The following is a 144,179-nucleotide window of genomic DNA, read 5'->3' as shown; positions in this document are numbered from 1 at the left end:
CAACGGACCAAATGGCCTACTTCCACAATGTAGGGATTTTATGATTTTTAAATTGAGTCTTCCTTTGGGAAATTCCTCTTAGCTCAGAACCCTCTGAAAGTCTCCATTAACTTGGAGATTTCAGAAGATTTCAGTGAAATTAAGTAAAATACTTACTCAGGAAAAGTCAGAGTAATAAATACATACTAGAGCTCCTTAGTATCTATTAAATTGACCTTGTATTTACATCCCTGACCCCTGTTGGACTTGATCCCTCAACTCTCTCTACACACATGGTACTCATCCCCCTTCCTACCCACATAGATCTCCACACACACCCAGTGAGCATCCTACCCAGCTCACATCCAACTTGCCCTACACATGTGACATTCTACTGCTGGCACCTTATCTTCCTCCCCAGTTGGCATCCTACTTTGCTGACATCTTATTTACCTGGCACTCTTGCACCTTATCCACCTGCCACCCTGCCCACCCGAAACCCAATCCCCAACTCTTATGGCATTCTACACCTGGCACCCTACCCACGTCTGAGCTGGCATCTGGCATACCTGGTACCTTAGAACCCTACTAACCTGGCAGAATACTCCTGGCTCCCTAATCCTCCCAGCTGGCACCTATTTACCTGGCACCCTATCCCTCTACTCATATGGCATCCTCCCAACACCCTAACATTACACTTCCCTTATGAATTTACCCTTTGACTGCAGTTGTCAGGAACTTTAAACTTAAAAATACAAAGGCTGACTGCTGTGAAAATGAACCATGATTTGCCTTTCTGTTACAGTTCTGTACTGCAAGAGATCTATCAGATTGGAAGTATGGCTTTGCATTTCTGAGAAAATATCTGCTCTCGGAAATTTGGGGCTCCCTTTTGTCATAAAACAAAAAGTTCTAGAGTGGCAATCTGCGTGAGATTGCTGCTCCTCACAAAATAATTTTCCTTTCAAGTTTTCCAGACCAGAAGGCACTAATTCTATGGAATTTCCTTCAGCCTTAAGGTAATATATAATTCCACATCTGAAACATTTGAGACTGTGACTGTTTTCAAAGCCTGTCGAGTTCCACAATTTCCTTTGCAAATATTCTTCTCATTTTTTTTCAAAGATACATTATCTTGTGAAGTTTTTGCAATGTTTGAAATTCCAGCTACCACTTATAGTAGCCCTGTAATTGAACAAAAGCTTACAGTAAGGATTGTCTTTATTTGGGACATTTTTCTGTTGTCGTTTGTTCAGAGATCAGTAATCAATATTATAAAGCAGAATAGAAAAGGTTAATTTATGTGAAAATAATTTTACTTTAATTTTAGAAAAATACAATTGCTTTGTTATCCATACCATGTGATACACAGGTATTATATTGCTTCTGTGGTTCCACTTTCAGCAGGTCATGCTGTGAATTGTTTCCGGAGAAGATCTATTTTTAGTAAATAGCTTTTATGACTCCAATTGATAGTATTACGGAATAAGTTAGATCCTAGACTGTCAGCTGGCTTGATAATTCATGTTTAATTTTTGTAGTTGGTTAGTTACTAAAACATATTCACATGAGGCTGCAAACATTCTTTAGCAATGAAACATTGATTTATTACACAAAAAAGTAAATAAAAAAAAACAAAGTTATATGGACATATAGACGACAATCAGAAAGATCTTAACACATAAATCAAAACAGTTTCAATCTGTTACAGATACTCAACTCCAGAGAAATTTCTTTCCTGGTTCAGCCCCTTAAGACTTCATCAGATGACAGGCCCTGGTTTCTTATCCTTGGACTTTGGAGACAGTTTTACAATTCCCTTCTGAGTCTGTTGGTGTGAACTGCTCACCATTTTAATGGCTTAAACTTCTTAAGTTCTAAGAAATTGAGAACTTTTATCCACACTCTCCTGTTTTGGAAGTCCCACACTAAAACACTTTAGCTACGTTGACTGGTTCCCATGGACTACTGATCATCCTGCTGGGAGATACTTTTCTACTTTCTGAACTGAAGCCTGACTTCATCTGAAGTAAGACCTTAAACCTTCTCTTCTGTCGTCAAAGCTGAACTAACAGACTTCATCTGTTCTTTCATAAACACAGCAGTATAAACATTTTATCCACTAACACCACAACTGTCCTCTAGGCATTTGACTGATGTCACACACTTTCTTAGAAATGACTTTTTAGTCACTGTTCAAATGATTTTCTCACCTTTTCTAAAAAAAACCTTTACAGGACTAACCAATATTAAGCTGCCTTTATTTTTTTAAAAAATGCTCCAAATTATTTTAATGTGTTAATGCATTTATCACATAGGTTATTAGTGTGATTTAGCTTCCTATCAAGAGGCTAGCTAGCTGCAATGTTGCAGTCACCACTCCACTCTGATCGAAGTTGAAAACCCTGTGGATGTCAGCCTAGTATTGAAAAACCAATGCTCTCACCTTTGCTTTCTGTACCAGTTCATAAGTATGGTATTATATTTATATTTCCTGACAATTAACTAGTTTATCAAGTTTAAATAAACCAAGGGTGAGTTTCAACTATCAGTCACTTGTTTCTCATGTGAAAAACATGTGGGCATTTTGAGGGTGACAGAGCATCTCTGCCGAATGCAGTATTTTTCGGATGGACTTGTCAATGATGTGTTTCACACCCACCTATTTGCAGCAGAAGATTGCATAAATGTATCACTTTTAATAATTTATAGGGCCTGGTAATAAGAATATCTCACAATAATTTAGGCATGAAACCATAAACCTGCACATGAGTAACAGGTTTGTTGTGATGCCCAGTGCTGTTCTCCTTAATGATGCTTTGGTAATACTTTTGTAAAGTGTTTGAGCAACTTTGCATTGTCTTAACTCACAAACTGTTTGTCATTAACTTTTTTTTATACTATGTTATTGTTAGAGCTGAGAAGCTTATGTTAATAACAGCCTATATTCTTTGAATTATCTCAGCATTTATGAATCCTCATATTAAATGGCGTAAACATTCTGTGAATTTGCTTCAATAAAAATGTTCAAGAAACTTCCGTCACAATCTGAATGAATTCTGCCCTTCAGTATCTTAAGCTAGCACAAAGATCATCTCAGTCACAATGCATTTGACTTAAGAAATACCGGCCAATTTGGTGACTACAGATTGAGTTCTAGGTCACTCAAGTACATTGAATATATAGCTGTCAGTCTTTAGGAATATACACTGCAAGTCATGACAAAACTTCTGCAGGAAGAAAGCTGAGTAGTTTCTAGATTTTTGCTGTATTCAAGTTCCACCAACTGCTATGGTGGGATTGAATCCCAGTTCATTATCTGTATCTCTAGATTATCAGCATTAATACCACGAGGCCATTATCTGCTCTCTGTCTAGCTTATATTTAAGGCAATTCAATGAAGAAATGCTCTTCTTTGTTTAGCTGAGAGTTTTTAAACTTGTAAAAAAACCCCAATGAGGCACTGTAACAGACACAAAAATCAAATGCTAAACAGAAACTTAGCAAAATTAAATCAAAGTATTGCACTGGGGTGACAATTCTACCAAATTCTATGGTGAGATCTGAACCCATAACCCTAACGCTAGGCTGGCCTTCTGACTTACGAGTTCAGTGACATCACTGCCACATTTTTAAAAATCAATCTTTGCAGACAGGAGCCGAGGTTAGATTGGTGCTGGAAAAGCACAGCAGGTCAGGCAGCATCCGAGCAGGAAAATTGATGTTTCAGGATGAAGGGCTTTTGCCCGAAAAGTTGATTTTCCTGCTCCTCGGATGCTGCCTGACCTGCTGTGCTTTTCCAGCACCAATCTAATCTTGACTCTCATCTCCAGCATCTGCAGTACCCACCTCTGCCCACACCATTGGAGCAGATGGGGCTTGAACCCAGCCAAAGACATTAATATTGTACTATAAGAGCTCCCTACTGAGCAGTTCATGACTGAGACAATAACAATTTTACTTATCTTTCCAGGCTATCCTCTCTTAACCTAATTGGATTTACAAGGTATTAATGTGACGACACTTGGTGTATTGCATAAAATTTTGGATCCTCTGACTTCAGGAGGGATGTAGTTGTATGGAGGCAGTTCAGAGGAAGTTGACTATATTGATTCCAGAGATGGGAGGTTTGCCTTATGAAGAGAGATTGAACATTTTGGCCTGTACGCTTTGGAATGTAGAAGAATGAGAGCATATCTAACTGAAGTATATTAGATACTAAAAGGGATTGACAAAGTGTACTTAGAAAGGAAGTTTCCTTATTGGGACAATCTAGAATGAGAGATCACAGTTTTAGAATAAAGAGTAATAGGTTTAATACAGAGATGAAGAGAAATTACTTTGTTCAAAGTCTGTTTTCCAGACCCTTCGGTCCAACCCGTCCATGCCGACCAGATATCCCAACCCAATCTAGTCCCACCTGCCAGCACCCGGCCTATATCCCTCCAACCCCTTCCTATTCATATACCCATCCAAATGTATCATTAGAATTCTCTACCTCAGAGTGTGGTGGATTTTAAGACGCTGAGTAAATTTAAGAAGGTAGACAGAATTTTAATTAGTAATGGGTTGAAGGGTTAAGGAAAGTTAGCAGGGAAGTGGTGCTAAGATCGAGGTAATATCATCCATGATCGCGTCAAATGCCTGAGGTAACTAGATGGGCTGAATTATCATGGGACAGGTGGGACTCATACCAGACCTGCTGGCTCAGAGGTAGAGACATTATGTCTGTGCCACAAATGCCCACCATGTTTTCCTATTTTGTAGTATTTTCCTATCTTGTTTGAGAGGAAAATCGTATGTGTGAAGGAATTAAGACTTCTGTTTTGATGACAGCTACTTTTCAACTTAATTTACTAGCATGGAAGCTATGATCCGGACAATCTAACATCTAACATTTCAAGAACTGATGGGCTACAGCCAGAAAGCTAGAAAGCAATGAAAAGCTACTTCAGGCTAATCCTGAGTTGTGGCTGTTAAGTCCTGCTTTCCCAACAGGAAATCCAAAATGATCTGCCTGATAGGGGCAGTTAAGTTTAGGGTAAGGGGACAAGTTGAAGCCCACCTTATTTTTAACTGCCCTCTCCCCATGACTCCAAGTCCAGGATAATCAAAAAAGCTCACCCTGACAGCCCTTTCATTCCAGCCTTTCATGTCCTCTGATGATAATCTTAGGATCCAGAATCTTCTGGCTTTTCATCAGTTGGAGTGAGATTTATGTAGGAGGTATCTGATTGAATGAGAAGCTCATTGGCCATAACCTTAAATACCTAATTAATGCTTGATCTGACACATTTTCTTGCAGGTTGCGGGAGATATTAGTTGCCGCAACTACACTTAGGCCAAGTTTAGTGCTCAGTGCACTACGGTTATTTTTGGATTTGCAACAAAACATCTTCAGGAAATTTCAAGGTAATTAAAAGTTAGGATGCATAATTCTCTTCTTTAGTTCTACATATGTTAAATTTTTGGGAATGTAAGTTTGTCAATGGAAAGACATTCCTTTGAGTAACCTTTTCATATTTTCTGAATGCTTTTTTATGGTTAATTTATGCTGTCTTCTCTTCACAATAACAAAACATTAGTTGTTTGTATCGGACATTCGATATTGATAAATTACTAGCTAATATTTTGGTTTGTCACTCAGGTATTCAGACAGTAAACATATGAGCTTGATTAATTGCAACACTATTGTGTCAGATGGGAATAGAGCCAGTGATCATATATATGGAAAATGTACTGAAGTCTGCAGTTATAAATTGAAGTGACAGAACAAAGTCTTCTGACACATTATTCTGGCCAACCATAATACCTGCACTGAAGTTAACTCTTAGAATGCTGGCTCAGGTCGTTTGCAGTCTTTTGTACCTTGCGCCTGGGAAAGCCAGCAATGTTGATGAATCCTATTACCTGGGCTGTAACACTGATATTACATGGGGAAACATGATGAAGTTGCGTGACCTGGCACAAATAATATCAGTAACAAACTTGATATATTTGGTTGATGATTGAGAAATCCCACACAGGACCCCAATTCTACCTTCAGAGGAGCTAGTTATGTAAGAGTTCAAATGAGATAGGATTATCACCCATTCCTTCAAGTTGCAGGCCCTGCTCCAGTAGCTGCCATATTTCTGTGACCGTGTTCCAGGGCATTTGCAGATTGTGCATTACTTATCCAGAGGAAATAGCATTGAGGATGCTATTTCTCCTTCTATGTTTCCTTTGATTCCGGAGGGGACCTTCAGTTGTGACCTCTTCATATGGAAGCTGTTCAGCATCCAATGGAGGTTACTGTTGGCCTGGGCTTGTTAGGTTAACTGTTGCTGCTCCATTTTTTTGCAACTTCAGTATATCACAGCAACAGAGACAATACTTCCTGTTGTGCTTGGATCCATCAATTATGTTTACAGTAAACTTTTGTGGGGAACATAAACAGAATGTTCCTTAGTCATGTGAGCAGGCAGCTATTGTGTCAATCTCAAAGTATAGTTAGCATTCCTCTCCTTTCAGTGGGACATGGAGCAGTTCATTGACGACGGCTATGGAATGCCGCTGCATGACATTCTGATACTGGACCTTATTCTAATGACTGAATTACCAGTCATGTCACAAAGAGACAGCAGGAGGCTATAAGAGCTGCTGCTCAAAGTCCTGTATCACCAAAGAAAAGCATCTTTGCATGAGAGAGCATTTGCATTATACTTATACTTCAAGATGAGAGGGAGTCAATTTAGTGGCCTTGAGCAGCCTATGAGATCAAACATTAGCTTTGTGCTTTGTGGTCTTTGCACCTGTGATTACTTTTGCTTCATGAAGATAACTATCTTCAATTGGCAATGGCAGATGATATGGTAAAGATTTTTGTGACTGCTATTTGCACCCCAGACAGTTGGACACTGCATGAATTTAACATGCATGATGATATGATTGCAAACGACTTCATCCTGTAGCCTGCAAAAGCATGATTAATGCCAAAGAGATTTTTGTTACTCAGATCTGGAGGCCACAAACAGGAAAATAACATTGACCCTACCTATTTGAAGTTCAAATTTAGGAATTGAGAAATTATGGAAGACAACGTAAGTTACTTTTGGTACCTGAAGTCCGAAGCTCAGCCTGCTCATCGAGGCTTGTTTCCACCCATCTTCCCATAAACTTCTTGTTCCTTTCTACCTGGCAGTCTCTAGATCGTCCATTGTTGCTGACCTCCTGCATGTTCCTACCCACTGTCTGGAATTAAGACTGCAACTCTCTTCCTTTTCCTGGAGCCAACTCCTTGCAGTTTAGTCCTGTCCCCCATCAGAGAATCATAGAATCCCTATAGTGTGGAAACAGGCCATTAGGCCCATCAAGTCCATACCAACTCTCTGAAGAGTAACCCACGCAGACTCATTCCCCTCCCCTATTACTCTAACACTTCCCCTGATTAATGCACCTAGCCTACATATCCTAAACACTACGGGCAATTTAGCATGGCCAATTTACATCACTTGCAAAGCTTTGGACTGAGGAAACCGGACCACCCAGAGGAAACCCATGCAGACACAGGGAGAATGTGCAAACTCCACATGGACAGATACCGGAGGCTGGAATTGAACCCGGGTCATCATGCACACTCCCCCATCAAGACTAAGGATAATAATGATCACTGACAATCCCATTCCTACAGCATCCCAAGTCCTCCCATGCACTATTATATGTTGAATTTCTCCCTTTCACCATCTTTGTCTTCTCTGTATCCCAGGCTCCTTCGCAATCCCAAACATTGAGTCCTTGCACTTGACTACCATAACAGTATCCCTAATACTCCTCATGGACTCACATTCTGCTGATGTTCAGGACTGATTGTGTCTACTTTGCTCATTGACTTGGATGGACAGCTTTCAATGATGATTAACCAGACCCTGACCATGTTCTGTGCAGCTCCCTGACTGCTGATCCTTACTGCTTGTACTGGATCAATTGGATGGACATTGGCTCACTGCCTGAATGTACTAAGATGGACATGTTGACAAATGTTTGTGCATATGGGTATGTGCAGTTGTTACCCATGGAATATACCCTGAGATGTTGGTGCTAAGTGTCCAAGGTGGAGGTTCGGAATCATTATTATCCTTAGTCTTGATGGGGGAGTGTGCATGATGACCCGGGTTCAATTCCAGCCTCCGGTATCTGTCCATGAAGAGTAAACAGTGAGCTGGTGAGCAATAGGTAACTGCTTTGATTTTCGTGTTGGAAGTTCTCAGTACAGGCAATTCTCTTATAACGCTGTAATTATATTTCAGCAAAACCTCACTTAATAGAATATCGCAAAACAGAAGTAATGGAGCCTATGGGAAAAGTGGGGTTAGTGGCAGACCAGCAGAAAATATCACTCACAACTATTCAAAAATCAGCTAAGAGTCTAATGCAAAGTATAGCAGAGCCTGAATGAAGGTTGAAATTATATTTATTAACGAGACAAATTTAAATTTAACACAGTACATTTAAAAATATATCAAAGCCTATTCTCTGTACACTACCTCACAGAAAGCTGCTCTGTTGGCAGCTGACAATGTCGCATGCACAGGATGGCACAAATGCGCGATGCATCAGCGTCGCGCATGTGTGGACACTGGCACATGTGCAGAATGGCATGGAGATTTTGGCCTGCACAGCAGCACATGCACAGAACAAAGCATGTGAATCAAATCCCTGCTGGAATCATGCTGTTGCCAACAGAGTTTAATTTTCTCCAAAATACTGTTCCTAATTTTTCAGCGATGTTGTAGCCAAATCATGCTCCTGAAGTGCGTGTTATACCAGAACTACTTGTATCCTGTAAGATTGTAGAATGGGAGAGTGCATAATAACATGAAATTAAGAAATTGTGAGGATGATAGAGTGAAAAATCATTTTAATAGACCTCTGATTGCTCATTAATGTCATCTCAACATCATATACTTGGTCAAAAATTGAATGTTTTGGTCTCAAAGTAGGGAAGGGTTTGTTGGGCATCTCACCTAATTTTTCAAATTTCTTGCCCTGGCTCAGATTGTTCATAAAAAGGGAAGATTCCATCCTTTGTATGCATGTAACATTCAAAATAAAACAGATGAATTGAGAGTCCAAGTTAAAATCAGTAAGTTAAGTAACCTTTATAGAGAGACATGGCTGCAGGATGACATAGTTCCAGATTGGAATCTTAAAGGATGTTTAGGAAGTACAAGAAGTTAGCAAAACATGGAGGTGTAACTGAGTCAGCCAATGATTGTATTAGCATGACAGAGAGAATAAGCTAAGTTTTGGAGATCAGGATGTGGAACTGATTTGGAAAGACATGAGAAATAGAAAAAAACAAGATGTCATAATGAGAGTGGTGTACAGGCCCTCTAACAGTAACCTCACTCTAAGCATTTAGAAAGAAATAATGGAAGTTTGACAGAAAGGTACAGTGATAAGCATGGGAAAATATAATATGATTTGATTGGAAAAGTTAGATAGACAAAGGTAAACTGGTTCATGGAATTTTTTTTTAGAGTCATAGAGATGTACAACATGGAAGCAGACCCTTCGGTCCAACCCGTCGATGCCAACCAGATATCCCAACCCAATCTAATCCCACCTGCCAGCACCCAGCCCATATCCCTCCAAACGCTTCCTATTCATATACCCACCCAAATGCCTCTTAAATGTTGCAATTGTACCAGCCTCCACCACTTCCTCTGGCAGCTCATTTCATACATGTACCACCTACTGGGTGGAAACATTGCCCCATAGGTCTCTTTTATATCTTTCTCCCTCTCACCCTAAATCTATGCCCTCTAATTCTGGACTCCCTGACCTGCCGATTTACCTTATCCATGCCCCTCATAATTTTGTAAACCTCTATAAGGTCACCCCTCAGCCTCCGATGCTCCAGGGAAAACAGCTGCAGCCTGTTCAGCCTCTCCCTATAGCTCAAATCCTCCAACCCTGGCAACATCCTTGTAGATCTTTTCTGAACACTTTCAAGTTTCACAACATCTTTCCGATAGGAAGGAGACCAAAATTGCACGCAATATTCCAACAGTGGCCTGACCACTGTCCCCTACAGCTGCAACATGACATCTCAACTCCTGTACTCAATACTCTGTCCAGTAAAGGAAAGCATGCCAAATGCCTTCTTCACTATCCTATCTACCTGCGACTCCACTTTCAAGGAGTTATGAATCTGCACTCCAAGGTCTCTTTGTTCAGCAACACTCCCTAGGACTTACCATTAAGTGTATAAGTCCTGCTCAGATTTGCTTTTCCAAAATGCAGCACCTCGCATTTATCTGAATTAAACTCCATCTGCCACTTCTCAGCCCACTGGCCCATCTGATCAAGATCCCGTTGTAATCTGAGGTAACCCTCTTCGTTGTCCACTACATCTCCAATTTTGATGTCATCTGCAAACTTATTAATTGTACCTCTTATGCTTGTATCCAAATCATTTATGTAAATGACAAAAAGTAGAGGACCCAGTACCGATCCTTGTGGCACTCCACTGGTCACAGGCCTCCAGTCTGAAAAACAACCCTCCACCTCCACCCTCTGTCTTCTACCTTTGAGCCAGTTCTGTATCCAAATGGCTAGTTCTCCCTGTATTCTGTGAGATCTAACCTTGCTAATCAGTCTACCATGGGAAACCTTGTCGAATGCCTTACTGAAGTCCATATAGATTGCACATACCGCTCTGCCCTCATCAATCCTCTTTGTTATTTCTTCAAAAAAACTCAATCAAGTTTGTGAGACATGATTTCCCACGCACAAAGCCATGTTGACTATCCCTAATAAGTCCTTGCCTTTCCAAATACATGTACAATCCTGTCCCCTGAACAGGCTGTACATAACACAGGATTAATTAATGATTGCATAATGAAGTCACACCTAGGTAGCAGTGGCCATAATATAATTAAATTGTACATCCAGGAAGGAGAGAATTCCAAATTTGAGACTTTTGAAAAATTGATATAAGGGCAGCTATGAGAGCCTGATGTGTTAAAAATGCTGGAGAAGCAAAGGTCTATTTAGAAAAAAAATTAAATAAAAGTTAGTATTAGTGAAACAAATAGTGAATGCAAAATTAATGGTTCTGAAAGTGGATAAATCCAGAGAACATGATAATCTACATCCAGGGTACCAAAGGATGTGGCTGCAGAAATAATGGATACGTTTGTTGTCACCTTCCAAAATTCTGTAGATTCTCGAATAGTCCCAGTAGATAAGAGTGGTAAATGTCACCCCATTAATTTAAAAAGGAGGGATGGAGAAAACAGGGAACTTCAGGCTGGTAGGTCCATCATCTTGGAATTCAGAATTGTTATGGATTTGAAGAAGGCCTTCAGCCGTTGGCCTCTGGCACTGGCTCTTCAGTTGAGCATTATTACCTATATTCAATCTCTTTTTTTTTCCCCATATTCTTGCTTATTACTTGTAACCAAATAATCATCCTTTACCCAAGGCCTTTTGAATGTCTCAATTGAAACTGCTTCCATTACATTTCCAGACACTGTCTTCAGTAGAATAACTACTCGCTGTGTGAAATAATTTTTCTCTCATCATTCTTGCTGCTTTTGCACATCACTTTAACTCTATGCCCTCTTGTTCTTTTTTCCAAGCAGGAACAGTTTCACTCTATCCATCCAGCCTGACCAAGATTTTGAAAACCTTTATCAAATCTCCTCTCAGCATTCTTCTCTCCAAGAAGAACAGTTTTAACTTATTCAATCTATCCTCATCACTGAAATTCCTCATTCTTGGAATCATTTTTGTGAATGACTGCACTCTCTCCAATGCATTCACATTCTTCTGATAATATGATGGCCACAACTGTACACAATATTCCATCTGATGTCTAACAAGTTTCTTACATGAGTTCATAGAACGTAGAACATTACAGTACAGGGCCTTCGGCCCTCCATATTGCGCCGACCTGTGGAACCAGTCTGAAGCCCATCTAACCTACACTATTCCATTCCTGTCCATATGATTATCCAATAAACACTTAAATGTCTTTAAAGTTGGTGAGTCTTCTACAGTTGCAAGCAGTGCATTCCACACTCCTACTGCTCTCTGATCAAAGAAGCTACCTCTGACAGCTGTCCTAAATCTATCACCCTCAGTTTAAAGCTATGTTCCCTTGTGCTAGCCATCACCATCTGAGGAATAAGACACTCATTGTCCAACCTATCTAATCTTCTATGATTATCTTATATGTCTCAATTAGGTCACTTCTCAACCTTCTTCTCTCTAATGAAAACAGCCTAAAGCCCCTCAGCCTTTCCTTGTAAAACCTTATCTCCATACCAGGCAACATCCTAGTAAATCTCCTCTGAACCCTTTCCAAAGCTTCCACATCCTTCCTATAATACGGTGACTAGAACTGTACGCAATACTCCACATGTGGCCGTAACCAGAGTTTTGTACAGCTGCAGCATGATCTCATCATTCCGAAACTCAGTCCCTCCACCAATAAAAGCTAAAACACCGTATGCCTTCTTAACAACTCTATCAACTTGGGTGGCAACTTTCAAGGATCTATGTACCTGGACACAGAGATCTCTCTCTTCATCTACACTACCAAGAATCCTACTTCTCTTTATTAGCCCACTACTCTTTATTCCTGTTACTCCTTCCAAAGTGAATCATCTCACACTTTCTGCATTAAACTCCATTTGCTACCTCTCAGCCAAGCTCTGCAGTTTATCTATGTCTCTCTGTAATCTACAACATTCAACTATCCACAACTCTATTGATATTAGTGTCATTTGCAAATTTACTAACACATCTTTCTATGTCCTCATCCAGGCCATTTATATAAATGACAAACAACAGTGGACCCAAAACACATCCTTGCGGTACCCCACTTGTAACTGAACTCCAGGATGAATATTTCCCATCAACCACCACCCTCTGTCTTCTTTCAGCTAGCAAATTTCTGATCCAAACCACTAAATCATCCTCAATCCCATGCCTCTGTATTTTGCAGAAATAGCGTACTGTGGGGAACCTTATCAAATGCCTTACTGAAATCCATATACATCACATTGACCCCCACTTTACCCTCATCTACCTGTTTTCTCAACTTCTCAAAGAACTCAAAAAGGTTTGTGAGGCACGACCTACCCTCCACAAAACTGTGTTGACTATCCCTAATCAGCTACTTCTGTCGAGGTGATTAGAAATCATCTTATTACCCTTTCCAACACTTTACCCTCAACTGAAGTAAGGCTCACAGGTTTATAATTTCCAGAGGTGTCTCTATTCCCCTTCTTGAACAAGGAAATAACGTTTGCTATCCTCCAGTCTTCTAGCAGTATTTCTGTTGAAAATGACAACATTTAAGATCAAAGCCAAAGGCTCGGCATTCTCCTTCCTGGCTTCCCAGAGGATCCGAGGATGAATCCCATCCAACCCTGGAGACTTATCTATTTTTACACTTACCAGAATTGCTAACATCTCCTCCTTATGCACCTCAATCACATCACCTCCTTGCTCTTTTACTTGACCAGCAAGATGGCACCAGAGTAAGATGTTCCTAGTGGAGCCCCTCTGCTCTACCTTTTCTATTTATTTCTTTTTCCTTTGTTTTTCTCTCTTTTCTTCTCTCCCCTTAGCACTGGAGGCTAAAACAGGTGTAGCAGCAGGTACCGGCAGCAAGCCCTGGTGCAGTATGTGGGCTGCAAGCCCCAGAAGAGTGAGCAACAAGCCGAGGAACAGTGCATGGGCTATGAGCCCTAGAACACTGCAGCAGTGAACCCTGGAACAGTGAGTGGGCTGCAAGCCCCAAAACAGCACGAGCTATCAGCTTCAAAACAGCACGAGCTACGAGCTCCAAAACAGCATGTCGGAAAGCAGCCATGGATCAGCACGCAGGCTGCGAGTCCTAGGCAGAGACTGGCCTGAGAGGGGCAATCCTAGGACTTAGCTTCAAGCTGAAAGTGTGGTGCTAGAAAAGCACAGCAGGTCAGGCAGCATCAGAGGAGCAGGAGAATTGACGTTTCGGGCAAGAGCCCTTCATTAAGAATGAGAATGTGAGCCAAGGGGGTGGTGGGATAAGTGGGAGGGGGTGGGGCTGAGGGGAAGGTAGCTGAGAGTGCAATAGGTGGGGGTAATGGTGATAGATCGGAGAGGAGGGTGGAGGGATAGGTGGGAAGGAAGATGGATAGGTAGGACAGGTCATGAGGGCGGTGTTGGGTTGGAAGGTTGAAACTGGGATAAGGTGAGGCAAGAGGAAATGAGGAAACATGTGAAATTCACACTGATGCCGTGGGTTGGAGGGTCCCAATGCAGAAGGTGAGGCATTCTTCCTCCAGGCATCGGGTGGTTAGGGAGTGGCGATGGAGGAGACCCAGGACCTGCATGTCCTTGGTGGATTGAGAGGGGGAGTTGAAGTGTTTGGTCACGGGCGGTGGGGTTTGTTGGTGCGAGTATCCTGGAGATGTTCTCTGAAGCACTCTGTGAGTAGGCGTTCTGTCTCCCCAATGTGGAGGAGACTGCATCAGGAGCAAGGGATACAGTAAATGACATGGGTAGAAGTGCAGATAAAACTTTGTTGGATGTGGACGGCTCCTTTGGGTGGAGTTAGGAGCAGCTGAGTGCTGGTTCGGAGCAGACTGGGGCTTGGAGTGGAGCTGAGAGCTGCTGGACTGGGGTCTGGCATGAGCAGTCAGACCATATTCATCTGCGCTGAACTGTGACACTGTAATGTCTATTTGAAATTTCTTACCTTACATCAACCCTTTAATGATGTACTATTTTTAAGTCATTTTTCAGCTGTGTAAGCAATGCAACTACTTTTATTCCTTTGCCGTATCCAAGAATTATACTTAAACACTTGTATCTAAGATGTCACCGTAAGAAGGCAGACATTGTAAAAGCTTTCCACTGTACTCCTACAATAGAGTACACGTGACAATAAAAGGATATTCTATTATATTCCATGTTATTATAAAGCAAAAATACTGTATACTTTACTGACTCCTCTCTCAACCAACCCTGCCACCTTCAATGATCAATGCACATATCTACCAGGTCCCATCAGCACATGCAACCCTCTTTAGAATTGTACCTCCTATGTTTATATCGTTTTTCAACTTTCTTCCAATCAATGTGCATCATTGCATACTTCTCTGCACTGGACCTCATCTGCCACCTATCTGTCCACTCCACCACCTTGTCAGTTTCATTTTCTTTATAGTCATAGGATCATCCTGCATGGAAACAGACCCTTCAGTCCAACCATTCATGCTGAACATAATCTCAAACTAAACAGGTCCCACCTGCCTGCTCCTGGTCCATATCCTCCAAACCTTCCTTATTCCTGTACTTACCTAAATGTCTTTAAAACATTGTAATTGTACCCACATCCACCACTTCCTCAGAGTTCATTTAACTCTGTGTAAACTATTTGCCCCATGCTTTTTATTTAATCTTTCTCTCCCACCTTTAAAAGTGCCCCCTGGTCTTGAAATCCTCCACTCTATACCTCCCATTATTTTATAATCTTATATCAGGCCGCCTCTCAACTTCCTACCCTCCAGTGAAAATAATCCCAGCCTATTCAGCCTTCCTTGATAACTCAAATCTTATATGCTCTGCAACATCCTGATAAATCTCCAGCTTAATTATAACCTTCCTACAACTGGGCAACCAAAACTGGATACAGTATTGCAGAATAAGCCTCACCAATGTCCTGTACAACCTCAACATGACTTCCCAACTCTTATACTCAAAGGACTGAGCAATGAAGACAAGCACGCTAAACACCTTTTTAACTACCCTGTCTATATGTGAAGCAAACTTCAAAGAATTGTGTACCTCCACTCCTACGTCCCTCTGTTCTTCAGCACTACCCAAGGCCCTAGCATTAATTGTATAAGCCCTACCCTTATTTGTTGCACCAAAATGCACTACTTCACATTTATCCAGTTTGATATGAAACTTTGCAATTGTCCCCTGCATGACAAGATATAGATCATTAATATATACCAGGGAAAGCAGTGGTCCCAGTATTCATCCCTGTCAAACTCCAATAGAAGCCTTCCTCCAGCCAACAGATGTCACTTCCACTTTCCTAACCCTGACCCAATTTTGTGTCCACATTGCTACTGTGCTTTTTACACCATAAATTTTAACTTTCCTCACAAGTCTGTTGTGTAGCACTTCTATGAGAAGTTCATGTTTACAACATCAACAACGTTACCCTCATTGAACCTTCTCTGACCTCTTCAAAAAACTCAAGCAAGTTCATTAAACACCAATAGCTCCTTTAGAAATCCATGCTGACTTTTCCTAATTAATCCATCTTTTTCCATGTAACTACTAATACTATCCCAAATAATTATTTTGAGAAGCTTCCCCACCACTGAAGGTAAATGATGGATCTATAATTTTTGAAATTATCTTCACAACTGTTTTTGAACGAGGCCATAATGTTTGCAGTTCTCCAATCTTTTGGCACCTCTCCCAAGTTTGGGAAAAATGAAAGATTTTGGCCAGTGTCCCTGCCATTTCTATCCTCACTTCCTTCAGAACCCTTGGATGTGTCTCATCTGGTCTCAGTGCCTTACCAAGTTGAAATATCAACAAATCATCAGCAGTAAGTACAATTCTAGAGTGTTATAAAATATACAATAACAGGACACTAATTTAAAAGGATTTTAAAAAGTCAACATAAATGTATGAAAGGGAAATCATATTTGAAAAACTTACTGGACTTATTTTAAAACATGAGTGGTAGATTTGATAATGATGAACTGGTAGATATTGTCATGATTTGGACAGTGTTAGACTTGGGTGTACAAAGTTAAAAATCACACAACACCAGGTTATAGTCCGACAAGTTTAATTGGAAGCACACTAGCTTTCAGAGCGTTGCTATCACCTGATGAAGGAGCGGTGCTCAAAAAGCTAGTGTGCTTCCAATTAAACCTGTTGGATATAACCTGGTGTTGTGTGATTTTTAACTTGGTGGATATTGTGTAATTGAATTTTCAGAAAATGTTTGAGAATGTCCCCAATGAGAGTTTAATGTGCAAGATTCTAGGACTAACAAGGCAAGGATCTGGATGATAAATGCGAGGGCCCCAGGAAGTACAAGGAATCAGAGATATTGATGTGGAGGTTATTAGCTATAACGAGAAATTGGACAAACTTGATTTATTTTCACTTGAATGTCGAAGATTGAGGCACAATCTGATAGAATGGACAAGTCAGAGGCAATTGAAGAGGTAAAACTTCGAACAAATCAATATTAACAGGAAAAAGGTACTAAGCAAACTAATAGGGTTGAGGACAAACAAATATCCTGGGCCTGATGACCTACATCCTAAGGTATTAAAGGAAGTGGTGATGGAGATAGTAGATCCATTGGTTGCAATATTCTAAAATTCCCTGGACATGGGAAAGGTTCCAGTGGATTAGATAATGGCTAATGCTCTTATTCAAAAAGGGAGGGAGGCAAAATGTGTGAAAATGCAGACCAGTTAGTTTAACATCTGTTGTTGGGAAAGTATTAGAATCTATTATCAATGAAACAATATGAGGACATTTGGAAAGTCTTTCCAGAGAGTCAGCATGGTTTTATGAAAAGCAAATCATGTTTTACCAATTTGTTGCAGTTTTTGAAGATGTAACAAGTAAAATGGATAATGGGGATCCTGTAGATGTAATATATCTGGATTTCCAGAAGGCATTTGATAAGGTGCAGCACAAATGGTTACATCACAAGGTTGGATCATATGAGATTAGGGTAAATTTATTGGCTTGGATAGATGACTGGCTGATTGACAGAAGACAGAAAGTTGGGATAAATGTTTTTTTTCTGGATGGCAAGATGTAATGAGTGGGGTGCCACAGGGTTCGGTCCATGGACCCCAGCTATTTATAATCCACATTAATGACCTGTATACAGGGATCAATCTAAACATCATGGCATAGACAGAGATACAGGAGGCTAACACCTTCAACATATTGTCTAGCTGACACCAATTGTTACAGTTAACCTGAGAATACAACCTTTTTATTAAAAAAGTGTTGTTGTTTACATATGAAAGAAGGTAAACTATCATGGTATTCGAACAGATGAAAGACTCAACAAACAATCAAGGTATTTTTCAATGTATAATTTCAGTTACATCACACTGTAAATTTTTGCTATAAATTCTGCGCCTTACAATTATGTCCTGCACAACCACCTGATGAAGTAGCGGTGCTCGGAAAGCTAGTGTGCTTCCAATTAAACCTGTTGGACTATAACCTGGTGTTGTGTGATTTTTAAAAATGTTTAAGAGGTATTTTGACAGATATATGAATAGGAGGTAATAGCAGTGTGGACGGTGTAGAGGCAAAAGGTTTATAGTTTAGAAAGGCATCAAGTAGTGGCACAGTTTTGGTGGGCCGTAGGGCCTGATCCTGTGCTGTACTGTTCTTTGTGCATGTCCACAGGTCCTTGAAGGCATCAAGATAGGTAGGTAAGGTAGTTAAGAAGGCATATGCTTTTATTCTATGAGTAATTGAATATAGGACAGGGAGGTTATAATGGAACTATCTAAGATATTAATTAAGCGACAGCTGTGTGCAGTTTTGATCATCCCATGATTGGATCGATGTGATTGCTCTTGAGAGGATGCAGAGGAGGTTCACTGGGATTTTGCCTGGACCTGGGTGTTTCAGCTATGAAGACAGACTAGATAGGCTGGAGTTGTTTTCCTTCCAGCAAAGAAGGCCGATAAAAGTATACAAAATTATGAGGAGCATAGATAGGTTAGAGATTGAAAAAAACCCTTAGTTGGGTTAATGACCTTCTTTGATCAGCCAGGGTAAATGTCAAAATCTTCTTTATTGCTACCTGACACTCATTCTATCTTTGCTACTGTACCCTAATGCCCAATATTGCTTATGCTCTACACTTCTCATGACTGCATGTACATCTTCCCTCATTGACTCACTCTCACCCATCCTAACTCTCCTCCCTCTCAGTCCTGAATGCCCTCACTCAAAACACCTCACCACCTTTCCCCAAACAGCTCTACCACTAACAGCTGTGCCATCCCCTTTCGTCTCTCTCAATCTCTGTCTTTCTCTCATTTATCATTGAGAAGGTTATTGACCTGTTGTCACAACTCAGGCATAGTAAACTAGACTAAATCAAACTTGTTAACACTGGACTCACAACACAGTGACATTAAAATATTTGATGATGCGCAAAATTGCCAATAGTTCCTAGCCAGATTTTAAGAATAAGAGATAATCAGACATCAAGTTTAAACTAACTTAAACAGAAATTAACAATTTATTATTAATACTGTAACATTAGTAGAGCAAAGTTAAACAAGATAATATAATTAATCTCTATGATTTAAACACAATTTTCTTTGATCGTAACTCCCACTCACTCAGAAACATAGATAGACATATATACACAGATAAGGAATACTTTAAAAAGGAAATAAAAGAATTGTAGGGGCAAATTACTCCAGATGCTGGAATCTGTACTGAAAACAACAAAGGCCGGAAATCACAGTGGGTCAGGCAGCATCCATGAGAGAGAATAAGCTAATGTTTTGAGTCTAGATATTTCATCAGAGCTTATGTGAAGTGTGGAGGGGGTGGCATTTTGATAACTGTTTCGATGATGAGTACCAGCTTTACTGGAATCCTTGAATGAGTTGTATTATAGGCATATGGATTGTATCTTGCTTGAATTCCAAAGTTGTGTTCAATGCAAACAGCTTCCAGCAGGCTCTGAGGAATATTCACTTATTTCTTATAAACTGAACTTCTTTTCTCAGCATATTCAGTAATACTTTAACTGAATGTAAAAGTAGACAGTAAAACTCAAACACAGTTTCCCAGTCCAGCACCTTCTGAGAACATAGCCTTCTGCCCCTTCAAAATAACCCAGTTAAAACCATTTCAAACTATGGTTTCTCCTTTTCAATATTCTCTGTGGTTGGCTAGCTAATACCGGTCTCTCATTGATTGATTAATGAACATCTAATCAGCTACCAGTCCTTGAGCATAACACATCTCATGCCAAGGCATCTGCAAAGTACTTAGAACAATAGTTAACTTATAGTTACCTTTCAAAATTGGTTTCCATATAAAAACATGAGTTGGTTTGCTGTCTCCTTTCCAAAACAAGTTGCTGCTGAAAGTTCACATTTCAATTCTCAACTTCAGCCCACAGTTCTAAACCAAAAATGGGGTGGCACAGTGGCTCAATGGTTAGCACTGCTGCCTCACAGTACCAGGTACCCAGGTTCGATTCCAGCCTCGGGCAACTGTCTGTGTGGAGTTTGCACGTTCTCCCTGTGTCTGTGTGGGTTTCCTCCGGTTTTGTCCCATTGTCCAAAGATGTGCAAGTTAGGTGAATTGGCCATTCTAAGTTGCCTATTGTGTTAGAGGTATGGGTCTGGGTGGGTTACTCTTCGGAGGGTCGGTGTGGACTTGTTGGGCCGATGGACTGTTTCTACACTGTAGGGAATCTAATCTTTAAAAAAAAGAACAGCATAATTACAATTATTTTCTTTTCTTTTTAATGTCTCCCTTATCTGTGCATAACTGACAGTGTTGGTGAGTGAGTGGGGGTTACAGACCAAGATTTGATGGGCCAAATGGCCTCTTTACCCACTGTAGGGATTCATGATTTTAAATCATAGGTATTAATTAGATTACAGGTAGTTCTTCTATAATGCAATGGTTGCAATCTTGTGCAACCCCACATTATAGAAAAATCATGCTTATAGAAACAGCACTTAAAGTGTTGGTGATATAATTGCATTACAATCAACACACATTTTAAAAGTTTGCACTTTAGAAACAGTGTCCCCAGTTCGTCAGTCACGTTATAGTGAATTCGCGTTAACAAAACACATGTTGTAGCAGAATGACCTGTACCTTGTTGTTCAGCTTCGCTCTGCCATATTAGTAAATGTGAATTTCTGTTTAAGTTATAAACTTGGTATCTGATATCTCTTATTCTTAAGATATGGTTAGGAATAACAGGGCAATTTTGAGCATCATTGAATGTTTTAATTTCACTGTGTTGCACCTTCAGTGTTTGCAAGGCTGAGTTACTGTGACTTATTATCCCTGTGTCAAAGCACTTCACTTAATGTACTGGGACTCCCTGACTGAATACTGTTTTCCTTGATCGAGAACTGCAGACAACCATGACCAGAACCATGGCTTTCTATCCATGCTAAATGGCAAGGCAAGACGGAAGTAATCTGAGCCTGGCAGCTCTGGCTGTGGTGGCAAAGTACAATAAGGCAAGGAAAGGCAGGTATGCTGTGAGAATTCAAGTAGTTTTAAGGTGAATGAGCATGAAGAGAACAGGAAAATAGCCCTGAGATGCAGCTGGTTCAGTTTGTGAGCTAGGTGCCTGTCCCTGCACACTAAGTTGTCCTTGTAGCAGCATTTCAATGCTAGTTGCCAATGCAGCATGAATTGCAGCTTTAAAGGAGAGAAGCATTCTGTAACTGGATCAGAGAGGTGCCACAATGGTCCTGAGACCCTGGCAGGTATCGGATGCTAGGGTCCATGGACTTGGGATCTGTACAATTAGTGATTTGGAACATAACCTGAAATGTTGTTGCTGAGTATCCAAGAAGGCAACCTGGAGGAACAAGCAGGAACTGAAGTTGCCATCAATCTGCTGTGATTTTTGTGAAGGAAATAGTTGCTGCATTGCATGCAATAGGTTTGCAGGCTGAAAATTAATGAGGTGAGATTTGCAGTTAATGAGGCCAACAAGTAAGGCGGTGGTAGAAGATTGTTTGTTTGACTGACTGGAACCTGATATGCAGTAGAGTGCTACAGGTACCGTGCCGAGTTCCTTATTGTTTGTGATATTCATAAATGACATAGAGGAGAACATTGGAGGATAAGAAGTAAGTTTGCTGATGTCATAAAGATTGGCCAGGTGGTTGACAGTGAGGAGAAAGGTTTTTTTTCATTTGCCCAAATGTCGCTTCTCTGAACAAAATAATGCATTATTTCCACAGGAGAAAGGTTTTAGGTTACAGGAGGATAGAAACTGATTGGTCAGATGGGCAAATCAGTGGTAGATGGAATTTACCTCTGAAAAGTGTGAGATGCTGCACTTTAGAAGAAGTAACAAGTCAAAGGAGAACTCAATGAATGGCAGGATACTAGGAAGTTCAGACAAACAGAGGGATCTTGGGGTGCTTGGCCACAACTGCTGAAGGTGGCAGGACTGTTTAGTAGATTTAGTTAAGAAGGCATATGGGACATTTGCCTATATCAGTCAAGGCCTAGATTAGAAGAACATGGAGGTTATGTTGGAGCTGTGCAGAACTTAGATTAGGCAAATAGCTGGAATATTGTGTTCATTTCTGGTCACCGCATTGTTTGAAGGATTGCACTGGAAGGGGCAGACGAACTTCACAAGATGTTGCCTGGGATGGAGTATTTCAGCTATAAATAGAAGCTCAATAAGCTTGTGTTGTCTCTTTGGAACAGGGATGATTGAGGCCAATCTGATTGTGGTGTATAGGATTATGAGAGGCATGGAGTCATGCAGTGCAGAAAATGCCCTTTGGCCTATTGAGTCTGCACTGATGTAACTATCACTAAACATGCACTAATCTTAATTTACTGCACTTGTCCTGTATCCTTGAATGTTATGATATTTCAAGTACTCATCCAAATGTATTTTAAAGGTTGTAAGGTTTTTGGCCTCTACCAGGCTGTGCATTCCAGATTCCCACTACCCTCTGTGTGAAAAAGTGTTTTCTCACATCCCATCTGAATCTCCTGCCCTTTACCCTCAACTATACCATTTTGTGATTGATCCGTCAACCAAAGCAAGCAACTGCTCTCTAATCACTCTGTCCATATTCCTCATAATCTTACACACCTCAATCATGACCCTCCTTAGTCTTCTTTAATCTAAATAAAACAATCCAAGCCTACCTAGTCTCTCCTTATAGCTCCATTTCTTCCTCCCAGGCAGCATTCTGGTGAATCTCCTCTGTATTTCCTCTAGTGCTATCACATCCTTCCTCTAGTGAACCAGAACTGCACACAGTACTCCAGCTGTGGCTTAACCAATGCTCGGTACAACTCGGTACTGTATGTTATAACTAATCAAAGCAAGTGTCTTGTGAGTCCTTTTGGCTATGCTATTCATCAGGCTCGGCCCGAAACATCGATTCTCCTGCTCCTTGCATGCTGCCTGACCTGCTGTGCTTTTCCAGCAAAACACTCTTCACTCTGACCTCCAGCATGTGCAAACCTCACTGTCTCCAAAGTTAAAAATCACACAACACGAATCAAACAGGTTTACTTGAAAGTACAAGCTTTCGGAACACTGCTCCTTTGTCAGGTAGCTAGTGGGGCAGGATCAAAGGACACAGAATTTATAGTAAAAGATCACAGTGTCATACAACTGATGCAATGCATTCAACAAACCTAGAATGCTGTTAAGACTTTAATCACTTAGAATGGGAATGCAGCTTTCAACTGATTAATATGCAAATCCAGAACTTCTTTCAAGTCACAGTCCTGAGATAAGTTAAGGTTTGATGAGTATCAAAAAAAGTGACATCCAAACTCAGACAGTGCATTACAGGTGTGAAGTCAGAATCTGTCTGTATCCCAAGCTGGTTCTATTTCCAAAGTAGGAACTTATAAAATGTCACATGGACTGACTGCCTATAGATTGTGTGCTTTTTGACCAAAATATAATGTATCTACACACATTTGTGTGTGTGTGTGCGTATGAGAGAGGGCCTATATGCGTGTGTGAGTGTGTGTATGTGAGAGTGTATAGTGTAGTGGGGTCATCTGTAGTGAGAGATGAATCCAATATTCCAGTTGAGGCTGTCCTCATGGGTACTGAACTACCCTCATGGAGTGAACCAGGTGTTGTGATTTTTAACTTTGTCCTATTACTAAGCCAGTTTCTGATCCATCTCGCCAAGTTTCCCAGAATTCCATATGCTCTAACCTCAATCAATCTTTCATTTGGTACCTTGTCAAAAGCTTTGCTAAAATCCATATGAATCATATCCACACCCTTCATTGCATTTTCAAGAAGTTCTAACAAATTTGTTGAGCGTCACCTCCCTTTGATAAAGCCATACTGACTAACTCTCATTACTCCATGCCTTTCCAAGTGCAAATAAATTCTCTCCTTCAAAATCCAAGTGGATGTTACTTCTCTCCTTCAGAACAGGGATAGGATGAATAGAGAGAAGCTATTCCAATTTAAGGATCATGAGCAAGGGGGCACACATTAAAGTTAAAGACATGTGGTTTAGAGGGGATTTGAAGAAAGATTGTTTTCACCAACAGGGTGTTGCGGGTTTGGAATGCCATTGCCTGGAGCTTTTGATGGCAACATTCCCCAGGCATAGGAACAAATGCACAAGGAAGACCTCTGACACATTTATTCGCTTCTGCACGAGATGCCCAAAGATCAGGTATGTGGGGTGCAAGTGCAACCAAAAGAACAACAAAATGTTTCTCAAGTAATTAAAAATAGGGTGCAAACACACACCCAATATATACACGGTCTATAGACTGCACAGTACTGCAAAATAAGCATTTGGCTTGGGAATCCATGAACTCTTAATGTATAACTGAACGGCTCTGCTGTGTATTCCTCTGCTGTTTTGGGTTAAAATCCTAGAATTCCCTCTCTAACAGCATTGTGGGTCCACCTATAGCACATGGATTGAAGCAGTTCAAGAAGGCAGATCACAACCACCTTCTCAAGGCATCTAGGGCTAGGCAATTAATGCCAGCCAGTGTTGCCCATGGCCCATGAGAGAATGAAGATAAATCCAAATCGGCCTGCTCAGATTTGTTATTACACACCTCTGGAGCAGGTAGGATATGCAGTTGGACCTCCTGGCTTAGAAGTAGGGACTCTACCACTGTACCACAAGACCCAGGAAGAACTTTTTTAGATATTTTCTATCAACCTGCACGGAAATGTTATTCCACATTTCTAGAGCAGATGAGCCTTAAATTCAGGGCTCCTGGCCCAGTAGTCGGGTCACTACCACTATGATACAACAGCCTGGAAGAACTTAGCATTTTATTTTTAAATATCCTAGTTTTTTTTAAATAGCTGGAAGTGCTATCCCACATAATTGAACAGATTTTCCCTCTACTAAATCACCTGGAGAGTGTGAGGGGTAGCTGGGCATAAATATAAAAAGAGAGTAATGGTTTCTATAAATATTTTTAAGATTTTAATAAAGTGAGCATAAAGTCCGATAGGACATTTTGTCTAGAGAATTAATAATGGAAAGTAAGGAAATGGCATGTATTTTGCATCAGTCTTTAGTACACATGATATAAGTAACATCCCAGCAGTAGCAATAAATCAGAAAATGGAAGGTGAGGATGAACTCAGGAAGATCAATATCACCAGAGGATTGGTACTGAGTATACCTTTTTGGGCTGTGGGCTCACAGGTGTCCAGATTCTAATGGAGTTTATTCCAGCTTCTTAAAAAAACTGGATAGGTGAAATACATGGCAATAAATGATAAAATACACTTTTTTAAAATTTCCAAAACTCCCTTGATTCTGAGAAAGACCCATTAGATTGAAAGACAGGAAATGTTATCTTTGTTCAAAAAAAGGAGGGGGTCAGAAAGCAGATAGTTATAGCCTAGTTAGCTTAACATCTGTCATAGGGAAAATATTATAAACTATTATTCAAGAAGTTACATATGGCTCTTAGGCAAGTTCAAGGTAATCAGATAGACTTAATGTTTTCTGAAAGAGAAACCATGTTTAAGTTATAATTTTATTATATATTGTATTTTTAAGCTCTTTGAGGAGGTAATGCATGCTGTGGATAAAGGGGAATTGGTGGATATACTGTTACTTAACCACATTATTTAAAAATCACATAACACCAGGTCACAGTCCAACTGGTTTATTTGGAAGCACTAGCTTTCATAGCGCTGCTCCTTCAAGTGGTTTCGGAGCAGCACTCCAGAAACTAGTGCTTCCAAATAAACCTGTTGGACTATAACCTCGTGTTGTGAGATTTTTAACTTGCTACACTCCAGTCCAAGATTAGAGTGGTGCTGGAAAAGCACGGCAGATCAGGCAGCATCCGAGGAGCAGGAAAATTGACGTTTCAGGCAAAAGCCCTTCATCAATAATGGAGCTTTTCCTGATGAAGGGCTTTTGGCCGAAACATCGATTTTCCTGCTCCTCGGATGCGGCCTGACCTGCTGCGCTTTTCCAGCACCACTCTGTTCTAAACTCTGATATAAACCTAGCCTGTCCGACCCTTCTTTATACACTTATAGGTATTAGTCTGGTAAATCTTCGCTGAACTGTTTCCAATATATTGATGACGTTCCTCAGTGTGACCAATCCTGTGCACAGTACTCCACACATAGTGTAATCTAACTACCGTTTGATTTCTATAAGGCATTAGATAAAGTGCCACATCAAAGGTTATTGTGGAGAGTATATGCAAGTGGTGTAGGAAGTAGCATATTGCATGGATAATAGATGGATAACATAAAGCAGAGAGTAATCATAAATGGATCATTTTCAGATTGGCAAGAGGTAATGAGCGGTATGCCATAATGAGCAGTACTGGGACCTCAACTGCTTACGTTTTATATGAAGAACTTGGTTGAAGGGATGGAAAGTGTGGTTGAGAAATTTGCTGGTGACACAAGGGAAAATAGGAAAGGAAGGTGTGAAGAGGACATAAGAACACCACAGAGAGATATAAATGGGTTAATTAAATAGCCAAAGATCTGGCAAATTGATCTTAATGGTGGTAAAATGTGAAAATGTCTATTTTGGCATGAAGAATAAAAAAGAAATGTATTGTCTAAAAAGTGGGAGATTTCAGGCTTCTGAGATAGAGATCTGGTTGTCTGACAGCATGAATCTAAAAAAAGGTTAATATGCAGATACAGCAAGTTAGTGGTAAAACTAATAGAATGTTATGATTTATTGCAAGAGGAATAGAAGACTAAAGTGGGAAGCAAAAACAAAAATTGCTGGAGAAACTCAGCAGGTCTGGCAATATCTGTGGAGAGAAGCAGAGTTAACACTTCTAATCCAGTGTACCTTCTTCATTACTGCATAAAGAAGGGTCTAAGAGACATTAACTCTGCTTTCTCTCCAGAAATACTGCAACTTTTCTTCAGTAGTTTCTGTTTTTGTTTCAAATGTCCTGCATCTTGCTGTTCTTATTTGCTACAAAAAGAGGGAAGTTCTGCTTCAGATTTGCAGGGTGCTGATAAGACCTTCTGAAATACTGTGCACAGCACTTGTCACATTGTTTCGGAGGAAAGTAAATGTGTTGGAAGAAATTCAAAGAAAACTTACCAAACTAATATCTGGAGTGAGTATTTACTTTATGCAGAAAAGTTGGACAGGCTCGACTTGTATCCACTAGAGTTTAGAAGAGTACTTGATTGAAACATATAAGACCTTGAGGAGACTTAACAGAATAGATGTGTAGAGGATATTTCTTCACATAGAATAATTGTAAATGAGGAGTCACTGCTTAGAAATCAGGAGTTACCCATTTAAAACAGTTGAGGCAAAATATTTTCTTCTCAGAAGCTTGAGAATCTTTTGAAATCTCTTCCTGAAAGCGTCATGGAAATAGACTCCTAGAATAAATTTAACATCGATGTTGAAAACTTGTTAAGCAAAGGAGTGAAAAGTTATTGAGGGAGCCATGAGGGGTTGAATGGTCTTCTTTTGCTTCATGTTCATATGGCTGTAGTTAGTTTGCATTTTTCTTAGTTCACAAAGACATTCACATAACTTATGGTAAACGAAAAGGTAACTTTAAAATGTTTAATTCACATATTTTAGATTAATTTAATCATTTCTACAGATAAGTTTTATAAAGCTCAGAACTAAGATAGTTTCCTGAGTCTGAAGTTTAATGGAACCATAAACATTAATAGACAGGAAGTTAACAGGCTAGAGTTTTCATCCATTACTCTATCTTGCTATCATTTTAAATGGTCAATCAAGAAAAAAAATAACTGAATAGAAATACAATGTGAATTCTGCAAATAAAACTGTTGATGGTCACAAGAATGTCGTGTTTTGCTGAAGTACTGACAGAAGTGCGTGGTATGAAGAAGTTTGAGTATGTGGGGATAAAAGAAAGGCTTACATTGATGTACTGTCCTTTATGATCTCAAATATCACAAAAGCGTTTTGGTCACTTAAGTACCCTCATGCTTTTGAAGTTTAGTCACTGTTATAATGTAAATACAATAGGCAATTTACACACAAAAACTCTCACATGATGTCATGACTTATTTAACTTTTAGTTCATAGTAAGAAAGGGAAATCTCTGAGACTAAGTGACTTAGGAAAACGCACAAATAGGCAATAAATCAAGAACACTTGATTCAACCATTTGGTCATAAGGAAGAAGCAGTGTATTATATACATTGTTTCAGACAACATCATGTGCAACTATGGCTTAGGCTTTCATGTCTATATTGATACCATTCTATCTCCCAACCATTTTGTCTGACCTCACAACTGTTTAGTCATAGTCACAGAGATGTACAGCATGGAAACAGACCCTTCGGTCCAACCCATCCATGGCGACCAGATATCCCAACCCAATCTAGTTCCATCTGCCAGCATATTCCTCCAAACCTTCCTATTCATATACCCATCCAAATGCCTCTTATGTTGCAATTGTACCTATGCTTTTGATTTCCTATCTCATGTTAAGCTATTGACTAAACACAATTTAGTTCACTTACGTGCTGGGAAGACTACAAGCAATATTTTAAATTCCAGTCATAAACTGACTCCTTGCCCACTTTGCTGCTCACTTGGGCTGAATCAAAACATATGCAACCTATTCAACTTGTACGTATACTGAACAGTGTTCGATAACTCATTTCATGCACTGTATTATGATATTGTGGTTCTGCCTCACCTGTCCTTGCCATTGAATTGCATTTTTTTTTCAATTCACTCCGAATGGCTTCCATTTTTTGCTGTTAAATTTGTTGCAGTAACTACATTTGGATGCTATATAGACTTACTTCTGGGTGTTTACACTCTGTTCTAACTGAAACCCATGGGCTACAAGTAAATACATGCTTTGAACACAATCCATGGCCTTAGTAAGGATTTGCTAGTGTACTCACTGTACTTCCACAGTTACCCACAGGCACTTAGCAGTTAAAGTCTACACTGACTCTTCAAGTATGTTTACTTGTGTCAAAGTATAAAGTTTATTTCTAAATCACACATATAATGAAACTGTTTTTGATGGTTGCCGAACAACAGTGGATCTTGGAACAATTTGTGAAGTGTAACATCTTGACAGTTTTTAACTTTGCCAATAGACTTGCTAAAAGAACAGCTTGTTCCGTTTTTAAATAACGATTTCAGAGGCAAAAGAAATCCTTAAGTGCACTTTGTGTTGAAGTAGTTCCATTACGTGACCATTAGCATGAGCATATCTCAAATAACTTTAGGAGCAAATTTAAGTTACATTGTTACGTAATGTCTCATGGTCAATATGTTAGTGTACCTTTCAGACATATTATACCATGAGTGTGTCAACAGCATGCGAGCAGAGAGTATAAAACTCTCTTAGATCACCTTTCCTGAAAATCACTTGAAGCATGACACACTGCCATGACTATTCAAGTAGAAGAATATAGTCTGTTTTTCTAAGTAATATCACAGCTGCCAGAATTGCAATGAAAATTGTGTATGAACAATTTTTGAATCTTCAAATTTTAAGGATAATGTTATCTACAACAAGGCTAAAAGGATTAAGGGCAAAATTTTATTAGAGTCTGAGTGACATGGGCAATGGATTTGTGGTGAAATTGGATGAGAAACTCAAGCTCAATCTTTTATGGTTTGGACAAGCAGCATATTGAGTTTCCCTCCAGGCACTGGTGAATTGAGAATTAGGAAGACTATTGCTTGTTAAATGCCTTGTTAATTCCATAACACACCACATCAATATTCAGCTTTCAATCACACCAAATATGCCAAACAAGCAAGGTGCCAAGGAAACACAACATGGAAATCAAAGAGGAACCTGATAAATTCAGCTTGCTTATTCCATATTGCATAGAACTAAGCAGGGTCTCAGGGCATAATCCATAGGCACAAACCAAATCTCCCCTCATCCACAGATATCAGTATCTAACACTAGCCAACCCCTCACAACCATCATGCCATCTCTCTGATACGTTTGTAGCCCACTCAGGAAACACAAACTTCAGCTGCAAAATACAACTAACTCTGAAAGGCTGCAGAAATGACTCCCTATGTGCATGGATAGAGACCAACTGACACATTGAACTAGGCTGCATTTCAGGGTTCCCCATTCGCTCTCCTATTGCTTGCTCATTTAGCACCTACCTGCATGTTTGCAGCGTCCATGTCTTGTCTTGCCTTTGCTTGTGTGCTATTGGCTTTCTTTGTGGCTGCTGTGCCATTATGTTCCCAGTTGTGATGATACTTTGGCTTTAAGAGGTGTATTTTGTCCTTTTTTTTATGAAGAAAGGTTGAGACAGAGGTGCCAAGCTCTAAAGCCAATAAAGTAAACAGCTTGTGAGACCTTGGTTTTTTTTAGAAGTTGGAACAATAGAAGCAGCCTGAATGGATGGGGTCAAGCTCCCACAGAACCATGTTTTTTTTTACTTTTAGCTTTCTCTAGCAGTTGCTGTGGTCTTGAAGCTGGATGTGGAAGCTGTTTATCCTCTCTTTGTTACAGCTAAAAGCTGGGAGTTCTCTTCCTGCTGTTAGAATTGAACATGAGACTATTTAACTGAATTTGCATTTGTCAATTATGTGTTTGTGGGATGTAACTATATTAGAACAGTTGCTATTTAGTAGTGAAATAATCCATTATTAAGTTTTCCAATAGAGTTAAGCTATTCCTATTCTTTCTTTTAACTACAGTGTATGAATAAAGTGTATCTTGCTTCAAGAATTGTATCTGCAACGTAACACTTGGCACTTGCCTTTAAAATAAGAAAAAGTTATTGTCTAGGCTATTTTCTTCATATATTTTGAGGGGCTTGGTTTGGTCCATAACAAATTGGGGGCTCATCTGGGATCAAATTCTCTAATTCCAGGTTGGGTTTAGGATTATTGGACTCAAAGACAGTGAGTGGTAAGTATTGGTGTTTTTATTTTGGGTGTTGCATTTGCTGGTTTGAATAGGGTGTTCCTTGTGTAATGATGGCTCTTTCAGTCACTAAGAGTTTCCTTAGAGGTGGAAGAAGTCACTTCAGGAGTTTTACAGAATTGGGAAGGTAAAGCTTTTGGAATTGGCAGATAAGCTGGAGTTGGGGCTGGCTTTGTGCAAAAAAAGGAGGTAATTGCAGCAATAGCTCGACATTTACAATTGATGGGAGTGCCATCAGAATCATTGGAAATAGCTAAAATTCAAATGCAAATGAAGTAGCTTGAACAGGAAAAGGAAATGAAACAGTTTGAATTATGATTAAAAGCAAGAAGAAAAGAAAAGGAAAGGAAGGCCCGAGCAGAAGAAAGGGAGAAATAGTGAAGAAAAGGAGAAAGAGAAATTTGAACTTCAGAAGTTGGAACTTAAAGCTCAACGTTGACTTAAAATGGCAAAGGTAGACGTAAAAGGTAGGAGTGGTGATGAGACAGTGATAGAGTGAAATCCCATCATAGCCAAAGGTCTGGTGGGGATCTGTTTAAATATGTCCAAGTATTATGTAAATATGATGAAAAAGATGTAGAACCTTTTTCATTTCATTTAAGAAAGTGGCAAAACAAATGACATGACCATTGACCATATAAGTATTGTTGGTATGTGGAATAATGAGGTATTTGCATCACTTTCAGAGGAGGTACCTTGGGAGTATGGTAAGGTGAAAAAAGCCATCTTAAGCATGGATGAGCGAGTACCAGAAGCCAACAGTCAATGTTTCAGAAATCTAAGAGGAGAACCTGGTCAAACGTATATAGAATTTGAAAGGATCAAACAAAGTAATTTTGATAGGTAGACCAAGCATATGATGCTCTTAGAGAGATGACTATTTTGGAAGACATCAAAAATTCACTTCCTGAAGGAGTCAGGATTTGTGGAAGAGCAGAGAGTTAAGACTGCAAGATTAGCAGTAGAAATGGCAGATGATTATGGATTGGTTCATAAATCAAGGTTTGGCTTCTGAGATCAATTTCAATCTGTGAGGGATAGAAATTGAGGATAAAAAAAAAGAGAAATCCTCAGGTGGTAAGGAAAAAGGAGATCTCACTGAAGATAGTAAAGGTAAGTTTACTTCAGGGTAGAAAGAAAACCCAGGAAGGGGTAAGAGAAGTAAATAACCACAGGTGTTCTCACTATAATAAAGTAGGTGTCATGAAGTCACAATGGTAGTGGTTTAGAAAATGTATTGGGAAGACAGATGTGGGAAAATAGGATAAGCCAGTGAGTTGAAGTGGTAAAGGAAAGCACAGTAGAAGCTAAAAAGCTACAACGTGATCAGGGGTTTGTTGAGAAGAATATACCAGATTGCTTTAAAAAACTTACAGTACTTACGTGGGTAAGGATTACTCATATATGCCAGGTGGAGCAGGGAAGGAAATTAAGATTTTGAGAGATACAGGACCAAGTCAAACTTTGATGGTGAGAGATGAGGAGATATGTTATTCAGAAGGAATATTGCCTGAAAGTGGTGGCATTTTTTCTAGTTCATGGTGCGAACAGCAGTGTTCCATTATATAAAGTGAAGTTGGAGAAACCAATGAAAATTGGTGATGGTAGTAGTAGTGAAGCAATTCTCGGTTCTGGAAATAGATATAGAATCCCTACAGTGTGGAAACAGGCCATTTGGCGCAACAAGTCTACACCGGCCTTCCAAAGAGTAACCCACTCAGACCCATTCCCCTATGTTTAACCCAGACTAATACACCTAACCTACACATCCCTGAACACTATCGGCAATTTAGCATGGCCAATTCACCTAACCTGCACATTTTTAGACTGTGGGAGGAAACCGGAGCACCTGGAGGAAACCCACACAGACACTGGGAGAATGTACAAACTCCACAAAGACAGTTAACTGAGGTGGGAATCAAATCTGGGTCACTGGCGCTATGAGACTGCAGTGCTAACCACTGAACCACCATGCCACCCAAAATACAGTTCATCCTTGATAATAATACAGCTGAGTCACGAGTGGGTGTGATGCCTACTGTGGTTGAAAAGCCAGTGGAAAATAACACAACTGAGGGTTTACAGGAGGTATACCTTGGGATATTTCCTGTCTCTATGATAACAAGGTCACAAAACTACAGGTTGAAACAGGAGGAGAAATCAAGGAGTAAAGATAAGGAATTTGAAATTCAATTATCAGAAATTATGTTTGATTAAATGGTTCACAGGACAAAGTGGATAGTTTCAGTTCAGAGACATCTGAATTACAACAGAAAGATGAAAAATTGAAGCAGTTGTAACAAAAAGCACACACAGAAGAATAATCTCAATGTATCCCAGATTGTTTCTATCTTAAAAATGAAGTCTTAGTGAGGAAATAGAAACTGTTGCATATTCAAGTGGATGAGAAATGGGCAGAAGTCATAGGGTAATGAATTACCAGTAGGTCATTTAGGCGTAAGGAAAACTCAAGCCAAAATATAAAAGCATTCTTATTGACCTGGACAGGATAAGATTGTGGATGACTTTTGCCAAACATGTCACACAGATCAGATAATTGGAAGACCTCAAAGTGATAAAACCAGAACACTTAATACTTATCCCCACATTTGAGAAACCTTTACAAACATTTTACTTGATTGCGTAGGGCCCCTACCTAAACAAAAACCAGGAATCAATATTTGTTGACAATAATGGATGTCTCTACCAGATTTCCAGGGGCCATTCCATTATGCAGTAACACAGCTAAAAGAATTGTAGAAAAGTTACTCAATCTTTTTACGAAATATGGACTACCCACAGAGATACAATCAGAACAAGGGTCGAATTTTACATCAAAGTTTTTGAAGAAAGTTTTGGATCACTTAGGAATAAAACAACTCAAATCTACAGCGTACCATCTGTAGTCACAAGGAGCATTAGAACAATGTCATCAAACTTTAAACTACATGTTGAGTGCTTCAACCAAGACTATCCAGAGGGTAAAGGAATTGCATTTGTACGTTTTTCAATTAGGGATGCACCTAATGAATCAACATATTTCAGTCCATTTGAATTAGTTTTTGGTCATGAGCTGAGAGGACCCTCCAAAATTATTTAAGGAGAGATTGGTGTCATAGTTCAGAGATCACATATTTGGCCTTTGTGCTAAATTTTAGGGAAGAATTAAATAGAGCACGTGAGCCGGCTTGACAGCATTTGAAAGTAGCATGGCATATTATGAAGCAGGCAGCTGAGTAGAAAATAAAAATTGTTTCACAAGAGGAGCGAAAGCCTTGGTGTTAGTATCAATTGCAGGTGAACTTTTAAAAAAGCAGTCTAGTGGACCTTACCAAATCATTAGGAAATTGAGTGAGATGAATTATTTGACACGAACCCCAGATAGAAAGATATCTGAGTGTGTTGTGAATATGCTCGAAAGATATTTTGATAAGGAAGGAAAGCACAAAGAGAATGTGTTGCTAGTTACAACATAGAGTGAAGAACTAAATTCAGAGGATTCTGAATTTAATCCCTCAAATTAAATTTCATAATGATGAAGTTCTCAAAAATTATTGAGTTACTTTCCAGAAGAAAAAAACAAAATGACCTGAAAGAGTTAGTACAATCATATATGAAGATATCTGGGAATAAATTGGGAAATACTAATCTGATGCATGATGTAGATGTATGGTATGCTATTCCAATTAAGCAATATCCTTATGGACTTAGCCCTCTAAAGATGGCACAGATTCAAAAAGAGATTGAATGCATGCTGAAAGACAATATAATGGAAGTGGGTTGCAGCGAATGGAGCTTGGTGATTGTAATGGTGTCAAAACCAGGTACCCTATGGTTCTTTGTGGATTATTGCAAAGTCAATGCAGTTACAAAGTCTGAGTCATATCCTATACCACTTTTAGAAGACTGCATTAAGAAGAAGGAACAAGCAACTTTTAATTCTAAGATGGACTTGCTCAAAAGAGCAAAGGAAATTTTGGCTTTCATGACATCGAATGCACTATACCAGTTTAAAGTCATGTCATTTGGTATGAAAAATGCACAAGCCAAATCTCAAAGACTAATCTATAAAGTTATTTGAGGATTACCCATTTGTGTGATGTTTATCAACGATCTGGTAACTTTTAGTCATACATGCAAGAAACTTTTGAAGCAGTTATTGCAATTGTTTGCTCGACTTCAGAAGGGGATCTTTGTGATAAACCTGGCTAAAAGTAAGTTTGCAAAATCCCACATCATTAGACATGGAAAGATGGCCCCACAGAGTGTTTAAGCAAATGTTTGTGGGGAGTTACCCACACCATTGATGAAGATGGCAGTACTAAGGTTTCTAGGATTAAAAGTTTTTTGGAACTTTCTGCTGAATTTTAGCAGTATGGTTGCTCCACTGTTTAACTTGTTGAAGTAGTGCAGAAACTTTCAGTGGACGGAGGAATGTCAGAAAGCATTTGACAGCCTGAAAGCTGCGTTAGCCACTGCCCCAGTGTTAACCACTGCTCCAATGTTAGCCATTCATGGTGACTATCAATGTGAATGATGTGGGTGTCAGTCCTGTACTCTTCCAAGAAAACAATGAGAAGATAGAAAGATCTATTGGGTATTTTTTCAGAAAATGGAATATTTCCACTGAAGATTATTCAATGATTGAGAAGGAGACTTGATGTTGGCATTGCAACATCTCAGCATTTATATTGTGATAATGCTGTGGCTTTCAGGAGGTTATTTTGTCCTGTTGTTTTTGTTTGAAGAGGGGTTATATGGCAGATGTGGAGAGCTGACTGCTGAAGACCACTTGAGTACACAGCTTGTGAGGTCTTGGGTTTATTATTAAAGTTGGAAAAATGGAAACAGCCTTGGTGTGGCCAGCTCTCACAGACCATGTTTTCTAGTTTTTAGTTTTTAGGTTAAGCTTTGGGCAGAAGCTGTGGGGTCTTAAAAGAATTGGAAAGTTCAATGAATTTCTCCTAGCTGCTACTCTCTCAATTTTTTCTTGTTGTTTGTTTCCTCCTGAATTGGAGAAGAGCATATGAGAATTTGTCTGAGTTTGCATTTTTTGCCAAGAGGTATGTTTATGGGATGCTATATTGGAACAGTTAATGAATAATAGTTACTGTATTATTCAGTGAAATTTCCAATCGAGTTAAGTTATTCTAAAATCCTCTTTCTTTAGTTATTTTTGCACTACAGTGTTTAACATTGAGTAGTCTGACCAGTCAGATTTCATCGGGAACAGACGCTTTACATTTACTTTACATTAAAATAAGAAAATGTTCGTGTCTAGAAGGGGCCTGATCTGTTCCATAACAATATTGCCAGTAATGTGTCTGAGAGAATTGTATATACTGATCATAACCTTTTTAAAGTTTTTGGAAAAATTTAAGGATAAAAATAATGGACTGGTTAGATGGAGCTTCTTTTTGCAACCGTTCAGTTTGAAAATTATACACGTGGCAAGATGAGGGAAGGTATTTGCCGATGCGACACTGCGACTTTAAAGGAAGACAGAGGCTTTCAGTGTGGGAGGAGAGAGAAACAGACTCAAATGTACTGTACTAGTGATGTTTGCACATTTAGAATCAATGTATTGTAGTGTACTAATAGCAGAAGTCTAAATGTTTTTAAAAATGAAACCATCTTTGTACAATTTTTTTTAAGGGGGGAGGTGTAACGATTCTATGGCTTTAAGAAGTGTATTTTGTCCTTTTTCTATGAGGAAAGGTTGAAACAGAGGTGATGAGTAATCTGCTTCAATCAGATTGTGAGGCTTTGGGTTTCTTTTTTAAAGTGGGAACAATAGAAGCAGCCTGAAGTTTGGGGTTAAGATATCACAGAACTAGTTTTGGCCTTCAATAGCAGTTGCTGGGGTCTTGAAGCTGGATGTGGAAGCTGTTATTCCCCTGTTATAGCTAAATGCTGAGGTTTCTCTTCTTGCTGCTAGAATTGCATGAGTAACAATCTATTTTACTGAAGTGGTCTTTGCTAAGCATGTGTTTATGGGATGTTACTATTTTGGAACACTTATTGTTTAGTAGTTAAATAATCCATCATTGTATTAAGTTTTCCATAAGGGTTAAGTTATTTGTACTTTAAAATAAGAGAATGTTATGGTCTAGGCTATATTCTTCATATATTTTGAGGGGGTTTGTTCTGGTCCATAAAAGAGTGAAGGACAACAATAGATTGGCAAGGCTTGTTTGGTGCACAGTGGCCTTCCAAAGACATCACGGGCTGAAGCGATGCTATTCTTTCAGCATGTATTAGCTAAGCAACGAATTGCTTTTTAAATGGCACATGCCAAGATGGGGCTGGAATCAAATGTTTTGGATGCAAGAAGGTGTAGTCATTAATTAAATGAATTTGGTAAGATATCGAGAGAAAACACTCTAGGCCTCAGGACAAAAAAACCCTCAAAGTCAGGAGGCAACTTGCACTTAGCCAAAACAACGTAAGTTTCAGTCCAAGGTTCTTCTTTATTTCAAATCACAAAAAAAAATCAGTTATTGGAATAATACACAACATAGTTTATACCTTTGTATACTACCTTTGGTTTCACATCAGTATAAAATTTGGTACAATTTTGGAGAAAAGTCACTTGTAGTTTAAAAAAAATTAAAGATATATGATCTCACCTGTTAAGAGAACCAACATTACAACTATTCACATTATATATGTATTGTCATCATTATTATAAACTTTCAGTCACTACTTTGAAGAAAAATAGTTTTTTTTTAATAAACTGCCTACTGTGTGTCTGTATATGTGTGTGTATGAGCTCCTGTCAATTTCTTCTAAATGTGCATGTTCTTTGAGGCTTATGTGGTCTCCTGTGTGTATGACTAGCTGATTTCTGGTATAATGAGAAGAATCATGTGGTGTAAACAAGATGTAGTTTATTGCATCTCTACAACTGTTTACAGGTGTTATGACTCACCTGAGTAGTGCACTGGAAATCAAGCCCTGCTATTCCCAGAGTCATCAGAAAAGTTAAAGATTTTAAAATAAGTACACAATTTGTTAGTACAATTTACCTGATTTTCAGAACCTGATTGATAGAAATCTGAGATTAGGTTTATTTATTGAACAAGAATCACTATTTATTAACATTAATGAGACTACCTACATGCCTTAGGAAGGCAATGGCCTAGTGGTAGTATCACTAGATTGTTAACACAGAGACCCAAGTAATTTTCTTGGTTCAAATCCTGTCATGGTAGACGGTGTAATTTGAATTCAGTAAAATCTGGAAGTAAGAGTCTAATGATGACTGTGAATTAATTTTTGATTGCTGGAAAACCCCATCTGGTTGGGAAGGATTCTGCCATCCTTACCTGGTCTGGCTACATGTTACTCCAGACCCACAGCAATGTGGTTGACTCTTAACTGCCCTCTGGGCAATAAATGCTGGCTTGGCCAGTGATGCATTCATCCCATGAATTAATTTTTATGAAATTATAAACTGTTTGCATGTAACACTAAAATTCTCCCTGTCTGGTCTTTGCTGATCTAAAAGTCTAGTACTGGCTTTCCTTTTCTGAATTCTTCCATTGGTTTGCAAGAGGTACAAGGTGGCCAGTTCATTTATAAAATAAGCCACAACTTGCAGCAAACTGCTGAAGGAAAGAAAAACTGGTCTCATTCAGGTTTAAAATGAGTCTTGACCTCAGAAATCACTTCTGAACTAGTGGACATCAAATCTCTTCTCCATATCTCGTTCTCAGCCCCAAGCTGTTCTATTACCTGAGAACCAATCTGTTGGCAGGCAAGCAAACAACCCTTATCATGAGTAACAGGTCACTAGTCTATAAACCAATCAAATTCTTGTTTCCAAGAATTTAGCCCCTTCATCCTTTTCTTTCAGTCAAGACAACGATGGCTAATCTAGGTTTTTTTTCATAGAATCCCTACAGTATAGAAACAAGTCCACACTGACCCTCCAATGATCAACCCACCATATTATTCTACATTTACCCCTGACTAATGTATCTAACCAACACATCCCTGAACACAATGGGGCAATTTACCACAGCCAACTCACCAAACCTGCACATCTTTGGACAGTGGGAGGAAACACACACATACAGTTTCCTGAGGCTGGGTCCCTGGCGCTGTGAGGCAGCAGTGTTAGCCACAGTGCCGCCCCATGATTATTGTGACATGCTCAATCCTTTAGAGCATGCTGTCACTCTTGATTAATTGATGCTCAATGAGATGTTCAATTACTCTGCCTCTAAAATAGATTCCAGTAACTTTCCCAGAATTGTCAGTTAAACTGACAAGGTGGTTACCTGGTTTCTCCCTCACTTCTTAAATAGTTGTGATATTTGCAGTTTTCTACTTCAAATCCAAGAAACTTTGGAAAATTATGTAAAATGTACCTGGGAAGATCTCACTTATTTATTTTAACAAACAAAACTCCAGATTTTGGGCTTAAGACTAAAGACCATAGAAAAATTATAATAACTAGAATAGGAGTAGGCCACTTGGCCCTACAAGATTACTCTGCTATTCCATAGGAACAATGACTGATCTAATATTTCTCACGTCCAATTTCCCGTGTTTTCTCCATAATCCTTGATTCTCCAACTGATTAAAACTCTATTTCTCTTCACCTTAATTATACACAAGGACTCTGACACTGCAGTTATCTGTGGCAAGGAGTTTCAAACACTCTCAAGCCCACTGAGAGAAAGAATTCTTCCTCATATCAGTCTTAAATTGGTGCTCCTTTATTCTGAGACTATGCCTCTGGTCACAGACTCTTACATTATGGAAACTATCCTTTCAGCATTTATCCTGTCAAGCCCCTTAAGAATCCTATATGATTCAATGAGATCACATCTCATTCTCTAAATTCCAGTGAGTAGAATCCTGCCCTGTTTTGCCTTTGCTCCTCAGACAATCCCTCTGAACCAGGCATCATCCTAGTAAACCTCCTCGGAACTACCTCCAATGAAATAATATACTTCTTTAAATAAGGGGATCAAAACTGCTCACAGTATTCCAGATGTGGTCTCAGCAGCACCTGGACAGTTGTAGTAAGACTTTTTCTCCTCTTGAAATCAGGGTGAGGGGATTTAGAGTCATAGAGTCTGCCTTTTAGCCTGTTAAATACTACGACTTCAATTATGGTGATGGTACTGAATTCCTCCTCCATTCTTTATCGAATTAATGGTATGTTTTAAATATTTTTCCACCATGAAGACTGATGCAAAATGTCTGTTTAACTCCTCTGCAACTTCCTTATTCTCCATAACTGTCTCCCCAGATTCACTTTTTCTAAAAGGGCTGTATTTGCTTTGAACCCTCTTCTTTTTTCATATATTTAAAGATGTTTTTGTTGTCAGTTTTCACATTCTTTGCTAGTTTGCCCTTAAAGTTTATTTTCTCTTTTTCTTAATCTTCATTTCTAGATTTTGAATTTTTTCCAATCTTCAGGACTATCACTGACTTTTGTCTCCTTATATACTTTTTCTTTCAACTTCATACTGTCCTTAATTTTCTTGGTCGGCCATAGTTGGTTTAACCCTCTCTGGGAATCTTATCTCCTTACTGGGATACATTTTTACTGAGAGTCATGAATTGCTTTCTTAAATGTTTGCCACTGCTTACATACTGTCTTTTCTGCTAATCAACCTGCCCAATCCTCTTTAGCAAACTGTATCATCATTTCATTGTAATTCCCTTTGTTTTAATGTAAAAATGGTTGTTTCTGACTCCAGTTTCTCACTGTCACTGAATTATAAATTCTATCATGTTATGACTGCTACTTCTGAAAGGATCTTTTACTCTGAGGTAATTTACTAAAATTGCCTCATGATCCATTAGCACATCCAGGATGATTTGTTTACTGGTTGGCTGCATGACATTTTGTTCAAAACAATGCACCCTGATGCACTGTAGGAATTTATTGTCATAGCTACCCTTTCTAGCTTCATTGATCCATTCAACAAGAAGATTAAGGTCACCCATAAATACTGCTCTACTCTTTCGATATCTCTGATTATTTGTAGATTTATATCCTTTCTTACAATATGGCAGAAAGGATACCTACCTTTACTAATTTCTAAGATACTCTGTACCACTGTATGTTCTCCTGTTCCTCCACTGTAAAAAAAAGTATTCATTTGGAAAATCTGACATTTTCGTATTCACCATTATACTTTTGCCAATATCTGTGTTTAATGAGCTTACATTTCCTTTTGCTGTTCTCTCTCTTAATAGATATATCAAAAAACTGTAATTAACTGAGATAACTGTTGTCATATTGATTACAGGCAATTCTTATATAACGCCATAGTTGCATTTCAGCGAATTCTTGCTTAATAGAAAACACTTCATAGAAATAATGGGACCTATGGAAAAAGTGGGGTTGGGGTAGACCAGCAAAAAAATCACTCGCATTCACTCAAAAATCACCCAAAAGTCTAACACAAAGTATAGCGCAACCTGAATGAAGGTATAAATCATATTTATCAATAAAACAACAGTAAATTTATCACAGTACATTATAAAATATTGTTAATACAGGGACAGAGGGAATCATGGTACATAAGGTAGACTCCCTCATTCCTGCTAAGCAATCTATATCACATATTCTCTCCTAACGCTCAAAATGCTTTATATATCTAGCTTCTCTTCCAGTGTTATATCCTTTCTTGTGCATTTACCACCTGCAATTTTATCACCAGGACGCTTCTTGCTAACATTCTTGTCACTATGCCTCTCCATTTTTTCAAAAAAGGAATAATCTAGGGGTGGTGTACCTTTCACAGAAAGTTGCTCAATGTATCTCTCTCAGACACCTGCTCTCTGTAGAGTACCTCACAGAAAGCTGCTCTGTCAGCAGCTAACATCGGCGCATGCGCAGAAGAAAGCAATGAAGTGATCCCCACTGGAATTGCGCTATTGCAAAAGAAGTGAGCATTCTCGAAACTCGTCTTCTTTAAGTCCTAAGCAACTTTATGAGCAAATCGCACTGTCGGAACACATGCTATCCAAGAACTATCTGTACATTTTACACCTCATTAATTTACTGATATCCCTTTCTTGCTTATTGTAGTTCCTTCGTATTTATACTTAATATTGAATTTCTGTAAGCCCCCTTTTAGCTTAAATTTAGCTTAATCCCCCTTTACAAAACAGGATGCATTTAGCCTAACATTAATCATACTCCCTTACTGCTCTGGAACTGTCTTCTTGAATCTTTGTTGTGTAGAGACATCCACATGGTTTTAGGATGGTAGATCCTGGATATTTTTCCCCAGCAACAGTGAAGGAATGACAATGTGGTTCCAAATCAGGGTGGTAAGTAGCTTGTGAATGGTAGAGTTTCCACATAATTTTTGCCCTTGGTGACTGAATTATGCAACTGAAGCAATCAAGACTTCCGGAAGTCTCAGTCTTCTACCTACTGAAGTGGTTCTCAAACTTGCTTTTGCTGAAGGACCCACTTACAAATGCATAATTAATCCCAGAATCCAATGTCTAAATTATAAATAATCCTTAAAGTATTGAATTATTTTCAGTTACAAGGCTGGCTTTTAGGCAGTTGTCACCCTGAATGAATTTCCACTTTGACACCTGTAGGGGTGGCTCATACTTGCTTATACCTTGCACCTAGTCATCTCTTGATCATTTGCTTATTCTTAACACCACTCCTCAAAGTCTCCCTCCCCACCACTGCCCCCAACTACTTGAGAACTACAAACTGAAATTTGGAAAACAATTTTAATAGGGCCATGAATTAGTACTATAACTAACTTAAATAATAAAATTATTGCTGCAGGTAAGTTTTATTCTGAATCTAATATTGAGTACCATTGGCAGAACAGAAAAAAAATACAATTTACTTTTTACCTGACCTGCTTTATGGCAGATCTGATCAAGTTAACAGTGGGCTTGATTTAGATTCGATTCCCAATCATTAAACGTTTCAAAATTCATGAAGCCTATGAAAAAGGCAATATTTCCTGGTTTCTGTTCAACACAAAATATTTGGCTTTTATGGGATTCATTATAAAAGCATGATGTATTTTCTCTTCAATACATTGAGCTACAGTCAAATAAACAAATGCTTCTATCACATCATCACAAAAAGACTGCACTTTATTTTTAGTTCAGGTCTATTTTTCTTGATAAATTTCTTTTGGTATTCAATTGTTGATACCATTATTGATGTGATCAGCTGTATACCCATTCTTTGTCATCATTGCAGTTACACTGGTATGATAACAGCAAAAGCAGCACATTTGATGCATGCGTACCAACTGGAATGATGAAAAGAATCAGGACAATGGAATGAAAACGAGGTATCAAAAAAAACTGAAAAGATTAAAGGAGCAATGGGAGAGAGGCTTCACGCAGAACAAAATTGTGGATATGAATTCTTTTTGGTTTTTGTTAGAAACTGAGAGGGAAAAATCAAAGAACATAAGAACTTAGAGCAGGAGTAGGCCATCTGGCCCTTTGAGCCTGCTCTACCATTCAATAAGATCATGGCTGATCTTTTCATGGACTCAGCTCCACTTACCCGCGCTTCCACAGTATCCCTTGATTCCTTAAAGTTAAAAAAGAACCTATTTTAGCTTTAAAAACGTTTTACTGAAGTAGTGTCAACTAATTCACTGGGCAGGGAATTCCATAGATTTACAACTCTCAGGGTGAAGAAGTTCCTTCTTAATTCAGTCCTAAATCTGCTCCCCTTAATTTTGAGGCTATGCCCTCTTGTCCTTTTTTTTCACCTGCCAGTGGAAACATTCCTCTCTCCTTTTACCTGTTCCCTTCATAATTTTATATGTTTCTATAAGATTCCACCCTCATTCTTCTAAATTCTAATGGATAGAATCCCAGTCTGCTCAGTGTCTCCTCATTAGCCAACCGCCTTAACTCCAGAATCAACCTAGTGAACCTCCTCTGACCCCCCTCTAGTGCCAGTACATCCTTTAAGTAAGGAGACTAAAACTGCATGCAGTACTCCAGGTATGGCTTCACCAGTATCCTGTACAACTGCAACATAACCTCCCTGCTTTTAAACTCAACCCTTTATCTATGAAGGGCAAAATTCCATTTGCCTTCCTAATTATTTGTTGTACCTGCAGACCAACCCTCTGTGATTCATGCACAAGGACAACCACACTCCTCTGCACGGCAACATGCTGCAACTTTTTACCATCTACAAAAACGGATGACTTCACAATTATTAACATTGTATTACATCTGCCAGACTTTTGCCAACTCACTTAAAGTATTTTTCATCCTCTGCAAAGTTTCACAGTCCTCTGCACACTTTATCCTACCACTCATCTTAGTGTCATCTATAAACTTTGACACACTACACATGATCCTTAACTCCAGATCATGTATATAAGTTGTGAATAATTGCAGTTCCAACACTGATCCCTGAGGCACACCACTAGTTGCTGATTGCCAATCAGAATAGTACTCATTTATCTCCACTCTTCCTGCCAGTCAACCAATCTTCTATCCATGCTAATATTTTACCCGTAATGCCACGCATCTTTATTTTATGTGGCAAAAGTGAGGACTGCAGATGCTGGAGATCAGAATCTAGATTAGAGTAGTGCTGGAAAAGCGCAGGTCAGGCAGCATCCGAGGAGCAGGAAAATCGATGTTTCTGGCAAAAATCCTTCATCAGAAATGAAGGCAGGGAGCCTTCAGGATGGAGAGATAAATGGGAGGGGGGTGGGGCTGCGGAGAAGGTAGCAAAGAGTACAATAGGTGGATGGAGGTGGGGATGAATGTGATAGGTCAGAGAGGAGGGTGGAGCGGACAGGTGGAAAGGAAGATTGGCAGGTAGGATAGGTCATGAGGCTGGTGCTGAGCTGGAAGGTTGGAACTGGAGTAAGGTGGGGGGAGGGGAAATGAGGAAACTGGTGAAGTCTACATTGATGCCCTGGAGTTGAAGTGTTCCAAGGCGGAAGAGGAGGCATCCTTCCTGTAGGCGTTGAGTGGTGTTGGAGGCGGCCCAGGACCTGCATGTCCTCAGCAGAGTAAGAGGGGGAGTTGAAATGTTAGGTCATGGGTCGGTGGGGTTGATTGGTGTGGGTGTCCCAGAGATGTTCCCTAAAGCACTCTGTGAGAAGGCGTCCAGTGTCCCGGTGTCGCCAATGCAAAGGAGACCACATCGGGAGCAATAGATACAATAAATGACATTGGTGGATGTGGAGGTGAAACTTTAGATGTGGAAGGCTCCTTCGGGGCCTTGGATGGAGGTGAGGGAGGAGGTGTGGGCACAGGTTTTGCAATTCCTGTGGTGGCAGGGGAAGGTGCCAGGAGGGGAGGGTGGGTTGTTTGGTTTGGGGGGGGGGGGGGGGGGTGGAGAGAGGAGGGGTGTGGACCTCACCAGGTAATCACGGAGGGAACAGTCTTTGTAGAAAGTGGAAAGGGGTAGGGTGGGAAATATATCTCTGGTGGTGGGGTCCGTTTGGATGTTCCAACCTTCCAGATCAGCACCATCCTCATGGCCTGTCCTACTTACCTATCTTCCTTCCCATCTATCCACTCCACCCTCCTCTCTGACCTATCACCTTCATCCCCACCTCCATCCATTTATTGTACTCTTGGCTACCTTATCCCCAGAACCCACCCCCTCTCCCATTTATCTCTCCACCCCAGTGGCTCCCTGCCTTCATTCCTGATGAAGGGCTTTTGCCCAAAAAGTCAATTTTCCTGCTTCTCGGATGCTGCCTGACCTGCTGTGCTTTTCCAGCACTACTCTAATCTTTACCTTATGTAACAGCCTCTTGTGCGGCACCTTGTCAAAGGCCTTTTGGAAATCTAAGTACACCACATTCACTGGATCCCCATTGTCTTCCTTGCTTGTAATGTCTTCATAGGATTCCAAAAGATTAGTTAAACATGACCTGCCCTTCATAAACCCACGCTGCCCAACAAGGCAAGTTCTATCTAGATATCCTGCTATTTTTTCCTTGATAATCGACTCAAGCATTTTCCCCACTACAGAAGTTAACCTAGCCGGTCTATAATTCCCCATCTTTTGTCTACCTCCCATTTTAAACAGTGGCTTCACATTTGCTGTTTTCCAATCTGTTGGAACTGCCCCAGAGTCCAGTGAATTTTGAAAAATTACCACTCATGCACTTGCTATTTCTCCTACTATCTCTTTTATAGTACCCTGGGATCCATTCCATCAGGGCCAGGAGACTTGTTTGTCCTTCGCTCCATTAGCTTGCCCAAAACTATCTCTTCCATAATAATGATTGTTTCCAAGTCCTCACCCCACTTAATCTCTTCGTCAATTTCTGACATGTTATTAGTGTCCTCCACTGTGAAGATGATACAAAATATTTGTTCAATGCTTCGGCCATTTCATCACATCCTTTAAGTAAATGCCCCTTCTCATCCTCTCAAGTGCCAACATTTACGTTAGCTACTCTTTTTTTGTTTTATGTATTCATAGAAACTTTTGCTATCTGTCTTTATATTCTGTGCTAGTTTTTTTTCATGTTTTATCTTAGGTTTCTTTATAGCTCTTTTTTGGCTTTCTGTTGACCTTGAAAGTTTTTGCAATCTTCTAGTTTCCTGCTGTTCTTGGCCTTTTTGTCTGCCTTCTCTTTCAATTTGATAGCCTCTTTTATTTCCTTTGATACCCATGGCAGATTACTCCTTTTCTTACAGTCCTTCCGTTTCACTTGATTATACTTTTGCTGATCACTTTGAAAAAATTGCTTTCAAAGTCCTCCACTGCTCATCAAAGATTGAGGATGGGATGCAGTAACAGGAGAGAAATCTAGCAACACAATTGTTTTATGTTTTCATCTGGAGAGTAGTAAGTGCAGGAAAATATTTGATTTTCTGTAATTCCCAGTGGATAGTTTGTTACATCGAAAATGCATTTTAAGTCCTTCTCCTTCAGAATATAACTTTTAAAAGCAATATATAAATAAATTTCAAGCAACTGAAAATTAGTCCCAGGAGGGAATGAACCACTAGTAAAGAAAAAACATAATTGAATGACTCAAGAAAATTATACGAGGCAGTTGAAAATCTTTATGTTCTCATGGGGTTTGGAACAAGATATGTGGAATACAGCAGGACTGTCTTCTGTATAATTTTGATTATGTTATAAAATTTAATAACATTTTACATTACAGTATAAATTCCAGACATTTGAGGTTTATTTGATACCAAATCTGTATTGGATAGATTCAGTTATTTGAAAATCTAGTTACATTAAAATGCCTTTGTTTCTGGCTCATGACTATTATGAAGTTTAGGAAATTCAGAACTAATTTAGTCAAAAGCAAGTGTCAATGTAAAGTTTGCAATACTGATGAATTAATGGTTATGTCAAATTACTCATTCTTTCAAGGTAAATGATTTAGTACTCTGTATAGAATTTGATGTTGGACTAAAATTTTCTTGCCCCTGAAACATTTAATTGGACAACATAAGCATTCTGGTTATGAGCATTACTGTTTCTTTTGTTTGTTTTAACATTTGTTCTAACATTTGTTCCAAACATTTGAAATTATAGGTGCAATTTAAGCGAGATGATAGGAGTCTTGCCTGTCAGTGGGGAATGGGAAGTGCCCTACTATACCTTCCTGGAGGAAGGGCCACTCTACTAAATCCTTCTCAAACAGTTGAATGGGCAGAGGAGAGCCTTCCCTGAGATGGGATTCCTATGGATTCCCACCACTCTTACCTGTCAGCTAATCAAAGGTGGATAAGCTCTCCATTGCAGGCACAGAATATTTCACAGTAATCAACTTCCTACCCTTGCCAGTTCAGATTGAAGCCACAGGTTTCCTATGTTGTGACTTCAGTTGCCCATTTAATTACCTCAATTGATATTGAGGGTGGGTATGTGACAGGGCTCCCAAGGTACACCCTCTGTCTCAATTAAATTCCCCATGCCTCCAAACCTGTTGGAGAGAGCTGTTTAATTCTATCATATTGTTAGTTGCAAATACAAGTCATGTTGCTACAGTGTGAAACAAAGAACTTCACCTGTTGCTCCAACGTCTGCAACTTAAACAAATCAAATCCATATGTTTTGGTCTGTATGATAACATTTTGCTGTTGAAGGATTGAGGGGGTATATTGAAGACTAATTGGCATCAAGATCCTTTTGAGCTAAAGAAATTCTGCCTGACAAAAGACCTGTGATTTGTTGAGCTGCAGAATGTTAAAAAGTTGGAAGTGGCAGTGCAACAGAAGAGAGTAACTTCCAGAGTATGCAAACAGAATGCACTGATCTCTCCCTGTCTTCCTTCATGAAAGGAAAAAAGACAGAAAACCTGAAGGAAAAAGAATCAAAAACCAAGAAACAGCCTAGGTTCACTTGATAAACCATTGAATTTAAGAATGACTGACAGTTACTCAAAAAAAAAGCTGCATGTCATCATTGGTGGTGGATCATATGAAACAGCATATCCCTTTGCTATTCCCAACAGGAAAGGTACTAACCCTGTCCAACAAGCCTGTGTTTATAAAACTCTAAACATAGTGCCCAACTTTAAATTTGATTCTGTGATTGGACAACATTTGCTGAATAGTCCAACATTTACTATAAATTAAACTGACAATCAATTTAAGATTGTGATTTAAGCTTTCACGACTAGAAGTTACTAATGATAATACATAGAGCTATGTTTTCTACAAACAGAAAGAAAATGTAAACACACTGCCTATTTTAACTGAACAAAATAGGTGACATCCATTCTCTAATTAATTTCTCAGAATAGTGCCTTGACTTTTCGTACAATATAAAAATGTTACTCCCCTTTACACTTGTTTTTTGTGAATTCTCCTAATGAGTGTAAGACTAAAAACTTCAACAAAATGTGGTTCTCAATTTTCATCTTGTTTGACGCATTTTAGTTACTGTGCATCACTCTCTCCTGTTCTCTTTAACGTTGAAATTTTGCATCTTTTTGAAGATTATTTCATAACTTGAATCATATTAATTTTTTCCTGTGTAATTGTGTAATTCTCCAGTGTCCTTTTAAGAATAAAGTATCAGAAGCTACATACGTGCTCTCAATTATTATCTACATATGATTAGGAAAGCATTGTAATTTAGCAATTGTAATAGTCTGTGAGATGCATTATTATAGACTTGCTGAAACATGTCAAAAAGACAAGCTATTTATTTGCATCCAAGTGAATTTTGCATTCCATCTTTCAGTAACAAATTTTCTCTATATACACATCCTTGATGTTCTCTAGCCTAAATTCATTTAGATCTCCATTTTTTAATTTCAGAATTTAGCTGTTGTATTGCCCCAGGACCCATTTAAAAACACTTTCTCCTTGGAGTCAACCATTGCTCCATGACAGCACACTTACCTCTGAACTGAAAAGGTTATCAGTTCAAGCCCCATTCCAGAGACGTGAACACACAATGAGTTGATGCTCCAATGCATTACCAAAGGACTTCTGTGCTGTCTGAAATGTAGTCTCTTGGATGTGATTTTAAATCAAAATGTTGTCTTCTCTTTCAAGTGTGAGGTTAAAACCCATTCTCACTATTTAGAATAGCATGGCTGTTCTCCTTCATGTCCTGGTCAATATTTATTCTTCAACCACACTTGAATATAAACTGATCATCTGGCTATTGTGACATCGATGTTCTGGGGATCTTGCCATTAGTGAATTAGCTGCCTGCATTTCCTTCATTACAACATTTTGAAAGGATTGGCCCTTCACTCTGATCACATTTTCTGAACAAAACACTCAATTGATTGTAAAGTTTTTGGGAAGGTCCAGGAGTCTTGAATGTTGTTATGTAAAAGCAAACTTTTATAAAAAAAATTCCTTCATAAGTATCAGGATTTATTAGACATTCCCTTTTCCAAATAAATTCTGATTAATGTGAACAGCTGTTTCTTGAATAGACTCCTGGAGGACTCCACTCCAAACTGTTTACAACCAGACATTGTTCCATTTATCATCTGTTTCTGCTTGTACTTTATACAATTCTTCAATCTACTTGGCTGATTGACAATTTGCTTCAAAGATATTGGAATTCAAAGCAACAATAGTGTTGGAGAACTGCACAATAGTAAATGTTATTCTACTTCAACAAAAACAAATGATCCTGGAAATTAAAGCCTTTCAACTTCTAATCTGCAGTCATTGGACTAATGTTCTCTTTCTGAACAAAATAATTAAAAATTATAATAGGCAGTAAATCAAATACAGTAAAAGGCTAACAAAAGTTATGCTGGGCAAATATATTGGAATTGTTTTCAGATTTAATCATTAGTTGATGGAAGTTATTATAATTAAGCTCCACATCTTTCAAAAAAATTCAATTTCAAAAAAATGTATAACAAAGTTGTTTTTAAAAGACTTTTAGCTGAACCAAATACTAAGACTCAAGAAGGAAACTGGATCATAAATTGCTAAGGTAATGGAAAAACAAGGATAGTCTTTAATTGTAAGTTCTAATGGGATAATTATAACTTATGGAGGCTCCCTAAGCAGCAATCCCAGAAGGACTTATTACTTCTAATCTACAGAATTGATCAAAATGAAAGTTAATTTTTACATTTAAATATAAGTTAATAAAATAAGATCGTAAGATATGGGAGCAGAATTAGGCCATTTGGTTCATTGGCTCTCCTCCACCATTCTATCCTGATGGATATGTTTCTTCACCCCAATCTCCTGCCTTCTCCCTGTAACTTTTGGTTCCATTACGAATTAAGAACCTAAGCATTTCTGTCTTAAATACACTCATTGACTTGCCCTCCAGCACCTTATGAGGCAGTAAGTTCCACAGATTCACCACCTTCTGACTGAAGAAATTTCTCATCTCAGTTCTAAAGGGGTCAGTCCTTCACTCTGAGGCAGTGCCCTGAGGTCCTAGTCTCTCTCATTAGTGAAAATATCTTTTCCATGTCCACTCAATCTAAGCCTCTCAGTATTCTGTAAATTTCAATGAAATCCCCTCTCATCCTTCCAAACTCCATCGAGTACAGTCCCAGTAATCTCAGCCGCTACTCATATGGCGAGCCCTTCATCCTTAGGATCATTCTTGTAAACCTCCTCCAGATCCCCTCCCAAGTCAGCACACCCTTCCTTTGATATGGTGCCCAAAACTGCTCACAATATTCCAAATGTGGCCTGACCAGCACCTTATACAGCTTCAGCAGTATGTCCCTGCTGTTGTATTCTGGCCCTCTTCCAAACTGCCAACTGAACCTGCAAGTTTACCTTAAGAGAATTCTGAACTAGGACTGCTAAGTCCTTTTGTGCTTCAAATTTCTGAAACATTTCCCCATTTAGAAAATAGTCTACAGCTCTATTCTTCCTACCAAAATGCATATCCTGACACTCCCCTACGTTATTTCCATCTGCCCCTTTTTTATTCTCCTAGCCTGTCAAAGTTCTTATGCAGCCTCCCTGCATCCCCAAAACTACATGTCCCTCCACCTGCCCTGTGTTCATCTGAAAATTTTGCAACAATGCCCTCAGTTTCTTCATCCAGATCCTCAATGCATAATGTGAATAATTGTGGTCCCAAAACTGACCCTGTGGAACTCCACTAGTCACCTGCTGCCATCTGAAAAAGATAGCTTTATCCCCATTGTCTGCCGTCTGCCAGTCACCCCATCTTCTATCCATGTCAGCACCTTGCCCCTAACACCTTTTCCTATTTAATGGCCTCCTGTGTGGCACCTTGTCGAACAACAGGACAGATAATATTACATATTATTAAACCGGGTTAAGAAAAAATGTCTTTAAAGTAATTACTTTAATCAACAAATAACATTATAACATTTTCCAAAGGAAATAGGTTGTTCTAAGCAAATTCATTTGTAAAAGCACATTGTGGTGGCCCATAGTACATTCACACACAGGCATCTTTGTTAAATAGGATTAAGAATGCATCTAGATGCACAGTAATGTCTTACGTTAACCTAGAATTTCTTGCTGTAAAAACACTTAAATGTTTGTCACTCAAAATTATATTTGGAACCATAGAATTTCTTTTTATCTATTATACAATGAATAGGCCTCCTTGGGTGTCCCTTGATTGAGGACCACCCAAGAAAGGAAAGACAACTGAAAGCCACCTTTCTCCTTGCATCTAAACGCTCTGCCCACTTATTCTATGGAATGCCATCCTGCCGTCATCCACCTACAATTCAGGGTCTCACACTATATCTGGGCCTCTGGTGCATGCACCTCTGCCAGCAGACTGTTCCTGTTAGTGGTGGGCAACAGGAAGTAGGTTCCAGTCTCTGTATGCCTGTCTGCTGTTAATTTTGGGACACCTGTCACCAGGGACATAGATGTGGGAAAGGCCTGATGGTGGGCACTTAAATGCCTGAGAATATTTTGTGATTCTGCCAGATTGTTTCCTTGGAACCAACAGGGTTCCCAACTGCCACAGGTGAAGTGCTGGAGGTTGGCTAACGTGGTGCCACTATTTCAGAATGGTGGTAAGGAAAAATCAGGGAACTATAGACCAATGAGCCTGACATCAGTGGTGGACAATTGTTGAAGGGAGTCCTGAGGGACAGGATTTACGTGTATTTGGAAAGGCAAGGATTGATTAGGAATAGTCAACTTGGCTTTGTGCATGTGAAATCATGTCTCATGAACTTGATGGAGTTTTTTTGAAAAAATAATAGAGCATTGATGAGGGCAGAGTGGTGGAAGTGATCTGTTTGGACTTTAGTGAGGCATTTGACAAGATTGCTCATGTCTGCCAGGTTAGATCACATGGAATAGAGGGGGGAAACTAGCTATTTGGATACAGAACTAGCTCGGAGGTAGAACACAGAGTGTAGTAGTGGAAGGTTGCTTCAGACTGGAGACCTGTGACCAGCGGTGTGCCACAACAATCAATGCTGGGTCCACTTCTTTTCATCATTTAAAAAATAATTTGGATGTAAACATAGGAGGTGTGATTAGTAATTTTGCAGATTACACTGAAATTAGAGGTGTAGTTGACAGCAAAGAAGGTTACCTCACAGTACAAGGGGATCTTGATCAGATGGGCCAATGTACCAAGGAGTGGCAAATGGAGTTTAATTTAGATAAGTGTGAAGTGCTGCATTCTGGAAAGGCAAATCAAGATAGGACTTATACATTTAATTATAGCGTCGTGGGAGTGTTGCTGAACAAAGAAACCTGGGAATGCAGGTTCATAGTTCCTTGAAAGTGGAGTTGCTAGTAGATAGGATAGTGATAGTGGCATATGGTATGCTTGCCTTTATTGGTCAGTGCATTGAATATAAGAGTTGAGAGATCATGTTGTGGCTGTATAGGACATTGGTTAGACCACTATTGAAATACTGTGTGCAGTTTTGGTCTCCATACAATAGGAAGGATGTTGTGAAACTTGCAAGTGTTCAGAAAAGGTTTACAAGGATGTTTCTAGAGTTGGAGAGTTTGAGTTATCGGGAGAGGCTGAATAGACTGGGTCTATTTTCCCTGGAGCGTCTGAATCTTGTAAAACTTTATAAAATCATGTGGGGCATGGATAAGATAAATAATGGGTGGGGGAGTCTATAATTAGAGGGCATAGGTTTATGGTGAGAGGGACAGATTTAAAAGGGACCTAAGGGGCAACTTTTTCACGCAGAGAGTGGTGCCTGTATGCCAGAGGAAGTGGTGGAGGCTGGTACAATTACAAAATTTAAAAGGCATCTGGATGAATATATGAATAGAAAAGTTTGGAGTGATAATAGCCAAATGCTGACTAATGGGACGAGATGTATTTAAGATATCTAGTTGACATGGATAAATTGGACCAAAGGGTCTGTTTCATGCTGTATATATCTGGGACTCTATGGTGACCAGGATTTCCATTGGCATCACAATCTCCCATACACATTTCTATGTTAGATCTTTGCAAGCAGATTGAAAATTAGGTAGATTAAAATTGTCTCTGCCATTTGTGGATTTATTTATTTATTTTGTAATTCTGTTTCCATTCTTTTCAAGGATGATTTGGAAAAGTGTGAGGGCACTAAATGTATCTAAACCATTGTAATTAAATCACAGAATATTCAATCACTACTATCATTCTAAGTGATCAACCTTGGTTCAGTGAAGAGTGCAGGAGGGCATGCTCAGTGGTACGTTAGAGGTAATCAGAATGAGGCTTCCAAGCCCATGAAAATTCTTCAGGTTAATGTGAGGATTCCCAGAGATACTTCATCCTGATTGCATATCACTGTGCACCACCTCTCAATTAGGTCTATCCTATTGGTGGAACCAGACATATATAAGAATGGTGATGGTGAGATTAGAACTTTTATTTGATTTCATGCATGTTGCTAATCTGAAGGACTGGTTATGTGGTTTTGGCATAAATTCTTAAACTTTAGTGAGGATATGTTTGCAAAGTTGAATGGGCAGCATGTGTATTTTGACATGTCCAGTGCTTAGGTTGATGTCATGGGGTTTTTCTTGTTTACATATTCTCTAATCAGCCTATTCAGAGGTGTTGTTCCACACCGCTGGAGCAACTGGGACTTGAACCTAGAGGAGTGGATACTTACACTATTGGTATTATTCTGAATGATGTGTTACTTGCCTGAGTCAAGCAATATCCATTATGAATCTACTGACTCCGATAGCAGGCAGGACAAATCTCCACTACACCACAAAAGCCATATTCTCTTCATATTTACCAATTGATTCAAATCTAGGTTTCCAGAGCAATATCTAGTTCTCAGGATTACTAATTCAACAATAAAACCATTGCACCATTACCTTCCTCCCCATTCCTGTTTTATTCATATAAAAAAAACAACTCAATACTTAGCTATTTCAGAAGGAAGACAAGAATGAATTACATGGTAGTGGGATGGAACACAAGGGGATTAAATGATCAAAGCGAATATACTTAGACTGAATAGAAGTATTCCACAAAGCCATTGCTCAATCTGAATTTTGTTTCTCCAGACTGAGATCACATTGCAAGTAGTAACAATAGTATGTTATGGCCCCAAATGTTATTAGTACTGAACAAATCAGGTCTCAGAATGACACCTGACCTCAAAACCTAACATTGTTTTTTTTAAAATGTGGCATCAGTCCTACCAGTGGGAGTCAGTGGGTTCACAGTGGATATTGCTTGACAGAGGGTCAGTAACATATCATTCAGAATAATGCCAACAGTGTAAGTTCAATTCCTGTTCCAATAGAGGCAGACTTGAGACATGTTTACTTTCGCTGCCCCTGAGAGTGGCAAACTACTATTGGCAAAACCTGCCAACAAAATCAGTTTGGAATGAAACAGTCAGACAGTGATCCAATGCCGGTCATTGGGCAGGGCACACATCAATGAATGAATGGGTTTTCAGCCGAGCCTCAAAATGAAGTTAGAGATTGAGAATAGAAAGGTAAGAGTTGAAGATAGTCCATGAGAAAGAGTGGGAATCAGAAGTAAAGCTAACAAAAGTGAATCAATAGATGATCTTGGCAAGCCTTCTGAGAGAGGAAGAAAAACGTATTATTCACATTGGAGATTAATGAAGCAAGTAATTAAAAACTGAAGAGGTTCTGAATATTAAAAGTAACCAGAAAACATATTTATACATGGGATCAGTTAGAATGGAATGAAATAGAACAGTTAAAATCATGCATTCTATACACAAGACGATAATTTAAAATGCTGAATTTATTCTTAAAAGGACACAAAAATACAAATGAATAGAACTTTTTAATACTCATGGAGAATGTTTGCATTTTAACAATCTTTTACTTGTTAATTCAGATTTGTTTTCTTGCCAAGCAAACTGTTTAGCTATTCTTTCTTTGTGTCGATTGATAACAGCTTTAAAGTTATTTTAGTCATTGGACAAACTTTAGCTCAGATCATATATAACAGCTGTGACCCAGAGATGCAAAGTAAAAGTATACTTTTCATATAAATGAACAAACTCTCTCATTGTTTAAACAAGGTCCTAAATTATTACCAGCCATCCTTCTTTGATGTACGGCTGCAAAGCAAGAAGTTTGGTCTTGCATGGCATACCACAATCTTTTGCTCAACACATTTGGTCCATTGTTTGAAGTACATTGGTGATGTTAGTCTTGATGTGGTTGAGCTATTGTCTTTTAGCACATCTGATTCAGATAAAAGTTACATATGGCTATAATTTGGTTTATGCCACTAAAAGCTGTGCTAAAATCTATGATGTAATAACAACATAAAGTATCAAAATTCAGTATTTTGCAACTGATTAAAATTAAATTATCTGCTTAGAACAATGACAGTTTTGTTTCTATTATTGATAATTATTAATATCAACTACAGAACAACCTCAATTATTTGAATGAGATAGGCGGGGAGTATTTTCTTCAGATAACTGATTGTTCGGATAACAGTTAACGTTTTTATGCAACCTTGAGATCTTGTTTGGGTAATCCCAAAATTCGGATAATTGGTGTTTGGATAATCAAGATTGTTCTGTATTACAATTGACATTTTATATATAATATAATTGATCTTGTGTTTCATGGTTTAAGTCCTTTCATGATCATTTATAATAAATAAAGAGGTCAAATACTTATCCTTAAAATTGTTTATGTGGAACTTAGTGCTCCAATGTAATTTATTTTTGTGTACATATAATTTACTAGCACTGCTGAATATGACCCAGGAATATATGACAATGTCTGCGTGGTTTACTTTATTTCTGCAGTTGAGAGTATCTCATCCTGAAACGCAAATGTTTTGGTAATTAATGCACTCAAAGCAACCAGGAAGAAAACTGTAGTAAACCTTTAATACATGACAGAACCTTGAGCAAAATATTAATTAAATCCACTTGTTGGCATCAGTTTATTTAATAAGTATCCTGTCTTGTCATTCATTACTTCAGTATGTATGCTTTCAATTAATTTAAGAAAGTCTTGATTTTGGTTGGACTTTCAATGTCTAGTTCATCCATTGCTAGCACATACTTGCCCTAATTAATTGCTTTTGACCCTGTTGCCACAAATAGATTTTCTGAGGTCATGAGTATTATTTTTCTTAATTGCTTCCAAAGCCTATTTTGCATATTTAGTCAGAATCCTCTTCAAATCAGCAACTGCTGTTATTTTAATCACCCTAATCCTCTCAAGGGAATGCTATCAAAATTAAAATTCAGTATATTTTGTCAGTGATGATTTGTCACTGCCTTCTCTCTTAGGAGCAGTGAGGAAGCAAGTCCCAAGTCTGCCTCCACTGGAACAGGAATTGCACTTACACTGCCTGCCTTCTGTCAAACACTGTCCATTTTGAAAGAAGTAACTCTCACAGCTGGCATATAATTACAGTTTCTCCCCTGTTCTCTGTAAGCACTGCATTCCATATCAACGTAGTTGATATTTGCAAAATGTTTGTACTAGGATACTTCTGAACTACCAAAATGTTTGAAATCAGAAATGTTGTTAAAGAAGCTTTTATTTCTTACCTGAACTGTAATCTTCTTGGTCTTGCACATTAACAAAAAAAAGGCAAAGGTATCAAATTACTTGACAAGTTAAGGGAGCAGCACTGAGCTGCACAACCCAGTGATCATATTGGGCAAATTTGATTTTGTGCATATAAAAATTAGTGTTTACACTTGCCTGCTGCAAGACGTCTGTGGATTAGTTACTGTTTTTCACTGTTTAGCAGGAAGTATTATTCTGCTGAGTTAATTGCAACTGGAAAACTCCAACAATAAGTTGTTAGAGTGCTGTATCTCTTTCTGTTGATACTATTTCTGGAAGAAAATAAAAGAGGAAAAGCCAGATTATGGCATGCAACTTTTACAAGAAACCTCAATACTCTGATGTGAAGAATTTTGGAAACTGTCTGCAAACTCTTCATTTTGCACAAGAGGAAAAATGCTGTGATACCAACTCACTAAGTGAGTAAAGATACAGTTGCTGTTGTCCTACCAGACTAGCCTGTTCCCCCATTAGAGAGGTGGTTGTTTAACCTGAGGGTCTCTGTGCCTCAGATATTGAGGTTGAGAAGGAGAATCTTCAAGTCAGCCTCACCTGGTGTTGGAGTTGAACTCATTCAATTGGCATCACTCTGCAATGTAAACAAGATCTCCAATCAACTGAGCTAACTGGCCCCCCATTAAGGCTGTGATATCAGCTCAGTTGTTGAATGTAGAGGATGTTTGTAGCAATTCCTCTGCAAGCAGCAAAAATAATTGCAACAACATCAACAACTTAATACAATAATCCAAGGAATGGTTTAAAAAAAATTATATTCCAAGCTATCAGGATATAGTGGCTTAGATAAGGTAGACTTTAAGGAACATCATAAAGAAAGAGAAGCAGGGTTCTTATGATACAGTGGAGGTAGCTGTACCCATGAATCCAGAGGCTTGAGTTCAAGTCTTATCTGCTGCAGAGGTGTGAACATTTCCGTACAGGTTGATGCGAAAAATATTTAAAGGAGGAGAGAGGGGCCAGGAAGGTAATGCCACACCTTAAAATCCAGTCTGCCAATATTCAAACCATTAAAATTAAGGAACAGCCAGGTAATTCTGAAGTTTGTTGAACTGGTGTGTGTTAGAATGATCGGGAAGAGCAAGGATATGAAGAGATTTGTAAATAAGGATGAGCATTTTTTAAAGAGGTGCTGAACTACACTTCACAGCTATGCACAAAGATAAATCTATTTGTTTTGAGTGATTGCTGGATTTGATGATTGGAGATCCACTTGTTTTCTTTCAAGAAAAAAGACAAAATGTGGAACCTTCCAGGCATCTGAGTAATATGTCAGAATTGGATGAGAAGTCTGGTGGGACACATTTCAATGTCAAGATCATCTTGCTTCACATCTTTGCCTTTTATAAATATATGAAGAGAAAAAGATAAGTGAAGACAAATGTGCAGTCAGAAATGTGGGAACTTATAATGAGGAACAAAGAAATATCAGAATAAATTAAACATATAATTTGGTCATTCTATTTTCACAAAGGAGAGCACAAATAATTTCCCAGAAATGTAAGGGAACCAAAGGTCGTGTGAAAGGGAAGAATTGAGAAAAATCAGTATTAGTTTAAAAAAAAGCTAGAAAAATTAATAGTTTAAGGCAGTCAAATCCTTAGGGCCTGATAATAAGATGTAGGAGCAGAAGTGGACCATGCAGTGAAATGAGTTTGCTCCACAATTCATTGAAACTATGGCTATTTCATGATCCTCTACTTTCCTGCCTTTACCCCATAACCCTTGAATCCTCTATAATTAGTAAACCAGCCTTAACAGCCCTCTGCAGTAAAGAATTCCACAGATTCACTACCATTTAAGAAAAGAAGTTCCTCCTTATCTCTGTCTTAAATGTACAATCCCTTATTTTAAGATTATGCTCTCTGGTATAGACTCTCCCACAAGTGGAAACAATCTTTCTGCATATACATGGGCAACTCTAAGAATCCTGCAGTTTTTAATCAGATCATCTTTCGTGCTAGTGAACCTTCTCTGGATTGCTTGCAAAACCAGTTTCTTTCATTATGTACAAATTGGTCAGATGGGCAGATCAGTGGTAAATGGAATTTGACACTGAAAAGTATGAGGTCTGAAGAAGTATCAAGAAAAAGGAGGACTCAATAAATGGTAGGACATTAGGAAGCTCAAAGGGATCTTGAGGTGCTTGTCCCTAGATTCCAGAAGGTGGCAAGGAAGGTTGATAAGTAGTAAAGAAGGTATACATTGGCACTAGCCTTTATCAGTCATTGCACAGTTTTTTTGGGTTGTTTTGGTACTGTTCAGAACTTTGATTAAGTCACAGCTGGGTTACTGTGTACAGTTCTGGTCATTGAACTGGAGGGAGTGCAGAGGAGATTCACCAGGATGTTGCCTGAGATGTATGCTTTTGCAGTGCAAAGGGGCTGGATAAGCTTGGATTGTTTTCTTTAGAGCAGAAAAGGTTGAGGGGGACACCTGACTGAAGTTATAAAATTATGAGGGAAATTGACAGGGAGGATAGAAAGCAGCTGTTCCCCTTAGCTGAAGGGTCAGTAACAAGAGAAAGGCAGAAGATTTAGAGGGACTGGAGGGAAAAAATAAATTCACCCAGAGGATTGGAGGTCTGAAATAGATGAGGTGGGAGGATAATTGAGACAGGTAATGTCACAAACTTTAAAAAAGTACTTGAATGAACACTTGAATGTTATAACATTCAAGGCTATGAGTCCCACTTTCCAGCATTTGGCACATGTAGATTTATCATAATTTAGGCTCAATAGGGTAAAGGGACATATATGTACTGTGTGATTCTATGATTTGTTTTCTTAGATAAGCAGCCCAAAACTGTTGAACATATTCTTGTTTTGGTCTAACTAGTGCCTTTTATGGTTTTAACAAAGTTTTTCTACTGTTGTGCTCTATTCCCTTTAAATAAATGCCAGCATTCCATTTGTCTTCTGTATTATCTGCTGAACTTGGATACTAGCTGTTGATGATTCATGCATAAGGACTCCCAAATCCCGGTGTTCTGTCATTCTTCTACATTTAAATAATCAGTTCCTTTTGTTCTTCATGCCACTTCACATTTTCCCACATTATATTCCACTTGCAAAGTTCTTGCCTAATTACTTAACCTATCTATAATCTTCTGCACATTCTTTGTGTCATCCGCACCACTTGCCTTTTTGTGTCATCCACATATTTAGCTATACGATTGAAAAAACTCCACACAGCCCAGTATCCTATCACCAAGTCACCCTTTATTTACATGTGAACAGTTCTAAATATATTAAATGGAAACGGGTGGCTAAAGTGGATGTAGGTCCCTTGCAGGATGAGAAAGGGGAATTAATATCGAATAATGCTGAAATGGCCGAGGCCTTGAATAACTATTTTGTGTCAGTCTTCACAGTGGAAGATGTGTCTAACATACCAAAGAATGCTGATAAGAATAAAATGGGAGATGAGGATCTCAGTTCAATTGTTATCACTAAAGGGGTAGTATTGAGCAACCTTGAGTATCTAAAGGTGGATAAGTCTCCTGGTCCTGATGGAATGCATCGCAGCATGCTAAAGGAAATGGCAGAGGTTATAGCAGATGTATTAGTAATAATTTACCAAGATTCACTGGATTCCAGACAGTTTGCAGCAGACTGGAAGACAGCAAATGTCACGCGCTCTTTAAAAAAGGGTGTAGGCAAAAGGCAGGTAACTACAGGCCAGTTAGCTTAACATCTGTAGTCAGGAAAATGCTGGAGGCTATCATTAAAGAAGAAATAGTGGGACATCTGGATGGAAGGCGTTCCATTAGGCAGACACAGCGTAGATTCAAGAAAGGAAGGTCATGTTTGACAAATTTACTGGAGTTTTTTTGAGGATGTAACAAGCGCAGTGGATGAAGGGGAACTAGTGGATTTTGTATACTTGGATTTCCAGAAGGTATTTGATAAGGTGCAGCATAAAAGACCCATCCATACGATAAAAATGCATGGAGTTATAGGGAATGTACCAGCATAGATAGAGGACTAGTTAACCGATAGAAAGCAGAGAGTTGGGATAAATGGGTGTTTCTGTGGTTGGAGATCAGTGGTGAACAGGGTGCTGCAGGGGTCAATATTGGGCCCGCAACTGTTCATGATATATATCAATGATTTGGAAGAGGAGACTGAGTAATGTATCCAAGTTTGCTTATGATACTAAACTGAGTGGAAAGGCAAACTGCAGAGGATGTGGAAGGTCTGCAGAGAGATTTAGATAGGTTAGTGAATGGGCAGGGGTCTGGCAGATGGAGTATGCTGTTGGTAAATGAGAGGCTACCCACTTTGGAAGTTAAAATATTAGGTCAGAGTATCATTTAAATGGTGAAAGATTGCAGCATGCTGTTGTGCAGAGACACTTAGGAATGCTTGCACATGCATCGCTAAAAGATGATTTACATGTGCAACAAGTAATGAGAAAGCCAATATTCCAGTTGCCTGTCATTGATCAAGGGATTGAATTTAAGAGCAGAGAGGTACTGCTGAGCAAGGAGTTGGTGAGGCCACACCTGGAGTATTATGCACAGTTTTGGTCTCCTTATTTGAGGAAGGATATACTGGCTTTGTAGACACTGCAGAGGAGGTTCACCAGGTTGATGGTTATTATGCGATGTGGCGAGGTTGAGCTGCCTGGGACTGTACTCACAAGAATTTAGAAGAATGAGAGAGGATCATATATAAAATTATGAAACGGATACATAAGATAGAGGGAGGCAAGTTGTTTCCGCTGGTTGATGAGACTAGGACTAGGGGACATGGCTTCAAGATTAGGTAGTGTAGATTTAGAGCAGAGATGAGGAGAAACTGCTTTTCCCAGAGAGTAGTAAATCTGTAGAATTTTCTGCACAAGGAAGCAGCAGAGGCAGCTTCATTAAATACATTCAAGACACAGTTGGATGGTTTTTTTGCATGGGAGGGGAATTTTCGGTTATGGGGATAATGCAGGTAGAAGGAGCTGAGATGATAGTTAGATCAGCTGTGATCTTAATGAATAGTGGAGCAAGCTTAAATGGGCCAAATGGCCTATTCTTGCTTCTATTATTATGCAACTATGAAAGACTTTAGTACCACCTCTTCAGAGTTAGCTATCAGAGAACCAGTATCTCTGATACTCCTGTTTTATCTGCCAGCCATGGCTCCCTGACTGGGGCTGTAAATCTGGGAACTTATATTCTACAACGTCCAGCTGGCTGGCTAGGTTACAATCACAACATCCCTCTCCTCTGAGTTAAAGGACATAGATCATGTATTGAAAAGAGTGCATGCAATTTTTCTATTGTAGTGAATGGACACTATATATGTACACCACTTTGAGTGGCTGTCTACAATGATTAAGAATATTGAACCTGTGAAAGGATCTGCACGGTCGACATGCAACTAAGTCCAAGGTTTACCCAGCCATTCCTATGGACGCGGGGTAGCTGCTGGCAGTAATTTTTGTTCTTGTTGGTGCTTTGGGCATTGCCCCACCAATGTGGCTATGTCTGCATTCTGGCCTGGCCACTAGACAATACTACTTACCAACATCTTAATTTTGGATTCTTTTGGATGGCCTTTTGCTCAGTACAATCACTCTTTTTCTCCATAACAATATACCATCCTCTAATGTGAGCTGGTTCCTCCAGGTCCAAAAAGTTTCAATTCTAGTTGCGACAACCCTTTGGACTCCCCCATCAGTATCAGATGGTTCAGTTTTGAAAGGATTGGATCTTTCTGCATTCAAAGTCTGATATTGTCAACTGTGACTTGGAGTGTATCCAGAAAATTTAATGTCATTGCATACTCTTCCAATGCATCCAAATTTGCTACACACTGTCCCAGAGAGTGTTCTAACTTATAGTTGTAAGCACTTAGTCTTAGAGCCCACTGCTGCATAGGGCCCAAAGCTATGAGCAGCACTACCTTGTCCTCTTTAAGCAGACCTAGTAAGGGTTTGTGGTCTGTGATTATCACGAATTTCCATCCATAAAGGTATTGGTGCAACTTCCTGACTCCAAATAAGAATATTAATGCTTCTCTCTCTTTTTGGGCATATATATACTCTGTATTTGCCAAAGTCCTGGATGCAAACATTGGAAGTTTCTTTCTATTGGGCCACTTATGTGCTAATACCATCCTGATGCTGTGCAAGGAGGTATCTTATTTCATTGCCACAGTTTTCTTGGGATAATAGCTGTTTCTTTATTTCACTGAAAGCTAGGGTTTATCTGCGCAACCATTTCTAAGGCTAACTTTTTTCTTTAGGAATTGAAGCAAAGGTGACAGGAAGGAGACCAGGTTATGTGTGAACTTTACATAAGAATTCACCAGCTCAAGGAAAGACCTAAGCTCCTGGACAGAAATGGGAGCCAGGATACATTTGATCACCGTCACTTTATCTTCCAACTGGCTTACCTGGTCTTGTCAACTCTGTAGCCGCTGTAGGTCATTTAGGGTGTTTGGAACATGCACTTTTTTTCTTCTTAGGCACACACCCACCTTGGAAAAACACCTTAGGGCTACATCCAAGTTCTCTAAGTGTTTCTTATTAGTTGTCCTTGTTATTAGAATGTCAGCTAGGTAATAGCAAGCTGAGGTAGATCTTGCAAAATGTATCCCATCATCTGCTGGAAGATTGCACAGGCTGACCACACTCCACGTGGCAGTCTTCCATATTGGTAAAAGCCCTTGTGAGTATTAATTGTCGCATACTTTTGGGAATCCTCATCTAAATGCAATTGCAAGTGTGGCTCATGTTTAGTTTTGTGAAGGACAGCCTTCTTCCAGTTTGGTATGTAAATCCTCTGAGAGGTTGTATATTTATCCAACCAGGAAAAGCAGTTTAATGTTTGTTTAAAGTCACCACAATGGTGAACTTCAAAAACAGTATGACTGATGCTTTCTATTCTGCAAATTGGACTGATTTAATGATTCCTTCACTTTCTAGTCTTCTAGTTTCTGCCTCTACCTTTGCCTGCAAAGCAAATGGTACTGGATGGCCCTTGCAGAATCAAGGGCTTCCTTCCTGGTCACCATGCAAGATGGCCTTGGCTCTTCTGATAGAAGTCTTCCCAGAAGGTCTAGGGACTAAGTATTTAATTAGGACTTCACTCAGGCAGCCACTTTTGAATTGAAAAAGTGGAAGTCAATCTAACTGAATCTTTCTCAACCAATTTTGCCCATCAAACTTGGGTCTGAGCCTTTGACTACAATCAGTGGTACCTGAACCAACAGCTGTTCATTAGAGACTGGAATCGAAGTTGTACCCTTAATCTGTAAAGGTTTCGTAGTATAGGTACTCAGTCTAGCCGAGGTCTTACACAAACTTAACAGCTGGAGTCCAGAGTGAGTTTTGTTAAAAGCTGGTTTTGTGATCACTACTATGGCCACACCAGTATCGACCTCCATTAAAACCGATGACCATTTATTCAGACATTTATTTTGATTGGTTCTGATCTGAATGTTGCTAAGCAATTTAACTGTTCTAAAGCAGATGTAGATGGACTTTACAGGTTATGAATTTTCCTGGGTATCGGCCTATGTTTTACCTTACTCAGTTTAGGTCTAGTAGGACTGTTTAGTTGTCTTGAGTGTGCATATACTAACAGCAACCACAATGGCTTGCTGGCCAGGATCCTGAAGAAAATGTTAACTATTTGGCCAAGACTTGGCTTTGTTTTGTGATTTTGCTGTGGGCTGACCTAGAGTTCTTCTGATTAGGACATGTTCTGAGTGAGGCTATGCAATTGCCTTCACTCAAGTGACGCTCCCCAAGCTCAGCAGACTGCGAGGGTGTCCACTTCCATCAGATTACCCTGCAACTTATATACTCCACTTGCTGCATTTTCCAATGATAAAGCCAGTTGTAGTGCCTGTTTGATATCCAGTTGGGCTTCAGCTAGTAGGCATTTTTGCAAAGTTATTTCATTAATCCCATATACCAAATGGATTTTAGCAATCTCATTAAGGGTTAAACCAAAGTCATATGCTTCTGCCAGTTGTTTTAACCTAGTCAACAATTCCAGTAAGGATTTCCTAGTTCCCAAATTGCCGAGTAAAAATAATATCATCTCAGAATTAGAGGAGGTTTAAGGGTCATAATATTCCTTAACTATGTCCATCATTTCTTGAAAGATTTTGTATCTGGTGCCTCAGGGAAAGGTAGGCTGCTAATAACAGAAAATGCTGCAGCCCTACAGGCTGTCCAGAGAATTGCTTTTTGTCTGCCACAATGTTGTTTGTCAGGAAATAATAATTCATTCTTTCTATATACTGGGCCCAGTCTTCGACAACAGGGTTGAGCAAGTCAATGTTCCCAAACAAAGACCTGACATAAGAAATGCTTATCCTAATTCAAAGACAACTGTTGTGAGTGAATTTCTTCAGGAACATGCTTTACTCTCGTCACCACTGAAATAACTCCATAGAGGATGGTATCCTGTCATCAAACTACCCTTTATTTATACATAACAGAGTAAGATGCAGTACTAAAGAGTGTCACTATCTCTCTCACACCTGTTTATATCTGTCAGCCAGGGCTCCCTAAGTGGAGCAGATTAATAGCCCGAATCAGGGGACTCTTATTCTGAGGTTCAGTTGGCTGATCTTGTTACATTACTTCCCTCATTCAAGTCATTAACATATCTTGTAAATAATTGTAATATTATAAATAATCTGTCCCCAGAGTACTAAAGGAAATAGCTATGGAAGTATTGAATGCTTTGGTGATCTTCCAAAATTCTATTGACTCTGGAGCAGTTTCTACAAATTGGAGGGTGGTGGATTACAGACCAGTAAGCCTGATATCCGGATTGGGGAAACATTGGAGTTTATTATAAAAGAAGTGATAACAAAATTCTTGACAAACATTAATGAAGTTAGACAAAAGTTAGCATGAAAGGAAAATTCTGCTTAACTAATCTACTGGATGTTTTTGTCAATGTCACTAGTAGATTAGATAAGGAAGAACCAATGGATTTCAAGAAGGCTATTGACAAGGGTTCATATATAAGGCTAGTGAGCAAAATTAAAGCACACAGTATTGGTAGTATTATACTGAAATGGATTCATAACTGATCGACAGATTGGAAAGAGACACAGGTTACTTGGGCTCCAGTGATGTACTGTATGTATAAATAACATTGATGAAGGAACTGAATGTAATAGTTCCAAGTTTCTGATGACACAAAACAATGTGGGATTGAGAGTTGTGAGGAGGATGCAAGGAGGTTTCAGGGTGATCTAGACAAGTTAAATGGGCAAACACATGGCAGATGCAGTATCACAAAGTTATAAACTTCATTGTGAAAAACAGAAAGGCTTGGTATAGTATACATGGTAATATTGGGAAATGTGGACACACAAAGGAATCTGGGTGTTCTTATATATCAGTCAATGAAAGTTAGGAAGGCAAATGGTATGTTGACTTCCATTGCAAGACAATTTAAAGTTCAGAAGTAGTGGTGCCTTACTGCAGTTACACAGGGCCTTGGTGAGTATTGTGTGCACTTTTGGTTTCTCTGCTGAAGAGAAGATATACATGCCAGAGAGAAAATACAGTGTAAGTTCATAGGCTGATACTAGGGGTGACAGGTTCTGTCATATGTTGAAATATTTGTTTGACTGGGCCTGTGTCCACTAGAATTTAGAGGACTGAGAAAGGATCTGATTGAAATGTATGAAATTCCAACATGGTTAGATGGACTAGATGCAGGAAGGATGTTTCCCTTTTTTGGAGAGTCTAGACACAGAGCTCACAGTCGCAGGAGCGGGACAGACCACTAGGACTGCAAGAAGAACATTTATTCACTGAGTGTGGTCAGCCTGTGGAATTTGCTACTTCAAAACGCTGTGGATGCTGGGTCATGGGTATATTCAAGAAGAGATTGATACATTTTTAGAGGCGTTCATTAAAGGCATCAAGGAGTATGGAAAGAAAGTAGGAATATGACTTTGAGATAGAGGATCAGTCATGATCATATTGAAGGATGGAGCAGGCTGGAAGGGCTGAATGGCCTACTCCGGCTCCAAGTTTCTATGTTCTTTCTACATTTGTGTTTCTCACAAGTAACTTGGTGGGCGTCTTGCTAAACAGCACTGAGATGACAATTAATGTTTGTTCAATGCCTTGTAATGCCACACCTCACCTCATTAACATTCAGCCTCCCATGTTAAATTCACTGAGCATACCTGATATCAGGAAAGCTCAACAGGAAAACAGGGCATGTACCTAGCAGATTCAGCTCACCACTTGCAATAAATGACCTTTATGTTTCTTATGACCAAATTGCAACCCAGGGGCACAATCAATAGGAACAAGGCACACACTCATCTCCTCCATGGACATCTGTGAACCTGTCATAACCACCCTGGTACCTTGAACATGCACAACAAGTATGCTTTGGAAGCATAGACTTGCTTTGCAGGATTCATAAACAACAAGCATTGAAAGGTTGCAATGTGGTAATTTTGCACACAGGAACAGGCACCCAGCTCTCACACTAGAATAGATTGCATCTCATGGATGCTCACTTCCTCTCTTAGCACTTGCTTACTTAGTACCTACCTGCATGTTGACAGCATCCCTGCCTTGCCTTGCCATGCCACCTAGTGCAGTCATAAAATCAAGCAGCTAGTCTTGCTGCAATGCAGACCTCAGTTTAGGTGGCATATATCCTGTACAACAGCAGTGTGCTATGTCAATCTTACACATACATCATGTGCCAGTAGCTTATGTGGCAAATACACTGCGTGAGCAACAAGCAGGCAGTCATATCTCAAATTCTATGGAGAGTAGTCCTCAATGATTCCATGGAGGCATTCATCTATCAGGGGATCCTGGCACAGTAAGTCAAGGGAAGCCTCCAATGTCAGTCAAGGAAATTGGCCATGGTTAGGCATCCAGTCATGGTTTTCTAGACCACAGGGTCCATGCTTCTGCAGTGCAGGATCAAAGTAAATCCATCAACTCCATTGCATCAAGTTTGCGAGGTAGGGCTGCTGCGGTTGAGGAGATGTATAGTTACTAGTCAGCATTCTGGCTATGTGTTTCCCAGGGCTCTGTGATCATGCTGATTGACATAGTGGGCCATAGCCAGCCCTTCGGGCCCATTCAAAGAAACTATGCTGTGGGACTGCATGTTGGCAATACTGTTTGGTACTGAGGGATGTATGCTCTGCCTAACAGCTGTGAAGGGGCCAGCAAGATTTACAAGGGTAGATATGGTGGGTGGGAAAAGTGTAATGGGGGAAGGGGCGAGTTGTCCACCAGCAGGAGCACCCTGGCTTCAAATGGAAGACAGTAAATGACCACTCTAGGGATGGTCACCTCATGTGCCATGGGCTTGCGAGGCAAGGTGAGCAGGTGTTTGCAGGGCTAAGGGGATATGGATGTTTGTAGGCTTACCAGTATATGCAGGCTGAGGTTGGAAGTCATTGACAGCAGAACACTCAGTTGCATTCCATCAACTGGAATCAAAAGTGTACATTAGGTAAGAATTTTGTTCTGACCACACTTGGAGCAGGCAGAGTGACTCAAGGAAGGAAAGCTCATTTGTCACAGGCCCAAGCAGTGTAGAGCACACAGGCAAGTGAGTTGTCAACTATCATAGAGGAGGCGATGGCTAAGTGTTATTATCACTTGACCATTAATTCAGAAAGTTAGCTCCTGTCCCAGGGATCTGGTTCAAATCACCCTGTGGTGGAATTTGAATTCAATTTTTAAAAAGCTGGAATTAAGGGTGTAATGATAACCATGAAACTATTATCAATTGTCAGAAAACATTTTTTGTTCACTAATATCCTTAACGGCCTATATGTGACTCTAAACCCACAGCAATTTGACTCTTAACTGCTCTCTGAGCAACTAGGGATGGGCAATAAATGCTAACCTAACCAGAGGTGCCTATGTCTCTTGACTGAATTTTAAAATAAACTCCCTAACCATCCTATATAGTATTGGCCTGTATGTTGCACCTCCTTGGCACAGCCACTGCTGGAAACCTTGTCAGATACACCTTTATGCAAAGAAGGATTCAAACAAGGAGGACCAAAAGATATCACCATGGACCAGTGCCCTAGATAGAAATAGAAGCAGGAGATGATCAGCCATAATTGTGTCAAATAGCAGAGCAGGCTTGAGGGGCTAAATTGCCTAGTCCTGCTCCTAGTTCTGATAGTCTTACATTCTTAATCAATCCCTTTGTCTTCCTTTGCTGAAATCTCAACTGATTCCAGTTCCCAGGTCTGCTGCTTTGTTTGGTCAATTTGTATGCCCCTTCTTTGGATTTAATACTGTCTGTAGTTTCCCATGTTAGCCATGGTTGAGTCAACTTTCCTGTTTTATTTTGTACCAGACAGGAATGAATAATTGCTGCAGTTCATCCTTGCACTCCATAAGGGTTTGCCATTGGCGTCCACCATCATCACTTCAAGTAACATTCCCCAAATTATCCTAGATTGTTCATACCTCATCGGATTCTGGTTTTCTTTATTTAGATTCAGGTTCTTAATCTCAGTGCCATGTGTATATATCACCCTGCCTCTGTTCCTCCCACCATCCTGCTTTGAGATGCTGCAGCTGGTTCTCCATTCACTCAGCCTCTTCTGTGGTAATGCATTTTGTGAAAATGCATTTAGCACCAACACAGAGCCTCACAAACACATGAAAATTAACACAAGGAATATTTCTACATAACCTGAGAGTGATTTACAATCCTGTTCACCTGGGCCACCAGAGTGCCCTCAGTAAGTTTTCTTCTTTCTCCCCCTCCCATTATGTCTTAGTTTTGTAGCTGGGATGTAAGAAGCCTGCTTGGCTGTTGAGCATGCAAGCCCTGGAGCTTTAGTGGGGGCAACCCTGGGGCTGCTTATGTTTGGACATACTGAGGGTTTTCTTACCTAAGGTAAGTTGACCCTTCTCTATTTGAACTTCCAAGGATCAGAGGTGCGCAGGCATGGTACAGATGGGGCGCCCAACTACTTCTGTAGTGGTCTAGTGGGAAAGTGCAGAGAGGCCTATTTGTTGTTCTATCTCCAGCTGGGTACATCCCGGCACTTCTTTGTCTCTTTGTAAGGAGAGGATCCACTGGTAGCTGATGGAGTGTAGATGTGTGTGCATTGTCGTCAGATAATGATGGTGCTATCTTCCCCTTCTCTAACCTGATCAGCCTTTGTCCTTGACTGGGCAAAAGTGAGGACTACAGATGCTGGAAACCAGAGGTTAGATCAGAGTGGGGCTGAAAAAGCACAGCAGGTCATGCAGCATCCGAGGAACAGGAAAAATCGACGTTTTGGGCAAAATCCCTTCATCAGGAATAGATGAAGGGCTTTTGCCCAAAACATTGATTTTCCTGCTCCTCGGATGCTGCCTGACCTGCTGTGCTTTTCCAGCACCACTCTGATCTAAACTCTGTCTTTGACTGAGTAGGGCAGCTTTGGCATGTCAATACTTGTAAAGGTGCACAATGGGCTTTGAAGATGGTGTGAATGCAAGGGATGCCAGTGTTTTAACAGATATCCACTGAGTGGTGAGTTGTGTGGGAATGACTCATCGTAAAATGGGATAGAAGTCAGATGTGAGAGATGCTGTCGGGATGTGGTAGGTAATTAATGAGATGAGTTTGGTAAGATAAGGACTCACAGGATTTCTCACCTTATGATGAAAAAGATTAAAAATCACACAACACCACATTATAATCAACAGGTTTATTTGGAAGCACTGCTCCTTCATCAGGTGATTGTGGAGAATAAGATTGTAAGACACAGAATTTATAGCAAAAGTTTACAGTGTGATGTAGCTGAAATTATATATTGAAAAAGACCTGGATTGTTTTTTACCTATCATCTTTTAGAATGACCATGTTGGTTTCAGTTCTTTCATAGTAAATCATAAAACCTTTTTTAAAAGGTACATTCTTAAGTGCACTTTAACAATTGGTGCCATGTCGACCCAGATAAGGTATTAACTCCCTGTGAGGCTGTCTGTGCCACAATGGTCAGACTGATTCTAATCTAAAAAAATGGATTTACAGAATAAAACATGGATTCATGCAGTTTTTGAGCATATGAAAGAACAGAAACCAACATGGTCATTCTAAAAAATAAGACACTTAACAAATGATCCAGGTCTTTTTCAATATATAATTTCAGTTACATCACACTGTAAATATTTGCTATAAATTCTGGGTCTTACAATCTTATTCTCCACAATCACCTGATGAAGGAGCAGTGCTCCGAAAGCTAGTGCTTCCAAATAAACCTGTTGGACTATAACCTGGTGTTGAGTGATTTTTAATTTTGTTCACCCTAGTCCAACACTGGCATCTCCAAGTTATGGTGAAAAGCTCTCTAAAATATTTGACAATGCTTGGACTTGGCCAAAAATAGTAGGATTCAGTTCTTAAGCTATAAAGTTTGAAATATCTAACCATAGAGCTAATGATTTATTCTCTTGAAGTGGCCACAGCCCTAGTCATGCTGTTCAGTGTACACTAGCATCGGCTTAAAAAAGTACAAAATTGCTCAGGAACATCCTATCCATGAAAAGAAAGACAAATACAGTTTGATTGATTACAGCCCCATCAGTTTACCCAAAGCATCAGCAAAGTGGTAGAAGATGACATTGAAGCAACTCTTACTTGTTTGGTTTTAGAACATAGAACATTACAGCACAGTACAGGCCCTTCGGTCCTCGATGTTTTCACAGGTCAGTGCAACAATCTGTAGTCCATCTAACCTACACTATTCCATTATCATCCATATGTTTCACTACAGCTAGTTGGCCCAGTCCTCATTTTAGCATGGATTTACATATTGAGGAGCAGATTTCCACAGATGAGGAGAGTGATTACCCTTGACATAAAGTGGCTTTAATCACATTTTCTTGTCACCAACATTCTGGAATTACATTGATCAGAAATGTAAGTGAATCAACACTTAAATACTGTGGATATAAGACCAGGTATTCTGAGGCCATTGTGGCTTAAAAATATAGCTTGAAGAGCAATAGTCACAACAGCACTGAAAAAAGCAATTCTGTCATCAAGGCTGGCACATTTTGCCATTTCTTCATCATCATTGTGTTAATACTGAAACTGCCTTCATAACATCACTGTTTTGAAATACTCACACCAAGTGGTCTGTCAAGGTTCAACAAGAACAAGCTACATGTTCTTGAACAATTAAGAATGAGTAATAAATACTGGCTTTGCCATTGAGTCGACATTCCTTGAACCAATGAAAGATTTTCAGTTTATTCAGCAGATTCAAATTTAAATGGCTAATGGGACAACGTTTTTTGGCAAGAGACATTTAGATCCATTGATTTCAATGGAAACAGGTAACATATGTAAAAGGGGCACTGGGTATTGATCTTTAAACTGAACAATGAGCCGTTTGTGAGAAAAGCTAAATCTTAAATTTGGAGTGGATTGCACAATGGTATTGCAACAGTTCAGAATTTAATTATGTCTCAGATCTAGAATTTTGAATGTGATTGATTAATGTGGATTCAATTGAAATTAAGTTGCTCACACTTGTGTCTGGAATGTTGTGAGAGTGCTGAAGGAGAAAGATTATAAACTTCAGCCCGACGCAAGTGGTCAGTGCAATTCTCAAGATAAAATTTACTGTTAACATAAATACTTTATAAAGTAACATGAGAATGTGATAAAACCAAGAAACTCCAATTTTGGAACGATTTCTGCTTTAAGCCGGGATATGCTAGATATTTATAGTTAGATTTTCTGAGACAGAATATGTGGGCTATATATGAGAGACGGGGGGGGGGGGGGGGGGGGGGGGGGTGGGGGTGGAGGGGGAGGGAAGAGAGGCGGGGGGGGGGGGGAAGAGGAGAGAGAGAGAGAGAGACGGGGAAGCTCAGAAGTTGGTGATGGGATTTTGGTGTAGTGATTTCCAAGTCTTGCATCTCTTAACAGAAAAGATGATGAAAGCCATTATGAGAGAAGATGCTTTGATAGTTTTTTGAATCCAGAAACAATTTGTAACTTGATAGCAAAATTTGTAAGCTTGGGGAAAATGGGATATTTTGAAATTTGAAATAAACCCAATAACTTATAAACACTCAAGAGGCCAGGTAGCATCTGCAGAGACATGGGGAAGAATGGGTTCATGTTTCAGATTCATTAATTTATGTTAACATTAAAACAATGTAATAGATGGACATCATGTCTATCGGTTACCTTACCCTCTCACTGCTAGTACACACACCTGCCACCAAGGCTCATGATCCACACTCTTACTAATGCACACATCATTTTAGATCACTCACTTCCACACACCAACTTCCCCAAGACTACTAACCCTGCATGGCTTCAGTAATGCTTACCCACTCACTTGGGATACCAATGCATCTTTGCTCTACCTGCCAGCAGGGAGAATAATAATATTGGGAACAAGAAATAATGCAACCACATAAGAATATCTGTAAAGTGGACTGTAAATTAGGTCAGGAGGATCACTTTGTAGATCATTCTTCTTCCAGGACCTAATTAGGAAAGAATACCAGGTCTCTAGAAGCTACTTAGTTTATTAACATAAGAATGCAGCAAATAAATATAAATTTTCAATAATCATTTCCAATAATTTGCATTATTCCAAGTTGCTGGTATAGGATATAATGAGGACTGCAGATGTTAGAGAATCAGAGTCGATAAAATGTGGTGCTGAAGGAAAACACAGCAGGTAAGGCTGCATCCAAGAAGCAGGAGAGAATTGACATTTCGGGCAGGACCCTTCATCAGGACTGGTATACCTGATTTATGAAGCTGAATTTTACCTGAACTTACCAAAGGCAATCTTAACGGGTTTATGGGAGTATTTCTCTCCATGAGGCCTAATTGGATTTTTCATACTATCTTCCCAAAATTCGCCTCATCAACTATCTACTATGCTTCTACTTGTTGCCCTGTTCATTCTGTTCTCTCATTCTCCCCAGACATGGCACGTGCTACTGCTGATACATCCTGGTGCTGGCATCACATTTAAAAGGCTCAAGGGTGTGTTGGGGTCAGGAGCTGGCTGACCATTTGCCCCTTACATTTCAGAGAAAGAAAACTTGGCACCTCATTTTGTGGACAGGGACCTGGAGGTCCTAGTGGACAGGGTTGTGTAGAGGAGGGCTGTCCTGTTTTCGAGGACCAGCAGAGACGACCGTGGCACAGACTCTGCCCATTGGTCCAAGGTTGCTGTTCAGGCCATTGCAGCTTTGAGGATCTGGAGAAATGCCTAGCATTGCCACAAGAGGGTCAAGAACCTTATGTGCTCAATGATGGTAAGTACATCATTATCTGTCTGTTACCTTACTCTATCACTGCTAGTACACACATCTCATACCTAGGCTCATGATCTACCACTCTTACTAATGCACACATCATCTTATATCACTCACTCCCACACACCAACTTCCCCCAGAGTACTAACCCTGCAGGGCTTCTGTGATGCTATGCATCTTTGCTCCACCTGTGTCAGCAGGGGGAGAACCCGACGGTATTGACAATTAACAGCTTCCGATACATGCACAAGATGACACAAAAGCAGCAGGCAGGCTTTTTGAAGACACAAGACAATCTGACTCAAAGGTTATAGCACTATACCAATCCTGTTTTGAACCATGTTGTCTCTGGTTTGTGGGCCTCTGTCCTCCATGAAAAGGTTGGTGGCTGCCATGAATATCTAGGTCTGGAACTCTCAAAGTCTGTGGGGTGTATGCGCAGCACTGACAACAAAGGACAAAGGGATGAGGGACCTTGACCCCGTTTTAGGTGTCCTTTCCTCATAAGGAGGCAAAGTGGTTCCAGTAGCTACCCAGCCAAGGAGAACCACATGCAAACTCTTGAGAAATCGTCCTGTCGGAATATTTCGGATGTACCGAGGTATTCCATTCCCACCCTGCCTACCATCCTTACATTTGTGGAAATTCAAGTGAAGGAGGACGCACATACTCAGGGCCTATAGCCATAAACACTTTTGAGATTGCCTGACCAAACCATCATAGTCATTGTGATCCACTGTAGCATGAGCTGTCGCCATTCCAACTGTGGAGGCTGGGACTGCATCTAACTTGTCCAGATTGGAATGAGGTTGGCCAGGTGGGATCTCAATGAGAATGTGATTCCTGATGGAGCTAACCTGGGCCAATCAGCGAGTTCTGGCTGACAGATATAAACAGGAGTCTCAAATAAATAGAATGCCAAAAAAAAATAAAAATTAAAAACAAGAGTCTCGCCCTTTGTGAAGGGCCACTGCTTGTCACTGGTCTCTCGGGTGTTTCTCCCCCCCCCCCCTTTTTTTGGAGATTGGATCAGTGTGTGACCGTGACTCTGTGTGCGCTCTCTCCCTGTTGCTGCTTGGGGCCTGCCTCACTGCTGCTGCCTGGGACTTACCTTGGGCCCCTCCCTAGGACCTCCACCACTACTGCTACTATTGCCTGAGGCCCACCTCACTGCTGCTGCCTGGGGCTTGCCTTGGGGACCCTCCCCAACAGGCCTGCCCCCACCACTGCTGTGGCTGAGGAACTGCCCAGGACTTGCCAGAGGCCTGCTTTCCACCGCTGCCTGGGACTTGCCTTGGGGGACCCTCCCCAACAGGTCTGCCGCCACCCCCCCCTCCCCACCCCCCACTGCTGCTACCAAGGGCCTGCCCAGGACTTGCCAGAGGCCTGCCTCCACTACTGCTGCTGCTGCCTGGGACTCTCCTTGGGCCCCTCCACCACTACTGCTACTTCTGCTGCTGCCTGGACTCAATTTTGGGGTTGCCTGAGACTTGCCTTGGGGACCCTCCCCAACAGGTCAGCCCCCACTGCTGTGGCCTAGTACTTGCCAGAGGCCTGCCTCCACTGCTACGGTTGACTGAGGCCTGCCTCCACCACCGCTGCCTGGGACTCGCCTTGTCCCCTCCCCAAGACCTCCACCACTGCCACTGCTGGAGGCCCACCTCCACTACAGCTGCCTGGGACTCAATTTTGGGGCTGCCTGGGACTTGCCTTGGGGGCCTTCCCCAACAGGTCTGCCGCCCACCACTGCGACCGAGGGCCCACCTGGGACTCGCCTGAGGCCTGCCTCCATCGCTGTTGTTACCTGAGGCCGGTCTCCATCACTGCCTGGGACTCTCCCCACAGCCTCCACCAGAGGCTCGACTCCACGTCCAGCAGCAGAGTATGGCGAGCCTGAAGGGTCACAGGGCCCAGCCACACCTACGCCGGGGTTAGCCGCTGCCTTAGGCTCGGCTGTCCCAGCCCCGGCTGCAAACATCAACACCCATTCAGACACTTAACTAAACGCCTGGGGGTCAAGGCCTATCCCCACCCGAACATGTCCATAGAGGCCTGCAGCAAGGCCATGGCTAGTGCGGTCGGCCCACTGGCCATCGTTGCTGCGGCCCGAATGTATGGAAGGCCGTATTCTTCCTTAAGACCGAGCAGGCGGTCCACCTGGCCGTGGAGAGGGGGCTCACTGTGGGCGGGACAACATTTGCCCATCGACCCTCCTGGAGGTTATGGCCCAGAGGGTCGTGATCTCCAACGTCCCGCCCTTCATTGCCAGTGAGCTCCTTCTCCCCCACCTCACCACCTTGGGGAGATCCGGTCAGGGATCCAACCGCTCCTGCTCGGTCTGAAGGACCCCGACCTCCGGCACATCTCCTCCTTCCGATGCCAGGTGTTTATTTGCCTGGCCCGGGAGGAGGTCACAGAGAGCTCATTTACCCTCCTCCACGAGGGCGCAGCCTACCGCGCCTTCTGGACAGCGGACGGCGTGCGCTGCCATCTGTGCCGCGAGGTGGGGCACATTAGGAAAAACTGCCCCACCCAGAAGGCTGCCCAGCCCACGCCAATGTCTGCCGGTGGTGCCGCCGCACCCACTCCCCCTCCCCCAAAGTCAACACCACAAGCCCCGGCACCGGGAGGCTAAGCCGGAGGCTTCCAATCCTCCAGCAGGGAGGGGGATGAGCGTCCAGCCGGCCAGAAGGCACTGAAGAAGACGCGTCACGTCAAGCCCGCCCATGGGAAGACCACCCTATCCCTTCCCCGACACCCAGCCCACGACCTGCCCCGCCCTGGCACGACAATGCCCCTGCAGCCGTGCCAGCGTCACCCCGGCGTGGGAACCCTGACCCCCAAACCCGTACCCGACCCTGACCCCACATCTACCCTCCAACCCCGATAGAGAAACCCCTGAGGCTTCAACGCCCGCCCCGGCGCTGCCACACCCTGGCACGAACCTGGGGGGATCCACTGCTGCCAACCTTGTGCAGTGGCCGTGTCTCCGGACCCCGGAGAGGGAACTGGGTCCCTGCCCTGCCCGCCGTCACCTGATAAACCAGGGGTGTGGCAGGAAGTGACACGGCTGACCCTCCCCACCCTGGCCACGCCCCCTGCCTTCCCCCAGCCAATCGTATTCCAGGAAAGTGGGGCGAGGGCCTCAGGCCCCATGACCACCAAGGCGGGTGGGGAGGGAAAGGCCCATAAATTCCCCCCCGTCTCGCTGGGGAAGAGGGGCTGTCCCTTGGAGGGGTGGGATACACCAGCAGTGTGCTTGTGATGCTGCTCCTCCTCTCCAGGGGATGAGCTAACTGTGCCCCCCCAACCGCACCGCACCGCACCGCACCGCACCGCACCGCACCGCACCGCACCGCGACCTGACCTACCAGAACCTCTAGGGGCTACGGCAGGGCTTCCTGCTGCTCGACTCCTCTAGCCCCTGGGGAGGACCTTAACAATGATGAGGGCTGTGGTGCAGGTGACGAAAGAGGACCCTTTACTGGGTCGCCGAGCGGCGGAGGGGAGGAAGGTGTTATCCTCGCTCCTCCCTCCCAGACTGTTTTTCTGGGGGCTTTGGCCCTGGGGGGTGATCTTTCCCTGAGGATGCCTGCCTTGAAGAAGTCTTCCTCCTCTCTACAAGAATCTCAGGGAGTCCCTCTCCCACTGCAACTCCCAGGTCATTTCCTCTGCTCTGAAGCTCTTCAACCATGTTGTGAAACAAACTCGGTACCACAGCCACATTTTCTTCCTCAGTGCATGCCTCTGTAACCAACTCATCCACACGGACTCCAGACCACCTTTAAACCAGCAGAGTTCGGACCCGAACAGGACAAACAGTACAGACTACAGATTCAAAAACACCAGCAACAGTTCTCCTTCAAGATCCTCTGCTCCATGCTTTGCAGCAATGCGCTGGCACGTAACCTCTCTCCAGTCAGCCCTGTCTCAGCTGAGGGCCACACACACTCAGAATTGCAAAGGACCCACTCTGTACTACATCCTCAGGAGAATTCATACTCTCAACAAACAGTATTTCAATTCCATCTCAAACATCAAAAACTGTAAGTACAACAAACTTTATCCACCCACCTCCATAACCAGTGCTCCTCAAACATTCCAGAAGATTCCCCTGGCCTCGTAAATGCCATTAGCCATGCGGCTGACGCAGCTACCACCCCCATGCTGAGTGATGATGTCACTTCTGCCCACCTCATGGCCACTCCCACAGCTACTTCCGGCCCTCACATCATCGCTGATGCCACACGCTCAGTGGCTTCTGCCACCCCTACTGCCATGATCGCTACCACTTTCGCCTCCACCAGCGCCACTCACCTGCATTCTGCTGATACGACCCCACTGTCACTATCCCCACACCCCAGAACCCAGAGGGCAACATTACCCCAGCTCATGCCTCCACCCCCATTCCCCCCACCATCACACCCACTCCAGGTACTGGCTCCAACCCCACTCCCAGCTCCACACCCACACCAGATCCTAGGTCCCGGCCCTGCCGAGTTTTCACCATCCCTCCTGACCTCTCACTCACCTGAGGATGAACGATCAGTCCTCAAAGGACTCACCTTCATCCCCCTCCATTCACGCATCAATGAATTTAATACACGACGTGACATCGAACAATTCTTTCCGTCGCCTCCGCCTCCGAGCTTACTTTCACCATCAGGACTCCCGCCCACCTCCAACACACTGCATCCACCTGGACACCCCGCGCTGGCCTATTACCTGCCCTCGACCTCTTCATTTCCAACTGCCACCGGGACATTAACCGCCTCAACCTGTCATCCCCCCCTCCCCCACTCCAACCTCTCACCCTCAGAATGTGCAGCCCTCCAATCCCTCTGCTCCAATCCCAACCTCACCATTAAGCCAGCGGATAAAGGGGCGCAGTGGTAGTCTGGCGCACTGACCTCTACACCGCTGAAGCCAAACGCCAACTCGAGGACACCTCTCCCTACTGCTCCCTCGACCATGACCCCCCCCCCCCCCCCCCCCCCCATCACCAAACCATCATCTCCCAGACCATACAGAGCCTCATCACATCAGGAGATCTTCCACCCACCACTTCCAACCTCATAGTCCGGGAACCCCGCACTGCCCAGTTCTACCTCCTTCCCAAGATCCACAAGCCTGACCACCCTGGCCGACCCATTGTCTCAGCATGCTCCTACCCCACTGAACTCATCTCTACCTACCTGACACTGTCCTATCACCCCCTCGTCCAGGAACTCCCCACAAACGTTCGAGACACCACCCACACTCTTCACCTCCTCCAAGACTTCCGTTTCCCCGGCCCCCAACACCTATCTTCACCATGGATATCCAATCCCTCTACACCTCCATTCATCATGACCAGGGCCTCCAAGCCCTCTGTTTTTTCCTCTCCAGACATCCCCCAACAGTACCCTTCACTGACACACTCATTCGTTTGGCCGAACTGGTCCTCACCCTTAACAATTTCTCCTTTGAATCCTCCCACTTCCTCCCTACCAAAGGGGTAGCCATGGGCACATGTATGGGCCCCCAGCTATGCCTGTCTCTTTGTTGGCTATGTACAGCAGTTGATCTTCCGTAATTACACCGGCACCACTCCCCACCTCTTCCTCCGCTACATTGATGACTGCATTGGCGCCACCTCGTGCTCCCGCAAGGAGGTTGAGCAATTCATCAACTTCACCAACACATTCCACCCTGACCTTAAATTTACCTGGACTATCTCTGACACCTCGCTCCCCTTCCTGGACCTCTCCATCTCCATTAATGACGACCGACTTGACACTGACATTTTTTAACAAACCCACCGACTCCCATAGCTACCTGGATTACACCTCTTCCCACCCTATCTCTTGCAAAAATGCATCCCGTATTCCCAATTTCTCCGCCTCCGCCGTATCTGCTCCCTGGAGGACCAGTTCCACCATAGGACACACCAGATGGCCTCCTTCTTTAGAGATCACAATTTCCCTTCCCACGTGGTTAAAGATGCCCTCCAACGCATCTCGTCCACATTCTGCACCTCCGCCCTCAGACCCCACCCCTCCACCGTAACAAGGACAGAACGCCCCTGGTGCTCACCTTCCACCCTACAAACCTTTGCATAAACCAAATCATCTGCCGACATTTCCGCCACCTCCAAAAAGACCCCACCACCAGGGATATATTTCCCTCCCCACCCCTTTCCGCCTTCCGCAAAGACCGTTCCCCTCCATGACTACCTGGTCAGGTCCACACCCCCCTACGACCCACCCTCCCATTCTGGCACTTTCCCCTGCCACCGCAGGAACTGTAAAACCTGTGCCCACACCTCCTCCCTCACCTCTATCCAAGGCCCTAAAGGAGCCTTCCACATCCATCAAAGTTTCGCCTGCACATCCACCGATATCATTTATTGTATCCGTTGCTCCCGATGTGGTCTTCTCTACATTGGGGAGACTGGGCGCCTCCTAGCAGAGCGCTTGAGGGAACATCTCCGAGACACCCACACCAATCAACCACACCGGCCTGTGGCCCAACATTTCAACTCCCCCTTCCACTCTGCCGAGGACATGGAGGTCCTGGGCCTCCTTCACCGCCGCTCCCTCACCACCAGACACCTGGAGGAAGAACCCCTCATCTTCCGCCTCGGAACACTTCAACCCCAGGGCATCAATGTGGACTTCAACAGCTTCCTCATTTCCCCTTCCCCCACCTCATCCTAGTTTCAAACTTCCAGCTCAGTAACTGTCTCCTTGACTTGTCCGGACTTGTCCGACCTGCCTATCTTCTTTTCCACCTATCCACTCCACCCTCTCCTCCTTGACCTATCACCTTCATCTCCTCCCCCACTCACCCATTGTACTCTATGCTACTCTCTCCCCACCCCCACCCTCCTCTAGCTTATCTCCACACTTCAGGCTCACTGCCTTTATTCCTGATGAAGGGCTTTTGCCCGAAACGTCGATTTCGCTGCTCGTTGGATGCTGCCTGAACTGCTGTGCTCTTCCAGCACCACTAATCCAGTATTTGGTTTTCAGCATCTGCAGTCATTGTTTTTACCTTTTTTCCCTGAGGAGCCAGGCGTCCCGGTGTCAGGAGAGGAGCGGGGCCCCGAGCCTCCGCCGCCCGACGACCCGAGCCCGGGGCGTTCCGGGACAGGGTGTGCCGAGGAATGCACCGCCGATGACCCTGGGGGTGGGGTCGCCGGGGTTTGGCGGCCGGTTGGGGGCACCGGACCAGCCCCCATCCTCTTTGGTGGGGGGGGGGGGTTGGGTCGGGTCGGTTCGGCGACCGAGGGCGAGCTCCCGGAGGAGGGTTCGGGATCGGTGGTGGACACCGGGGACGACGCGGACTCTGTCTGCAGCGATATTTTTGAGTCCCAGGTGCCCCCCGGCGATCTCCCCCTCATCCCCCTCGAGGCACTCCGGGAATTTGTCGAGGAAACTCGGGGTCACTGGGACAGAGCCCAACTGGTGCTCGATTGCTGGAGCTCTTTTGAGAGAGTTTATTGGTCGGCCCACGCTGCTCACCAGGCGCCTGGGCTCGACATCTACAAGCAAAAGCGAGTCAGGAACTTCCTGGGGGCACTCCTGGTGAGGGCGAGGGACTCCTGAGCCCCTCCCAGTAAATGTACATATTGGTTTTTAACTGTACTGGTGGTGGTTGCACAATGCTTCCGACATGGGGATGACTATAACCAGCCTCAACATCAACGGCAGCAGGGAGTCATAGCGCAGATTCCAGACCCCCTCGGTCTTTCGGGACGGGAGGTATGCGGTGTGCTTCCTGCAAGAAACCCACACTACCCCAGGGAGACGAAGCCACCTGGCTCCTGGAGTGGCGAGGTGGGGGGGGGTCTACATGAGTCACCTCACCCGCAGATCTGGCGGGGTAGCTATCCTGTTGGTCCCGCATTTTCAGCCAGAGATCTTGGGGGTCAGGGAGCCAGTGCCAGGCCATTTGCTTCACCTGACGGTTTGGCTGGGGGGGCGCGGTGCTTCACTTGGTGAACGTCTACGCTCCCCTGGCTGGGCCAAGGCAAGCGAGCTTCTTCGAAGAAGTGTCCGCTCATCTCTCTTCCATCGACGAGAACCAGTGCATCTTCCTCAGGGGAGATTTTAACTGCGTCCTCGAGGGCAGGGACCATGGCGGTGCCCGCACTGGCTGGGCGTCGGGGAAGACGTTGGGGGAACTTGGTCAAGTCCTTCGATCTGGTGGGCATCTGGCGGAATCTCCATCCCGACTCCATCGCCTTCACCTTCGTGAGGCCTGGGGTCGGAGCGTCCAGAATCGACCGCCTGTACGTTTTGCGGGCGTACGCCTCCTGTTTTCCGAAGGCATCCACGGGGCAGGTGTCGTGCACGGACCATCACCTGGTGTGGGCGGAACTCCTTCCGTTCAGCGCCAGTTTCGGCTCCGCGTACTGGCACTTTAACAACCTGCTGCTGGAGGACGAGCGGTTCCGGGACTCGTTTTGTCGTTTCTGGGCCGGCTGGAGAAGGAAGCGGGGAAGCTTCCCCTCCCTGAGGCTATGGTGGGACGTGGGCAAGGCTCACGTCCGCGTCTTCTGTCAGGAATACGTGAGGGGTCGACCAAGAGGCGGAAATCCAGGATTGTGGAGTTGGAGAAGGAGATGCTCGACCTGGAGTCACGCCTCGGTCAGCCCGACGCAGACCTGGCCCTGTGTGGGGTGTACGAAGAGAAGAAGGCCGCCCTCCGGGACCTGCAGCTCATCGGGGCTTGGGGCGCGTATGTGAGGTCGCAGATCCAGCTCTTCCAGGACCTGGACTGCGGCTCCCCCTTCTTCTACTCGCTGGAAAAAAGGCGTGGCACCCGTCAGCAGCTCCTTGTGCTGCTGGCCGACGACGGGTCCCTCATCTCAGACCCGGAGGGCATCAGGGCCCACGTTTGAAATTATTACGAGGCTCTGTTCTCTCCGGATCCATCCAGCGAGGATGCTCGCAGAGTTCTGTGGGAGGACCTGCCGCAGCTCAGCCCGGAGGATGCCGGAAGGCTCGACGCTCCATCACTTTAGAGGAGCTCACCGGCGCTCTCGAGGGGCAAAACCCCAGGGCTGGACGGGCTGACTGTGGAGTTCTTCAGGGTGTTCTGGGACGTCCTGGGGAGCGACTACGCACAGCTCCTAGGGGAGTGTCTAAATGCCGGACAGCTGCCCCTTTCTTGGCGCAGGGCGGTCATCAGCCTGTTGCCAAAAAAGGGGAAACCTTCATTCCTTAAAGAACTGGCATCCGGTCTCCCTCCTCAGCACGGACTACAAAATCTTCGCCAGGGTGTTGTCTTCCGTGCTGGCCCACATGATTCACCCGGACCAGTTCTACACAGTCCCAGGCCGGAGGATACACGACAACGTCCACCTGGTCCGGGACCTGATCCATTTCTGTCGACTGGTCGGTCTGCCGAGCCCCTTCCTGTCTCTCGACCAGCAGAACACGTTCGACAGGGTCGATCACGAGTACCTGCTCGGGACTCTGTGGGCATTCGGTTTCGGGCGATGGGGATCCACAGTGGAGGGCTCTCTACGTGGGAGTCCTCCCCCTTTCTCTCGGGGATCTGTGGTGGAGGGCGCTGCACGCAGCAGTCCCCTGCAACCGCAGATTGCGGTGGTTCACGGACTCCCAGCCCAACTGCTTGTTCTGTCGTGCTGTGGAGTCTGTGGACCATGTATATATTGGGTGTGGGCGTTTGCACTCCCTTTTATGATTTTCTTAAAAACCACCTCCTCTGCTTTTGGTTGTATTTCAGTCCCACGCTTCTGATCTTTGGGCACCCGATACGGAGGCGGGAGGGCAGGTCTGAAGACCTCTTCGTAGGCCTGCTTCTGGGCCTGGCCATCAACAGGTCCAGGCAGCGGCCCATGGAGGGGGTTGTTAGGGTCGACTGCCTGCCCCTCTTCTGCAGTTACGTTAGAGCCCGGGTGTCCTTGGAGAAAGAGCACGCAGTGTCCAACAACACCCTGGAGTTGTTCAGGGAGAGGTGGGCACCACAGGGAGTGGAGTGCATTATTTCCCCGTCCAACTCTATTTTGATTTAGTCCCTACCCTCCCCTTCACTGTTTGTTAGTGGCCACTTGGGTGTTTTCCTTTCTTCCTGGTGGTGGAAATTGAATAAAGATTTGTGCACCTTGTGTCTCTCACTGTGTCCTACACCTGCATACATACATGGGTGCTGGGGAAAAAATAAGCACTACTGCAGTTAGGTGGTAGTGTGGGGGGGAAAAAATTAAAAAAACAGAAAAAGTTAAACAGGAGATTACATTGCCTTTTGTGAAGGGCACTGCTTGTCACTGGCCACTCAGCTGTTTTTAAAAAAAAATAAGCAGGAGTGTCAATAAAAAAGTAAGCAGGAGTGTTGTTGTTTGTGAAGGGCACTGCTTGTGACTGGCCACTCGGGTGTTTTCCTTTCTTCCTGGTGGTGGAAATTGAATAAAGATTCATACAGCTTGTGTCTCTCACTGTGTCCCACACCTGCACACACACACACAACATGGGTGCTGGGGAAAGAGTAAGCACTACTGCAGTTAGGCAGTGGTGTGGGGGTTAAGTTTAAAAAAAAAAAGAAAAAATTTAACAAAAAAAGGTTTTAAAATAAACAGGAGTGTCAGAGGTTCGGTTCACTCTGTGTGCTGGCTCTGAGGGAGCTGGATCAGTGTGTGTGTGTGCAAGGACTCTCCTCCTTGAAGGTGTCAGAGGGGAAAGGGACTGTCCCTGGACCAGCTGCCCCACATCCAGAGAGCTAGAAGAGTGAGAGAAAAAAATAAACAGGAGTCTCAGAGTCTGCAAACTCTACATCCTGGCTCTAAACTAGCTGGTCAGAGTGTGTGTTCTGTGCACATATAAAGGGTGACTTGATGATGGGATACCAGTCTCTGTGCAGTTATCTCAGTGACAACAAGAGTGGGATTAATTACGTAACCATTGCAAAAAAGCCTATTAGCTGAAGCCCAATGGACTTCAAACCGGCACAAAAACTTGCCTTGTCATTAGAGAACGTGGCAAGTGGAGTATGTGAGCTACACAGTATCCCAGTGCAAGTGGACACCCTCACCTGGCTGACCAAGTTTGGGGAACATGACTAGAAAGCAGGTGATTGCAGAGCCTTGTGCAGAGTATATCCTGAGCAGAGGGACTCTTGGTCAGCCGACAGCAAAACCCCAAAATAAAGCCGAACTTCATATAAATGGCTAAAATGTTCTTCAGGATCCTCGCCGGCAAGCCATTGTAGCTGCTGTCAGTATGTGTACTCAAGACAGCAAAGATGTCTTATGAGGCCTGACTTCTGTAAGAGAACTCATAGGCCGGCATCCAGCCCTGGAAAGTCCACAGGTGTGTGATTTGGAATAGTTGAATTGCTTAGCAACATCCAAATCAGAACCAATAAAAACAAATGTCTGATTATGTGGTCACCCGGTTCTAATAGAGGTCAATACTGGGGCAGCTGTATCAGTGGTCAGCTGTATCACCAGAAACGGTCTTTACCAAGAATCACTCTGGACTCTAGTCCTTAAGTTTGCGCCTGTCCTTGGCCAGACAGAGAACGTTTACCAGGGAACCATTACAGATTCAGGATATGACCTCGGTTTTGGTCTCCTATGAGAAGCAGTTGGGGTACAGTTACCACTGTAGTAAAAGGCTCAGGCCCAAATTTGATGAAGTGGAATTAGTTGAAAAACATTCACCTTAATTGGCTAAATGTTTTTTGATTAGAACATGATTGCCTGAGTGAAATCCAAGGCAACCTTACATGTTGACCAGGAAGCAACACTTCAAGGTAAAATGAAGGGCTTTTGCCCGAAACGTCGATTTCGCTGCTCGTTGAATGCTGCCTGAACTGCTGTGCTCTTCCAGCACCATTAATCTAGCAATACTTCAAGGCCTGCCCAGTGCCATTTGCCTTATGTGCAAAAATAGAGGTGGAAATCAGGAGGCTGGAAAGCAAAAGAATTACCAAACCAGTAAGGCTTGCAGAATGGGCAGCACCAGTTATATCAATTGTGAAGCCTGATGGGTTAGTTTGTGGGGATTTTAAACAAATGATAAACCACTTGCAGCTGGATATATGCAAAACTAGCAGGGTGGGCTTTCCTTCACAAAGCTGGATACGAGCCATGTGTATCTGCAATTATGACTATTTGAGGCATCCCAGAAGTACTCCACAATTAATTCACATAAGGGTCTTACTAATATACAAGACTATCCTTTGGGGTATCATCAATCTCCACTGCTTTTCCAGCAGACAACAGAGAACATTTTGCAATATCTCCCCAAACTGCCATTATTTGGATGACATGCTAATAAAGAGAAGACTGACAAAGAGTATTTAGCGAACTTGGACATATGCTTAAACTTTTCACCCAGGCGGGGATATGTCTTTGAAGGACAAAATGTGTGTTCCAGTCACCCAAGTGACCTACTTAGACTACAGAGTTGACAAGGTCCAATTACCACCATTTGGAAGATAATGTGTGGGTGATCAAAGGTGCCGTGGCTCCCATGTCTGTGTCAGAACTTAGGTCTTCCCTTAGGTTGGTTGATTATTACAGAAAATTCATACCTAACCTGGCCTCCACCTTGGACCCTTACACCTGCTATTGGAAAAGGGTCAACATTGGAAATAGTCACCTAGCCAAGAAGTAGCCTTTATGAAAATGAAAAAGCAGCTAACATCATCCAAGGTGTTGGCCCACTACGATCCAAAGTAAGAGGTAGTGCTGACATGCAATGCCTCCCCATATGGTATTGGAGTAGTGTTGGCTTACCGGTGGCCCAACAGAATGCGTATGCTTCCCGGACTTTGGCTAATGGGAAACGCAAATATGCCCAGATAGAGAAGGAAGATTTGGCAGTCATCTTTGGTGTGAGAAAGTTCCACCAATAACATTACTGATGTAAGTTTGTAGTACCAACGGACTACAAATCCCTGCTAGGGCTACATAAAGAAGACAAGGCCATGCCACCCATAACTCCGTTTGAATTCAACATTCGGCTTTTATTCTCAGTGCATACATTTACAAGTTGGAACACCATCCAGGAGACCAAGTAACTAATGCCTTGAACTGCCTCCCATGAGCAGATACACCACTGGTGAGGCCTCTTCTGGAAGAGTCTGTTCTAGTTGTTACCACTGACAATACCGATTGTGGTCACAAAAGGATCCCATTCCGGTAAAACTAAAACAGCTGGTAGTGATGAGAAAAAGAAAAGGACCATCACAACAAGAATTCAACCTTTGTGGACCCAATGAGACCAGATTACTTCCAAGGACAGCATATTATTATGGGGAGCTAGCATGATTGTCCCAAGTAAAGATCACTGTCAGCTTCTGACTGAACTTCTCCAGGGTCATCCAGGGGTTTCCAAAATGAAAATGTTGTCAAAATGCCTGGTGGCCAGCATTCAATGCTGACGTATCAGTGGGGTAGTGCCCACAAAAAATTAATGTTAGCAGCTTCCCCCCCCACCCCCCGCCATTCATAGGAATGACCAGGTAAACCCTGGACTCAGTTACACATTGACTCTACTTGTCCTTTCATGAGCTTATTGTTCTTGGTCATTGCAATGCCTCTTCAAAGTGTTTGGGCATGCATAGAATTCATTCATCAAACTCAGGGATGACAGTTGAAGAGCTATGAGTATCAGTCATGCTACATGGAAGTATTGGCCATGGATAAGAGAACATCATTTACCAGCAGGAATTTTGAGTATTTCCTAAAGTCAAATGGTATTCAAACATGTTCAGAAAGCTTTATACCAACCATCATCCAATGGTCTGATTGAAAGAGCAGTCAAAATTTTGAAGACAGGCTTAAAGAAACAGTCTATAGGTTTGCTTGATGCCAGACTGTCCCAGGTCCTATTTAATTATTGGAACACTCTTCATGCAACTAAAAGAATAGCTGCAGCAGAGTTGCCTATGGGGACAAGGCCCCAATTTGATCTTTCTGGACCTGGGAAGGAGATTGAAATGGCATCAGGAACGCCAATGCCATTCACATGTCTCCTCTAAGCAATGGAGACAGTTTACTTCAGGAGACAACGTTTGGTGTCAAAAACCATGGAAGTGGCCCTGTATGGGTACAGTGTGAGGTCAGTATGGGGTCAGGTCCTGTGACACACAAAGTTTGGGGAGGTGAGGCAGTCCTGAACAAAGATGCATCACATGAAAGCTGCTACCTTGCAAATGGGGCAGGACCAGAAAGGCTGTCAGAAACCATCTGTTCTCCCCCTCCATCTAGCATCAAAGAAGCCTCAGAGGCTGAGTTGGATGCAGCCTCGATTCTGTTACTACCTGAAGAAGAGAAGAAACAAGAGACTGGCTACGGTTCAGCATATGCCACCCAAGTCAGAGTCAGAGCAACTGGACCTGGGCTGAAAGGAACTGGCCTACATCCCTGGATCCAGAGTGGGGAGAGATGTAGTGATGAGAAAGAGGTTGGCCAGATGGATCTTCTTGAGTTTAAAATCCCTGTTAACTAGCTCCAATCAAGGAGTTCTGATTGACAAACATAAACAGAAGTATCAGAGGTTCTGTTCACTCAGAGATGGCTCTGAGCTAGTTGGTTAGGGTCAATGTAATGTGTATGTGTAAATAAAGGGTCATGGATGATGGAATACCGGCCTCTGTCCAGTTATTTCATAGACCTAGTGGAAGAGAAATGAAGAAGACATTCTGAGGGTGTATATGTGACATTGGTGACACTTAATTACAAATAAGTTCTCACATTTGTAAATAAATGTTCACTTTTCATCATTAACTATGTGAATGAATGTCTTTCTCGCAGCAATTGTAACATTGAAGGTACAAAACCATCGTTTGTGCTAAACAAGAATTTATGGTCCAAGGTGAGAAGTGAGCAAATCCTGCACATGTGCAGATTTGGGAGGATGTAAACTGCTTGCAGCCTTGGCAACTACAATAAATCTTTCCTGGCATCAATACTTGTTTGTGCATCACTGCCATTAACAGGATTGATCCATGAAGTCATATGATGTGAACAACAGTGCTTGGGGCCAGGATTTGTGGTCCACATGGTAGCTTAATCTCTTAAGTTTCACATCTTGTGTTTAGTCTTTCATCTATACTGAACGTGTGCTGTGCAATGCTGTTGCCTTTTGAAGGCCTCACATTGTTTGAAAGTGAATGAAACACTTACCATCCCATTCTGTGTGGTTGTAGATATTTTCAGTTCTGTTGAGCACTTGTTATTGGCATCACCATGAAAGGAATCAATGGCTGTGCTTCAGGCAGTGAGTCTTAGGCTTAGCCTCTTACCCTTGGTGCTTCCCCAAATGTAAGCCCTTCCTGTCAATCTCTCCCTGACTAACTTAATGCAGTTCCCCAGAAAGTTTGCATTGAACCCACAGTGATGACATATGGCACATTTCCCAGAATATAGAGGTGTGGACCCCGTGATCACTCGAAGTGGTTGACTAACCTGGATTGCTATCGGAGGCTGCCCTACCCTGATTGTGCCAGGATCCCCTGACTGAAGATGTATCTAGTGACTTGAATGAGGTCTACTCCCCTTAAGACATGGTCATTTGGTTGACACACATGCAGAGCTTTTGCTGTGTAGGCTGCTGACGCACAGTGCAGGTGTGAGATTAACATCACTCTGAGCAATATAGTAACATATTTGCCCCCTTGACCGATGACTGCTAACAACCATGAGAAGCTGGTAGCTTAAGTTTACCTTTAAATAAACTAAGACAGAAGTACTGTGAGCTAAGCTCTACCTAAGGGACAAAGTGCAAAAAAAAGCAAAGCAAACATGGTGTGAGCTTCCAAACAGGTGCAAAGAAAGTGAGCATTAAGAGAGCAACCAAGTATCTCTGAGATCCACACTGGTCAATTCCATAAGATATGTGCTTGACCTTGTGTTCATAGGATGAGAATGTTGCTGAATAGGCAAAGCATTTGTTGCCCATTCCTAATGATCCAGAGGGTTAAGAGTCAACCCCATTGCTTGGGGCCTGGAGTCACATGTAGGCCACACCAGGTGATGATGGCAGATTTCCTTCCCTAAAGCATATTAGTGGACCAAATGGATTTCTATGACAATAGTCAGTGGTTATATGGTCAGCATTAGACTAGCTTTTTTGTTATTCTAAATTGTTATTTGAATTCAAATTTCACCATCTGGTCTGGTGGGATTCAAATCCATGTCTTCAGAACATTAGTCTGGGCTTCTGGATGACGAAAGTCAAGAGTGTGGTGCTGGAAAAGCACAGCAGGTCAGGGTAACATCTGAGAAGCAGGAGAATCGATGTTTCGAGCAAAGGCCATTCATAGGAATAACAAACTCAGTAACATTATCAGTATGTAGATGTGCCAAATCATCTTGCAGTTGGATTGGAGATGAGCCATGATGGAATGTCATTGGTATAAATTTAATGCCAATGTTAGTGAACAAGGGATAAATGTGGTTGCTGTTCAGGGAGTGTACCCAGCATAATGGTGACTGATGTTCATGATGGAAGCCTAGAGGAACAAGCGACAAGCTTGAGCCACCAGCTAACCATTTAGACTTTCATATTGGGATTTGTTATTGTCTAATTTCCATCTGGCGGATGGGAGAATAGGAAACTGTATATCAATAAAGTGAATGAGATATTACTGCATGCAAATAGATAACTTGACACCCATGAACAAGAATCTCCTCATTTTTCAACAATTCATTGGAAAATGTGAATTTTTGCTCTTGATGTCAAGAAACTCCCCACTGTCCATCTCATGTGATTTTTCCAACTTTCTCACCAACCCCACATTGTTCAATGCCTAGGAAGATTCTGCCCATTGTTTTGTTATAAAGTGCATTCACCAGAAACAATGACAAGAAAAATATCTCTTTGCAAACATCTTGGCCCACATAAACTAGCAAATAATTTAAGTACGAAAACACTAATTTGTCTGCACTTAATAAAGAGTTTAAACCATTGTCATAATGACTGATTCTTGGCAATTTATTCCAAAAGTATGCATAACTTCTCCTTTAGAAGGAATTCTGTTTTATTGACCTTTAAATGACCCACCATTGCATTGGCTTCATTCCGTGAAAAAAATAACTTCAGCATCTGTTGTGTAATTTATTTTTAACTCAATACAAATGTGAGAAAGCATCGACAGCAATAAGGAACTGAACAAAACTGAATTTGTTTGTTGTTAGCAGAAATTTTGCAGTGATCTTGAATAAATAAAATCCACAACTTTAGTCATCATAGCTGCCTATGATCTGTACAAAAGTTAGACAGAGCAGAAGGGTCTGACTGATGTAACTGTGCACATTATCACAAACTATTCTTACATTTGAAGTAGCTTAGAAGCAATTTAAAATTGTAATGGACTTTTATAGCATATGAATAACACCAAACTGTTTCCTATAATTTACTTTGTGCAATTCTCAGTGAACATCCTAAATTTGATCAGCACCATTCACAACTCCTCTGATACTGAAACAGTCATGTCCGTAATCATCAACACCTGGACAATATCCAGGCTTAGGCTGATAAATAACAAATAACATTTGCACCAGACAAGTGCCTTGCAATGACCATCAACAATACCAGAAAATCCAACAATCACCCCCTTGACATTCAATGGCATTACCATCACTGAATCCCGTACTACCAGCATCCTAAGGGGCAGTTACCATTGTTCTAGAAACTCAGCTGGACTAGCCATATAAATACTATGGCTAGAAGAGCAGGCCAAATTCTGTCTACTATTTATAATACACAAATCAGGAAATGTATTGGAATATTTCCCTCTTGCCTGTACAATTGCAGCTCCAACAACATTTGAAGCTTGACACTGTCCAGGATGAAGCATCCTGCTTGATTTGCATTGCATCTACAAATAACCGTTGCTTCTAACAACAACACCAGTTGCAGCAGTACAAACTATTGGCAAAATTCAGTACATAAATAAACTAAGGATCCTTAAACTGCACCTTCCAAACCCATAACTATTTCTATCCCAAAGGGCAAGGGCATCAGGTACATTAGAAACATAACTGCCTGCATGGTTCCCTCCAAGGCACTCACCATCCTGATTTGGAAATGTATCACCTTTCTTTCATTGTCTCTGCATCAAAATCCTGGAACTTTCTCCTCAAGGGACTGCGAGTACCCCTACACTCCAGTGTGTCAAGAAGGCAGCTCAACAACATCTTCAACATCATGGATATCAATTCTTTTATCAAGTGCCCATTATATATTTATGACCTTTAATGGTAATTTCTGGCAGAAAATGTGAAAATCATCACAAATGAATCAACTTAGTCACACAACTCATATTCAAATACTAATTTTCTGAAGCATTTTGGTATAATTGCCATGCTAAATTGCCTGTAGTGTTAGGTGCAGGGGTAAATGTAGGGGAATGGGTCTGGGTGGGTGCGCTTCGGCGGGTCGGTGTGGACTTGTTGGGCCGAAGGGGCCTGTTTCCACACTGTAAGTAATCTAATCTAATCTTTCCAATACATGACAAATAATTGAAAATGTGTAATAATTGTCCCATCCCTATTACTTCTGATACAGATAGCACACATTTTTTGCTGTCTATTAGTTAGCATGATTGTTACATGCAGCCAGTGACTGCATGCTGGGCGTGCAAAGTCACAGGAAACGAGCACAATGTAAAGATAGCCTGCTCCTCATTAACTGGGAAGTGCAATCTGGCTGTAATAGGTGCTGGTAGTGGCTGAGTAAAATAATCTGAATAGGAATCACATTGAAATATTGTGCAACAAACCAGACACATGTTCTGAGATCCTCTGATGCCGTACCAAAGGTCTTGGTACATCAGGTAGCCAGAAGAAGTGGTGTCATAAGTACAAAGGTCCAAGAAGTCATCCCATTGTAAGGCCAGTAGGAGCTGATACGTACCAAGCAATGTAGTCCTGAGGATGAGGATTCAACGATGTAAGAAATTTTATAATGGCACATAAGTTATCAAGACCGGTGAATGCATTTTCAAATAGCATATGCTTATAAACAAGCAGTTAGCCTTATTATTGCTCAGTTCCCACAATATGCCACTCATTTATTAACAATCTGAACTAACATTGACACATGCCTCATATTTGTTACCTCAACTGCACATGATAAACACTCCTGGAACACCTGCAATTCTCAGCTTGCACTTACTACCAGCAATTCAATTATGTAAGATATATTATCCACACTCACTGAAATACTTCCCTTTTTCTTTCAGGACATGACAGAACATAACAACATCAAACAGCAGCAGCTAACTGATAGGAAACCGTCTAAGCTACAGGAGTCAATGCTCACCACTATTTTAGTAGCTATGAATGTGGCTGGCAATATGATTAAAGATGATAGTATTCACTTACCAGTCCTCCTTTCACATCCCATTTCTCTGTCATCACAGAAATATTTGATTTATAAGCTGCAGAAAGCATGATGTGCTCTTCTTGCCTTCCCTGCATCTTTTGCCTCACAATAACTCTACCCTTGTGCCTTTCCCTATTCAGATATCTAAAAGCTTCAATCTGGATAAATAATAATGCAGAACCAAGATGTAGAAGACAAAGGTGAGAGTAGTGGCAGAAGTAACATTGCACTCAGTCTTACATTCATAGCCACCAGTTCAGATATTAGTGTTTAACATATTTCATTGGGTAGATTAGAAGTGTAAGTTGCTGTGCATGGTGAGACACTGGCAAGTGGAGTCTGCAGGAAACCAGGACTAAATGGTGCAAAACTCTGCATTACAGGGACACCTGTTGCCCTGGAGACCTCTTCTATTGTAACCACATTGCATGCTTCCACTGCCTGATACTCTCTGAAAAGACATAACCTTTCTCTTTGCATGCTGAGCACTAGTGCCTTTTTTTTTATCAACAATAGTGAATAGCATGCTGGAGGAATGTTAGAATGTTTCTTGTTCCACTCTGCAGGAATCAAGATGACAAGAAGGTCTTGGATATGCCTACCTTTAAAATGACTGGAAGTGCCACCTTCGCCTGGCTTTGAGGCAGCAGGTCTGCTTCTTGCAGGTTTCAGTGAGCACCTGAGTGAAATGGAGACATTATCCACATTGACAAAAATCTTTCAGTCTCCAGATTATTGGAAGCACACGATTAACGATGCATGTCAGAACTCTGAAAATCTTAATGTGCTACATTTTGTGGAAGTTACCTGGACATTTGAAATTTCCGCTGGGAGATTTCCCTGCTCCGTGGGACCCTACGTAATGTCTCTGAACTGGACAGCTCCAAAATACTTAGCTGGATAGTTATCCATGAAATGTTAGACAAATTAAAGTTAGTTACCCTGGGTAATTAAGCAATTGATCCTCCAATTATTCACACTGATCCTCCTGACCACCTTATCAGCCATTCCTTCCAGCTCTCCTGTCCCTTGGGTATCCCTTGTGCTGTGTATTTGCATAAGTGATGAATTGTCACTTTGGTGTCAGATCACATAATGTAATAATGATTTCATTGGCTGCCTAAGGTGAAAAACAGTTTCGTCTAACCTTGCTGCCTTGTCTCCATAATAAAGCCCCTGCCATTTAATGTTTTGGCCTCCTGGTCTTTCTTGGAACTTAACACAAGGATAAAATCGAGTTCAAAAATCATTTGAGTCATTCCATTGATTCATTGAAAAAAGAATTGTGGTCCTCACTACAGATCTTGAAGGTGCTTTGATAAGAAGAAAAGAAATTAAAAGATCTCATTGTCAGTCTGAAGCAGGTAAAGTCAGTGAAAAACAGAATTCACCCCCAGGGAAGAGGTGAACAGTATAGAAGAAGCTCGCCACTTTGAAGGAACACTGTGAGTAACGAGTACGCCACATGGAGGGAAATGTTTTAAGCTAAGGGTGTAGACTCAGCAAGAAACAGGCAGAGTTATAAACTTTGTGGTGCAATGCACTATGCAGACTCTTCCCATTTAAATGAAATGTTATCAATGTTAGAAATGTTGACACTATCAACTATATGACAAAAATGCAGAGAGCTGGAACTGCTAAACAGTGACTTCATTATTTTGTTCAAGCTAAAAACATTGAAGCAGACCCTGCATTCCTGAGTATTACGGTGGGGGGCAGAGGGGGTGGGGGGGAGAGAAACCTTTCACTTCATTTCCCGTTCTAAATGGGATCCAAGTCGATGTGTTTGTTGATTACTCACTAATGCAACAGACCATGAATAGACAGACACAGTACAACAAGCCATAGATATTGGACAGCGACAAACACGGAAAATGAAACAAACTAGACCTGCAGAAAAAACTCAACAAACTTACACAAAATAATAACACTAACAACACAGAAGCATGGATAAAAACTTACCTGACCAACCCTTAACAGACATTGACCAGATCCTTCTAATCCTTTCCTATCCATGTATTTGTCCCACCTCAACCACGTCTGCTGGCAGCTCATTCCATATGCGTACCACTCTTAGTGTAAAAATGTTGCCTCATAGACTTTTTTATTCTTTCCCTTTAACCTTGAACTGATGCCCTCGAGTCCTTGATTCCCCACCCCTCGGAAAAAGACTGAATGCTTTCACCCTATCCATGCCTCTCATGATCTTACACCTCCACCGCACCCCCCCCCCCCCACCCCCAATCAAACCCTGTCTTTCCAAATGCATGTATATCTTATCTCAGAATCTTCTCAAATAACGTACCCACCACAGATGTTAAGCTTACTGGTCTATAGTTCCAAGGCTTTTCTTTGCAGCCCTTCTTGAATAATGGTGCAATATTCGGTACCCTCAAGTTTTCCAGGACCTCACCTGTGGCTAACAATGATGTTAAAGTATCAATAAGGGCCCCGGAATTTATTCTCTAGCCTCTTGCAATGCTCTTGGATATATCTGGTCAGGACCAGGAGATTTATCCAACTTCATACATTCTAATACATCCAATATTTCCTCTTCTACTGTGATATGGACTATCCCCAAGATATCACCACTAACTTCCCCAAGTTCCCAAATCTTCATGTCTTTCTCCATGGTAAACAGAGGAGAATTATTCATTGAGTAACTCACCCATCTCCTGCAGTTTACACATACATGTCCACTTTGGTCATTGAAGGGCCCTATTCTCTCTCTAATTCTTCTTTTCCTTTAATATACTTAAAGTACCTCTTTTGATTCACCTTAATGTTGTTCTCCTTTTTGCCCTCCCGATTTCCTTCTTCTGTAAATTCCTGTATTTCCTGTATACCTCCAGGCATTCCCTCAATCCCAGTTGCCTGTACCTGAGCGACACCCCCTTTCTTTCTGGTCAAAGCCTCAATATCTCTTATCATCCAGGGTTCCCAATTCCTGCCAACCTTACCTTCACCCTCACAGCAACATATAGCTATCTCACTTTTAAAGGCCACCTACTTGCCAGAGGTCCCTTTGCCTGTAAACAAACTACTCCAATCAACCCCTACAAGCCCCTGTCTAATGTCATCAAAATTCACCTTACCCCAATTCAGAACAGTGGACCAGTTTTTACCTCTCTCCATAAGTATTTTAAAATTAATAAAACAATGGTCACTAGTCCCAAAGTGCTCCTCCACAGTCACCTGTCCTGCCCTAGTTCTCAAGCGTAGGTCGAGTTTTGCCTCTTTCCGAGTTGGACCCTGTATATACTGCTTGAGGAAACTTTCCTGAATACACTTAACAAATTCCACCCGTCTAAGCTCTTATTATACTGGCACTCCAGTCTATGTTAGGAAAATTAAAATCCCTTACTATGCTAACCCTATTTCTCCTGCAAATCTCCCCATTCTCCCTGCATATTTGTTCCTCTAATTTTTGTTCACTCTTTGCAGGTCTATAGTACAACCCTAATAACATGACTACCTCCTTTTTATTTCTTAGTTCCACCCACAAAGCCTCACTGGATGATCCTTTGATTATTTCATCTCTGATTACTGCTGTGATACTCGCCTTAATCAAAAATGAAATTACCACTCCTGTCCTTCTACCACCTCTGTCCCACCTAAAGCACTTGTACCCTGACACTTTAAACTGCCAGTCCTGTCCCTCGCTTAGCCATGACTACTCCAGGCCCTCTGCTTTGGGGAGGCATCTACTGAATTCACAGTTGCCTGGGTGACCTTTGAATAGGTGAGAGTAATACCATGTGACCACAGAAACCACCAGAGAGCCAGAGGAAGTGGAATTTGCTCCAGGGGAGGGGAAGGCTTGGTGGTCTTGCAAAATGTGATCTGAATCTACTTTTGCATCCCTCCCAAGTGGTAGAAGTCACAGGTTTGAAAGCTGCTGTCTAAGGAGCATGAGTCAGTCACTGCAGTGCATGTTACACACTGCTGCTCCTGTGATTTGAAGAAGAGAGTAAACATTTAAGGTGTTGGATGGGAGTGTCAATCAAACAGGTGGCTTTGTCCTTGATGGTTTGAGTTTTTGAGTGTTGGAATTATACTCGTCCATGCCAGTGAAACAAATGCAAAAAAAAGCTGCAAAACTATTAAGTTTAAACACAGCTTTTAACTCATCTTGCAATACTTTGCTCTGAATATCTACAAAACATCCTCAAATACAACTCTCATCTTGGAAACTAAGCTGTCCAGCTTTTCCTTGCAAGTTGAAAACACTGAGCTGTCTTTTTTTTATTCAAATCCATCCATTCTTGGACATTGTTAAAAGTTGTATAAAACAAACTGTCACAAATACTTCCCTTACTTAAAATATTTTCCAATGACATTTCTTCCTATTATCCTTATACAACATTTTTTGTACTTTCAAGAGACTCAAACTGGGTTAGTTGAACCTACAGCCCCCTGCGCCCCCAACAGGACCTAATCATCGAGGTCAATTGATTTTGTCCACACTCTATGAAACAAGCATCAATACACTTGGTTTATGCATTAATAGATTTCTAAGGTTTGGGTTCACTTTAACTTTAATGTAAGACCTAAGGCAATTACAATTATAAACTGAGTTTGAGAGAGGCTATCTAAAGGTTTACTAGTCCTGATTAATTACAAGCTGCATTTCAGGTACATGTATATTTTCACAAGTTTAACAAAATTTATGTTTACCATAACGAGCACAAAAGAAATAATAATTGATAAAAGTAACTACTTTTCAATCAATTGCTTTGGAGTACCATTACACAATACTGTTTGATTGGTCACTGTCTTCTGTTTATTGAGTGAAGTTATCTTCCTATCTTCAGTCTTTGTTTATGCAACAAATTATTGAGAATCGCCTTATTAACTGTTGCTAGCCACTAGTCTTTGTGCATGATCAGAGATATCCTGAACTCTTACTGTTTGTTATTGCAAGAACTGTGCTTGAACATGATTAGTGTTGGATTGGCTCAGTAATGTCTGCCCAATTTCTGATCAGTTTCTTTAACAGAAATGGTCATTTTACTGATAACACTTCCTTGTGTCTCCTCATTCAGCCTTTGAGAATTGTTTTGCCAATCACTTGGTCAGGTCATTGTTTGATCGCAGCTTGTCCCTCTTAATTTATCAACGATATCAAGTATGTGTCACCTTGTAGTGATTAGCAATCATCCCAAATGTCCCAATTGATACATTAAAAAGATCAAAACATCCACAAAATTCCAAAAATCTCTCAAGAACCTAATTCCAAAGTAGAATAGAGAAGATGTGATTTGATAAAGATGTTGAAAATCATGAGTTTGGATAGAGCCGGTAAAGAAATTGATTTTCCTCTCAACTTTGTTCCATTCTATGCCAAATATTAAGATTTCTTTTGCGTTTGGGACAATCTAACATTGATTTTTTTGACAAATTGAAAACTTGGCAATGCAGAAATTGGCTCCATGTAAGGGTTTTCTTGTAATCATAAAATCATGGAGGCTTCCAATCTCTAGTGTATTCCCATAGCAACACTCTCACTATCAGAATCTACTTGCCTGGTTTAATATTTAAAATTGTCAGTTAACTGTTCTTGCTGCATCTCCACATCAGTGATGGTCAATCAATCACCTCTCTTCATGCTGTGTAAAATGATGTCCCTTCTTTCACATCAGTTTCTTATGTCATAGTCCTGAAAAGTGCAAGACAAGATGCTTCAACTTGTTGTCTCATTTTAGCAATGTTTAAGTTCTGTGTTACGAAGTAATTAATTAGTCGGCACTGATTTCAAATCGTCAGCAAGGAGATAAAAGGATAATTGTATGTGATAATTTTATAACATGGTTTGGTGATTGAATCCATCACTATTGGCATGAAGTGACTTGATAGCAAATTGTTATATTTTTTAACAGTATATATGGTTCAATAATTAAACCAGACTAGGTAATTATTAAATATTTCTGAATGTTGGTACAATGGAACTGGAAAAGGACATATTTTGCATTGAAAGCTGTATGCCAGACATTTTGATGTTTCTTTTGAACAAAACACTACCTAGCAATTTGTCATGTATGATTGTGATATAAGCATCTTGTGAAAATTTCTTAATCAATGCCACACTTGTAACTCTGGAATCTTTCTTTTCTGTTTACTTTTTCTGAATCTGCTTTTGAAGCATCAGATAAACATGGCTGAAAGCAATGTGCATTCTGCCACATTGTCAGTGATAAACAACATTGTGTAATAAATCATTCTCATGAGTGCATCTGCTTTCATTTCTTCCCTTTGACAAACATACCTGTTTCTAATTAATAACTTTGAACTGAGAACTTTTATTTTTCTTGTGACAACTAATGATTGTTTCCTATCTGCCAGTGTTTCCATTGAAACATGTGATGTGTCAGCTTCCTTATAAACACTTGCAAGAAACTTAATTACAACAAATTTCTTCTATATATTCAGCCACATTGTCAATATGTTTAAACTAGATTCTGGCTAAAGAAAACCAAATTTTTAAGTTGTTATTGCAATTACAAAATTTGCTTTGAGATTGTCCCTATGAAATGTTTTTTTAATGCTGAGCATACATTTTTGCAAGAAAAAGCTAAAGATATTGAAAAGAGAGATCGAGTGCAGGAGAGGTTAAAAGAATTCCAGAGCTTAGGGCCGAAACAGCTGAGAGTACGATCACTGATTTTAAAACCAATTAAATCGGGAAGCCCTTGAGACTAGAAGTAGATGTATACTTATTTCTTGGAGGTTTGTAGGGCTGAAAGAGACTTCGGAGATGGAGAAAAGTGAAGTCATGTAGGGATTTGAAATAAGGTTGAGAATTTTAAAAGCAAAATGCTATCATGAGTGTCAACATAGGTCCGTAATTTCAAGGGGACTCTTTTTATGAAGGTTCTCAATCTTAAATTTTTTGGTATCCTTTCATCCATGACAGTTGGACAGAAAATGCATTTAATTGGTGTGTCATAATTTACTGTATCTTTGTTGGTGGATGTGAATGTTGATCCATGAGAGAGTTTCTGTCACAAGGACTACACATGCAGCAAAGTGATGACTTTATGGATCATTGTTTACAGCATTGATACCTGTTTCCAAGCTGATACAGCCACTGGTTGTTGTAGTACTGTGTGCCAGCACACAAGTAATATTGTCAGTTACCTTTTTCTGTAGCAAGCAACTTCCAGCTGCTATAATCAATCTTTAAGACCTCCATATCAGAATTGCTTGCATCCCTGAAGTGGGGCCTTGACATTTTGTCATCTGACATTAGCTCCCTCACCATACAAAGGATTCTTGGACATGGATTATCTTCAATTTAATGAACAACTTCAACAAAGCTACCTCTGTTATATCAATATAAATGCATTTGGGAGCTCTGCCTTTTGGAGGAATGCTACATAAATGATTTTCCCTAACTAGTATATACCCGTAATGTGCCTTAGATACTGAAGATGGAAATTTTTAAGCTTCTTATTCTGATGGCAGTATGTTGCCGGAGTTTCACAGCCATATAATAAAGTATTCAGAACACAAGCCTTCTAAACCATTAGCAATGTTCTGTGAGTCAGCTTGATGTTATCCCATAGACTGCATTTTTGGCCAACACTGGGCCACTAGGTAAAGCCACTCATGTACATCCATCAAACTGGAATGATATTTTTATACTTGTATGCAGCATTAAACAAATAAGCTCATCCTAAGTTTGATGTACAAATAATTATAATGTTTTTCACTATTATAGTGAGTTCAGTTAACATGAGTAGCAGTTCATTGCTGATAGGATCATAAAGAAAAGATCGTTGTATAGCTCAGGGTTGCACCGACAGAAGAACTGACAGAGTGCCATGGAATACCAGCCATTCTTGATCAGACAGTGCACTGAAAAGCTTTGTTTTTTTTATTGTGTGGTTTGGTGTAACACTATGAATTTGTAATTAAGACGTAACAGTCAAGGAAAAGTTAAAAACTGTTTTCAAACTTACACTTCTAAATGACACGACAGGCTGAATCTTACTTTTTTGGCTAGGTGTAAGTTGTGCTTAGTTTCTCACCTCAAGATAAAGTGAAATTTCTTACTGTATCTTGCCAAGCCCATTTCATTAACTATCTACCCCTGTGACATTCATCTCATCCAATTCTACTCTTAAGTACCATAAATTGTTCTCTGAATAACTTACTGTTCAGCATCTCTGGCTTGTGCACCATATTTTAAAGGCCACTGTGTACCTGGACAAGGACTAGCATTCAAGGACAGATGTGTATCCATTTCAATAACATATGTAATGTTATTTCCCTTTCAAGCAGCCCACTCCCTCACAGGTTGAGACTCTAGGTGTGGACATAATAATTTTCCTTCCCATCACATACTTTTCAATTCTAGCATGATGGAAAACAATAGTGACACTTTTAGGCTAGTAGATTCCAGCTTCTGTCTCTGTGTGCCAGTGAGGCTCCAAATATCCAGATCCCCCTCCTGAAGGCATATCCAATGAATCCTATGGACTTCACACCTCCCAGGTCCCAGTGCAACCCATCTACATGAGCTTATATCTGCCGATCTTTCCCTCCCTGTCCTGTCAGGTGTGTTCATACACTAACCCCCAACCCCTCCAGCCCCGGTCTTGAAGCCAGGCTGTGCCTGACTATGGGCAAGCCCTCTTTCCACATTATCCCATTCCCACCTATACTTTATTGCACACCCTTCTTACAAATACAATTTACAGTTACCATTTTACAATTTTCAATACAATATGCTTTACAATTTTCATTCCTTTCCCCCAATCTATTTCCTTCAATCCCAACAGATAGATACCCAAATCTCCTTCCAATGGCAGCAGCTGTCTTTGTTTCTTCTTTGCACCTCCTCCTTCTCCCGCCCCCCCCCCCCCCCCAATCTATTGTTGTTGACTCAATGGACTGACCATGACACTGAGTTTCAGTTGCTGAGTTTGTGTGGGGGTGCGTAGCACAGCATAGTCAGCATTGGGGAATTCTCTGATTGGGATGCAATGTATTTTTATCTTCACTTTCAGTCTTGATCAATTAGAGCTTGCTATTTGATCTAGTGTTCAAGTAAACACCTTCCATATTTGCAGACAGGATAAAAGTTAGAAGCATGGAGAAGCCAGGTAATTTCATCTCAAATGTATTCCAAAGTGTAAAACAGCTGTCCTGATCACATTTTAGTCTCTTCACCATTTCAAATACTTTGGTAAAGACTCTCCGAACCCAGGTTTCTGATCTATTGTGTTATAAGTCCTTTTAAATGTGATATTAGTCTTGAGACGCTATTCTGAACTTCTTCTACACCCTCTGTCTATCTGAGCAGAGGAAGCCAGAACTGAGTGCAGTATACTAGATTTTTAAAATTCATTTACATCATGTGGGTATCATCAATAAAACCAGCATTCATCAGCTATCATTAATTTATTTAAATTCAGTAGTTTATTCAGCCACTTCATTGACAGTTAACACTCAACATCTTTGCTATAGGTCTGGAGTCATTTCCAGCCCATTCTGGGTGTTATGAAGATGTGGGTGTACTGTACCTTTTAAGAGAGGTAAAAGCTAGCAGAACTACCCGACAGCACCAAGTGTTCTGAACAAGATATAATGTAAACTTTTCGTCCAATAGCTAGGGTAGCTGGTTGCCTAGAAATGACAAAACAAATTTGAATTAAGCCTATCAGTTTAAATTATACCCCCAAAAATACTAAACTCCAATCAAGTTTGAATTTAATATATTGACAATCTTAAAAGCCAGTGACATAATCTGATGCTTTAGGAGTATAAGACCAGGGAAAATTGAACAGTTGGGAGGAGGACTGCGAATCCACCAGCATGTAGAGTTAGCCTGAAAAATAGCTGTCTTAAAGGTACTTTTATCAATCGGTAACCTGTGAAACAGAAATCCCTAAGAAGAAGAAAAGAAGATCGAGGAAGAGAAGATTCAACTGGCTGGTTTTGAAAACGTGAATTTTTGATAAATCTTAACCGGTGTATTATTTAGATTAGTATTTAGAAGGTGAAGGTAAAAGATAGGTTAGAGGAAGGAGTTATAAATAAATTAGATTAGATTACTTAGTGTGGAAACAGGCCCTTCGGCCCAACAAGTCCACACCGACCCACAACCCACCCAGACCCATTCCCCTACATTTACCCCTTCACCTAACACTATGGGCAAATTAGCATGGCCAATTCCCCTAACCTGCACATTTTTGGATTGTGGGAGGAAACCGGAGCGTCCGGAGGAAACCCACGCAGACACGGGAGAATGTGCAAACTCCACACAGTCAGTCGCCTGAGGCGGGAATCGAAACCGGGTCTCTGATGCTGTGAGGCAGCAGTGCCACCCATAGTTGTTAGTTAATTGTTCTCTGTTATACCTTAAGAAATAAAGTTGTTAATTTTTACTTGAAATAGTTCTTGGCCTCTCAAATTTTCACAGATTACTGCATGGGATAAATCTTTTCTATGTTGCTGGTTTAAATGAAGCAGGAGGGTTTCTACATGTCATAACAGTGGGTAAGGACAGTAGATTTCTTTTCTTGAAGGATATTCATGAGCCAAACATATTTTCATAATGATCCAGTAGTTCTTTGGTCATAATTACTGATACCTTGCTTTTTAAATATTTTAAAACTGAGTTTTTGTGACTTGGTTAGGGTGTGTAGCTGTTTCTGCCCTCCCTTAAAACGTTAGGCCTTTGGTCTTGGATACCATGAACAGAACTTTAGTGGATACTTTCCTTTTCAGTATCCCTCCCACTGAAAACCTAAACAGTCATGTTGAAAATTAATACTAAATGTTACCATTTGTGACAAAATAGTTAAGTATTTGATAAGTATACTATAATTAGTTGAGATGTACCTTAATGACTAATGGCATTGTTGCTGATATCACATTGTGCGTTATACTCATTTTGCTGGGAGGAGAATCATTTGTGTAATGAGTTAAAAATTGCACAACACCAGGCTATAGTCCTACAGGTTTAATTGGAAGCACTACCTTTCGGTAGGTCATCACAACGACCTGATGAAGGAATGGTGCTCTGAAAGCTAGTGCTTCCAATTAAACCTGTTAGACTATAGCCTGGTGTTGTGTGAATTTTAACTTTGTACACCCCAGTCCAACACCGGCATCTCCAAATCATTTGTGTAATAGTGATAAAACATAATCTTGTTCAGCCTATGGCATAAAAGCATGTAATGTTTAAACAGTTTCAAGCAGAATGAGGTAGCTAGTATCTTGAATTCATATTTTATTAATTGTGAAGCTAAGAAAATCCCTGTAGCAATACTATATTAATGATTTTTAATCATAATGGTAATTTGGGAATCATCAAGTTGAAGGTGCAACATTTAGATTTTCCAACTGCTACAGAGAATTTCTGGGAAATTGAAAGAATAAGATTTATGAAGTGTTATGAGTGTAAGAATTCACCAGAAATGTTTCAGGTATTTTCCTATTTAGTAGATTGTGCTAATTAATGGTCTCTTGATTATTCAGTGAATTAGAAATAATCAAGTTATACTGGCAACTAAAATAGTCTTTTTGATTTATTAACCCACTATTATGACTGTACTTTTAATGACCATTTTAATGTGGATTAGAATTCAGTAATACAATTCCTGGTGACTTTTCTCAGTGTATGTATTTGTAATATTTTTCAATTTGCAATACAGTATAAGGATCCAGTTTCAATGGGTGGATCTTTTGCAACGTAAAGCTAAATTGAACTTTTGTACTGAAAATGAGCAACTGGTCATGTACAAAATAAATAGATTATATCAGGATTTGAATAAGCCATGGTTTCCTCCAATTAAATATCAAGAAGACCAAAATATGCCATTGTGTCCCACCACAAAACCTGTTCTCATGCCCATCTCTTCCTTCCCTCACCGTATTCATCATCATACTGAATGAAGAGTTCACTGAAGGGCAGGGATGCAATGCTCTTTTTCTTTTTTTCCCCAGCTTTCAACATTTATTCAAACTTGTGCTGAAGAAGGAGCAGGTAAATTAGTAACTGGCATTATTAGAAACTCTAAAAAGTTTATTCACAGTTGAGTTATTGCAAGGCGTAGGGTGCATTAATTATAAACAAAGTAACTGAGTACTGTTGAAAGAAAGACACATTTTGTTGAAGTTCTCCATCTTGTACTCACGAGGACATTTTAGCAAGATTATAACTGCGGACATTGAGTTTCTGATCATTATGCATAAAGTGAACTTCTATCATGAGAGATCTATCCCTGATGGCATCAACATCCAGGGGTTTATCACTGACCAGAAACTGAACTCGACTCACCGTATAAATGCAGTTTAGAAGAGTAGCACAGAGACTAGGCATACTGCAACAAGTAATCCACTTCCTGACTCCCTACAGCCTATTCGTTGTCTGCAAGACTCCTTATACAAGGCATTCCAAACCCATGACCATTACCATTGAGAAGGATAAGGATAGCTGATACATGGGAACACCATCATCTGCAAGTTCCTGACCAAGCCACTCACTATTCTGACTTGGAACTATATCATTGTTCTTTCATTGTCACTGGAGCTCCCATCCTAAATGGGTTGTAGCAATTCAAAAACCAGCTCACCACCACCTCCAAGGGTAATTGGATTGGTCTATAAATACTGGGCCAGCCAGTAATATTTCCTCTGAATGAGTAAAAAGAAACAACCATTCATACTGTGTCAGTTAGGGCAGTTGAATGGATTGTAACCTTCAACATCAAAATATAATTGTTTCCCCAATGTACAGACAAAAATAAGTCCTTCTTAAATTTTTTTATGACAAAGTCTTCTCTTCTAATATTTGGTTCTTTGACTCTGTGAAGAAAGTGAGGACTGCAGATGCTGGAGATCAGAGTTGAAGAGTGTGGTGTTGGAAAAGCACAGCCAGTCAGGCATCATCTGAGGAGCAGGAAAATTGACGTTTTGAGCATAAGCCTTTCATCAGGAATGAGGCTTGTGGACCAATGGAGCTGAAAGATAAATGGGAGGCGGGGTAGGTCTGGGGTAGAGCTGGGGAAAAGGTTGGCGGAGTGGGAGGGTGAGTTCAAATGTTAGGTCACCATGTGGTCAGGTTGTTTAGTGTGTGTGTTCAAGAGATGTTCTCTGAAACATTCCGCAAGTTGGTGTCCTGTCTCGCCAACAGACACAGCAGATGACGTGTGTTGAAGTGCAGGTGAGAACATAAGAAGTGGGAGCAGGAGTAGATCGTCCGTCACTTTGAGCCTGCTCTGCAGGCTCTGTCATATGTGGAAGGATCCTTTGGGGCATTCTGGGGTAAGGTGGAGGGAGGGGAAATGTCGAAACAGTCTGGGATAATATGGGGGGAATGAGGCTCCAAGGATCCAAAGGATCCTTCCACATCTGACAGAGATTTACCTGTACATCCACACACGTCATCTACTGTGTCCATTGCTCCCGATGTAGTCTCCTCTACCTTGGGGAGACAGGACGCCAACTTGCAGAACACTTCAGAGAACATCTCTGGGACACATGCACTTGACAACCCCACCACCTGGTGGCCGAACACTTCAACTGCCCCTCCCACTTCACCAAAGACATGCAAGTCCTGAGCCTCCTCCACCTGATGCCAAACTGATCCAATGCCTGGAGGAAGAACGCCTCATCTTCTGCCTTTGGATCCTCCAGCCACATGAGGGCCATGTAGATTTCACCTGTTTCCTCAATTCCCCTCCCCCCACCTTATTCCCGATCCAACCTTCCAACTCGGCATTGCCCTCTTGAACTGTCCTACCTGTCTATCTTCCTTCCCACCCATCCACTCCACCCTCTTCCCCGACCTATCACCTTCACCCCACCTTCATCTACCTATTGAATTCTCAGCTACCTGCCCCCCAGCCCACCCCCTCCCATTTATCTCTCAGCCCCTTTTGGGCCAGAAGCTTCATTCCTGATGAAATGCTTATGTTCAAATCATCAATTGTCCTGCTCCTCGGATGCTGCCTGACTGGCTGTGCTTTTCCAGCACCACATTCATCGACTTCTTTGACTCTGTGTCAATTTTCCATCTGTTTATGCTCCTGTGAAATAACTTGTTGAGTGCTTTACTACATTATGAATACTATTTAACTGTCTTTGGCTGCCAGTGAAAAGGCTGCAACAAAACGAGTCCTGTTCTGAGGAACTTGTGATGTTCTTGATGTGATGTAATATTTCTTTAAAATATGGTTGTTATGTACAGTGCTTTTGTCTAATGTATGATCCCTTTCCTTTCTTTAACATAACTGTTCATGTACTATTTATCATGGAATACAACCTGTGTGATACATTTATAAAGTTGCAGGCTGCAGTGGGAGCTATGGTGAATAAACTTTGACAAGTAGAATGATATCTCATATGGCTTAAAACAACTAAAAGTAGACATTTTATAATCATCACTTTATGCCAATCATAAGTAGATGGTGGAGGCCTTTTGATATTGTTGATAAATAAATCCCACATACTACATTTTTAAGTCAAGAAAAATGTACATCAGTATTCTTTGCACATCAGTATCTTTTAACCATTCGAATAAGTTAACACAGACTGAACACAAAATTGAAATTGAATTTGAAATTCCAGTATCTCTGCAAACTTAGCAGAGCTTTGCTTCTTTTCTTCATTACTTATTGGATATGGTCTGACTAATATCTCTGCAGTGATATTGGATATACTGGTAGTAATCTTCCAAAGATCTTTAGATTCTGGCAAAGTCTCAGTGGATTTGAAACTGCCAGTGTAACTCCATTACTCAAAAAAGGGAGAGAGACAAAAAGCAGATAACTATAGGCCACTGCTTAACATCTGATATTGGGAAAATGTTTGTTTCTATTGTGAAGGACGTAATAGCAGGGTAGTTAGATATACAGAATATAACCCGTATATCTGTATCTGGGTGGCACGGTGGCACAGTGGTTAGCACTGCTGCCTCACAGCGCCAGAGACCCAGGTTCAATTCCCGCCTTAGGCGACTGGCTGTGTGGAGTTTGCACATTCTCCCCGTGTCTGCGTGGGTTTCCTCCGGGTGCTCCGGTTTCCTCCCACGGTCCAAAGATGTGCAGGTTGGGTGAATTGGCCATGCTAAATTGCCTGTGGAGTTAGGTAGGGGGTAGATGTAGAGGTATGGGTGGGTTGCGCATCGGCGGGGCGGTGTGGACTTGTTGGGCCGAGGGGCCTGTTTCCACACTGTAAGTAATCTAATATAATCAAGTAGGATCAGTATAGCTTCATGAAGGGGAAATCATGCCTGTCAAATTTATTACAGATTTTTGAAGAGATAACAAGCAGGATAGATAAAAGGGAACCACCAGAAGTAATATATTTGTATTTCCAAAAGGTATTTCATAAGGTACCACACATAAACCAACTTAAGATAGTAGCGTATAGTGTTGGCTATAGTATTTTAGTATGGATTGTGGATTGGCTAATGTATTCATGACAGAGTTGGGATAAAGGGGGCATTTCTAGGATAGCAGCCTGTAAATAGTGAACTGCCACAAATGTCCGTCTATGTCACAATTATTTGTGTGTTTTGCACGACCAAATTGAGTATACTACCACCAAGTATGCAGATGTCACAAAATCAGATGGAAAGGCAATAGTGAGGATGATAAACGTAGACTGCAGAAGGATATAAACAAGTGAATAAAACTTAGCAGATTGAATCTAATGTGGAATATTTGAGGTTGTGCACTTTGACAGGAAGAAGGGAAGAGCTGTATAGTATTTGAAAGGCTGGAATACTGAAAACAGTTTTATTCCCTTTACTTCAGGAAAGATATGTTGATATTGGAGGCAAGCCAGAGAAGATTCACTAAGTTGATCTTAGGCATGTAGGGACATCTTATGAGGAGAGGTTAAAAAGTTTGAGCTTATCCTCACTGGAGTTTAGAAGAATAAGAAATGACCTTAATGAAATGTATAAGATTCTTAGATGGCTTGATGGGTAAATGTAGAAAAGTTGTTTCCATTGTGGAGGGTCTAGCACCAGAATGCATATTCTCTGAGTAAGGTGTACCCCATTTATGACAGAGGAGGATGATTTGTTTCTCTCTCAGATGGTGATGAATCTGTGGAATTCTTTGCTGCAGATGACAGTCAAGGTTGCATCACATTCAAGGCTGAGATTTCTAATAATTAATGTTAAGGGGAAAAGGCAGAAAAGTGAAATTCATGATCGTTAGATCTGCAATCAATTTGTTGAACGGTGGAGCAGACATGATGGTCCTATGTCTTATGGTCTTGCAACAATTGCACACTTGTGAACATTTCGATATGTTACATTGACCTGTGTTATACAGCTTGATATTTGTAATTAGACACGTAAAGCTATTGCTTAGTTTTCATTGTCAAGTTGAAAGGTTTGTTTACTATTTTATGTAATTCTAGTTATGTAATTATTAAAGCAAATGAGAATTGCTGATGTATCACATTCCATAGTAAAAAAATCATATTCTGCAACTTGGCTTGTTAGAACACTGGCCTCTCAATGGGATGTCTTTCAACAAAATGCTAATAATTCTGAATCCATTCAGTGTAAATCTTAAAAGTTAGCTCTCTCCATATAATTCTTTTGAGAGGAGTGCCCTTGACATATATTTACCAGACATTTATTTTTAATAATGATTTCAGGAGAGGTTAGAGGTCCAAACAAAATTTGAGGCTGGCTCAGTTGTTTACTAATAAAGATTTATGGCAAGTTTTAAATGGTGAAATGCAGCTACTTCTCTCAGATTCAGTATATTGTTTATATCCTCCTTTATGAACACAGAATCAAAGTATGTTTTTGAGTGGTCATGCATTTCTTTGTTCCCCACTATAAATTTCCCTGTCTCTGACTTCCTTCATTAATCCTTTTCACTTTGTGTATTTAAGAAGCTTTTACAGTCAGTTTTAATATTCCATACAAGCTTACTCTCACACTCAATTTCCCCTTTCTTAACCAGTCCCATGGAGTCAGACCTCTTGCTCCAAACCATCCATGGCAACCATAATCCCAACTAAACTAGTCCCATCTTCCTGCGCTTGGCCCATATCCCTCCAAACATTGTTTAAAAGACATTTGGATAAGTATGTAAATAGACAATGTAACCATACCTACGTCAGTTGCTTCCTCTGCAAGTTAATTCTGCACATGAACCACTCTCTACATATAAACTAAAAAAGTACCACTCATGTTTCTTTTCAATCTTTCTTCTCTCACCTGAAAATTATTGCCCCCTCGTCTTGAAATCCCCCACCCAAGGGAAAAGGCATCTGCCTTATCTTTGCCCCTTATGATTTTACTAATCTCTATAAGATCACCCCTCAACCTCTTAGAGCCCAGTGAGAGAAGTCCAACCTAATTAGCCTCTCCATATAGCACAAGCCCCTCATTCCTGACAACATCTTAGTAAATCTCTTCTGAATCCTCTCCAGGTTAATAATATCCTTCCTGTAACAGAGCAACCAGAAGTGGACACAGTACTTCAGAAGACACCTCAACAACATCCTGTCCAACCTCAACATAATGAACCAACTCCTATACTCAAAGATCTGAGCAATGAAGACCAGTGTGCTAAACACCTTCTTAACCATTCTATTTATGTGAAGCAAATTTCAAAGAATTATGTACCTGAAATCAAAGGTTTCTCTGCTCTACAACATTACTCAAGGTTCTACTTTTAATTATATAAGTCCTGCCCTTGTTTGTTTGACCAAAATGTGCCACCTCACATTTATCCAAATTAATCTCAATCTAAAACATTTCAATCCATTGAGTTGAAAAGTATGGCTCTGGAAAAGCACAGTAGCATCTGACGAGCGGAGAATTGACATTTCGGGCATAACCCCTTCATCAGGAATGGGGGGGGGCGGGGGGAGATGGAGGCATATTCCTTATGAAAGACTTATGCCCGAAATACCGATTCTCCTGCTCCTTGGATGCTTCCTGACCTGCTGTGCTTTTCCAGCGCCACACGTTTTGACTCTGATCTCCAGCATCTGCAGTCTTCACTTTCTCCTTCAGTCCATTGACCCAATTGATCAAGATTCCTTTGGTGGTATAGTGGACAGTACTTACAAACATCTGCAAACTTACTAACTATGCCTTCTGTATTCTCATCTAAATGATTTTCATAAATGACAAACAAAAGTTGACCCAACACCATTCCCTGTGGAACACCACTAGTCACAGGCCTCCAGTCCAAAAAAACAACCTTCCACCATCACACTGTCTCCTGCAGTTAAACCAATTATTTTTAAAGAATTGGTAATTGAATCACATTGAACTAACTTTACTAATTAATCTACCATGCAGAACCTTGTCAAAGACTTTACTGAAGTCCAATTAAACAATGTCTACTGCTCTGCCCTCATCAGTCTTGGTTACTTACTCAAAGAACTCAATCATGTTTGTGAGGCATGATTTCCTTCTCACAAAATCGTGCTGACTATCCCTAATAATTTCTTACCACCCTAAATGTATATAAATCCTGTCTTTCAGCCTCACCTCCAGCAACATCTTGCTTTGCTAAATTCTAAACTTCTCCTGCTCCTCAGATCTGTTGCTTTGAACTGGCCAATGTATGTGTCTTTCTTGGATCTAATTGCATTCCTAATTTCCCTTGTAAGCCATGGCTTAGCTACCTTTCCCATTTACTTTAGTTCAAACAAGAATGAACAATTATTGCAGGTCGCCCATGCATTCTTTGAATGTTTTCCATTGTCATTCCATCATCTTCCCTTTAAGTAACATTCTAGAAGCCACTATAGCCAATTCACATCTCATTCTATCATATTTTCCTCTTTTTCGATTCAGGACCCTTGTTTCAGAATCAACAACATCACCCTCCATCTTGATGATGGTCATATTATTGGTGCTCATCCTTAAAGGGCCTCACACAACTAGGTTACAATTACTCCTTTCTCATGACAAAATACCCAGTCTAGAATGGTCTGTTCTCCACATTGGTCCAAAAAACCCATCATATGTACACTCTAGGAATTCCTTCTCTATTCATTTGATTTGCACAATCAATGTGCAGATTAAAGTTACTCATAATTACAGATATTTCTTTATTGCATGTACTTCTATTTCTTGTTTAATGCCATTCCTAATACCACCCCCTACAGTTTGGAGTAATACATACAACCCCCAGTAATGTATTTGTTCCTTGGTATTTTTCACACAGATTCCCATACAGATTCCACATATTTGAAGCTATTATCTTTCCTCACTATTGTGTTAATTTCCTCTTTAAACAGCAATGTAACTCCACTGCCTTTATCATCTTGTCTGCCATTCCCAAATATTGAATACCCACAGATATTCAGTTCCCATCCTGGTCATGCTGCAGTCGTGTCTCTGTAAGACTGACTCTATCATGCCTATTCTCATCTATTTGCATGAATTATTCAGTGACAGGTTATTGTGAGTGCTCCACATATTAAGGCACAAAGTTTTAAGGCTTGTCTTTTTATCATTACTTGTCTCATTCCCATCATTTTTTCACTGTGACCCTGTTTGATCATGATTTCTCTGCCTTTCACTTTTCTTATTCCTGTTTCTGTCTTTTGTTCTTGTCCTTGATTCCCCTTCCTCTGACGCCTTGCATAGGTTCCCAAACCCCTGCCATTTTATTTAAAGCTAAGCTTGCAATGTCAATATTCTGTGAAATTAAAACATTTCCCTTCTTGTTCTTCCTGTCAAACATATCCATCAGACTAAGTTTGTAAAGTTAATATCAGTAACATAAGAAGCTATTGTCCATGGGCATGAGCAATAGGACAGAGATAATGCAAATTGATTGTGAGAAAGATTTTTACTCATGACTCTCCAGATCAATTTAAACTGATTCTGAGATATTGAAAGAAACAACATGCATTTCTTGCAAGTTGTTGAAAGCTTTTCCTAATAATATATTATCCCTCATTTTCTGAGAAGCATGCCAACAAGTAGATAGATAGATAGATAGAATAGATAGAACAGTACAGCACAGAACAGGCCTTCAGCCCATGATGTTGTGCCGACCATTGATCCTCATGTAAGGTAAACCTAATATATGAACCCTCAAATTTCTGTGACCATATGCGTGTCCAGCAGTTTCTTAAATATCACCAATGACCTCGCTTCCACAACTGCTGCTGGCAACACATTCCATGCTCTCACAACTCTGTGTAAAGAACCCGCCTCTGACATCCCCTCTATACTTTCCGCCCAACAGCTGAAAACTATGACCCCTCATGTTAACAATTTCTGCCCTGGGAAAAAGTCACTGGCTATCAACTCTAACTATGCCTCTCATTATCTCGTACACCTCAATTAGGTCCCCTCTCTTCCTCCTTTTTTCTAATGAAAACAGTCCAAGCTCAGTCAAACTCTCTTTGTAAAATAAGCCCTCCATTCCAGGCAGCATCCTGATAAACCTCCTCTGAACCTTTTCCAAAGCGCCTTTTCCAAAATCTTTCCTATAATAGGGCGACCAGAACTGGACACAGTATTCCAAGTACGGTCTAACCAAAGTTTTATAGAGCTGCAACGAGATCTCACGGCTCTTAAACTCAATCCCCTTGTTAATGAAAGCCAAAACACCATATGCTTTCTTAACAACCCTGGCCACTTGGGTGGCAATTTTAAGGGATATATACCTGCAAACCAAGATCCCGCTGTTCCTCCACACTGCCAAGAATCCTGTCTTTAATCCTGTACTCAACTTTCAAGTTCGACCTTCCAAAATGCATCACTTTGCATTTATCCAGGTTGAACGCCATCTGCCACCTCTCAGCCCATCTCTGCATCCTGTCAATGTCACGCTGCAGCCTACAACAGTCCTCTATACTGTCAACGACACCTCCAACCTTTTGTGTCGTCTGCAAACTTGCTAACCCATTCTTCAATCTCCTCATCCAAGTCATTAATAAAAACTACAAAGATTAGAGACCCAAGAACAGAGCCCTGTGGAACACCACTCACCGCTGACTTCCAGGCAGAATACTTTCCTTCCACTACCACTCGCTGACTTCTGTCGATCAGCCAATTCTGTATCCAGACAGCTAAATTTTCCTGTATCCCATTCCTCCTGACCTTCTGAATGAGCCTACCATGGGGAAGCTTATCAAATGCCTTGCTGAAGTCCATATACACCACATCCACCGCTCGACCCTCATCAATTTGTCTAGTAACATCCTCAAAGAACTCAATAAGATTTGTGAGGCATGACCTACCCCTCACAAAGCAATGCTGACTGCAGTTAATTAAGCCATGCTCTTCGAGATGGTCATAAATCCTATCCCTCAGAATCCTTTCTAACACCCTGCAGATGACAGATGTGAGACTGACTGGTCTGTAATGGCCGGGGAATTGAAGAGAGGAATTACATTTTGCCTCCCTCCAGTCCTCAGGTACGACTCCGGAGGAGAGCAAGGATGCAAAGATCTTTGCAAACGGCGAAGCAATCACATTTCGCACTTCCCAAAGCAGCTGAGGACAAATCTGGTCTGGCCCTGGCGACTTGCCAATCTTAATGTTTGTCAAAATTTTCAGCACATCAGCTTCCTCAATCTCTATCCGTTCCAGCATGCTTATCTGCTCCTCAATGGTTTATTTCACTGTAAGGTCCTTTTCTTTAGTAAAGACAGAAGCACTAAACTCATTTAGGGCTTCCCCTCCCTCCTCAAACTCTATACACAAGTTCCCTATGCTATCCCTGATCGGCCCTACTCTTTCTTTGATCATTCTCTTATTCCTCACACACATGTAAAATGCCTTTGGATTCTCCCTATTCCTTCCTGCCAAGCCTTTTTGTGCCCCCTCCTGGCTCTCCTCAGACCATTTTTGAGCTCCTTCCTCACCTGCCTGTAATCCTCTAGAGCTGAGCAAGACCCTTGCTTCCTCCACCTTACGTAAGCTGCCTTCTTTCTTTTGACGAGAAGCTCCTCCGCCCTCGTCATCTAAGGTTCCTTTATCTTACCCCTTTTTGCCTGTCTCAGAGGAACCCATTTATGCATCACTCGCAACAACTGTTCCTTAAACAGTCTCCACATGTCTATAGTGCCCTTTCCATGGAACAATTGCTCCCAGTCCATGCTTCCTAAATCACATCTGATCGCATCATAGTTTCCTTTTCCCCAATTAAATATCCTCCCATTGTGCCTGCGTCTCTCCTTCTCCATAGCTATGTAGAATGTGAGGCAGTTGTGGTTACTATCACCAAAATGCTTTCCCACCGCAAGATCTGACACCTGCCCTGACTCATTGCCAAGCACCAAATCCAAAATGGCCTCTCCCCTCATCAGCCTGTCAATGTACTGGGTTAGGAAGCCCTCCTGAACACACCTTACAAAAACAGCTCCTTTCAAACCATCTGCTCGAAGGAGGTTCCATTCAATATTGGGAAAGTTAAAGTCACCCATTACAACAACCCTACTACATTCACACTTTTCCAAAATCTGCCAACCTATGCTTTCTTCAATCTCCCTGCTGCTATTGTGGGGCCTGCAGTAAACCCCTAATGAAGGTGACTACTCCCTTACTGTTCCGAATTTCCACCCATACTGACTCAATAGGCAGACCCTCCTCGACAATGGTAACTTCTGTAGCTGTGATACCCTCTCTGATCCAGCAACCATTCCTGTCCCTGAGAAACCCACATCTCTGTTATGGCCACAATATCATAGCACCAGATATGGATCCATGCTCTGAGCTCATCACTTTTATTCCTGATACTCCTTGCATTAAAGCAAACACACTTTAACCGATCCCTTGGTTCTTTCCCAGGAAATTCCTTCCCACTGGCTGCGCTACCTCTTGCTATTGCCTCATCTCCATCAACCTCACCACCAGTATATAGCTCAGGTTCCCACGCCCCTGCCATGCTAGTTTAAACCCTCCTGAACCACTTGAGCAAACCTTGCACCCAGGATGTTGGTCCCCTTCCAGTTCAAGTGCAACCCATCCCTCATGTACAGGTCCCACCTTCCCCAGAAGGCATCCCAATTATCCACATATTTGAAGCCCTCCCTCCTACATCAGCTGTACAGCCATGTGTGAAGCTGCGCCCGCTCCTTGTTCCCGCCTCGCTATGTCGTGGCACTGGTAGTAAACCCGAGGGCACTACTCTGTTCGTCCTGCTCTGCAGCTTCCACCCTAACTCCCTGAAATCACTTTTTATATACTCGATCTTTTTCATGGCTATATCATTGGTGCCAATATGTAACACGATTTCTGGCTGTTTGTCCTCCCCTTTCAGAACCTTCTACACCCGTTCAGAGACGTCCTGAACCTTGGCACCAAGGAGGCAACATATCTTCCTGATCCTGACCACAAAATCTCCTGTCAATTCTCCTAACAATCGAGTCTCCTACCACCAGCATTTTTCTATTCTGCCCCCTTTCCTTCTGAGCCACAATGTCAGGCTCAGTACCAGAGAACTGACCACTATGGCTTTCCTCTGGTAGGTCATCCCCCCCCCCACAAGCGGTATCCAAAACGATATACTTATTGCTGAGGGGAATGTCCACAGGGGATCTCTGCACTGTCTGTGTGTCTCCTTTCCTCCCCCAACTGTAACAAAAATCCAAACCGACCCTCTGAAGAGCAACCCACCCAGACCCATTCCCCTACATTTACCCCTTCACCTAAGACTATGGGCAATTTAGCATGGCCAATTCACCTAAACTGCACATTTTTGGACTGTGGGAGGAAACTGGAGGAAACCCACGCAGACACGGGGAGAATGTTGAACCCGGATCTCTGGGACTGTGGGGCAGCAGTGCTAATCACTGTGCCACCATGGAAATAATCTTCGTAAACTGTCTAGGTATGCCTTTTAAATTCTTTCTTTAGGTCTATTTCCACCAAAAAGGCAATATATTTCTTTTGTACAATTATTTTCTCATTGGATGTTGCCAGGGTTGGAGGATTTGAGCTTTAGGGAGAGGTTGAACAGGCTGGGACTGTTTTCCCTGGAGCGTCGGAGGCTGAGGGGTGACCTAATAGAGGTTTACAAAATTATGAGGGACATGGATAGGGTAAATAGGCAAAGTCTTTTCCCTGGTGTCGGGGAGTGCTGAACTAGAGGGCATAGGTTTAGCGTGAGGGGGGAAAGATATAAAAGAGATCTAAAGGGCAACCTTTTCTCAGAGGGTGCTACAGGTATGGAATGAGCTGTCAGAGGAAGTGGTGGAGGCTGGTACAATTGCAACATTTAAGAGGCATTTGGATGGGCATATGAATCGGAAGGGTTTGGAAGGATATGGGCCGGGTGCTGGCAGGTGAGGCTAGATTGGGTTGAGATATCTGGATGGGTTGGACCAAAGGGTCTGTTTCCATGCTATACATCTGAGTCTATGACTCTATGTGCATAATAAAGAGAGCAAAGAATAAACTAGGAAACTACAGGCCAGTCAGTCTAACCTCAATGGTGGTGAAACAGAATGGTCAGAAACAGAATTAATCTGCACTTGGAAAAGAATGATAGGTATCAATTAATCAAGAATAGTTAGCATGGTGTTCAGGGAAGGTCATGTCTGACCAACTTAGTTGCATTATTCAAAGAGGTAACCAGCTGTGTAGACGAGAGCTATGCATTCAATGTAGTCTACTTGGATATCAGTAAGGCGGTTGATAAAGTCCCACATAGGAAGGGTGGGATTGCACTGGAGAGGATGCAGAGGAGATTTATGGGGATGTTACCTGGTAATGAGCAGAGAGATTGGATGGACTAGGGTTGTTTTCCTTGTAATGGAGCAGACTGAGGGGGGAATATGATTAAGATGTTAAAAATTGTGAGAGGCATTGATATAGTAGATAGGAAAGAACCTTTTCCCTTGGTGGAGGGATCAATGACCGGGGGACAAATTTAAGGTGAGGGGCAGGAGGATTAGAGGGGATGTGAGGAAAATTATTTTAACCCAGAAAGTGGTGGGAATCTTAAACTCACTGCCTGTAAGAGTGGCAAAATCATAAATCTTCACAATATTTAAAAAGTATTTAGATATATACTTGTGATGCCAAGGCATGCAAGGCTATGGACCAAATGCTGAAAAATGTATTAGAATAGTGAAGTGCTCTTCAGACTTGATGGACAAAGGGCCACTTTCCGTGCTGTAGACCTCTATGACTCTAATTATTTAACTGCTTTTAGTAAAGTATTGGTGACCTGACTTTATCGAAATGAATTTCCACTCAATTACAGATTTCTGCTGGAGTTTTGTATGATGAAGTTCTAATATGAGCTAATAAAGAAACATTTGGTAGTAATTCAAGTATTTCACATTAAACACTTGGAATATGTAAAGTATTTGAGGTTTGAAAGATGGTGCAGAATTGACTATACTCAAAATTGATGTCATTCTGTTGAAAGGAGACATAATGAATTCACAGAGGATGGGAGTTGGGAACTTCATCAGACCATTGAGAAACAGTTGAAGATAGAGGGGCCAGGAAATTAGGGAAAATGTTAATCAGATCAGTTTTCTAAAGCATTCTTATGACTGGTAGCTTTTTCCAGGGTAGGGCAAAGTGTGATGCTAAGAAGCTATACAGCTGCGGCATTGAAGACAACTGAAATCACTAAGGCATTTTTATTAAATGTTTAAACATTTTCAGAAGTGGTTGAGAACTGCTGCAGTATCTGCAAGAGGCTAGTGCAAAGTCAGAGGTCTGAGCTAGTTGACAGCTACAGCCAATCTGACCTTTAAGTGGTGAAAATAACAAGCCTGCAATCACAGGCCTGCCATTGCAACATTTTTTCATGGTGAGTACTGTAATGGACAGTGCTTGTGTTGAAGCCACATGTTCAATTACCTTCACTCTTCTATCCAGCCATCACCTTGTTCCTTTTTATGTTCCAGATGCTTAAATATAATTTCACTGTACCCACAAAGCACACTGTGGGCTGTTCTTTATCTTGTGTACTGCCTTTCTGCTCGTTGCAGCCCACCCACTTTCCTTGATTGGACAACAATCCCAGATGCACCTCCCAGAAATTTGCCCTGTGGGTGCAACACTTGTGTCAGCAAGGTGAAAGTGAGGACTGAGTCAGCATGCAGTACTGTTTTTGACCATCTCGATTTTTTTTTCTTGAATTAATACCTCCACTAGAGTTTGATACAGAACATCTCAATAAAAGGTTATCTCAATATTTTCATTCCACAAAATCACTTTATCAAAAGTCTTGGTAATGACAAAGCTTCTATGTCTTTTCTATTTAAATCAGGAATTTCACATATCTGTTCTTGCTTTCACTGTGTTGCTCGCTGTGTGAGCACCTTTATTCAATTCTACCAACTCATTTGCTAAACAATTTCCATCATCTTTCTTCAAATCTCAAACTGATGCGAACAATATTAATGCAATACTTGAATTGACAGTATTGATGCAATACATGACTTTATTAATTTGTTAACATGGTTTGTTGAATGCAGTTTTTAGCAATTTGCACAAACCCAATTTGCAGATACAATATCTGCTTCTAATGGTTCAACTCCTAATCATTTTTCTCTATCAAAATTCTTAGCCTCGCTAAAATGGGAGGATATTTAATTGGGGAAGAGGAAACTATGATGCGATTAGACATGAGTTAGGAAGCATGGACTGGGAGCAATTTTTCCATGGTAAAGGCACTATAGACATGTGGAGACTGTTTAAAGAACTGTTGTTGCGAGTGATGAATAAATATGTCCCTCTGAGACAGGCAAGAAGAGGTAAGATAAAGGAACCTTGGATGACGAGAGCAGTGGAGCTTCTCGTCAAAAGGAAGAAGGTAGCTTACAAGGTGGAGGAAGCTAGAGTCAAGCTCAGGTCTAGAGGATAACAGGCAGGCGAGGAAGGAGCTCAAAAATGGTCTGAGGAGAGCCAGGAGGGGGCATGAGAAAGGCTTGGCAGAACGGATTAGTGAGATCGCAAAGGCATTTTACACTTATGTGAGGAATAAGAGAATGGTCAAAGAAAGAGTAGGGCCGATCAGGGATAGCATAGGGAACTTGTGTGTGGAGTCTGAGGAGGTGGGGAAGCCCTAAATTAGTTTTTTGCTTCTGTCTTTATGAAAGAAACAAACTTTGTAGTGAATGAAACCTTTGAAGAGCAGGTGTGCATGCTGGAATGGATAGTGATAGAGGAAGCTGATGTGCTGAAAATTTCGTCAAACATTAAGATTGACAAGTCGCCAGGCCCGGACCAGATTTTGTCCTCGGCTGCTTTGCTCTATGTTCTATGTTCTATTACTCTGATTTCAAACTGAACTTTTAACCTGACAAAGTTGCACCTTAGAAATCCCATTTTCTTTTCTGCTAAACAACTTCTCACATTTCACAAATTACATGGAATAAATTTTGAACAATGCTTCAGTGATCATAGAAGCTGTTCCTGCACTCTCTAATTTCTGGACAGAATGCAGATAAAAATTCTGTCGCAAACAAGTATGTTTCAACCTCTGAGTTAACAGCTTCTTCTTTTATCGTGATTATGGCTTTCCTTTCTTCCTCTCCTTCCCTTAATTTTTTTAAACGTTGAGAAAATTCATAAAGCCAAAGTACAAAGGGATCTGGGAGTACTAGTCCAGGATTCTCTAAAGGTTGATTTGCAGGTTGAGTCTGTGATTAAGAAAGCAAATGTAATGTTGTCATTTATCTCAAAAGGGTTGGAATATAAAAGCAGTGACGTGCTTCTGAGACTTTATAAAGCTTTAGTTAGGCCCTATTTAGAATACTGTGTCCAATTTTGGACCCCACACCTCAGGAAGGACATACTGGCACTGGAGCGTATACAGCGGAGATTCACATGGATGATCCCTAGAATGGTAGGCATAACATATGATGGTCGGCTGAGGATCCTGGGATTGTATTCGTTAGAGTTTAGAAGGTCGAGGGGAGATCTAATAGAAACTTACAAGATAATGCATGGCTTAGAAAGGGTGGATGCTGGGAGGTTGTTTCCGTTAGGCGGGGAGTCTAGGACCCGTGGACACAGCTTTAAAATTGGATAGGTGTCAGTTTAGAACGGAAATGAGGAGACATTTCTTTAGCCAGAGAGTGGTGAGCCTGTGGAATTCATTGCCACAGAGCACAGTGGAGGCCAGTACGTTGGGCATCATCAAGGCAGGGATTGATACATTCTTGATCTTGCAAGGAATTAAGGCCTGCGTTGATAGTGCGGGTAAGTGGAATTGAAACGCCCATTAGCCATGATTGAATGGCGGAGTGGACTCGATGGGCCAAATGGCCTTGCTTCCACTCCTTTGTTTTATGGTCTTAATCTTTCTTCCCAAAATTATTCCAAATGTTTTGCTGAACATCTATCTTCTTTCAACTCATTTTCTCCAGGCATCATTGCAGTTTGAAATTAAAATCAATCTCTTATTGAATTTCTTCTTTTATAGAACTACGAAACTGAGAAATTGATTGTCTATTTGAATACTTCTTTCTTTCAAACTACAATATTTTATAAGCTGACTCGAAGATTAAACTCATTTGCTCATTACCATTAAATTGCCTCCTCTTCTATTGTGTTTAACATTGGTGTCCTGTAATGTACTTTAGATGAACTGTGGCATGTATTTAACCATCCAACTACATTAGTTTAGAGAACATATGGTATATCAGATCAATGATACCACATCAGTTGAAACAAGTAGTTTTGTATCTTACTATGACTTATTGAAAACTAGAAAAAACAGTGGAATGAAAATGCCATCAATGTCATTTTCAAGCAGCAGTGACTCATGTAGCAACAAGGCCTTTCAAAAAATTATTGAATTTTGCAAATATAAGTTCCTAAGCAATTGCCACTTCTTAGAAAGGGTGCAGTCAGAAGAAAAAAATTGGTTTTCATATAGTCAAGAACACAAAGGAAAGATCAAGTAACTTGTAGCTGGCAGAAAAGCAACTTAGGAGACAGCGTAATAATGATCAAAACTGAATGAACTGCAGATCCTGTAAATCAGAGACAAAGAAAGAGATTGCTAGAAAACCTCAACAGGTCAGGCAGCATCTGTGGAGAAAAATCAGAGTTAATGTTTTGGGTTGAGTGACCTTCCCTCAGAACTGACGGTAGCTCGGAAAATGTCAACTTATATATAGGGTGGGGGGGAGGAGTTAATGAGTAAACGATAGATGGGGATAGGGCCCAAACAGAGAGAAGAGCAGTTAGACAGACAAAGGAGTAGATAGCAATCTGGCAAGGATGGTGAATAGCTATTAATGGGGACTGTCAGTGGCTAACAATGGGTGATGTTTAATAGCAGACTGCATGGTAACAAGACCTGATTGTGAGGTAAGGACATGGAAGAACTCAAGCCCTAAAGTTATTGAACTTGATACTGAGTCCAGAGGGCTGCAGGGTTCCCCAGGCAGAAAATGAGGTGTTTTTCTTCCAGCTTGTGCAGAGCTTCACTGGAGCACTGCAACAAGCCTGAGATAGAGATGTTGGCCAGGGAACAGGATGGTTTGTTGAAGTGGCAGGCAACTGGAAGTTCTTTGTAAACTGCGCGCAAGTCTATGCTTTGTTTCACCAATGTAGAGGAGACCACATTGTGAGCAGCAAGTGCAATAGACTAGATTGTGTGAAGTGCAGATAAAGCACTGCTTCATCTGGAAGGTGTGTTTGGGTCCTTGGATGTTGAGGAGAGAGGAAATAAACAGACAGGTGTTACACTTTCTGTGATTGCAGTGGAAGGTGTCATGACAATGTGTGGTGGGGTGGGGTTATTGGGAGTGAAAGAAGAATGGACCAGGATGCCATGGTGGGATCTGACCTGAAGAAAATGAGGAGTGCAGATAAGCTTGGCCAAACATATATTCCCCTCCCCTCCCTTTTCAGCTTTCCGCAAAGACCGTTCCCACCGTGCTGCATCCTGGTCCACTCTTCTTTCTGTTGGTTGGTGGATGGAGACAGCTCAGGTCTTTGCTCCAGGAAGAAGCGGAGAGCCCTGAGGTCACCCTGGTGGGGGATGGGTGTGTAAAGGGATTGCCCATCCATGATAAAGAGGAGGCTTCTGGAGCCTGCAAACTGGAAATTCCGAAACTGGTGTAAAGCATCCGAGGAAATGCGGATATAAGTGGGCATGGGCTGGACCAAGGAAGAAAAGACTGAGTCAAGATAGGAAGAGATACATCCGATGGGGCAGGAGTAGGGAGAAATAATGGGTCTGCCTGAGCAGTCCTGTTTGTGGATTTTGGGAAGGAGGTAGAAGTGAGCTGTGGAGGGCTAGGAGACTATCAGCTCAGAGGCAGAGGGTGGGGGGTGGGGAGGGGAGATCGCCAGATGAAATGAGGTTGTTGGTACAATGGCCTGATGTTGTACCGTGGGGTCATGGTCTCGGGGGAGATAGCAGGAGGTATCTGAGAGCTGACACTCAGCCTTTGCAATACAGAGGTCCATCCGCCAGACTACAACAGCACCACCCTTATCCAGCAGGCTTAATTATCAAATCAAAGTTGGATCTGAGACCATGCAATGCGGTCATTTCCTGGGAGAATAGGTTGGAATGGGTAAGGGAGGGCAGAGAAATTGAGGCATAATAATAATAATAATGTCATTGTACTAGTGCTTTGGAGTTTTGAATTTAAATACCAACTTCACAGCTGGGAGACTTTACATTCAATTAATTATTCAGGAACCAAAACATTAATTTATTTAACGGTGATGGATCAATCGAGTTGATTTTTTAAAAATTGTGTTTTATCTTCAGTGGAGGAAATCTGCTGTTCTTACCAGACAGGAATTGAGAGTATCTTTTCACCAAGAAGATGGTGAGGGCTTGGAACTGACTAAAGGTTGGTCTGGGCAAAAACCCTCATTGCATTTAGAAAACACTTTCGCTCTGCTGTGGATTAACAGCTGGATCAGACAGAAATATTATTTTACAGCATAATTGCTTCCTTCTGTACTCTAGTCAGCCAATGACTCTATCAGAATGGTAATTTAAGTGCATTTCTCATTGTCACTTCCAGAAATTATGAACACAGTTGAAGTTAAATTCATTTGCCTGTAATTTTTCAGCTCTGCACCCCTGCCCTTTCTAAAATTTGGCCTCTTTCCATTTCATGGGAACAATCCAAGGTCCCGGTGGGCTGTTAAATATGTCAGCAAGGGGCTAATATTGTGCACTGTTCATTTTTTAAGCACCCTCAGGTCAATGCTGTTAGATTAATCGGCCTCATTTGTATCCAGGTCCCTTACCCTAGCCAGTATATCTACTCTAATTCACATTTCAACTTTATCCTTTGGAACACTCAACTTCTTCAGGAATGATTTTTTTTCCTAGAATGCTGCGTTGTTCTCACTGTTTACACTCTTCCACCACTGCTTCAGTTCCATGTTGCTCATCTTGAGATGTTTTTCATCTACCGATATACTATCCATTAATTAGTTTTCTATTGTCCAGTGTTCAGAATTGGTGATGATCGTACTTATTTCATTCACTTTGAAACACTCCAGAGCAGTGAGAGTGGAAATTAAGGAATAATGTAACACAATATCTGAAGCCATTTTAAACAGAGTGAATGAAATAACTTATGCAACATGGAGTTGATGAAAGAGCTCCAATTTACTTATTCTATCTCTGATTGTCTGCCTGTTCAAGAAATACTTGTTAATTGGAAAGAAAGGAACATTTTGTTTTGTTGTTAAATTTTATATCACTCTTTTGGCTTGACCAATGCTTTGAAGTCCAGTTTCTGAGTTTTAATTTCAGAAGTTCTATGAATGTAATTAGTGTAATTGTTAATGACTGAGATATGCTTAGTTCTGCAGTCTGAAAAATGGTGCACTAAGAACAACTTAGCTTTCAATGCTAGCAAAACCAAGGAACTCATTATTGAATTTTGGTAGGGTGTTATTCATGCTCTGCTACACATTAACAGCACAGAGATGGAACGGGTAGAGAGTGTCAAGCTCCTGGGAGTGGTTATCCAAAACAAGCTTTCGTGGACTCTTCTTGCGGATGCACTGGTTACAAAGGCCCAACAGCGTCTCTTCTTCCTCAGGCAGCTGAGGAAATTTGGCATGACAGCAAATACCCTTGCCAACTTTTATAGAGCATCAAGAGCACTCTGTCTGGATGTGTCACTACCTGGTATGGCAACTGTACCATTCAAGATCGGAGATGGTTACAGAGAGTAGTGAACTCGGCCCAGACAACCTCCCATCTATAGAATCCATCTACCAGGCCTGCTGTCAAGGAAAGGCCACCAGGATTCTCAAAGATCCATTTCATCCTGGCAATGTTTTTCCACAACTTCTACCATTGGTGAGAAGGTACAGAAGTCTGAACACACGCATCAGCCACTTTCGAAACAACAGTTTCTCCCCCACTGTTATTAGAATACCGAATGGACTCACAAGCTCTTGACATTCACCTGTACCTGTATTTTTGTTTTTACCGCTGTTTACCTATTATTTACCTATATATGCTACTTAACTCTGTGATCTGCCTACATTGCTCGCAAGACAAAGCATTTCACTGTGCCTCAGTATACGTGACAATCCAATTTAATTCAGTCAATAAACTTGAGTTGCACTTCATGTTTACTGATAAATAATGGAACATGTAATTTGTCCATAAAGATACTGCAATAGCCTTCTGAATAAATTAGGATTTTTTGGGAGTTATGTAGTTATTTGCAAGCACAGAATCAATGTATGATGTTACAATGAAAAAAAAGCTTCAAAAATTGTTTTGCAAGCTACTTTTTGTTTGTTGTCATATGACAGAAGGATTGAACTTTCAATTTAATAAAAAGAAATGCAAGAAAGAAAGAGGAAATGGTGCTAACATGAAAACACTGATAAAGATTGCATTTACTCTAACGGAGAGAACTATTTTTTAATTCTATCATTAAGTCCTGATTCTCATTAACTATGTTTTTCATGCTATCTCCCCCCATTTGTATCCTTCCAAAATAGGTGAACAGCCAGGGAAATTTCAATAAGCTTTGCTAATGTTGTTGTCTATCAGCTATGAAGGATGCTTCATTTTTTCTATGCATCCCATTAGCTATTTTTCTGCAGGATATTAAGGACTATGTTAGTTGATTGACAAGCACTCTTTTCAAACTACAAATGGATTCAAAAACACCATGAGTTCAAACCTCTTACTTAATTCACTTTGTCGTGTAGAATCATGGTCAAGTATCCTCTTAATTTGAAGTCATGGTAATGTTTTCGTTATGTGAACTTTAGATATAGCCCATTTGGTAATTTAGTGACCACTTTCTAGTCATGTGCATAGCAGCACATTTATATCCTTAAAAATTTATTGTTTCTTCTCTGTGAAAAGATCCTTTTTCCAAGTATATATGTTTCATACCAAGTTCTAGCCAGTTACTTCCTTAAAGGCTTCTCAGAGCTAAAAGGAACTCTCTCCTGATTTTATTCTGCATATATAATTTGATCTAAAAGATATAAATGATACATGAATAAATTCTATATATTTTGCCTCTGCTATTTCATATGAAGTAGACAATTGATGAAATGATGTGTTTATACAAAACAAAGTTGCAGTATTTAACAAGAATCTACTGGTATCAGAAATAATGTTGAGCAGACTAATTTTAAGAAGCATTAGGAATATCTAGGAGAAAATATACTTTGAGATGAGTACTTAAATGATGAGGATGTGTAAGGAGGTTACAATCTGCTGAATTAGATGGATTTGCTAGCTTTTTAATCTTTACTATTACCAACAATTTCCTAGGCTTGATCATGTGGCTTATTTGTCTTAGTGCATTGTATTACCTATATGCAAACGCTGAAGAAAATATGCTATAGTGTGATTGGTATGGCAGAAAAATTTCACATCACAGCATCTTTTACAAAGCATGTCACATAAGAGAGACACAGTGATTTTGTTCCTTACCATCTATTTGCTTATCTCAGTTGGACTGTTAAACCTCAGACATCTGGTGTTATTTGGGCACTTTCTGCTACACATGGCTCCAGCAGAGAGTATTCATTCTGACTGATAGAGTAATTGTGACTTGAAAGTTTGATTTTGATTTTGAATATGTAAGTAGGAATTTTCTTTGTTGTTTATTCCATTGAGATGAGGATAAGCTTCTCAAGGTACTTGTTCTTTACTCAGAATGATTCTTTGTTGCTGCAATGCTCTGTTGCCTTTAATTGATACATATTTAAATCAACACTAAGTATTGGGACAGAATTTCTTTGGTGTGCCAGGAACTCCCGTAGATGTAGCTTCTTGATATAGGATTACAGGTGGAAAATCCTTCTCTTGCCCCTCCACCCCTCCAACTAGAATGTGCAAGTCTCCTCTCTAGGCATCACAGCAGTATTGGATTCCCTCACACTTTCTAGTCCCATCCTTTCCCTGAGATTTGTTCTGGAGATACATCATCTTCAACCTATGATCAGGCCTAAGGCTTTGAGCAAAATATTCTTGAAATGATGTGGACGATGGTGAAAAATTTGAGAATTATGTGAGATGTTGATTCCGGCCTTTCCCAACACCAAGACCAATAAATCACTTTCTCAAAACAAATCCTGAGCATCAAGATGAGATTCTTTCTAGTGAGTAGTGAGAGGACTACTTATAAGGATTATCACTCATAATCACCCTCATTACTGCCTAATCTAAACTCAATGTCTTGCAGTCTCCCATTCTCCCACCCACTCGATCAAAACTAAACTAATTAAATTTCTGTTGAGAGTGTGGTGCTGGAAAAGCACAACAGGTCAGGCAGAATCCGAGGAGCAGGAGAATTGATGTTTCGGGCAAAAGCCCTTCATCAGGCCTGTAGGACTTTAACCTGGTGTTGTGTGATTTTTAACTTTGAACATCCTTGTGGGTTACCATTCACCAAAAACTGAACTGGACTAGCCACATAAATATTGTGACTACAACAGCAGTTCAAAGACTAGGACTGCAGTGAGTAACTCACCAGCTGACTCCCCAAAGACTGCCTGTCATCTACTATGCACAAATCAGGAGTGTGCTGGAATAGCTTCCGCTGACCTGGATTGGTACCATTTGGACAACACTCAAGATGTTTTGACACCGTCCAGGATAATTTGTAAACATGATATCAAGTGTCTAAAACAATTGTTTGTCGAGCCTAATTTAATTGGACCACCTTTGCCTTTCATCCTCTGGCTTCCTCCCCACTTAACCCCACCTCCCAGCCACAAATTTCTCTCCAGCTCCTCAATCTTCATCCCATTGTGCCTGCCAATTTGACATCTATTCCACCACTTTCTTTCCCATATAAGTGAATTGACCAGAGTGAAGAAGCCAGTCTGTGAATGAAAACTCCCCCCAGCTCCTTTCAAAATGTCAGTTCCACATTCAGAGCAACTCTTTTCCGATTGGTCAGTGCACAATGCATTTCCTCCTTAAAAATACAGCTAGTTCAGGGTTGGTGGATTTTGTCTATCACCCATGTATCTTGAGCATTGTAATAATGGCCCCAGGTTTCCATTACTGAGTTATGCTTTAAGTGGCAACAAATTTCAGATGGTGGTTCATATGTGGAATGAACTGTCAGAGGAAATGGTAGATGCAGGTACAATTGCAGTATTTAGAACATAGAACATAGAAAAGTACAGCACAGAACAGGCTCTTTGGCCCACGATGTTATGCCAAGAATTATTCCTAATCTAAAATAAAATAACCTAGCCTATGCACCCCTCAATTCACTGCTGTCCAAGTGCATGTCCATCATTCGCTTAAATGTCCCTAATGACTCTATTTCCACCACTATCATTGGCAATGCATTCCATGCATTCCATGCATTCACAACTTTCTGCGTAAAGAATCTACCTCTGACATCTCCTCTATACCATCCTTCTAATATCTTAAAACTATGACCTCTCGTGCCAGTCAATCTTGACCTGGGGAAAAGTATTTGACTATTGACTCTATCCATGCCTCTCATCACCTTGTATACCTCAATCAGGTCACCTGTCTTCCTCTTTCTTTCCAGAGAAAAAAGTCCGAGCTTAGTCAACCTCTCTTCGTAAGACAAGCCCTCCAGTCCAGGCAGCATCCTGGTAAACCTTCTTTGCACCCTCTCCAAAGCGAATGTATCTTTCCTATAATAGGGCAACCAGAACTAGACACGATATTCCAAGTGTGGTCTCACCAGGGTCTTTTAGAGCTGCAGCAAAACCTCTTAAATTCAATTCCCCTGTTAATGAAAGCCAAAACACCATATGCTTTCTTAACAACCCTATCCACTTGGGTGGCAACTTTGAGGGATCTATGCACTTGAACACCAAGATCCCGCTGTTCCTCCACACTGCCAAGAATCCTGTCGTTAATTCTATATTCAGCATTCAAGTTCAACCTTCCAAAATGCATCACTTCACATTAATCCAGGTTGAACGCCATCTGCCATTTCTCAGCCCAGCTCTGCACCCTGTCTATATCACACTGCAGCTTGCAATAGCCCTCTATACTATCGACGACACCGCCAACCTTTGGGTCATCAGCAAATTTACTAACCCATCCCTCAACCTCCTCATCCAAGTCATTTATAAAAACTACAAAGAGCAGAGTCCCAAGAACAGAGCTCTGCGGGACACCACTCATCACTGACCTCCAGGCAGAATACTTTCCAACTACAACCACTCTCTGCCTTCTGCCAGCCAACCAATTCTGAATCTCTTTGTATCCCATACCTCCTGACTTTATGAATGAGCCTACCATTGGGAACCTTATCAAATGCCTTACTGAAATCCTTATACACCACATCCACTGCTTGACCTTCATCAACCTGTCTCGTCACCTCCTTAAAGAACTCAGTAAGATTTGTGAGGCATGACCTGCCCATCACAAAGCCATGCTGAGTGCCTTTAATTACGCTATGTTTTTCCAAATAGTCATAAATAATCCTATCCCTCAGAATTCTTTCCAAAACCTTGCTGACCACAGACGTATGATTGACTGGTTTGTACTTGCCAAGGATTTCTCTATTCTCCTTGTTGAAAAGAGTAACAACATTCGCCTCCCTCCAATCCTCCGGTACGACTCTCGTGAAGAGTGAGGAAGCAAAAATCTTTGCCAGCGGCTTAGCAACCCCCTTTCTCGCTTCGCAGAGCAGCCTAGGATAAATCTGGTCTGGCCCTGGGGACTTATTAATCTTAATGTTTTCCAAAATTTTCAGCGCATCAACTTCATCAATCTTGATCTGATCAAGCCTGTTTTCCAGCTCCTTGAAGTTCTCATTCACAACAAGGTCCCTTTCCTTGGTGAAAACTAAAGCTAAAAACTCATTTAGGGCTTCCCTGTCTGCTCAGACTCCACGCGCAAGTCCCCTATGCTATTCCTGACTGGCCTTACTTTCTCCCTGATCATTTTCTTATTCCTCACATATGAGTAAAATGCCTTTGGGTTTTCCCTAATCCTTCTTGCCAAGCCTTTCTCGTGCCCCCTCCTCACTCTCCTCAGTCCATTTCTGAGCTCCTTTCTAGCAAGCCTGTAATCCTCTAAAGGTGTGCTAGATCCTTGCTTCCTCCACCTTACGTAAGCTAACTTCTTCCTTTTGACGAGAAGTTCCTCTGTTCTCGTCATCCAAGGCTCCTTAATCTTACCCCTTCTTGCCTGTCTCAGAGGAACAACTTTGTGCATCACTCGCAACAACTGGTCCTTAAACAGTCTCCACATGTCTGTTTTGCCCTTTCTGTTGAACAATAGCTCTCAATCTGTACTTCCCACTCCTGTCTGATAGTGTCATAATTTCCTTTTCCCCAGTTAAATATCTTCCCTTGGTAACTGTTCCTTTCGCTTTCCAAGGCTATGGTAAATGTCAGGCAGTTGTGGTCACTGTTACCAAAGTGTTCTCCCAACGCGAGATCTGACACCTGTCCTGGTTCATTGCCGAGCACCAAATCCAAAATGGCCCCTCCCCTCATAAGTCTGTCTACATACTGAGTAAGGAAACCTTCCTGAACACACCTGACAAAAATGGCTCCATCCAAACCATCTGCACTAAGGAGGTTCCAGTCAATATTGGGAAAGTTGAAGTCACCCATAACAACTACCTTGCTATGTTTGCATTTTTCCAAAATCTGCTGGCCTATGAGTTCTTCAATCTCCCTACTGCTATTAAGGGGGTCTTTAGAAAAACTTCCAATAAGGTGGCTGCTCCCTTGCTGTTCCTAATTTCCACCCATACTGACTCAGTAGACAAACCTTCCTCAACAACCTTCGTTTCTGTAGCTGTGATGCACTCTTTGATTAGCAATGCTACACGCCCTCCTCTTTTTCCTCCCCCCCCTGTTCGTTTTAAACATTCTAAACCCTGGTACATCTAGCAACTATTTTTGACCCTGTGAAACCCACATCTGTTATGACCACAACATCATAATCCCAAGCACTGATCCATGCTCTAAGTTCATCACTCTTATTTCTGACACTCTGTGTTATAGCAGACACACTTTAACTGAACCCTTTGTTTAGTCGCGTGAAAAACCTTCCTGATCGATTTACTATGTCCTGTCACTGACCACCATCTCAGATATGTAGCTCTGGTTCCCACCTCCTTAAAATGTATTTAAAAGACATTTGGACGGGTACATGAATAGGAAAGGTTTAGAGTGATATGGTCACTGACAGTCCCTTAACATACTTGAGCAAACTTGTTTTGATTTTGTTTTGTTTAATCCTTCCAGAACACATTGTCAAAGGCAAAGAAACAAAGTAACAGTACTAAACAGACTATGCTTTTTTTGCTGCTTATTGGTGCTGATAGCAGTGGGATAAATTCACAGTAAATAAAATTGATTATAATTTTAAATGTGTATATTGATTATGCTGTTCCAGAAAATTCAGAATTTCCTTCAAATGTTACTCAAAAATGCTCCAGAAAAACCACAGTTTATTTTTCATTTCTACCTTTTAATGCAAGAGTATTCTCCTTGATCAAAGGTGGATATATTTCTTCAAAACTATGAGGTGCTTGATTCGGGACAGTGATGCTGCACTTGGAGCTTGCTGTTATTCAGACTTACTTATATTAGAACCATTCTGAACTGTGGGGGTTGGAGGAGAGGCTCTGGAGCACGTCTTCAGTACTTGCCAGAATGTTGTCATGTCCGTAGCCTTTGCAGTGTCAAGTGTCTCCAACTATCCAATCATAAAAAATGATTATATTGCAATACAAATCATAAAAGGCATGCACTGTCCAAATTTGTCTTGGTCTTTGTAGATATTTTCTAATCAACCTGTTTAGAGTTATTGTTACACATCTGAGGCAGGTGAAACTTGAACTCAGGTCAGAATAATGCCACTGCACCATAATGGTTCCCTTCATTCATTTAAGTAGATATTTTCTAATCAGCCTGTTTCAAGATATTATTGTATACCTCTAGAGCAGATGGGACTGGAACCTGGGCCTCCTGGCCTAGTAGTAGGGGCCTTATCACTGTGCCATAATAGCCCCCAACCCCAGTCTTTGTCATATTTGGAAATTGATATCCTGGTTATATCATGATGCTCAATTTTGGAAGACAGTTCAAGTTGTCGTAGACTTACCAGTCCATAGTAGAGAGTGTGGTGCTGGAAAAGTACAGCTGGTCAGGCAGCATCCGAGGAGCAGGAGAGTCGATGTTTTGGCTTATGCTGTGCTTTTCTGGCACCACACTCTCAACTCTGATCTCAAGCATCTGCAGTCCTCACTTTCTCCTTGATGATCCTTATCAGACCACAGGGCTACTTTCTCATTAGAGAGAAACAACTGCCTGTGATTTAACCTGAGGGCCACCACACCTCAGGTGAGAAGAGAGGTTGAGAAGAAAAGTCTTTCATGGTAACCGCAGCTGGTTTGGGAATTAAATCTACGCTGGTGGAAACACACTGCTTTGCAAACCAACTGTCCAGCTAACTGAGCTAAACCAACCCTCATTTTGGAAGTATACAGGTGACATCAGACAAACATTTGCAAATCTGACTGGTTTTTCCTTCTGGAATCCATCATTCAGATATTTATTGCAGATATTTTCTGATCAACATGTTTATCTTGATCTTTATAGATATTTTCCTGATCAACCTAGTAAAATATGTTATTACATACCTCTGAAGCAGATGGGATTTAAACTTGTGCCTCCTGGTCAAGAGACAGGGACAGTACATTGTAGCACAAGAGCCCTCCAAGACTGATATTTTTAATCAACCCATTCAGAGATGTTATTCCACACTTCTTCAGTTGCAGGTACTTGTCCTCAGGTTTCCCAGCACAGAGGCAAGGATGCTACCACTGCACACAAGAGCCCCTAAAGCTTTAACGTTTTGTTTCTTTTCATCAACATTCGACGGTTCAATATAGATATTTGAATCAACCTTTCCAAACATGTTATGTTATCCAGTTCAGATACCAGATGGTGGATTCAACCTGAGGGTCACCTCACCTCAGCTGAAGGGCTTGGTTAACCTGAGCCAGTACAGGAATTGAACTTGCACTGTTGGTATCCCGCCAATTGGCAAACAAGCCATCCAGTCAACTGAGCTAACTGACTCCATAACATAAATCATTTGTACTTATGATTGTAAAAGTATTTATTCCTCTCCACATGTAGAAACTACAATTGTTAAGTATTTGCTGTAAAATGAATGCAATAGCATACCGAAAGCTGTCACATGCACATCAGGTTAGTTATAAAGCAGAAAGACACTGCTGAGATTCAAACTATAGATCTCCTGTGTATGGGACAGGTGCATCAACCCACAAAGTCATGGCACCAGCTTTTTTAAGCACCTCCTGAAGCCAGTGGAATTTGCACCTCTGCCTCCTAGCACAGGGATACAGATATTACCATTGTGACACACGAGCTCTTTCGTGGAATTTGTGGAATATTTTCGAATCAACCTATTCAAAGCTGTCACTACACACTTCTGGAGCAGGTAGGACCCAATCCTGGATCTCCTGGTCCAGAGATCAGGACAATATCACACTGGCACAAGAACCCTAAAATCTTTTGCTTCCATCCTCTTGGTCTTTGCAATGAAATTTGCTGTAGTTCTACTTGAACAGAAGGCAACTCTTTCATTAGAGAGTGATGACTAGTGGTGGCTTAACCTGAGGGTCACCATGCCCCTGGTGAGGTGAGAGGTTGAGAAGGAGGTTCTTCATGGTCAGTGTAGGAATTGAACCCATGCTGTTGGCTTCACTCTGCATTGTGCACTAGCCATTCATTCAATAAATCCAAGCAATTTCTTTAGGCATTTTTCTAATCAACTTGTTACGTGCACCTGTGAAGTAGGTGGAACTTGAAAACTCGGCCCTTCTGGCTCAAAGGTATAAACACTATCACTGAACCACAAAGGCCTACTGACCCCTGTAAATTTGTTAATTAACTTATTTTTCTAATCAACCTGTTCAGACATGTAATTATATCCCTCTGGAGGAGAAATCCAAATCTCTTGATCCTGGGGTAGGGATGCTATCACTCTGCCACAAGAGGGCCCCCTACCAACCCCTGTATTTATTTTCTAATCTATCTCTTCAGAGACATTGTTACGCCTCTGAAAAAGTAGGACTTAAGCTAGGGAACTATTAGCCCAGCAGCAGGGACATTACCACTGCACCACTATAGTTCTCCTTATAGACCCCAGTCTTTTTAGTTTTTAATATATTTTTCCTAATCAACCTGTTCAGAGATGTTATTAAACCCCCCCAGTGCAGGTGGGACTTGAACCTGGGTCTCTCAGCCCAGGGGTAATGACACTGCCGCAAAGGGTCCTTTATCAACCCCTGTAATTGAAAGCTACTCGATAAGGCACACCTGGAAATGGAAGCTTAGAATTAAGTCACTCCTCCGTAACCACTATCTAATTCAGGAAGATCTGCAAACCCTGTCGATAATGGATTAACCAGTCTGGCTCATGAATGATACCTGTAGAGATGGATTTGTAGCTGGTATTCTCCACGCTGAGCTCCAAATAAGTACAATTTCAAAATTTATGGCTGGCACCAGTGCATTGTGAGATGGATAAAACTGAAAAGCACAGCCGACTGTGCTTTTCCAACACCACACTCTTTGACTCTGATTTCCAGCATCTGCAATCTTCACTTTCTCCCTGAAAAACAGAGCTGGTGGGTGGAATCTTCTAGGGATTTGAGCAATGTGGACAATGGCAAGATTTGTGATGGAATTGGATGAAAAACCCGTTTCTACTTTTAGGAGCATCCTATTTGCTTTTGGCACACAATATGATAGGCAGTGACGAGTTGCCAGTTAAGGGAGATTAATGTTGCTTAAACACCTTGTTAACAGCCCAGCTTACCTCATTAGTATTTAATTTATAATTTTAACAAATATGCCAACCAAGTCAGACATTGAGAAAGCCACTAAGGAAAATTGGGATTGGTACTTGGCAACTTATTCTGAAGGTACCTGGCAACTTATTCTGAAGGACTTTCATATTGCTTAGGAACAAGCAGCATCTCATGGCACAATCAATGTGCACCAGCAGTATGTAGGCCTTAACCATGGACATTGATAAAAATCACACGACACCAGGTTATAGTCCAACAGGTTTATTTGGAAGCACTAATTTTCAAAGCGCTACTTCTTCATCAGGTAGTTGTGGAGCAGAATCATAAGACATAGAATTTATAGCAAGAGGATTGCAGTGTCATGGAATATAATATGAAACAAATTTAGCTTAAGTCTTTCATCTTTTAGAAAGATAATACTAGTTTCAGTTACTTCATGTATAAATCCCAGAACTTTTTTCAAGTTACATTCTCAAGATAGCTTTAACAATAGGTGCCATCTCAGCTCAGATAGACAATAGACCCTTCGAATCTGCACCATCATTCGTTATGATCATGGCTGATCATCCACAATCAGCATTCTGTTCCTGCCTTATCCCCACAACCCTTGATTCCACTATCTTTAAGAGCTCTATCCATCCCTTTCTCAAAAGTATTCAGAGACTTGACCTCCATTGGCTTCTGGGGCAGAGCATTCCATATATCCACCACTCTCTGGGTAAAGAAGTTTCTCCTCAACTCTGTTCTAAATGGCCTACCCCTTATTTTTAAGCTGTGTCCTCTGGCTCTGGACTCACCCATCAGCGGAAACAAGCTTCCTGCCTTCAGAGTGTCCAATCCATTAATAATCGTATATGGTCTCAATCAGATCCCTTCTCATCCTTCTAAAATCAAGTGTATACAAGTCGCTCCAATCTTTCAACATATGATAGCCTTGCCATTCCGGGAATTGACCTCGTGAACCTACACTGCACTCCCTCAATAGCGAGAACGTCCTTCCTCAAATTTGGAGACCAAAACTGCACGCAGTATTCCAGGTGTGGTTTCACCAGGGCACTGTATAGCTGCAGAAGGATCTCTTTGCTCCTATACTCAATTCTGCTTGTTATGAAGGCCAGCATGCCATTAGCTTTCTTCACTGCCTACTGGGCCTGCATGCTTGCTTTCATTGACTGATGTACAAGAACACCTAGATCTCGTTGTACTTCCCCTTTATCTAAATGGAGTCAAGTTAGGTCCTAATTTGTCTTCCTGTTCTTGCCACTAAAGTGGATAACCACACATTTATCCACATTAAACTTCCATTGCCATGCATCTGTCCACTCACCTAGCCTATCCAAGTCACCCTGTATTCTCGTAACATCCTCCTCACATTTCACACTGCCACCCAGCTTTGTGTCATCAGCAAATTTGCTAATATTACTTTTAATAACTTCATCTATATCATTAATGTATTTTGCAAACAGCTGCGGTCCCAGCATCAAACCTTATGGTACCCTACTGGTCACCGCCTGCCATTCCAAAAGGGATCTGTTTATCACTACTCTTTGCTTTGTGTCAGCTAGCCACTTTTCAATCCAAGTCAGTATTTTGCCCCCAATAACATGTGCCCTAATTGTGCTCACTAATCTCCTATGTGAGACTTTATGAAAGGCTTTCTGAAAGTCCAGGTACACTACATCCACTGGCTCTCCCTTGTCCATCTTCTAGTTATGTCCTCAAAAAACTACAGATTAGTCAAGCATGATCTGCCTTTCGTAAATCTATACTGATTCTGACCTATCCTGTTACTGCTATCAAAACGAGTCCTAATTTCATCTTTAATAATTGACTCCAGCATCTTTCCCACCACTGACATCAGGAAAACCAGTCTATAATACCCTGTTTTTTCTTCTGTCCCTCCCTTCTTGAAAAGTGGGACAACATTAGCCACCCTTCAATCCACAGAAACTGATCCTGAGTCTATAGAACTTTGGAAAATGATCACCAATGATCATGATTTCTAGAGCCACCTCCTTAAGTACCCTGGGATGCAGACCATCAGGTTCCGGGGACTTATCAGCTTTCAGACTTGACAGTCTATCCAACCCCATTTCCTGCTTAATATAAATTCCCTTCATTTCATCCATTACCCTAGGTTCTTCAGTCACTATTACATCTGGGAGATTGCTTGTGTCTTCCCCAGTGAAGACTGATCCAAAGTACATGTTCAACTCTTCTGCCATTTCCTTGTTCCCCATAATAAATTCACCCGTTTCTGTCTTCAAGGGCAGAATTTTAATCTTAACCATTTTTGTTTTCTTTTCACATACCAAAAAAGCTTTTACTATCCTCCTTTATATTTTTGGCCAGTTTGCCTTTGTACCTCATTTTTTCTCCGGGTATTGCCTTTTTGGTTATTCTCTGTTGCTCTTTAAATGTTTCCCAGTTTTCCGGCTTCTCGCTCATCTTTGCTTAGTTATACTTTCTCTCGTTTATCTTTATACAGTCCTTAACTTCCCTCGTCAGCCACGGCTGCCCCTGCCTCTCCTTAGGATCTATCTTCCTCTTTGGAATGAACTGATCCTGCACCTTCTGCATTATATCCAGAAATACCTGTCATTGTTGTTCCACTGCCATCCCCGCTAGAGTATTGAACCATTGAACTTTGGCCAGCTCCTCTCTCTCTTAGCTCCATACTTCCCTTTGTTCAACTGCAATACTGACATTTCCGATTTTCACTTCTCCCTCTCAAATTGCAGATTAAAACTTATCATATTATGGTCACTACCTCCTAATGGCTCCTTTTACTTTGAGGTCCCTGATCAAATCAGGTTCATTACACAACAGCAGATACAGAATTGCCTTCTCCCTGGTAGGTTCCAGTACAAGCTGTTCTAAGAATCCACCTCGGAGGCACTCCACAAACTCCCTTTCTTGGGGTCCAGTACCTTCCTGACTCTCCCAGTCTACCTGCATTTGAATCCCCAATAATAACTGTAGTAATACCTTTGCGACAGGCCAATTTCAACTCCTTATTAAACTTACACCCTACATCCAGACTACTGTTTGGGAGCCTGTAGATAACTCCCATTAGGGTCTTTCTACCCTTAGAATTTCTCAGCTCAATCCATATTGACTCTACATCTTCTGATTCTATGTCTCCCCTCTCAAGGGACTGAATATCATTCCTCACCAACCCACTCTGCCGTCGGTCTGTCCTTTCGATAGCACATATAGCCTTGAATATTCATTTCCCAGTCTCTGTCCACTTGAAGCCATGTCTCAGTTATCCCCACAACATTGTACCTGCCAATTTCCAACTGAGCCTCAAGCTCGTCCACCTATTTCTTATGCATCGTGCATTCGTATATAATATTTTTTATTTGTTAATCCCCTCACCCTCCCTTATCAATCCCTATTTCACTTGACCATACTGTATGATCCCTTCTTGAGTTTTCTGCTCCATTGATTCTGTTGTCTTTCTTAACTTTTCTTATTCTCATTTTCCCTTTAACTTCCTTCTTAAATTTCCAGATTGTCCCCTCCCTCCCTCCCTCCCCACCAACTTCTTACTTTAAACACACCTGTGTTGCAGTGACAAACCTGCCTGCCAGAATACTTGTCCCCCACCTATTAAGGTGCACCCCCTCCCTCTGTATAATTTATCCTTGCCGCAAAACATACCCCAGTGATCCAAGAATTTAAATCTTTGTTTCCTGCACCAGTTCCTCAGCCACACATTCAAGTCCATTAACTCCCTGTCCCTGTCCTCTCCAGTCTGAGGAACTGGAAGCAAACCGGAGATAACCTCCCTGGAAATCTTGTTTTTCAGCCTTCTTCTGAGTTCTCTGAAGTCCCGTTGTAGAATGTCCCTCCTCTTCTTCCCGACGTCATTTGTACCGACATGCACCACCACCTCTGGCTCTTCACCTTCGCCCTTGAGGATTCTCTGCACTCTGTTGGCGACGTCCTGGATCCTGGCAACACACCATCCTCAAATCTCGCCTGTTGCCGCAGAAACCCCTTTCAATCCCCCTCACTATGGAGTCCCTGCATGATGTCTGACTCCTCGGCTCTCCCTCCACGCCAACTTTCGATTGGCAGACCTGTCCGCCTTTTGGACTGGCAGTGCCATCTGTCTCGCCAGTTTCCAAGAGATTCAACCTGTTCACAAGAGGTACTTCCCTCAGGGTCTCTTGTACATCTCTTCATTCCTCATCGTCATCTCCCTTTTTCACTCTTCTGGTATGCTCGGTGTAATGGCCTCACGGAAGGTCCTCTTCAGAAAATTCTCGTTCCCTCGGATGAGCCTGAGGTCATCTAGTTCTTTCTTCAGTGCTGCAATATGCTCCTTAAGAAGCTGAATGTGTACACATTGTCCACAGCTAAAGGAGCCAGAGACAACGTCACTGTCTGTGACCTCCTACATCATGCACGCAGCATGCTGAATCAGCTTGGCAGTCATATCTTCACCCTCTCCAACTGTGGATAATGCTTGAAGGTGTAAGGTTAAAGTCTGTCTATGTCCCAGTGTTAGGTCAGACTGATTCAATTTCTAAAATGGGATTTACAGAATCTTACATGAATTTATGTGATTTTTAAGCAAAATAAAATGTAATTCTTCAAGTACAAATTCACTCCACAAACTTATGTGTGCATGTGCAGGGGAAACTGAGTGAGTGTGTGCATGTGGGTGTGTGTGTGGGAGTATGAGTGTGACAGAGTGTGTGTTTGTGTATGTGTGTGAGTGTAATGGGGTATACGTCTGTGAGAGGGTGTGTGTGTGTGGATGTGAGAATGGAGGCTGTATGTGTGACTGTATGAGAGAGAGCTTGTGTATGAGAGAGGGTCTGTGTCAGTGTTTGGGTCTATCGGAGTGCATGTATGTACATGTATGTGAGAGACTGTATAGTGCAGTGGGTTATCTGTAGTGTGACAAAAAGCCAAGGTCCCCAGTTTAGGCCATCCTCATGTGTACCAAATTTGGCTATCAGCCTCTGCTCGGCCACTTTGCGCTGTTGCCTGTCCCGAAGTCTGCCTTGGAGGATGGTCACCCAAAGGTCTGAGGCCGAATGTCCTGGACCGCTGAAGTGTTCTCCAAATGCAAGGGAACATTCCTGGCTGGTGATTGTTGTGCGGTGTCCATTCATCCGTTGCTGTAGCCTCTGCTCGGTCTCAACAATGTGCTATGCCTCAGGGTATCGTTGCCTGCAGCGTATCAGTAGATAATGTTAGTCGAGTCACATGAGTACCTGTCGCGCACATGGTGGGTGATCTCCCCACATGTAATGGTGGTATCTGTGTCGACACTCTGACACGTCTTGCAGCATCTGCCATGACAAGGTTGTATGATGTTATCCTGAAGGCCGGGCAGTTTGCTGCGAACAATGATCTGTTTGAGGTTTGGTGATTGTTTAAAGGCATGGAGAAGGTCTTGCAGAGGTGCTGATCCTCATCGATAATGTGTTGCAGGCTGTGAAGAACATGGCATAGTTTTCCTGGGAAGTACTGAATAACAAAGGGTAGTCTAATGGTTGCAGCTCATGTCTGCCTCCTGAGAAGGTCAGTATGGTTTCTTGCTGTGGCTCATTGGAACTGGTGGTCAATGAGTTGAGCATTGTACCCCATTCTTATGAGGGCATCCTTGAGTGCTTCCAAATGCCCATCTCATTCCTCCTCATCTGAACAGATCCTGTATATGTATAGGGCTTGTCCATAGAGGATGGCAGTTTTAATGTTTTGTGTGGAAGCTGGAGAAGTGTAGCATTGTGAGGTTATCTGTGGGTTTGTGGGAGAGTGAGGTGCTGAGGTGCCCATCCTTGATGGAGGTGGATGTATCCAAGAATGAGACAGATACTGAAGAGTAGTCCATCATAAGACCCACACACACACTCACACAGACCCTTTCTCATACACAAACTCACTGTCATACACTCACACCTATACATGCACCCTCTCACAGACTTATATCCATTACACTTACACACATACACATACACACACTCTCACAGACATCACACCCTCACACATACACCTACATGCACACACTCACTCGGTCTCCCGCGTGCGCATACACAAGTTTGTGGGGTGAATTTGTACTTGCAGAAGTACATATTATTTTGCTCAAAAACTGTATAAGTCCATGTAAGATTCTGTAAATCCCATTTTAGAAATAGAATCAGTCTTACCTAACATTGGGACACAGACAGACTTTAACCTCACACCTTCAATGCATTATCTGAGCTAGGATGGCACCTATATGTAAAGCTATCTTGCGAATGTAACTTTAAAACATTCTGGGATTTACATATGAAGGAACTGAAACTAACATGATATTTCCAAAAGATGCAAGACTTCAGCTAAATTTGTTTAATGTTATATTCCATGACACTGCAATCCTGTTGCTATAAATTCTGTGTCTTATGATTCTGCTCCACAACCACCTGATGAAGGAGCAGTGCTTAGAAGGCCAGTGCTTCCAAATAAACCTGTTGGATTATAACCTGGTGTTGTGTGATTTTTAATTTTGTCCATCCCAGTCCAACACCGGCACCTCCAAATCATGACTTCCATGGATGTTGGCATGTCACATTTACCAATCCCTTATGACGTTTGTGACGCTTCTCCAGTACACTTATAGGCTGATCAGCAAACAAACCTTTTATTGCAGAACACACCAGCAACTAACACTGAAAGGCTGCAACAGTGACATTTTGTGTACACCTATAGGCAGTTCACAGCTTGGATGAGGGTACATCTCGGCTACTCATTTGCCTTCTTAATGCTTGCTCATCTACGTTCCACCTATATGGTCATGGTATACATATCTTGCTGTGCCGTAGCAGATCATGTCATGTCTGTCAGTATGTTGGAATTTCTGCTAGAGCCAAAGGCTCTCAGGACTGTTGAATTGGTTTGATCTTTAGGGCAGACACACTGACAGAATGTTTGTCAGTAGGGTTCTATCCATTGTGGAGGGGTGGGGGTCATTTTGTTGTATACACACTGAAACATCAATCTAACACCTAAAGGATGTGCCAACTGGCTCTGTGCCAAATACACTGTGTGTATTCAACTAAATAGCCATGATGGAAAACTTTCATCTTTTTTAAGTTTTAGTCTAAGATTATTTACTGTATCACATCTCCATGACACTGGACTCCTTTGACTACAAATTCTGTGAACATGATCTTAACCTCCACAACCACTTGATGAAGGAGCAGCATTCTGAGAGCTAGTGCTTCCAAATAAACCTATTGGACTATGACCTGGTATTGTGTGATTTTTAACTTTGTACACCCCAGTCCAACACCAGCATCTCCAAGTTATTCAAGAATAAGACTAAAACTGTGTTACTCTATTACTCTACTCTCGGTGTAGACTCATTAAATCACAAAATGATAGCAATAATTCCTTCAATTACCAGTTCCCTTACTATAAAGGTCAACATACCATTTGCCTTCTTGCTTGCTGTAAATACATGCTAACTTCCCATGCGCTGTGGCATCCCACAAGTTGCAGCCTGCCAATTTGAACCTGTACTATTTATACGATTCTTTGCTTTCTGTCTGTTAACCAATTCTTTATCCCTACTAATTTATAACCCCAACTATATGAGCCCTTACATTTTATTATAATCCTTTAGATAGTAACTTATTGAGTGCATTATGGAAATTCTGCCAGTTCAGCTTTATCTATCTTAAAACATTATTACACTCAGCAGGTATGATTTCCCTTTTTTGAGACAAGACCATTTTACTTCTGCTGACT

The sequence above is a fragment of the Chiloscyllium punctatum genome, chromosome 26 (genome assembly GCF_047496795.1).
Source record: "Chiloscyllium punctatum isolate Juve2018m chromosome 26, sChiPun1.3, whole genome shotgun sequence".
Classification (NCBI taxonomy): domain Eukaryota; kingdom Metazoa; phylum Chordata; class Chondrichthyes; order Orectolobiformes; family Hemiscylliidae; genus Chiloscyllium; species Chiloscyllium punctatum.
Note: the sequence above shows the minus strand (reverse complement) of the source record.